This window comes from Phodopus roborovskii, unplaced genomic scaffold, assembly GCF_943737965.1.
Source record: "Phodopus roborovskii unplaced genomic scaffold, PHOROB, whole genome shotgun sequence".
Lineage (NCBI taxonomy): Eukaryota > Metazoa > Chordata > Mammalia > Rodentia > Cricetidae > Phodopus > Phodopus roborovskii.
Genome location: NW_026126588.1, coordinates 2060502 through 2203863, shown reverse-complemented (window position 1 = coordinate 2203863; position 143362 = coordinate 2060502). Strand labels below are relative to the sequence as shown.

Here is a 143362-nt window from a genome sequence, read left to right as displayed (position 1 = left end):
GTAGTGCCAGCACCTGGAAGGTGGCCTCATTGTCAAGGGCCCCTTGAGGCCTCCGTCCCTACTCCACAGAGAACAAGCTTTTCGAGTCATTTGCATTGTTTACTGGTATACTGGGGCCAACGTGGAGGAGTCTAGCCTGTTGGGACTGCTAGAGGCAGGGCGTTTGCCCTAAGAGCTTAGGTAACAGGGCTGCTGAGATGGCAGCTGAGGGAAAAGGTGATCTGCGGCCAAGCCCTAATGACCTGAGTTCAATCCTCAATCCTCTGACCTCCACACCTGCACTGCATTTACATGATCCCTCACACACAAAATAAGTTTATGGGAAAAATAGCATTGCCGTGAGAAGTAACCCAAACTAAAATAACATGCCGCCCCCCCCCCCCCGCAGTATTAGAGGATGTTCCCAAATCTGCACTGCACTAGGCCCTCCGGAAGGCTCTGGAAGAATGGACTCTTATACAGACTCATCTCTGATGAGTTGGCCAGAATTTCAGTTCTGGAGGCGGTAGCATCACAAACTCAAGTTGCCTACACAATATTGAAGGACACAGCTAGTCTTGGCAAACAATGTTGATAACTCTAAATTTAAAACATCTCCCAGTTAATTGTGATGCTCAGATTCAGAAATCATAGGTTTGAAGCTTTTGGGGAGAAGGCAAACTTTGCTGCTTAACATGGCACGACCTGAACAATAGATTAGATTAATAATAAACAGTACGTAGGGATGAAAGAACAAACAGGAAGTATTTAATATTCAGACACACAAAGAAAACCAGTGCCACTATGTTGCCTTTGCTCACTAGAAAATTAACTACTTCCATCTCTGGATACCTCCTGACCTTTCCAGACTGTTCCCCTGTAACAATTTAAGAATTCGACACTCCTCCCTGGTGTTTACCTATATAAGGAAGCATCCCCGTTTTTTTAGAAAGCGAAGTGCATTTGAAGCTTGTATGAATTTCTTCCCATCAGAGTTTTAAGGAACGCTCATCGTTTTTGAAGTACTATGAAGACCCAAACCAGAAACCACTTGCAAGTGTCACGTTCCCACAATCTGGTGACTAGACCCGGGTATTTTCTGGACCGTTTTACAATACAACCAACTCACCATAAACGGACAAAATAAAATGAGTATCGGAGGAGCATTCTACGGAGGGAGCCCTATCCCTGGCTCTGTAAGCCGGGCCCCTAACCCCAATAATCAAGAGGACGAAGTAAGGGGTCTCAAAGCCCTGCCGTCGGCCGGGGCGCCGGGGAGACCCCACCATCTTCGGCCTGGGGCAGTGATGGAAGGCAAGCGGCCGCCGCGGCCTCGGCTCCCCGCCCGGCCCGGCCCGGCTCCCTCCACACCGGGCGCCGCCCGCCGCGCGGGAAGATGGCGGCCGCCGAGCAACTGCGCCACCAGCCCTGGCCACGGGCCAGGCCCAGCGCCATCTTAGCGTCCTGCGGCCCGCCGCCCCCACCCCGAGGAGCCGCTGTCGGGGCGACTCGGCACGGGCCCGCAGAGCCCAGCCGGTCAAAACGTGGAAAGAACAAGATCCAGACAAAAAAGAAAAAAAAAAAAAAACCAAAAAGCAAAGCCGCCCTCGCCCGGCCCTTCGTCTCCCGGCCGCCGCCTGACGCCGGCCGGGCCCACGGCGCGGCGGGGAGGCTCGGCCCGGCCCGGCCCGGCCCGGGGCCGCGGGTCCTCGGCAGCGGCGGAGGCTGAGTGCGGGCTTGCGCCGCGGCCCAGGCCGGGGATGAGGCCCAGGAGGCCGGCCCGCCCGCCCGCCCGCACCGCCCGCCCGCGGCCCCGAGCCGGCTCCCTCCCTCCCTCTCCTCGGCCGACGCGGGCTCACACCCCAGGGCTTCCGAGGGGCAGAAGGGGCCGGAGGGCTGCGCCAAGCGGCGAGGGGGAGGCTGGGGAAGCCGGCTGCCCGCGCTCGGCCGCCTCGGCCCCTGCTCGCGGCCCGGCCCGGCCCGGCCCCGCCGCGCCGCCCTCCCCTCGCCGAGCCCCGCTCCCTCCTCCGCGGCTCCCGGGCGGCTCCGGGGGGCGGAATCCGCTCGCCCGCCCGCCCGCTCGCACACACTCGGCGCACACAACTAATTTGAAAGCGGCTCAATCAATGAGTCATTAAAAGGCTTCCCTCCCCTCCCCCCCCACCGCCAACCGCCACGCCGCCGCCTCCCCTCCGTCCTCATCCCACACCCCCCTTCCCGAGCTCTCCCACTCCCCGCTCCAGAAATTTGCATCCGCGGATGGGGGCGAAAAAAAAAAAAAAAAGGAAGAGAAAGGGAGAGGGGAAAAAAAAAAGGGCAGGCGCCAGGCCCCCCACGCGGCCGCGGCGCCCCCGGCCCGGCCCGGCCCGGCGCCCCCGCTGCACCCGCGCCCCCGCCCGAGACACTGAACTTGGTCTTCCCGGGGCCCCGGCGGCGCCGGGAGAGGCATCCACACTCGATTCCCCTGGTCTCCGTGTCCATTAAACATCCACCCACCACCACCATCACCCACCCACAAACCCACCCCCCCCCAAAAAAAAAAAACACAGCCTTAGCCAATAGCTCTCTGGGCTGAAACCTAATATCCTGGTTTTGGCAACTGGGTGTTTAATTTGCTCCTCTTTCTTTTCTGTCTGGCTGGAGATCTATCTCCGGCTCCCCCCCCCCCTTCTCCTTCTTCCCTCGCTTCTCCCCTCCCCGAAGGAAAAAAGAGGCAGAGGAAGGAGGTTGTGTTTTTTTTTTTTTCTCCTTGAAATTTTTATCACAAAATTATAATACACTCAAAGGGAAACTCACCGTCATGAAAAAGCAGTGCCTTGTCAACGGGGTTTCTGCGCCATCGCACCAGGGGCGGCGGCGGCGGCGGCGGCGGGCGCGGGGCGCGGGGCGCGGGCGCGGGAGCTCCAGGCCGAGCGGCGCCGGCCACACGCGCTCCGCTCTCTCTCTCGCTCACCCCCGCGCCGGGCGGCGGGCGCCCGCTCCCCGCGCCCGCCCGGCCTTCATGCTCTGCGCCCGGGCAAACGGCTCGTCTGCTCGTCTGCCTCAAACTTCGGTTCTTGCCTAGTGCAAAGAAAAAAGGAAAAGAAGCAAAGATTAGGATTTCTTTAATTAAAATTTTTAAATGTTTTTTTTTTTTTCTTCTTCCCGAAAGCAAAACAAAAACCCAGAAATACACAAGCTCCCAGCCTGGCGATTTCTGTTTCTTTTGGATTTTTTTGTTTTTGTTTTTGTTTTTTTGCGGGGGGGGGAGACGTTGAATGAATGTATTGGGGTCTATTCAAGAAACAGGTTTATCTGTGTACCCTCCCTCCTCCCCCATCTACAAGCTGTGAGCTGATTCCCCTCAGGGGCTCTGAACACACAGCACACCAGTTTTAGCTTAACTTGGAGGGGAGGGTAAGGAAAAATAAAGATTGGTTTAAAACTCCAGTTAAAGCCAGCCACGGGGGGGGGGGGTTGGGGAAAGAGCATATTTTTAAAATATAAAGCATCCCTTTTAATTATTTGGTAGATAACTGGATTAATCTTAAGTTTCCAATGCAGTACTAAACTTTACAGTATCCCTTTCCACACTGAAATGCTGTGAAATCTTATCTGTGAAACTTGTACCCTAAGATTAAAAAGAAAAACAAAACCAGTAACTAAGGAGAGGAGCTGAGCATTCCCTAGCCTTCATTTTATTGCTCTTTTACCTTCATGTTAGTGAAGTTTGCTTAAATAACTCCCATTCTTAAACAGGAAGCTCCAAAACCCTTTAGCTACCCTTGGCCCAACCATAATTACCACCTGTTTTAAATTTCAAATTGTTGAGATTTCTTAAACCACCTAGTAGTGTGAAAAGCATTTAAATAAGTGTTCATTGTAAGAGTCCTTTGTAGCCTCATTACCAATAAGATGGGGAGGGGGGCAGAGGGTTGTCATTTGTTTTAAATAAATACCAAAAGTAGGTGAGATATGAATTGTACATGAATGTAATTCAGGCTTAAAGAGACAGAGTTAAGCTTAACAAGTCTTCTAAGGGTATTTGAAGTTAGTTGGTGTGATCTTGTTGATAAGTTCCAAATAAAATTGTCCCCAGATTTAAATTCTTTAAAATATTGTCTGGTTTCTATATCCTTGAGTAGGAAACAAAACCAAACCTTAAAGGCTCTATGGCACTTCCCTGTGAGTGGTGAGGTAAGATCATGTTCTAGGAATGTGTGACCCTGGGTTCAAACACACACACACACACACACACACACACACACACACACTTCATGCACCTTGCTTACTTATATAACCATGTAATTAAATTACACTTCACAAAATAAATGTGTCAAAGCTGCCATACTATGTTGCTGTATTTAAAATCCTTTTTCAAAAGCAAGCCACTCTACCATTTTATATAATGTAGGTTTTGTATTTAGACCCAACTAAAAAAATACCTTCAGTGGCTTAGTGCCACATAGTATCTATCATTGAGGTGTGTTTTTTTCTAGAAGACTTTTATTTATTTATTTGCTTTAGATTCAGCCAAGGCCCTCCTGCACCAGCAGTTCTAGCATAAATTAGCATATTTCTCTACACTTGATGGTTGGACCAAGCATTTTTAATTGGCTTGGGAAATTTTTACACACATTTTAAAGTGCCTTTGGATTGGTGGGAATTTAATTAGAATACCCATTTGGAAGACCATGGACACAGCAAGCCTTATGCAGCTGGTGCTCACGGGGCCAATGAATCATTAATGGATTTCAGAAAGATAGCTTCGTCATTGGCCAAAATCCCAAGGAAACCAGAAATCTCACTTTAAATCTGATCTACCATTGCCCTGATTTGATCATTACGCAATGTGTGTATAATACATACATACATACATACATACATATAAACATATTGCACCTCATAAATATGCATTGATTATGTAGCTTTCGAGAACAAAATTAATTTTTAAAAAGATGACCTAGGGCATTGCAGTGGCCTATGCTGCGTGGCTAACAGAGCTCAAGGCCCTATGCCATTTAATCACATTGTCTATCCCAAGAACTTGCCCTGGAACCTCTGGAACAGTGAACCCAAGGTTTAATGACCCTGATTTTGCAGACAAGCTCTCAAAGCTTTCAAAGAGTTGTCTGAAGTCACTAGCCTAATAAGGACTGACAGGAGAAGCCCTGGCTGATGGTTTCCAGAACTTACCCTCTCTCGGGCCTCACAAGTATCCTGGGAACCTGTGTTCTTGCTGTGTTAATGTCATGTCACAGTCCAGTGGAGAGGCACAGGCCGAGGGGGCAACCCTTTAATTAGTCAAGACCTACCCAGAGACTGTCAGTTGTCAAATTGAATTTTAAATCTAGGGGAGGGGTTTGCAAAATACAGGGACAGTAATGGGGTGAATCTCAGTCTCCAGACACACTTATACTTGTAAGAATGCACTAATAAACGAAGGCAACTTCTTAAACTTTCCCCATAGGACTATGGAAACAGCTTAGACAAGGGAGGTGCTTTTGCATGTAACATTTAAGACTCTGTTGTGGGGTCTGGAATCTAAATTAAAATTAGAAATCTTTTAAGAGAACTTTATTATTTCAAAAAGGACCATTCAATTTTTTTTTTCCCCAGACAGGGTTTTTCTGTGTGTAGCTTTGGCTGTCCCGGAATTTACATTATTAAATTGATTTACTATATGTAAATGGCCTTGATTGTACTATCAACAACTTAGTCATCGACACTGATTCCCTTCTGTGTAAGTGACCTAAAAACAAGGGAAATTGAACACCTTTTTTAAATGTTGCAGGATATACTTGGAATTTCTAATAAATAGGCCTAAGGTTCACTTAACAGTTAAGAATGAAAGGTTGGGGATATAGCTCAGCCCAATATAATCCCTATCACTAGAAGAAAAAAGAAAGTGACCCCTTGCCTGGTTGGTTTTTCTCAGAAGAGACCATCCGCCATCCGCCAAGCCCTAGGACCCAAGTTAGATTTCTGGGGCCCACACAGCATAAGGAAAAAACTAGAAATGCCTCTAACCTACACACATTTACTATGGCACGTTCACACACACACACACACACACACACACACACACACACACACACGCTGCAACGCGGCACTAAGTAGCTCTGTGCATGTGGGTCCCAGCCAGATGTGCCCACTGCAGAGGTACCAAATGAGACAGTGAGTGTGCAGGAAACACTCTACATTCTCAGGCTGGCAGATGGCTCAGGGGCAAAGGCATTCGCCAGCAGGCCTGATGACCTGAGTTCCCACAGTGGAAGGAGAGACCTGACTCCACAAGTTGTCCTCCGACCTTCACACATATATGTGCCCAATATGTATACGTGCACATGCACAAAAATAAATGAATGTAAGTAAAAATAAAATTTTAGCAGGTCTGTGGTGGCGCACGCCTTTAATCCCAGCTCTCTGGAGGCAAAGGTGGGCAGATCTCTGAGTTCCAGGCCAGCCTGATCTACAAATTGAGTTCCAGGATAGCCAGAGCTGTTACATAGAGAAACCCTGTCTTGAAAAACCATAATAATAATACTTTAATTTAAATTCTCAACATGTATCAATAAAGATCATATCCTTATTCATAGCTCTGCTTCTATATGTTGGAGCCCTGTAATCACTCTAAGTGAGCTCAGATTCCACCTACATCACTTACAAGGTGGAGGCATTGGGCGAGTCATCTCTCCCTTCAGAGCCTCATCTACAAAATCAGGCTAATTATAGTCCTCACCTGTGAGGGTTATTTTAAGGTATGAGGAACTAGTGCATGGAGGATGTTTTAACAGGGCACTAGGAGCCGGGTGAGCCTGTGGACTCTTCCTGTCTGAGCAGACAATGGCAGTCTTCTATTGCCAGACCTATGTTGTGACTTGAATCTACTTTATTTGTTTGAGACAGATCTCGATATGTATCCCTGGCTGGCCTGGAACTCTCCATGTAGACTACGCTGGCCTCACAAGACCTGCCTGTGTCTGCCTCCTGAGTGTTGGGATTAAATATTTGGGCCACTATGCAGGCCATTGTTACTTTTCATACATGTGACTTTTGAGGGTGGTGTTGAAAGAAGATCGATCTCTCCATGTAACCCTGATTAGCATGGAACTCACTCTGTAGACCAGGCTAACCTGGAACTCACAAAGACCCACCCGTCTCTGTCTCTAGAGTGCTGGGATTAAAGGCGTGCCCCATTTCATCCTCCCCCCATTTCTACATCTTGGTGAGTGAGTGAGTGTGTGTGTGTGTGAGTGTGTGTGTGAGTGTGTGTGAGTGTGTGTGAGAGTGTGTGTGAGTGTGTGTGTGAGTGTGAGTGTGTGTGAGTGTGTGAGAGTGTGTATGTGTGTGAGTGTGTGTGTGTGAGTGTGTGAGTGTGTGTGTGTGTGTGTGAGTGTGTGCGCGCATAGGCTCCTGCCACTCCGCCACTTGAGTCATCAGGCTTGTGGTGTGCTGTGACATGCCAGTGGCTCTCATCTGCCCCCAGGACAGCATCGAGCAGCAGCAGATGTCTAGGTGGGGATTGGCCCTGGCCCCAAGGACCTCCTTCCTGTGTAAACTTCTGTTTGGTGTGTTTGTTTCTGGTTTTTTGTTTTGTTTTTTAATAAAATTGCCCACTTGAGCAAAAAAAAATTTTTTTAATAAATAAAATAGAGAGGTGACTGAATAATCAAATGAATGAAAAAATATAGAGACTTGTGGTGTGGCAAAGTGACAGGGCACTACTCAGCAAGCTGGAGGTCCTAGGTCCGATTCCCAGCATCCCCTTCCCCCAAAAAAAGACTGTGAAATTGCTTTCAAAGTAATACATAAGCAACTTCCTGGACACTGGCAGCGAGTTCACTATCTTGCCCATCTTATTCCTACGTTCAGTGAATGGCTAGGAAGACTTTAAACCATCTTCTAGGTGCTGAGGCTATTTACGTCATGACAGAGTTTTCAAGCTGGGCATTTTCCTTGACAGACTTTTCAAAAAACTCAAAACTCCTACAAGCTGCTAGTCCAGGGACCAGGAATAACAGAGCGCAGCAGCGCTGTTCGCTTTTAAGGCCGCCACACTCCCACCGGTCTTCAGTCCCACACACCCAGCCTGTTTCCCCACAGAGAACATGAGGGGGAGGACAGCACTGAGACACTGGCTATCACATCCTACTGGGAGGCAGCTAGGGGGCGAGACGGAGGCCCCTCCCAGGGCTCAGGCCGAGGGCCCTGGACTCTGGACAGTGCCTTCCCCTCCAGGCATCCAAGAGGATGCGGATGGCAGAAAGAGGATAAGGTGTCAGTCTCATGATCACTCAGGCAGAGGCATCAGCAGTCAGCATCTGCCAGGCTTGGTGGCACGTGACCCCTGCACTTGGGGGATTAGGAGCTAGAGGCAGAATGCCAGAGCTTGAGGCTAGCCTAGCTACATAGTGAGTTTGAGGACAGCCTGGTCTACACAGGACTTTGTTGTGAAACTAGTAAGAGCTGCCAAAGCTGAGTGTGGTAGAGTCAGGAAGGCTGCTGCATGTTCGAGACAAGCCAGGGCCCCTTCTCAAGACCTTAATCTCAAAAACTGTAACTAGGGACTGAAGAGGTGACTCAGGTAGTGGTGGCGCACGCCTTTAATCCCAGCACTCTGGAGACAGAGGCAGGAGGATCTCTGTGAGTTCAAGGCCAGCCTGGTCTACAAAGCAAGTTCCAGGACAGCCAGAGCTGTTATACAGAAAAACCGTGTCTCAACAAAACAAAACAAACAAACCAAAGCCAGGTGTTGGTGGCATGAGCTTATAACCCCAGCACTGGGTCTAAGGCAGAAACCGGGGACCAGTCAGGCTGGCCTATTTGATAAGCTCCAGGCCAGTAAGAAAGACCCTGTCTCCAAAACCAAGGTTGAATGACAAACTAGGTCGTCTTCTGGCCTCCAAAGGTATGTGACACATCTGTGCACACACATGTACACATGCACGTCAACTAAAAAAGAGAGAAACCAAGGAGAAAGGACACTGTATGACTAATATCCATGACCATTGTGTCATTAAAAAGCTACATGGTAAAAAGTCACATCCTTACTGGAACAGGATAGTTAACAGGCATCGTTGGATGGCGTTGGGAGCAAAGGAACAAATACCCTCATACCTCGTGATACTTGCACGTTGCTCATTATGAATCATACTAATCAAATACCAGTTGAATATATGTGTCAGCTCCTTGTGAGTTAATTTAATGTGAGTCATATCTAACACAATCAGGAGGTTGTTCAGAAATCAACAGAGCAAAGGGCATGATGTTCTGGAGGAAAAGCTCACATGGACCTGGAATAAAAGCCTCATGAGATAATTCTACCCACCACCACCAAGATGCACTGAGTCAAGGAGCCTTCTCTGTTCTTCGCATTTGTAGTTCAAACCTTTCACCTTGACCCTCATTCTTTCCTGCAAAGCACAGAACCTGCCCCCAGGCCTCCCTCAAAACCAGCTCCTCTTCTCCACATTCAGACCTCCATCAGTCTCCTATCTAAACGTGGGGGGGGTCTCTCCTCCAAATCTCAAAGTGACTGTGTCCCCACTCCACCAACACCTCACCAAACGAGCATCTGCTAGAAACACAAGCTCCCTCGCTGGGGTGGAGCTCAGTACAGGCTCATGTTGGGCCTGGCTTCAGCCCCTAGCAGGCTGTAGTGAAGATACAGATCCCTACACCCGAGGCCAGGAGTTTAGGTTCCTGCCTGAGACCTCATCTTCAACCATACAGAAAGTCTTAGGTCAGCCTGGCTACATGTCTCAGAACAAACACTGGAGGAGGCGGCGAGCAATCAGACCTTCAAAGTCATCCACAGCTATAGTGAGTTTCAGAAGAAACTGGAGCTGTCTTGTTCTTACACAGCCTGTCAGATGTTTGTGAAAGGGTTTCACGTGCCACCGGTGGAGGTGACGCTCACTGGAATAACCCTGCTTAAAATCTGTAACTGAGGGAGCTGGAGAGATGGCTCAGGAGTTAAGAACACTGACTGCTCTTCCCGAGGACCTGGATTCAATTCCCAGCACCTAGCTCTTAACTGTCTGTAACACCAGGATACTAGGATCCAACACCCTCACACAGACATACATACAGGCAAAACACCAATAAAATAAAAATAAGTAAATTAAAAACAAATAAACGTGGTGGTACACACCTTTAATCCCACCGCTTGGGAGGCAGAGGCAGAGGCAGGTGAATTCGAGCCAGGAGGCCAGCCTGGTCTACAGAGTGAGTGCCAGGACAGGCTCTAAAACTACACTGGGTCTGTCTCAAAACAAAAACAAACAAAAAATAGTTACACTTGACTAAGCAGTTCCTGCAAACCTGCCCCATAACCCCGTCTGAGCAGCATCTGGTCCTTAACACAGCTGTTGACAATTGCAGAAGTTAGACTACTGGAGAAGGGATACTTTGTTTCTGCTTGTATAAAGTGTGTGTGTGTGTGTGTGTGTGTGTGTGTGTGTATGCTTCTGTGAATATTTTTTACTGGTTTCAGTTCACAGCATATTGACAACTACAGTTGTCTGGGAGTTATATTAGTTTTAACCCTGAAGTTAATAGCATGTTTTAAACTATGTATTTATTATTATTGAAATATTATTTACTATGTGTGTAGGTATTTCCCTGCAGGTTCCTAAGTCAGCCAGGAAAGAAAATTAGAGATGCTAAGCCTGGAGCTGCAGATGGTTGTGAGCTGCCATGTAGGTGCTGGGAACTGAACCTGAGTCCTCTGGAAGAGCAGCCAATACTTTTCACCACGGAGTCATCCCTCCCTTCCTCCCTCCCTTTTAAAAGCAGTCTCTCTCAGCAGTTTCGCCAAGGTGTAAATTCTTTTCCCCCTGAAAGGAAAAACCACACACAAAACCAACCAGCAAGTATCTTCTAGATTGCTAGCTTGCCAAGATAGCACAAACGTGGGCAAACAATCTTTCGCTCGGATACTTAGAAGCAATATTCAAAAACCTCAAAACCTCCTTCCTGCCACTTCAGAAAGGAAACCCCCCGCTGGGTGGGCGCAGCCAAGGCCTCTCTACTGTGATGATTGCTGCCTCCATCACCACAGACAAACACATAAGAAAAATAGGGGGTAAAAAGGAAGAGAGTAGAGTAGTCTAAACGAACAGCAGCAGTGGATTCTGGGTACTGGTGGATGGATGGGGATGGATGGATGGGGATGGATGGATGGGGATGGATGGATGGGGATGGATGGATGGATGGGGATGGATGGGGATGGATGGATGGATGGGGATGGATGGATGGGGATGGATGGATGGATGGGGATGGATGGATGGGGATGGATGGATGGGGATGGATGGGGATGGATGGGGATGGATGGATGGGGATGGATGGATGGATGGGGATGGATGGATGGGGATGGATGGATGGGGATGGATGGGGATGGATGGGGATGGATGGGGATGGATGGATGGGGATGGATGGATGCATGGATGGAGCCTCAGAGGGAGGGAGGAGGGAGGAGGAGGCAGGAGGGAGGGAGGCTGTTTCTTTGGCAGGCAGCTTCACAGACAGGAAGCATGACTGTTAACACCCCAGCTCTACACACCACTCATCTTCAGCATCATCATTTGTGTCACCTGATCTGCTCAATGACCTCTGTCCTCATAAACGTTCTGACATCAAAACACGACAGAAAACCAATATATGGGGCTTGAAGAGGCACCCAGTGTGATGCTCTGGGCATCAGGGCAGAGGGAAGGCACCCTATGCAGACAGACAGGTGGAGAGTCAGGTAAAGCTGGGTTTTCCTCCTTTTTTATTTTTTTGAGACAGGATTTCTCTGCATAGCTCTGGCTGTCCTGGAACTCGCTTTGCAGACCAGGCTGGCTGAAAATGTTGTTTTATGTGTATGACTATTTTGCATGTATGTCTGAGCACCACATTCATGCCTGGTCCCTCTGAGGTCAGAAGAGGGAGTTAGATCCCTTGGAACTGGAGTTATCGATAGTCCTGGGCCACCAAGTGGGTGCTAAGAACCAAACTCAGGCCTTCTATAAAAGTAACAAATGCTCTTAAGTACTGAGCCATCCCTCCAGCCAGCTTTCAAAGCCGAGTAATGATAATCAGGACGAGATGGAGAGCTTCAGCTAGAGGTTCCTGTGAGGGGAGACAGGCCCTAACAAGGGAGGGACTGTGCCAAGTCCTGGGTGGTGAGAGGGTTAGAGGTGCTGGCGGGCAGTTTGGGGGATCCCTGAGCTACAAAAGCCAAACTACACTCCTTGCCACTCAGTGACAATATGAAACCTTGTGGAGATCAAGAGACTGTGACAGATGTTTATTAAAAACAGAGGCGGGAGAAATGTAAAGGAGAGCTTGCTTGGCAAGCATAGGGACCTGGGTTCAGATTACAGGATACATGTAACAAGCATGGGGGACATGGGTTCAGATTACAGGATACATGTAACAAGCATGGGGGACATGGGTTCAGATTACAGGATACATGTAACAAACATGGGGACCTGGATTCAGATTACAGGATACATGTAACAAGCATGAGGACCTGGGTTCAGATTACAGGATACATGTAACAAGCATGAGGACCTGGGTTCAGATTACAGTACACATGTAAAAATAATCAGGCCTTGGCATGTGCCTGCAAACCCAGTTCTGGGAGGTAGGGACAGAAAGATACCTAGCCATCTAGGCTAACCAAATCAACGAGCTCCAGATTCAGTGAGAGATCTTGTCTCAAAAATCAAGTGGACCCTAGAGAGATGGCTCAGCACTGTTGGTCTTGGCTCTTAGGACGAAGAGGTAGGTGGATTTTTAAGAGTTCAAGTTCAGCCTGATTTACACAGTGAGTTCCAGGGCTAGCCAGAGCACCATAGTCAGACAGACAGACAGACAGATAGAAAGAATATTGTAATACTCTTGCAGAAGACCTGGCTGAATTCTGTTCCCATCAAGCACACTGAGTAGCTCATAAACATCTGCAACAACAGCTTTAAAACATCCAATGCCTCCAGTCTTCCTGAGCACCTGTCCATACCTGCACACACATGCCCCATCCCACCAACACATAACACATACTTAAAAATGAAATACATATTTTAAAATAAAAAATAAAATGAAGGACGCCAGCAAGTAGGTAAAGAGACCCGCTATACACACCTGCCAACCTGAGTCTGGGCCCCTGGAACCCAAGAAAAGGTGGCAGGAGAGAATCTATTCACACAGTGACTCTCCGACCTCCTCATGCCCTTCTCCCAAACATAAAGTAAGAATCAAATAAATGGGGTCGGGAGAGATAACTCATCCAGTCAAGATGCTTGTCCCAAGCCTGATGACCTGAGTTCAATCCCCAGAACCCACATCCGAGAAAACTGATCCTGTAAGTTATTCCAAGTTCCCTCCACATATGTGCCATTGAGCATGTATGTACACAAATAAGCAAATGTCTGTCTGTAAAATTTGTCCTTCAGAAAGGTCAGGAGCAATTGTGGAAGACGCCAAATGCTGACCTCTGGTCACAACATGCACACAAGAGCTCACAAAGGCTAGGGGACAGCATTTTAGAGCTGAGAAAAGGTGGCTGAGTATGGAAGGGGCTGGGGGGGGGATGAGAAGAGACTGTGCTCAGTGACACTCTAGGCTCCCTGAGGCCTGCCTTTCTAGCTTCAGGGTTTGAAAAAGTACCTTCTATCCACTCCTCTTACCTGCTAAGTTCCTTTTCTTTTTTAAGATTTATTTTCATTTTACAAGCATTTGCCCTGCTGTATTGTGTATGCCCCGTGTGTATGTTTGGTACCAGAGGAGGCCAGAAGAGGGTGTCAGGTCCTCTGGAACTGGAGTTCCACAGTTGTGAGCCACCATGTGGGTGCAGGGAATTGAACCTGGGTCCTCTCTAAGAGCAGCCAGTGCTCTTAATAGATGAGCCGTCCCTCATCTTCTCCCTTTCTTTTTAAAATTACTTCTTTTTAGATGAATATATAGATCAATATATAGCCCAGGCTGCCTCCCCCTCCCAGATGCTGCGATCACAAGCTTGCATTATCACAGACAACATATTGCATTTTTTATCACTCAGGCATGCCAGTCTCTCTCCAATGCAGGTCAAAGCAGCAGGTGCTCCTGCTGTGGTAAGCCAAGTGTCTCTGCAGGGGAGTAACAGCTTTATTTGTAGGGCTGTGAAGAAACGCCCGCCCGCCTGTGGACTGAGTAAGGGACCCTTTGAACCATGTCATTCCTTTTGCCTTCCTTCTTTGCCCACTGAACCATCCTTCCGTTATGCAGTTCAGTTTTAAAAGTTGTGTTTGAGCCAGCAGACACAGAGGTTGGGGAAGTTTGTGCCTATTATAAATTCACAGATTGGTCTTGGAGCACAAATCATTCTTCAGTGACCTCCATTTCATTTCCATTGCCCTCTTCAGCCAGGCCATTTATCCAGGGATCCATGGCAACAGCCTTTCCCGGGCGCTGCCCTGCTCCAACCCCTTCCCCTACCCCTTCCCATCCCGAACAACCCGGATGCCAGGAGCTCACAGCTTAAAACCCTGCCGGCTCTCCCGAGCCCTTAGGATGCCTGCAGGCTTGCTGGCGACACCTCTGTCCCCGTCCTTCCTCTTCGGTGACGCTCATTTCCTCTGGCACCTCCCCTGGCTAACCTTCCCTCACCTCTTTCCTTTGTGCTTCCAAACAACTTCCTTTTCCTTGATAACACAAACTGCCTCGCGCACGCGTGCGTGACTCATAATCAGTCATGTCTATCCCTGGACTGAGAGCCTCTGGGAGACCAGGCTTTGTCTATTTTTATACCTCCCCATCTCCCCAGGGCCAGCTATGGCATCTTGCATCAGTACACTAAGCGACCATTTATTGAGTCTATGTTGTGTCAAGCACCTGGCTGCTGCTGGAGGCGGCAGATGCTCAACAGAAGCTACTGACTTGTCCCTGACGAAAAGGGCAGCATCAAAGATGTTCTCTAGACTTGGATGCTTAGGCGAGATGCCTTCTTCAGTCTGTGTGTGGGACTCAATGGGCTCGGGGCAGCAGCCTACAAGAAACATTGCAGGGATCTCTCAGTATTACTGTTTTTACCCCTCCCAAAAAACTGATGCACAAGGGTCGACGAGATGGCTCAGAGGTAGAGGTGCTATCGACCTGACTTGATCCCTGGTACCCACAAGGTAAAAGAAAATGATGTACTCCCACATAATTGCTGCGACACGTTTACCCACACACATATATACATAAATAAATGTTTTTAACTGAGGCATGTCTTATATCCCAATTAACATGGTTCTCCACCTTCCCTCCTCATAATTGCTTTTTCTCCTTCCTTGTATAATTGCCTTAAAAACAAACAAACAAACAAACGGCGACAACAAAACCTTACAGGGTTTCACTCTGTAGCTCAGCCTGGTCTCAAACTCTCAATCCTCCTGCTTCAGCCTGCAAAATGCTGGAGTTATACAAGTGTGGACCACAGGGGCTGGAGAGATGGCTCAGAAGTTAAGAGCACTGCCTGTTCTTCCAGAGGACCTGAGTTCAAATCCCAGCACCCACATGGTGGCTCACAAACACCTATAATGAGATCTGGTACCCTCTTCTGATGTGCAAGCAAAAAATGCAGATAACTGTATACATAATAAATAAAATCTTAAAAAAAAAAAAAGTGTGGACCACAACACCAGGCTAAATAGTGGGGTGGGGAGGAAAAATTTCAAATGTCTTCCTCCTCAGGTACCACCCAGCTTGGGTGGTTTTCCTTTTGTAATTGCAGAGGTGTGTGTTTGTGTGTGCATACACTTGAGTGTCCATGTGTGTATATGCACATGTTCAGATTGTATGTATTCAAACATGTGAGTAGAGACCAGAGGATAACCTCAAGTGTTGTTTCCCAGGGACCCCGTCCTCTGTCATTTGAGATGGGATTCCCCACAGGCCTGGACTAACCAGGTGAGTTAGCAAGGTCTAAGCATCCACTACCCCTGAATTCCCAGTGCTGGGATTATAAACTTGGACTACCATGGCAAGCCCCACCCCTTTTAAGGTGTATCTGTTCATTATGTATAGTGTTTTGCCTGCACGTGTCCCTGCAGGCCAGAAGAGGGCACCAGATCTCATTGCAGAGAGCCTCCCCCACTTCACCCTAGGTTTCACAAGTACTGTTCACACACAAGTGAAATCTGTGTCACTGAGGGAACCGAGTAGAAAACCAGCACGCCATGTTCAGACACAGAGACCAGTGTAATGCTCACACCTGTGATCCCAGCACCAGGGGATGCTGCCAGGAGGGTGAGGAGTTCAAGACTATCCTCAGCTCCATAGTGAGTCTGGACTAAGCTGGGCCACACGGGATCCTGTACAAACACGTGCACACATGTATGAAAGACCTCAGTCACGAAATGCTGCTCCTCCCCACCGGCCACCATGGAGATACCTGCACTTGTGCCTTGACAAGCCACAGGTTACTAGGCATCAGAGACACTGGGGGGGGGCATGCAGCACCCTATTCCTGTACCCCATGTGCCACTCACTGTTCCCTGAACGCCAGCAAGCTTTTTTTGTTTGTATTTACTTATTGATTTAACAAGGTTTCTCTGTGTAGCTTCCGAGCCTGTCCTGGCTCTGTAGACCAGACTGGCCGCGAACTCAGAGATCCGCCTGCCTCTGCCTCCCAAGTGCTGGGATTAAAGGCGTGCGCCACCACCACCCGGCATGTATCAGCAGACTTTGGTTACTCTTCAAACCAAAGGAGGGGAAAGTCTCTCCGCATGAGTGGGTCACCCTCAACAGGCACTCTAAAGCGCTGCCTCAGCATATCACTTACTGACACACAGAGAGCTTTCTCATCCATTACAGAACTTCAGACTTTAGCACGGAGGGACAACTCAGAGAACTGCTTTTCAAGCCCCTCCTCCCCTTCTTTCTTTTGGTACCGGGGGCTTGAACTAAGTGCAAAAAAGATCTGGTCTACTATTAAGCCTGAGACACAAACCTTTTTTCATATGATAACCTATAAAAAGAAACACAGCTGGGTGGTGGTGACACACACCTATAAGCCCAGCACTCAGGAGGCAGAGACAGCTGGATGTCTGCGAGTTCAACTCAGAATGAGTTCCAGGACAGCTAGGGCTACACAGAGAAACCTTGTCTTGAAACAAACAAACAAACACAATGATTTATTTTCTTTTATGTGCATGTATGTTTACTGTATGTTTTTGTGTCATGTTTGCCTTGTGTCTTTGGATGCCAAAGGGTATTAGAGCCCCTGGGATTGGAGTTACAGCTACGGACCACCATGTGGGTACTGGAAACTGAACCCAGGCCTGCTGAGTGGGCACATCAGCCGGCCTGCAATTCCAGATCTCAAAATTTGTGCCGGGAATCCCCAGGGCAAGCAGGCTAACCAGGCCAGCCCTTTCTGCAAGCTCGGGTTCAACTGAGAGACCCTGCCTCAAAGAATAAGGTGGAGATCTATCCAGGGAGATCCCTGATGGCAACTTCCAAAGGCAGATGTGCACAAACACACGCAACCACACCAATACACACATGCATACACGCGAGCATGCATAACATATACATATATACACGGGGGGGGGGGGGAGGGGGAAGATACCGATAAGCAGACAACGGCTTTACTACTGACACACCTGTGACAAAGAAGACAGAGCACACAGCCTCCCCAGAGAGGAGGTGCATGACCGGCTGTGTAGGAAGCAAGTGCCAAGTCCAACACAGACCTGCTGGCTCTCTCCTGTGCCTCCTGATTCACAGCTTCAAGGACCACGGTCCTCACAGATTCAGCTCCCAACTGGAAGCTTCCCGTTATCACCAAGTCCTGTCTAGCCCCCTCTAGCTCTCTGACACTTCCTGTCCCTTAGCTCTCTTGTTCCCACCTCAGTCTGTCGCTCACTCCCACCGTCCCCTCGGCTCCGGAAGACAACTGTTTGGCTCAGCCCTGAATCATGCTGCCCGGGTCTCCCAGGCAGACCCTGTGTTGGGGTGGCAGAGGGGAGATGATAGGGGCTGTTATTATCCCACTGAAGTCTCCAGGGGTTCCAGCACCTTCAAGATGAAGTACTGTCTCTCTGCGATTTGTAAGAGCCATGGTGGCGGAACTCTGCCCCCTCCAAACCTTGCTTCCCATCCACTTTGGGGCAGGGGACTTAGAACCCTGAGGAGCGTTGGCAACTCTGCGGGGTGTGATGGTACACACTTGTAACCCTGGAATGAAGAATTTACAGACAGCCTGGGCTGTACCGCAAGTTTGAAGCCTGTCTGGCCTACATGATCTTGTCTCAAAAGACCACTGATGGATGGGGAATGTAGTGCCGTAGCAGAACATTTGTCTGCCATGTACAAGATCCCGGCTTTAGTCCCTAGCAACACTTATATGCCCAGGCCTCACTCTGAAAGATTCAGGTTTAATTTAGCCAGGGAAAGATCTGGCATCGTGATGTCATTAAGTCACCATGTGATATATCAGGGCTCAGAATACTGCTCTGGTCAGGCTCCTTCCCTCAGACTGGGGCTCCCCGCACTTGTCATGTCTAGGAATACTAGTGCTCCTCACTTCTGGCCATGAAGCCAGACCTCATTGCCTCTCTCGTCCACTGCTATATTCCCAGCACCCAGCACTGGAATGAAATATTTGCCAATAGAAAAGAAGCAGAGGAGTAAATGACCCTGTGTCTCCTTTCACTTACTTAGCCCACCTCACACCATACTGGTCACATTTCTCTCTTAGCCCGTATGTTCTGCAAGAGCCCTGGCTATGTGTGCCCCCTACGCCTGCATGTCTAGCATACAGGTAGCGGTGATTTAAAGAGGGCAGCTGGATACTTGGAAGTACATGATGAGGAGTGCTGGGCAAAGGAGGAATACAGTGTGGCTAAAGCGGCGATGGTGGCAGGTGAGCTTGGTGAGGCTCACTGACAGCTTACGAAAGGCCCTGTGGCCACACAAGGGGGCTGAACACTATGGAACAATAAGCCAGCAGAGGCTTTAAGTCCAGTGACTCTGTCTGCTTGCATTAGCATAGTGGGTCGCAGGTGTTCTAGGCAGCACAGGGAAGACCAATGAAAGGGAGCCACGGCATAGGATGGGAGGGAGAGCCAGAACAGAGAGGGAGAGACACAGACTCACAGGGGTCAGAGATAAAACGGGTAGGATTTGCAGCCCGAGGGGAGCTGTGAGAGAGGGAGGACCTGATGTCCTGGTTGTGGTAATAGCACAATCAGAGGTGGCGTTGACAGCTTAGGAACCAGACTGCCTTGATTCAAATCTTGTTACTAGAATAGGGCTTAGGTCCCTGGAAAAAGTAAGCTTGCCAAATGGAAAGTAAGAGACAGGAAAGGGGTACAGGATATGGAGTGGAATTCTGCCTAAAAGACATCTAAGGGAAGGGGAGAGGAAGTCTGTGAAGAAGACAAGAGGTAGATGAGGCACAGGCAAAGAACCAACTAGAAGATGCAACAGTAGCAGAATAAATACTTCATGTTACAAAGAGCGTTGGGGTCTAACAAGGAGGCTCAGTGGGTAAAGGCACTCGCCATATGCACCTGAGTTCAAACCCTGGGGCCCACAAAAAGTTGGCTATGGTGGTTTGCATCTGGGATCTTGGCATTTACAAGGCTAGATAGAAGATGGAGACAGGCAAACTGCCCTGGAAGCTCATGGGCTCATCAGCAAGTCTGAAACAATGTCCCCAAAACAAGGTGGAGCGGGGAGAAATGGCCGTGTGTAAAGGCATTTGCCATAAAGTCTGCCACCTGAGTTCATGCCTGCAACCCGTATGGTAGAAATAAAGAACTGATTCCCACAAGCTGTCCTCTGACCTGCACATGCGCGCGTATACACACACACACACACACACACACACACACACACACACACACACCACAATGTAAAACCAAAGTTTAAAAAAACTGACAAATACTGGGTGGTGGTGGCGCACGCCTTTGATCCCAGCACAGAGGCAGAGGCAGGTGGATCTCTGTGAGTTTGAGACCAGCCTGGTCTACAAGAGCTAGTCCCAGGACAGCCTCCAAAGGCACAGAGAACCCTGTCTCAAGAAACCAAAAAACAAAACAAAACAAAACAAAAAAACTGACATATGAAAATCGGAGCTAAAGAGATGGCTCAGCAGTTAAGAGCATTTGCTCTTCTTCCAGAGGACCTGAGTTCAATTCCCAGCACCCACAATGGGAACTGACACCCTCTGGTCTTTGAGGATCCCACAGACACTCATCACACACCCACACACACACAATGTACACACATACACACACAGGTACACACACACACGCGCGCGCACACACACAAAGTACACACATACACACACAGGCACGCGCACACACACACACGCGTGCGCGCGCGTGCACACACACACACGCACACACACACAAAGTACAGTCCGGAAGAGGGCATCAATCCCCTGGAACTAGAGACACAGGTGGTTGTGAGGCGCCTGCCATGAGTGCTGGGAGCTGCCTGACCCTCAGGAGCAGCAGCCAGCACTCCTAAGCGCTGGGCCCTCTCTGCAGTCCCATAGAGTACTGCATCTTTATAACCGTGGCAGCCTTGGGGATCTCCCTGCTCAGTGCTTGGCACAGTTCTTTTTTCTTTTCCTTCCTTCCCTTCCCTTCTTCTTCTTTTTTTTTTTTTTCTGTATTGTATGTATGTATTTCTGTATGTATGAAGTGTGTAACGGTCAGAGGACTACTCTATGGAGTGTGTCTCCTTCCACGGCCACACGGCTGAGACACAGCTCCGGCTGTCATCAGGGTTGCTTGGCAAACACCCCCTTCACACACTGAGCCATCTCACCACCCTAGCACAGTCCGTTCTGATAAGCAGGGACTAGATAAGTGTTCTGAGCGGTGTCTGCCTCAGACACAATAGGAGAGGCAGAAGCTGAAGGAAACAGCTGTCATGGCTGTCCTGTCCCTGATGATAAGCACTGAGCCTTTTTAGAACAGGCCATACCCTCACAGCCGTCTTTCATTGTTTCTGTGCCAGAAAAGCCAGCATCAGAGGTGGGAAAATTGGCCTCTCCTCTGATAAGAGAGGAACAGATCTCTGTCGGTGAACACTTCACAACCCATACGTGCTCACAGCTTGCCTGCTGAGAGATGAAAAGGTGAACGGCCTCTCCAGCAATAGAAAGCCGGGTTCTGCTCTGTCTTGATGCATCTGGCCTCTGCCCTCTACCCAGCACCCCTGATAAATCTCACGGAGCAGCAAGAGGCTGCATTCCTGCGCTGTTCGGGCACACACCAAGGATCCTTCCAATTAAGGGTTTCACCATTTGCTTATTATTTTCCAAAGCATATAACTACACACATGCCATGTGTTTCTTCTTTTAAAAAGATAGAATCTTGCTATATAGCCCAGGCTAGCCTAGCTTTCTTTCTTTCTTCTTTCAAGACAAGGAGTCTCCATAGCTTTGGAGGCTGTCCTTGAACTAGCTCTGTCGACCAGCCAGGCTGGCCTCGAACTCACGGAGATCCGCCTGCCTCTGCCTCCCGAGTGCTGGGATTAAAGGCATGCGCCACCACTGCCTGGCAAGCCTGGAATTCTTGATCCTACCTGTTTCTGCTTCCTGAGTGCTGGGATTACAAGCTGGGATACCAAGCCTGGCATATGATTCATTCTTAAGGCATTAAAAGCTAAGTAGGAACTAGAGATATTGCTCAGTGGTTAGAGTACATGCTGCCCTTACAGAGGACCTGGAATCAATTCCAAGCGCCCACACAGTGGCTTGCAACCACAAGTAACTCCGGTTCTAGGGGACCCAACATACTCCTTTGTTGGGTATTGCACTCACATGGTGCACATACACTCAGGGCAAACACTCTTACACATAAAAAGGAAAGAAAGATCTAAAATCAAAAACTAACCCAACACAGAGAACCATAAAATATCCAAACCATTGTTACATATAAGCTAAGGTTGGACAGAGACTGTTGAGCAGGTCAAGTGTTTGCCTAGAGCTTGGGCCTACACAAAGGATGAAAGAGAGGACCAGTTCCTGAAAGCTGTCCTCTGACTTCCACACGCACGGTGTGGCATGAATATGTGGGTGCCCCATTCATTTTTTAAAAAAGTTGAAGTCCGGTACATGCCTTTAGTTCCAGCACTAGGGAGGCAGAAGCAGACAAATCTAAGTTAAGGCCAGACTATCTGCAGAGTGAGTACTAGGGCAGCCAGGGCTGCGCAGAGAAACTCTGTCTAAAAAAAACAAAAAACAACCCAAAAGTTAAAGGTCCTATCTCTTTACATCCTCCTTCCACTTTGCAAGATGTCCACAAGATTCACCAGCCTGTCCCTGAGAGGCGCACAGAGTTAACACTATGATTTCTGCTACTGTTTTCTCCCTCTCCCTTCTGTACACCTCCCCTTCCTTCCAATAGGGCAGGCACTTACCTCTGATGAGCCAGGATTCTGTCAGGGACACATCCTCAATCCACTGCCCTCAAATGTTAGAACGAGGATGCAACATGGTCTGGCAATGCCAGCATTTAACAGCCTTCCTATGGTGTTTAACTCAGAAACGAGACACCTGCCTTGGCTACTTACTCCAGCCAGAGGATAGAAAAGCTCACAGCAGGAGCTGGAGAGATGGCTCAGGGGTTAAGAGCACCGGCTGCTCTTCTAGAGGCCCTGAGTTCAATTCTCAGCAACCACATGGTGGCTCACAACCATCTATGGTGGGACCTGCTGCCCTCTTCTGGTGTTCTAGAGAACACTAAATACATAATAAAGAGAGAGAGAGAGAAAAAAAAAAAAGTTCCCGTCCACCCCAGTGCTCCAGGACAACTTCAAGACATCCCTCTCAGACCTCACACCAGTTTTTAAAAACTGTCCCCAACACACCGAGTCAATTGCACAACCCTCCATCTTTGTTCTCTCCCGCTTAAACGTTAAGCTAAACAACAGCCAGCTTTCAGCACCTTCCTGTCAAGTAACTCTGCAAAAACATAGGCAGAAACACAATCCTGAAAGGGCTGATGACACCGACTTCTACTCTGCACAGAGTCCTCACTTGGAACCACTGACAGACTCACCATTTCAGAGAGCCCAAACTCCAAGCTCAAGAAACCTTCCGCCACCAACTTTCTTAATTAGAATGGGAAGCAAAAGCAAAGTAAGTCACGGTTGTTGTTGTTTCCTGTAGCAAAATCAGTCTTCTTTCAGTCTTGTTACATCTATCTGTCTCTCATCTGGGGCTGGAGAGACGGCTCGGGTTAGGTGCAGTAGCTGTTCTTTCCTAGGACCTGAATTCCTTTCCCAGCACCCACATAGCAGCCCATTAACTGCCTGTAACTCCAGTTCCAGGGATCTGACGCCCTCCACAGACACTGCACACTCGTGGTGCACATACGTATATCCACACACAATATTCATACATATAAAATGCAAATAAATAAATCTAAAACACAATCTATCATGAGAGGAAGAAGCTAGTGCATTCCCTAGGATCCCTAAACAAAGTCATCAGCTATATTTCAGTAGCCTCAAATTGTGAAATAAAATTGCTTTTAAAAAGTAGAAAACAAAAGCCTCTCCTATCTTGCCCAGGAAACAAAACTAACAAAAATTAGGCGCCTGCACGGCTAGCCTGAGTGACCATCTTTTCCATCCATGTGTGGTCAAGTATACAGACATGAAAACACCAACAAGTGAGTCCCCTCCTGCCCTTCACCTCGCAGGGAATTTGCCACCCAGTGACGCCTGTCTTGAATCAGTAGAGGAATGCTCTCTCCAATCAAGAATTTGTGCTTCAGGTTTGGTTTTTTGTTTGTTTTTTGTTAGAAAAGGAAACGAGTGGGATGTGAGGCTTGGAACTCAAGTCTTAATTCCAACTTAATTGAATGGCTCTCATTTCCTTGCATCTTTCTATGCAGAAAGCGCAGGTATATGGGTTAAATTTCAAGTGAGGTTTTTTTTTTTTTTTGCGATTAAAAAAAATCCCAATTAAAAGAACAAAAATGGAGGTTGGCAACCAGGGTGGAGACGGGGCTGAAACCGAGGGCTGTATGTGCTGCCCGGGTCCAGGAGGCCCGGTGGCTGAAGGCAGCATGCGAAGATGCCCCCGGGTCCTTGGCAGCCGCCGCCTTGGGCTCCTGCTAGGGACTGCGCGGTCTTGGCTGCCCACTCGCACCTCGGGTTGGTCCGGACTTTAGGCTAGGCTCGTTCACTTCCGGTGACAAATCCCTCCCACCACCTCTAGAAATAATGTACCGTTTCCCCATCGCCCTCCTAAAGACTGTCGACCCTGTGACGAGAGTAGAGGCGCCCGGCCGGGGGTCTTAGCCCCGCGCGGCCAGCGACCGCCAGCTGCGCAGGGAGTGGCCGCCGCCACCGCACTAGGGAGAAAGAGGGTGGGGGTGGCATGTCATTTCCCCCGCTCCCCCCTCCGACTGCAGCAATTGGCCAGTAATAATAATAGTAATAATACTAATAATATTAATCTGTTTTCAGACTCCCCCAGGAACCCCGGAACCCGCTCCAGTGAGGAACCCAGTCTCTCATCGCGGGGCTTCGCGCCTTCTTCCCGCCCCAATAACTGCCCGCGGGGACCCAGGCGCCCCCAGGCCGCGCGGAGCTGCAGTGGATGGGGGAGGGCAGGAAGGATGAGGGTTATCAGGGTGGCAGGGACCGGCTGAGCGAAGAGGTGATGGAAGGGAAACGGGAAAGAAAAAAAAAAGAAGAAACCAGAGGCATGCAAGCGGCTCCCTGGCCAGCTGTTCCAGCTGCAGCTTCCTCCGGCGCGGCCCGGGAGGTGCAATAACCCCCCCTCCATCTTTCTCGCACTACCTATCCCCACCACCACCACAAGCACACATTCCTCCCCACCACCCTGTAGCAGATCTCCGGCCTGTTAGGGGGTAGTAGGGAGGAGCTGGGGGGAGGGGGAGGCCTGCGAGTTTCTAACCTTGTTCTTATAAACAAACCCACATGTGCAGCTGCCGCTGCTGCAACTCACCCCACAATCCCGGATATAAGTCCTGCCCCTTTAAGAGGAAAAAAAAAGCTTCACCCGCCTGCCTCCCACCCCACCCATCCACCAGGACCTTTGTCTCCCCACCCCCTCCTGTCAGCCGGCCCCGCCCTCCCCCCGCCCCTCCAACGCGGAGAAACCAATAGGCGAGGAGGATATGGCGGGATCTGACGTCACCGCCGCCGACCAATCACAGGGCGCGTTGGTGGGCGGCCTTGCGGAGGGCGCCGGGAGGAGAGGCGGCGGGTGAGGGAGTCAACATGGAGGGTGTGGAGTGCTCGGCGGCGCTGGGCGAGGCGGCCCCTGGGTCCCCGCGGGACCTGAGCCTGGTGCCCGAGCGCATTCAGAGGCGCGAGCAGGAGCGCCAGGTGGAGGTGGAGAGGCGCAAGCAGAAGCGGCAGGGCCAGGAGGTGGAGGAGGAGAAGAGCGGCTTCTTCGCCGCCGCCTTCGCCCGGGAGCGCGCGGCGGCCGAGGAGCTGCTGCGGGGCGCGGCGTCGGCCGAGCGGCTGGAAGAGGCGGCCGAGCGGCTGCAGGGGCTGCGGAAACTCCTGAACGACTCGGTTCTGTTCCTCGCCGCCTACGACCTGCGGCAGGGCCAGGCGGCGCTGGCGCAGCTGCAGGCGGAACTGAGCGAGCGGCGCCAGGAGCTGCAGCCCAAGAAGCGCTTCGCCTTCAAGGCGCGGAAGAAGGATGCTGCCGGGGCCGCCCAGGTAGACGCCGCACCGCTCGCCGCGGCGAACCCTTCGCCGCCCTTGACCCAGGAGGAGGGAGCTCCCGAGCTCAGCTGGGCCTGTGGCTTCTCCAACCTGGAGTCCCAAGATTTGGAGAAGAGAGCCGACGAGCTGCGCCAGCGCGACATCCTTTTGAGCGACCTGACCGACTGCACCGTCAGACTGCTTGGCAATCCCAACACCTTGCGGCTGGCAAAGGCCCGCGGCTGCAAGGTCCTCTGCGGCCCGGTGTCTACCTCTGTGTTCCTGGAGGACTGTCGCGATTGCATACTGGCAGTGGCTTGCCAACAGCTCCGTGTCCACACTACCAAAGACACCCTCATCTTCTTGCAGGTGACCAGCAGGGCCATCGTGGAGGACTGCAGCGGCATCCAGTTCGCCCCTTACACCTGGAACTACCTGGGGATCGACAAGGACTTCCAGGACTCCGGGTTAGATAGGAGCAGAAATAACTGGAACCACGTTGACGATTTCAACTGGCTGGCCCGAGATGTGGCCTCCCCAAACTGGAGTATTCTCCCTGAAGAGGAACGGGACATCCAGTGGGACTGAGCATTAGCCACACTCAGTGACATCCCATTCAGTTTCCTTCATGTTGTCACATTGTTTGTGTTTCCCATACTAGGGGCCTGAAATTGTTGAAACTTTCCTACTTGTGAGTTCCATTAAATTCATGACAGCTAACGGGGGCTTTTGCTACTTCGATGACATTTGCTTGCCTTCCTTTGAGTATGACAGTCTGAAGAACGTTTGGACTCTGAGGGATTTGCTGTTCTTATAGTTGACCACAGAGCGTAATAAAGTAGGTCTTCAATAAATAATAAGGGATGTCAGAACTCCATTAGTGGGCGGTTAAATGGAGTGGCAAGCCTGTACAAGCTCCATTAACAGGCCTGCGCTTCCCCCACTAAAGGTTTGCCCCTCCATTTCTCTGCAGGGCTATAAAGGCTTCTTCCCCGGCTTTGGAATGCAGTGTTGTGTTAGGTCCGAAGTTTTGAGTGGATGAGGTTGAGCCTTCAGCTCTAAGGCTGAAATGGCCACTGCCCCTCCTCCCTCCATCTTTTTCTTTCTTTCTTTTGGTTGAGACAGGGTTTCAGTGTGCAGCCCTAGTGTGCACAGCTCACAGAGATGCCCAGTGTTGCTGCCTGACACCACACCCAGCTCACACACCCTTTGTACACTTGCATTAGTACTAAACCCTCAAAACCTATGAAGCACTTCCTGTTGGCGCCAAAACCTATGAAGCAGTTCCTGTTGGCGCCATGTTTCACTTGAGAAAGCGTGTAATTGGCATAAAGTCACAGCTTACATGATGTGCTTTGGAATCTGAGACTAGTGTGGACTTTTTAGGTTAATTCATGTATGTTATGTATATGAGTTCGTTTGCATGAATGCCTGCTAGAAGAGGCCATCGGATCCCATTATAGATGGTTGAGGGCCACCATTGGTTGCTGGGAATTGAACTCAGAACCTCTGGAAGAACAGTCAATACTCTTAACCTCTGAGCCATCTCTCCAGACCCGACCCATCATTTTTTTAAAGGTCAGCTTCCATGCTAGCCCAGGTCTGGAACTTTCTCTGTAGGCTGGTCTCAGAACACTGACCCTTCCACTTGAGTCTCTTATGTGCTGGGATTTGGAGCTTGAGGCTGCACTCCCAGTGAGACTCCATGTTAACAGCAGACTGAGTACTGAGCTTGGAGTAGGAAGGAAGGCTCTGGACACAGGCCAGATTGAGTCCTTGGTCATTATTACGCTGCTAGCTGAGTTAGAATTTTCCCACTACTCCACTTGCTCTGATACCCTCAGTTACAACCCTGTTCTGCTCTGGAAACCACTGTCCAGCATTTTTAAGTGTAAAACTTAACTTTTGTTGTGTTTTTGAGACAGGTCTCATTGCAACCCTGGCCCTAGAACCCTTGCTGTCCTCAGATCACCTGGCTGTCTCCCTGTGCTGAGATTAAAGGTGTGCACCATCATACCTGGCCTGGAAGTTAGTTTTAGGACATGTTTTTTAGATTTTAACAAGCATTAAAAAAAAAAAAAATTATTCTTCAAGGATTAAGATACTGAAATGCCTCACACACTTATGTTTAAAATATATATAATGTTCTGTCTCTCTATAGAGAGGATTTAAAGTAGCTTCTTGGGTAAGTGAAATCCTGACCCATGGTAAGAATTGAGCCAGATTTTCAATCTCTCCCACTAGCCTTGGGGTGGAACACCAATAGTGTCAGTCACTCAGAAGCAATGCCTCTGATAGACAGCAGACACACAGGTGTCATAAATCTCTCAGTCATGTGCATTCAGTTACAAACTGATAGCCTGCAGGAGACAAAACTCCAGTAGCATACGCTAATGGTCTTGGCAATTCTTTGAGGACAGATTTTACAGGAAGACTCACTACACTTAGTACAGTTCTGGCATTGGGTAAGTCCTTGGGTAGGCAGGATTTGATCTTCATTACTGCTAGGAAAAGAAAAACAGCAACAAAAATAAAATATTGGGTCTGGGGAGATGGCTCGGTGGGGAGAGTCCTTGCTTTGCAAGCTTGAGTACCCAAGTTCAGAACCCTAACCCATGTAAAAGTTAAGTCCTTTGCCTTTAACCCTAGTGCTAGGGGAGGTGGAGACAGGGATCAAAGGCTCATGGCCAACTAATGTAGCAAAAAAGACTCTAGGTTCTGTGAGAGACCACCATCTCAAAAACTGGTAGAAAGATGGGAAGATGCTTCTGGCCTTAACAGGCAGGCAGAGAACTCACACCAAACATGCTAAATAATGCCTTGAAAAATCCCTTAGACCTTAGAAGTCTGTCAGTTAGTTTTTTAGCTTATTTTTCCTTCAGACAGGGTTCCGTGTAGCCCAGTCTATCCTGAAACTCCTGGTCTCCCTGCCTCAACCTCCCCAGTGCTAATAATACAAGCATCTGCCAACACACCTACCACAAACCAGCAAGTTGTAATAGGCCACAGAATGACAGTTTGAGCTCTTAGTCCCAGCTATATTGGCTGAGCTCTCCCTGCTGTTGAGCAAGCCCTCTATGCCTCTGAGTGACCTCCACCAATTTCAGATCTTATGGCTGTGCTTTAAACATCACCAGATGAGCATTGAGCATCTAGCTAGCACCCCATTAACATACTTAATATTTTTAAAACATTGCCAGTCTTCCTTTCTAGAGACTTCAGATCCTCAGCACCCACACAACCATCTGTAACTCCAATGCTGGGAAGGGGGTACTTGATACTCTCTTCTGGCCTGTGGGCATTGCCTGCAAGTGTGTGCAGGCTTACATGCAGGCAAAACACTCATATGCATACAATAAAAGGGGGAATTAGTATAAAACTAATCTCCCTGTGGGTCTTTGTTTGTATTTTGTCTATACATTTGTAAACATGCTATACTGAATAGCCTTTTCTTCCTGAGTCCCAGTGGATGCACGCCCCTTGCCTTGTTACGGTTTATACATGGAGGTCTTTCATATGACTGTATATATCAAGTGGGTTTGTTTACACGGAACCTATGACTCATTTCATCAGTGTCTAATAAACATTAGTCTTGTCAATAAGCTGAGCTTGGCTTGCCAGCAGCTCCCGAGTACACTACCACATCTTGCAGGTGACCAGCAGGTCCATGGTGGTGCATGCCTTTAATCTCTGCCCTTGGAGGCAGAGGCAGGTAGGTCTCATGAGTTCAAGGCCAGCCTGGTCTACAGAGTGAGTTGCAGGACAGCCATGGCTACACAGAGAAATCCTGTCTGAAAACAAAAGTTGTCAATGAACATCCTTGTGTAGAAATGACTCAGCAATGCCCTTCTGTAGGCTACATATGGATGGAAGTTGCTGCGTCAACAAGCTGTGAGCGTCTATAGACTATGATATCAGTAGTGTTCCTAAGAGGTGTGTTAATTTACCCGTGCTGCAAGAGCACTGTACCCTCCCGTCTTTATCAGCACAACCTGCTATCGGAATTCCGGATCTTTGCCAATCTGATAATGTTATCTCCTTGTAATCTAACTATAATCTTTCCACCTCCATTGTTTAAATCCTTTTGTATGCAGCCGCTACCAAATTGGTCTTCTTAAAGTATGCCACTCTTGGTCTAAAGCTTTTCTAGGCTCCTGTTGTCTTGAGACTCACTCCTGGCCAGTGAAGACAAGCCCTCCACCACGTGTTGGTCCCCTGCTGTTGTTACTGTGTGTGCCATTTCCTTTTACTCAACAAGCCCAGAACACCCATTAATCACACAATCAGGGCCTGTGAAGAGCTTAACCCGGGGAGCTATTTACAAAGAGTAGGTAGAGTTCGGGAAACAAATGAGGTGGTGTGAGACCTCCGTCTTCCCCAGGGCTGAAGCTGTTACCTGAATGAGAGAGATAGGAGTGAGAGAGAACACCAACACTTGGAGGCTTCAGAGGAAGAATGCAGCCAGCCAGAGTGGAGGTACCTGGGGGCCACACGGGAACGGGATCTGACTGCCTGCCACTGGCCGGACCTAATTGGAAATGTCAGAGCATGTGTACAGCCCATAGTAATCAATTTCTAGGACACATGGCAAGTGGGAGAAACGAAGACAGCATCCAGACAAGCAAATGGAAGATAATTTGGCTACATTTTCTTCCAAACTTCTTGGGCTCTGTTCCATCAAATTCCACACACTTTGGGGCCGTGTGCACTGGCCAGTTTTGTGTAACTCAAATGTCACTTCTCTGGGTTTTCTCCAGTCTCTGAAAATGAAGCAGTGTGTACACACACACACACATAGACTTTCCGTCTCTTACACACACACACACTGCAGTACTGGGGGGGGGGGGGATGGAGTCCAGGGTCTTGGCACACACTAGGCAAATGCTCTACCACTGAGCTGCTTTGCTGATCAGATGTTTATTTGTTTTTAAGACAGGGTCTGTCTGTGTAGCTCTGGCTGAACTCATAGAGATCTGCCTGCCTCTGTCTCAAGAGTGCTGAGATTAAAGGTGTGTTCAGCCATGCCCAGCCCAGAATCACATTCTGAGGCAATATGAGCAAGAAAGGAAAGTGAATGAGCCGGTCTCTGGGGTCAAGTTGTATTCTCCAGTAGCTACATTTAAAAACAAACAAAACTCTTGGAGACGGGATCTCAAGTAGCCCAGGCTGGTCTCGAACTTGCAGTTCGAGTAGTAAAGGATAATGTTGAACTTTTGATCCCCCTGCCTTTATCTTTCTTAGTGCTGACATTACAGTCACGTGCCACTATGCCAGGTTGATGCAATCCTGGGAATCAAGCCAGGTTTTTCTGCATGCTGGGTAAGCCTTCTATCCACTGAGCCGCATCTCTAGCCCATTTATTTGATTTTTATTTTCCTAGAGATAAGTCTCACTGGCATCAGTCAAACTCATGAACCCTCTGTCTGACCCCCAGAGGAGTAGAAGTATAGGCAAGTATACTCAACCCACTCAGTTTGGCAGGCTTGATTTTGGAGGGGAAAGAAAACAACATGGATATTGCAAGCCAACTCAGTCAACATTTCCTGGACTGCCAGGGGCCTCTGAGTCAGGCGGACTTGCACATGACTTCAGCAAAATCTCTATTTCTTTGGAATTTAAGAAAAGAAGAGACATCACGGCAGCTCCAGGGCATGGACAGAAGAGACGGTTCTTGTCTCCAAGGGTCACAAGGTTAGGTGTCCTCACATACCATGTTCCTATGAGGGAGCAATTTTGTGAGCTTTTACAGTAACAGAAGAAAGAAAGTCAAATGCCAGTTACAGCCGGCATGACTCTGCTGTGGCCCAAGTTGCTGACTGTCACAGTACAGCATGACCCTTGACTGGTGGAACCAGGGGTCTGTTTGTACATTCCAAAGGATTTACCTAATGGTCCCAAAAGATCAGGAACAGAGGAGGGTTATTAAGGGGACTAATGATGTCCTAAGAGAATGTGGCTCAGGGCCTGCAGTGTCCTAACCTCTGCACGTCAGTGACGTGCGATTCAATCAATCACCTTTGCAGACACAGCGCCTTTCCAGGGACTCTAGTTCACAGTGAAAAGCAGAGGAAGCCCCCAGTGTTCGCTCTGACGGAGAGATGAAGGCAGGAGAAACTGCCTCTTCCTAACCTGGGTTACTGAAATCGTTCGGGGAAGGGGGGCATTCGTTCATGTCCTACCATAATGAAAAACTCTAAAAGAGGACACAAGACTGTTAACTGATTGGAATGACAAGATTATTGACTGACTCGGCTTCCAAAGAACTGGCAGACAGGTAAGGGGGCCATAGGTAGATAATGGAGATGGCAAACTTCCATTTTCTTCCTCACTGTCCTGATGAGGCAAATGCCTGGAAGGGTTCCTGCCAACAGGGGTCCCCTTCCAACTAACTGGTCTAGGCTGGCCAGATATGTTCAAGGTTGGTCTTGAACATGTCTACCTGAAGCTATGGGCCTGTCAGATCCTGTTCCTTCTCTCTCTCTCTCTCTCTCTCTCTCTCTCTCTCTCTCTCTCTCTCTCTTCCTTCCTTCCTTCCTTCCTTCATTTATTTATTTTGTTTTCTGAGACAGGGTTTCTCTGTGTAACAATACTGGCTGTCCTGGAAGTTGCTTTATGTAGATCAGGCTGGCCTCGAACTCACAGAGATCCACTTTTCTCTGCCTCCCAAGTGCTGGAGATTAAAGGCATGCACCACCACTGCCTGGCTTCTTATTTCTTTGTTTAAGCTGATCAACCCAAAATGAGGGGAAGGGGACCCATCCCAGGCCACCAAAAACACTTGAATCCCTAGCCCTCCAGGGGAAAGTGAATTTCAGTCCTCCTGGCCCCCCATGCTCTGTGGAGGGTCTTCTGTGAGCATTGCTGTGTGTGCATGTGTGTGAGTGTGCATGTGAGTTTGTGAGTGTGCATGTATGCATATGTGTGTGCTAGTGCTTGTTAAATGTGTATGAGTATGCATGTATGCATGTTTGTGCTCGTGTGTGTGTACATGTATGTGCTCATACTTGTGTGGATGTGTATATGAGTGTAAGTGTGCACACATATGTGCATGGGTGTGCATGTGTGTGTGCTTTCATCTCTTGTAAAGCTGCCTACTATGTGAGAGATTTTTCCAGCCTTTTAACTCTGTTTTCGGTTTTCTGAGACAGGGTTTCTGTGTGTAACCCTGGCTGTCATGGAACTCTGTAGACCAGGCTGGCCTCCAACTCAGAGATCCGCCTGCCTCTGCCTCCCGAGTGCTGGGATCAAAGATGCACACCACTATACCTGGCTTTGGCCTTTACATTTTTAAATTGGTAGAGAAAATGAACCCAATCGGTACCCATAGATGGTAACCCTGCCTCACTGCTTGAGAGACTGAGCTGTGTCTCCTATAGGTGGCTTCAGAATATGCCTTTGCTGGAGTCCAGCTGACGTGGTACTCACCATGTAGACAGGCCTGACCTCGAGCTCATGTCTATCCCTCTGCCTCTGCCTCTGCCTCTGCCTGACAACACAGGCATGGGAAATCCCCACCCAGAGCAAGATCTACTCTTTACTGGCTCCTTCCTGAGGGATCCATCCACTCCCTTTGTTCTTCCTCCTCTCCCTCCTCCCCCTCCTTCCCCTCCTCCTCCTGGCTCTCTTTGCCCAACCCCCACTTCCCACATTAGTTAACGTCTACTCAAATCTTTATCTTAGAGCAGAGTTTCTTGACTTTTTTCCACTATCACATCCTTAGGGAGCCTTTAACGTCTATTCATTTTGAGTCAGGATCTCATGTGGCTCAAGCTGTCTTTGACTCCCCCATGTCACCTTTCACTGAGAAAGTGTGCCACAGAGTGGAGTGATTAATCACCTTTTGCCTTTCTGGGGATATTGGCAATGGTGCATTTCCTTGTTGCAGCTGAGAGACATTGAGAAGCAGCCAGGGATTCCATACACAACCTGCAATGCATCAAGCAGCTCTCATAACAGAAAGCCCAAGTGAAAAGTCAGTTCATGCACAAGGAAATGTGCAATTAGGCTCACAGCCATCTCTTCTCTTTACTAATGCCACAGACTAGAACCCCCTAGGACGGAAAGGGTAGGGCCTTCCATGGGGAGTCAACAAACCCTGGCACTTTCAGGGGAGGTGGGAGGGAGGGGAAGGAGGGGAGGAGTAGGGGGACTGTGGTCAGTATGTAAAATGAATACAAATAAAAGAAAAAAGAAAGCCCTAGAACAGCTATCTCAAAATGCTGAGACACAAACCCCGCCAAACAAACTATATACTGAGTGAAAACAAGATGTAAAGTCAGGCATGGTGGCACAGCCATTAATCCCAGCACTCAGGGGCAGGCAGATCTCTGTGAGTTTGAGGCCAGCCTGGTCCACATAGTGAGTTCCGGATCAGACAGAGCTACACAGTGAGTTTCGGTCTCAAAGACAAAACTGAACTAAATCTCAAGCTAAAGGATGACGTACAGGTATGTTCGTAAGGGTATGTTCAGAAACAAATGTAACCATACCAGCTGCCTGGTGTGGCCACACATGCCGCAGAGACAGGCAGATCTCAGTGAGTCGGAGGTCAGCCCAATCTACAGTGAGTTCAAGGCCAGCCAGGGCTGAGCCGTTTGCTCAGCTTCATTTGCTTATGTTTTAAATGTAACATAAGTAACATTTACCAAGATTTAATCATCGCTTGATATTCTGATTGAAAGTGAAATGTTTTCCTCTCGTGGGCCCATTTCTAGTTTCCTTTTGCCTTTGGTAATTTGACCTTGGTAAGTGATCTCTGCGCCACTTTCCATGCATTGAAGCCATTCTTTTTATGGCCACGAGGGGGCGCGCATAAACGCGACATCGGCTCCACGCTGTGCGGTTTGGGGCTCCCGGCTAATCCCCTGTCCTTGCAGGGCTATTTTTACAGTCTACTTCTGACTTCTACTCAGTGCTTCCCTCCTATTCTCTCTCATCCACACGCTTGCCCTAGGGGCCTCCCACAACCATCTAAATCCTGTTCCCGGACAGCTTCCAGGTGCTTGCGCGAGGGAGGCAGAGTCTCGCCTGGGGAAAAGTCTGCACTAAAGCATAACAACTCCAGCAAGCCAAGTTCTTTCTTTGCAACATCTTTGGTGATGAAACCTTGAAATGTTTTCAGGTTCCGTCAGGAAAAAAAAAAAAAAAAAAAAAAATCAGAGACCCATGGTATGGTAAAAAACAAGTTTTGCCCAAACTGTGTGATAACAGCAACACAAGAGGTTCCTGTATACCACACTCCACAGCCACTAGTTGACCTCCGGAGATGCCTCCGGAGTGGCGCCCAAGCTTCGTTTTCCAAGGTGACTTTGTTGGAGGAAAAATAGTCTTTGTTTCGTGGCTTCATTCTTAGACCTCCTTTGTGGGTTTTGGTTTGATTTTACTTAGTGATCTGGAAACAAAGATATTGGAGACAGTGTCTGGCTGCTGGCTACGTCTGGTCTCAAACTCACAATCCTCTGTAGTACTGTAATTACAGACATGCATCGCAGCACTGGGGTTACCTGGAAATTAAAACACAAACAAAACACTGGTGTGTGTGTGTGTGTGTGTGTGTGTGTGTGTGTGTTCATCTATCCTGCCATAGTGTAAGACCCTCAGAATGAGGAGTCTCCCAGTTCCGGTTGGTATCTCCAAGAACTCAATGTCCAGTCTAGTTACTGCAACACGCAAGAGGTTTTAATAAACAGGAAACGTTTGCGCAAATGAGCTCCTCCAGCACACAGGCTAGAGAGAAGCGTCCCCCCCCCCACAGGTGTTTTTAAAGGCAAACCCACAAGCTTAGGGAGGGGGTGGGACCCTCTGTCCATTGAGTACGTGACCCTTTGAGGCTGGATGGTCTCTCTATTAGGGTCAACAGACCTTAGGGCCTCAGGGTGTGCTAATTAATCTTGTCTGGGCAAACCAGAGTTGTAGCTATCTCTTTGTTTCCTAAGGACCCTATTCACCACCTGCTGACTCACAGGAAAGGAGGGGCAGTGTGAATTCTTGTCATCTCAGGGCCTTGTGAGAGGAAGCTAGCAAATTCCAAAGAACAGATATTGGTTTCCAGGTTAGCCCTTCATTTCAAGTGAGGGGTTTCTTTAACTTTACTTTTTTGTCTTTCAGTAGAAGTCAGAGGACATCTTGTAGCATCTCTCCTTCTACCATGAGACTCTTGGGTTGTCAGGAATGGCCGCAATCACCTTTATCTCATGGACATCCCATTGATGTCCATGGCGGTTCCACACAGGGTCTCTCCGTGTAGCCCTGGCTGTCCTGGAACTGGCTCTGTAGACCAGGCTGGCCACAACCTCAGAGATCAGCCTGTCTCTGCCTCCCAAGTGCTGGGGTTAAAGGCGTGCGCCACCAGTGCAGTAGAAATGACTTTTCTAAGTGACCCATAAATAGAAGATGATGTTGACTAGCTGAAGGTGACAGAGTGTAGAAAACCCTGGACAAGTCACTGGGTGTCAATTGGCTTAACACTGATGGCAAAACACAACTTTGAATGGCAGGGTGAATTGTAGTAGTATACTATTTTACCTGTGTGTTTTGTCTACATGTGCACCGTGTGCATGCCTGGTGCCCAAGGAGACCAGAAGAAGGCATGCACCAAATGCCCAGCTACCATGTGGGTGCTGGGAATCAAACCTGGGTCCTCTGGAAGAACAGCCAGTTCTCTTAACCACTGAGCCATCTCTCCAGCCCCATAACTCTTTTAAATTAAAAGTAAAATAGCATAAAACAGGATCTGGAGAATGTTACTTTTGTGAATATGGGTATGTTAATAAAAATCAGTGAATTAAAAAATAATTCCAGGGCTGGAGACATGGCTCAGTGGTTAAGAACATTGACTGTTCTTCCACAGGACCCAGGTTCAATTCCCAGCACCCACAGTTCCTGGGGAGCCAACACTTTCACACAAAGTATATATAGGCAAAACACATTAAATAAATAGACAAATCTTTAAAAAACAATTGCAAACAGAGGCTTCAGCAGAGAAGGCACACAGGTGGGGACTAAGCATGGAGAAGACGCTCAGGGCTGGGCAGGTGACCAGCGGGTAAAATGCTTGTGTCCTCAGCACGCATATAAAAGCTGGCATGGTGACTCACTCCTGTACCCCTGCTCCAAGATGGTGTATGGTGTGGGTTCCCAGACAGCCCAGTTGAGCCAACTGGAGAGCTCTAGGTTCCGTGAGAGACCCTGTCTCAAAAAAATAAGTTGGGGATGACGGAGGAAGAGACCAACACCTCCTCACACATAAGTACTGGCACTGTAACTGAACACACATCCACGCATGCGCACATTTGAGCCTCAGTATAAATATATAAATATGAGGCACTGCAAATTAAAACTTAAAATAGCAAATTAAAATAACAGTGTGCTAGCATTGTACACTTTTTTCTTTTCTTCCTCTTTTTTGGGGGGCATTTCGAGACTGGAGGGTTTCCTCTATGTAACAGTCCTGGCTGTCCTGGAACTCAGTCTGTAGACCAGGCTGGCCTCGAACTCACAGAAATCCACCTGCCTCTGCCTCCCGAGTGCTGGGATTAAAGGCGTGCGCCACCGTTGCCCGGCTGCATTGTATACTCTTAAGACGGATGAAAATTGCTGGGCATGGTGACACCCAACTTTAATTCCAGAACGTGGGAGGCAGTAAATTTCAGGACAGCCAGGACTACCTAGAGAGACCCTGTCATAAAAGAGAGAAAAAAGGGGGTGGTGGTGAAATTAGGAGTGGGAGAGAACCCCTGTCTAAAATAAGAACAAACAAACAAAAAACCCAAAACACCCAACCATCAAGCTAAGGACGGCATCTGGAATTACTTCTTTGTGATCTCAACACATATGAATGGATGTTTTTGCCGTGTGTGTGTGTGTGTGTGTGTGTGTGTGTGTGTGTGTGTGTGTGTGTGTGTGTGTACCGCTCATGTTTCTGGCCCACGGAAGTCAGAAGTGGGTGTCAGATCCCTTGGAACTAGAATCACAGATGGTTACGAGCCACTATGTGGGTGCTGGAAATCAAACCCAAGTTCTCTGTAAGAGCAGTGTTCTTAACCACAGCCACTACAGCCCCACTCTCTTGGCGCAGATGCATAGACCCGACAACCTCCCCGTGGCTTGCAGGAGCTGCCCAGCCTATTCTAGCCAGCTCAGTCCTTGGGGTTCTGGACTTAAGAGATGAGCAAGTACGCTCCTGGAGGCTCCTCCCAGCCATGTTTTAAATTAGCATAGCTTTCTCTAATGGGATGACCCTGGCTAAAGAGATTAACAACTGCATTGTGGATCCCATTTTTAATCTGCAGTGTTCGGGCTGTCCCTCCTTGGCTGGGAAGGTCGCTGCGGGAAGGACGGCCTAGCCTGGCTCCTGCTACCATTCCGGAGTTAACGGGGATCCTAGGCTAGGGAGGCCCCAAGATGGGCAACTCCCTGCAGCGTGGGCCGGTGGCACGCTTCCTAAAGCCCTGAGTGGTCTAGCCCCTGACCTCATTCGGGTTAGGCGGGGAAGCTGAACTGTGGGAGGCTTCCTGGACCCCAGTCGGCCAGCATGGCGCTACTCAAAGTCAAGTTTGATCAGAAGAAGCGTGTCAAGTTGGCCCAGGGGCTCTGGCTTATGAATTGGCTGTCTGTGTTGGCTGGCATCATCCTCTTCAGTCTGGGGCTATTCCTTAAGATTGAACTCCGCAAGAGGAGCGAAGTGATGAATAATTCCGAGAGCCACTTTGTACCCAACTCCCTGATAGGAGTGGGGGTGCTGTCCTGTGTCTTCAACTCTCTGGCTGGCAAGATCTGCTACGACGCCCTGGACCCTGCCAAGTATGCCAAGTGGAGGCCCTGGCTGAAGCCGTACCTGGCTGTGTGTGTCGTCTTCAATGCCATCCTCTTCCTCGTGGCCCTCTGTTGCTTCCTGCTGCGGGGCTCCCTGGAGAGCACCCTGGCTTATGGGCTCAAGAACGGAATGAAGTACTATCGGGACACGGACACTCCGGGCCGATGCTTCATGAAAAAGACCATTGACATGCTTCAGATTGAGTTCAAGTGCTGTGGCAACAACGGCTTCCGGGACTGGTTCGAGATTCAGTGGATCAGCAATCGCTACCTGGACTTTTCCTCCAAGGAGGTCAAAGAGTGAGTAGCTGCCGGTCCAGGGTGGGGATCGCAGGGGTTTGATGTCCCCAGCCTGCCCAGTGCTTCCCTCCCCCCCCCCCCTTTATGTCTGTGTGAGGGCCGTTATGCTGGACCTTGTGAAATTGCCAGCAGTCTGAGCCCTCTGGCCCTCAACAATGGCAACTTCGTCTGGTTCAACCTCACATCTGGCCGAGGCAGGGAAAGGTATGGCATGTAATAAAGATGCTTACGTGGATCAGAGTTACTAGGAGAGCCATGACGTGGGCGCTTCATACACTAAGAACGGGGTCTTCAGAGCTCCCTTAGACTCAGATAGTTCTGTCAAAAGAGGCGGAGTCTGTCATAGAACTTAAATTTCCTGGTTTGCACCTTGGTTTTCCAAGCTTTCAACACTTGAAAAGGCCAAAGGTGTCAGCAAAGAGTCGGTCCTTGGATAAGGCAGAATTCAAGGTTTATCTTCCCGGGATTCAGGGAGGGGAGTGCAGTCAGCTTTAGACTCAACTTTGTTCTCATCTGGCATGTGACCTCAAGCAGGTTGCTGACCCCTGTGGGTCTCTCCCTGCCATTCAAGGGAAGATGTATGGTTTGCCTCTATCTGGTATATGAGAAGTGCTAACTAAATGCTTGCTCGTTTCCTCTCTCTCTCTCTCTCTCTCTCTCTCTCTCTCATCAGCGTCTTGCTATGTATTTTGGCTGTTTGGAACTCCTTATGTTGACTAGGCTGGCCTTGAACTAGGAGAGATCCTTCTGTTTCTGCCTTTCAAGTGTGATTAAAGGCATGTGCCACCATGCCCAGCCCAGTGCGTTTTTATCTGTGTGCGTGTATACAGTGTGGCACAGTGTGTGAGCAGAGGGCAACAGGGTCTTTCTTTCCACTGTGGACCTGGCATTCACACTCGGGTCTTCGGGCACAGCAAGCGTGTCAAGCACTTTTACCCACAGAGCTGTTTTGCTGTATTCTTGGCGTGTGTGAAGATGAACTCCTGTGATGGTGGTGGTGGGTGCTGGTGAGAACAAGCCTTGGCGTCAGCTCTGGCTGCTCTCCCCACGGATGCTCTCTAGGGAGGGGACATGCTCTGCAACCCCCTGGCTGACCTTCAGGGCTGCTTTTTCCTCTGAGTAACTCTGACAAATCTCCAGGGGTGTTGAACTAACCGGCGGGCACCCAGGAGCAGGATGCGCTTGAAGCCCAGGTTCCTGGACCATTGTCAGCTCAGGGGAGGTTTCGCTTCTCGGGTGGAAGGAAGACCCCAGTGAAGGTCACTGGGACCTCATTTTCTCTGTGGAAGGAGATTACAGACACAAATCCCCAGCCAAGGAGGGGATTGTGACTAGCTCTGCCCTTCCTAGATGACAGGTCTGTGGGGGCGGCAGAGGAGGCCATGATTTGCATAAGCCTCCTCGGGAGGACGGACAGCCAGGGGACAAGCAGAGGCCAATGGGAAAACCAGACGACAAAGGGTTTCTGTTTTACACCTTTGTTTCACACTTTTCTTTTACTAATGTGGATTCGGCACGGAAAGCTTTTCTTTTTTCTCCTTTTCAGATTAACTGAATGTTTCACAAGTGTATAACATGTTTTGAGCAGGTCTACCCCTCTCCTTCTAACACCAATCCCCACCATTATTTCCTCCCAACTTCATGTGCTCGCTCTCTCTCTCTAGTAAATGGAGTTCAGTTAGTGCTATCACTATGTTCTTGGGTGTCTGGACATCTACTGGAGCATGGAGAGTCTCTCAGGGGCCCCCATCCCTGAAGAAAACTCTCCTGCAGCAGCCATCAATCGCCGGTAGCTCCTCAGTGAGAGGTGGGGATTCCTGACCACTTCCCATCCGTGCCGGGACTTTTTCTGGTTGATTTTGACCAGGTCTAACTCACGTGCTCAACAGCTGCTATTATTCAGTACATGCACGGCCCTGTTGTGCCTGGAAAGCACTGGTTGTCTGTAACAGGGCATTGGCCCGGGCACTCTCTGCCCACCTCTCCCGAGATGACACCCACCTGAGCACTGGGAGGAGGGCTGGGACACAGAGGACCTGGTTGGCGTAGAGCAGTCTACAGGCTGGTATTCTCTGCACATTGACCAGTTGTGAGCCTCTGTGTTGATCTCCAAGTACGGTGAAAAGAAGCGTCTCTCTCTGATGGGTGTAATAGGCCATTAGGACTTGCTTTAATACTACGGCCATTTGCAAGAATAGCAGTAAGCTTTCCCCTAGGGACCCTTTCCTTTTCCCACTCAGTACTGGGGATAATGCAGGGTGTTGGGCATGCTAAGTAAGTGCCTCACCAAATCCACCTTCTCCTGCCCATCTGCCTTTTTCCCTCCCTTCCTCCTTCCCTCTCTCCCTTCTCCCCTCCCCTTCCTTCCCCAGTCTCTCCCTCCATTCTTCCCTCCCTCCCTCCTCTCCTCCTTCCCCCTTTCAGCTACCACCCCAGTCCTCTTTGTCAGACTCCCGGTCTCCCCACAGTCAAATATTTGAAGAGTAATAGAAGAATTCCTTTATAATTCCAAATTCCTTTCGCTCTGAGAATGGAGAAATGACCCAGTCACTCTACTCCTAATGACCAGGGGACCCAGATTTCCAAGTGGACATTTAACTCGATCACAACTACTTCAGTGGGGCTGGCAAGGTAGCTCAGTGGGTGATGGCACTTGATGCCAAGCCTGGCGACTTGACTTTGATGCCACGCGGCGAGAGAACCCATGCCAGCAAGTGTCCCTGTCACACAAGTGCATGGCACGCTTGTGCCCCACTACAGTAAACAACATGTTCTAAAAATATTTTTAAAATTTTATCTCTATGTACCACACCAACTTGCTGGGTTGCAAATGCAATTATCCTTGTTGGTTTGTTTTTGTTTTTGTTTTTCAAGGGTTTCTCTGTCTTAGCTATCTTGGAACTCACTATGTAGACCAGGCTAGCCTCAAACACAGAGATCTTCCCAAGTGCTGGGATTAAGGTCATGAGCCGCCACCACTGCCTAGTGGGATGCAATTATCTTAATTCCATTGTCCTGGAGAAAACTTTCACTATTGTACACACACAAAATATGATTGGCACTGGTAAGAGGCATGCAAATAGAAAAAGAGCAAGACATGGTAGTATACGATTTTAATTCAGTACTCGGGAGACAGAGGCAAGCAGATCTCTGTGAGTTCAAGGCCAGCCTGGTCAAGGATGGCCAGGACAGTTACACAGGGAAGCCCTGTCTCAAAAAGAAAAGAAAAAGGAGTCAATAGAAAAGAAAATGTGAACAATCCTAGACTAAAATGTAGGCAATGTCAATTATGGATGAGAAACTGTCTTGAGTTCCTTTTTCTATTTTCTATGGTTTTTGAAGTTATTGTTTTGTTTTGTTTTTTTTGAGATGGGGCGGGGCACATGACTGTCCACAAAAAGCTTTAAAAAGAAATTAAGGATAACATGAACTGATTCCTTTTGTTGGTGGGGTTGGAGGGGTGCATGTGCCACACTGTGTAGAAGTCAGAGGACAACTTGCATCTTAGCGCTTTTATGTCAGCACCCCGGAGAGTAAGGGTACCCCTCAACCTAGAACTACCCCTGTCCGTCCTGACCTCCCCACCATGCTTCTGCAGGCTGTCCTGAAGGTCATGGGTGTGCCTTAGCATCCCCTCTCCTCTGGGGTCTGGGAAGAGGGCACATGATCTGCTGATCTGAGGTCTGCACAGGGAGGAGCCAAGCCCATGAAGGACCTCAGACCCCAGGAACACAGATCCGTCCCCAGCCAGTCTTCCCTTCATCTCATTGTAGGGCCATGCCCCTGTCATCAGACTGGGGTGTTGGTTCCCGAAGGAGGAACCTAGTTTAGCACAGGGGAGGAAGGGCCAAGCTCAAGGTGGGACTCCCTGGGCACCCTTGGCCCATCATCCGGGATATTGCCTTGTTTCCCTAGAGCCTGCCCCCCTTTCAACTACAGATTAGGGCCCCCCTTGCCTCCTAAGACATAGCCAGGTGGCACAGAGCTCCTTAGGTGGTGACTTGGCTATTTATAGCGAAGTATTTCCCAGGCTATAAAGGCACTCTGCTCCGGGGACACTGGGCCTGGTAGAGTCTTAAGAAAAGCTTGTATTCTAGGCGACCCCTCCCCCCCAGCCAAGGCAAATCCAGCCTGCAGGGAGAGACAGGTTACAGGTTGAGGTACCTGGTGCAGCGTGATGTGACTTTACCCTACTCAGGGCACAGAGGGACACTCAGGGAGTGGGGGCTTTGGCAACCCACCTGAAAGAGTGAGAATCTTAGGAGCGAAGGTGGACAGTTGATCCAGGGGCGTTTAGGGCACGGGGTCCTCAGCATGCTCTCCTTCCTCCCATCCCTCTTCCTCCCTCCTCTCTGCTGAGCTCAGTCTCTCCATTTCTTCCCTGACTGGCAGGCAGAGCTCCCTTCGGGTGGTGAGGAAGTCAGTCCTCTGTTGTCAAGGAGCCCCAGTGGGAGGGAGGGAGCGCTGGGGGGAGGCTGTGGGGACCAGCAGGGTGACTCAGGAGTGGGGCCCTGGGGACAGTCTCTGCTGGCCCTGGCCCCATGGCTGCTGACCTGAGCCTCGCTTCACGTGTGCAGAATTTGCTTCAGCTTGGGGACATCTGGGGGCGGTGTGGGGTTGACTGATGGTGCTAGGCAGTGGCTCCTGAGACACAGGAAGGTGAAGGCAGTAGAATCAGAAGTTCAAGGTCATCCCCAGCTGCAAAGGGAGTTATAGAGGCCTAGCCTAGGACAGAGGCCTCCGCTCCCTGAGAAGCGGGTAGATTCCGGGCAACAGGGGAGTCGGTGTAACTGCTGTGGGGTGTCTTCTGTTACCCGTGTGGTTTTAGGTGAGACACTGCCCTGCCCAGAGTCCCACTTCCTCCTCTCCAGAACAATCTGGTGGTTTTCAAGTCCTCTTCAAGGGCCTTGGTAGAGAGAAGCCTGCATTTTCTGAAGGCTGAGGGAACAATGTGTTGTTACCTGAGAGGCGATGAGCTCCAGTCACCACACACAGGCCCGGAGAGGCCCAGCCACACAGATAATGTGGCACTGAGATCTGTTCTCTGTCCCTGGTGACACTAGAAACGGCTGCACAGAATACATGTGCTGGGAGAGAGGGCGCAAGAGACCACAGCCTACAGGTCAGAAGCAGGACACACACCTGAGAGTGGACGCCCACAGCTTTGGGTAAAGCCCACGGAGGCTCTCGGTGCTTGGAGGGAGAAATCGTCTCAGAGACTACATTCTGCTCAGTGTTCCCATGGCCACCGGCCTGCAGGAGGGAAGGGATGGAGAGACAGGGCCTCTACCAGCCTCAACCTCCGGACTACCGGTTTGAGCCTCATTTCAGATACCTTTGTGCTGGACCTGAGCAGGGTGTGCAGGCTTCACCGTAGCTCGCGGACATCTGAAGGCCCTGCCAACACCCTGCAGCCTGCCTTCCTGCCCTCTGAGGGCACCTCACCTCACTCATGGGCAGGCACTGAGCTCAAGCCCAGCAAGGTCTGGTTCATGCTGTCCTGTGCACAATGGTGCCATCAGGGAGATGGTTCTAGCGGCATCCCAAAGCTATGCAGTCCTTGCCTCCTCCAGGGCAGCGAGCCGGCACATGCCTGCCTTGGAGAAGGCCTTGCCTGCAGCTACCCTCAAAGGCCAAGGGCTACAGCCCCTAACTCACAAGTGAGCGGCCCCTGTAATGTCCTCTGTCTGTTCCTTTCATAGCCTGATGTAGGCTCCCCAGGGACTGAGGATGGCTCTTGCTTGGCCTCTTGCTTTGTAGTCTCTGTGTGCCATGCCCTCTTTGAGCTGAGGAAGCTGAGGTGGACCAGGACGCAGGGACTTGTCTGAAGAGATGAAGCTGGTCTCTGCAGGGTCCCCCTCCCCACTGCCGCAAACCCTGACTCCTAGTGCCACCTACCCTTTAGGCAGTGCGCCCTGCCCACCGATGGGTGTCAGGACTGAAGGACATGTGGCTCTATGTCATGACCCAGGCCACCATGTGCGGCCTTCCCCAAACCCTCATCCCGGTGTGTGGAAAGCAGTTTCCAGAAAAGGACCCACAGTTGGATCTACAGCAAGAGGTGCTCGGCTTCTCTTGGAGAGAGAAAAAAATGTAAATTCAGATAAGTAGGGCGGCTTAGTGGTGGGGTGGGGTACCAGCTCCCCCAAGTTGTCCTCTGGCCTCCGTATGATACCATGATACACGTGTGTGCACACAACAGTAAATAAGAGAACCGCATTCTCTCAAGTAAGACACTGATGAATTCCCTTAAAACAAAGCAAAACTCAAAACTCCAAGGTTCTACTTTTCATCTACTAGGTCTGTAGAGATCAGAGCTTGGCCTGTGTGGATGTGGGCGTGGGCCTGAGTGTGGGCATGGGTGTATGTGGATGGGAGGTGTAGTTGTCTCCCATGCACATGTGATATGGCCTCTCAAGGGGGAAGGGGGAGGGGGTGGGGCACCCGCAGACACAGGTTCGCCATCTGCGGTCCACCCACCGCCACATCAGATGTGGCTCACTGAACCAAGAAAAACAAAAATCCAGGACACTCTCCATTGGCGGGTGTGGAAAGGCCTCTAAGGCTTAAGGCTACCACGTGGGTTTTTCAGTTTTTTAAAGCAATTATTATTATTGTTGTTGTTGTTGTGTGTGTGTGTGTGTGTTGTATATATACAGGTGTGAATATTCGGCACTGTGTCTGTGGAGGTCAGAAGACAGCCTGTGGAAGTGGGTTCTCTTCTCCAATGGTGTGGGCCCCCTTCCTTACCCACTGAGCCACCCTGCCAGCCCCCACGTGGGCTTTTACAGACAACAGTGCTAAGGCAGCCTTGATTGAGGGAACATGAGCATGTATGAGCATGTGTGTGCTCATGCATACTGTACATGAAGATGCATGGGTGTGTGGAGGGTCCTTGGGTGCTGGCCAAGCAGGCTACACTGGCTAGCCAGTGACTTTCAGAATCCATCTGCCTGGTTCCTTCCACCTCCATGGTCAAGCTCTTCACCAAGTGAGCGGTCTCTTTAGCCTTTATTACGATTTATCTTTGGAGACAGAGTCTTAGGTAATCTGAACTGGCCCTGAATGCACTGTGTAGCTGGGGATAATCAGGGTGATCCTCCTGCCTCTGCCTCCCAAGGGCTGGTGCTCCACCAGCCTGGCCAAGTACATACATACATTTTGTTTTTGTTTTTTTTTTTTCCTTCGAGACAAGGTTTCTCTGTGTAGCTTTGTAGACCAGGCTGGCCTCAAACTCACAGAGATCCGCCTGCCTCTGCCTCCCAAGTGCTGGGATTAAAGGCGTGCGCCACTACTGCCCAGCCATAAGTACACTCATCCTAAGTGCTGGGAGAATTTTGTCACCCCTGCCAGGTAACACATACAGTCTTTGGGGATGGGAAGATCCCTCTTGGATTTTGGGCTGCTGTGGAGGCACAGTGTTCCCTAAAGAAACAAACTAATACAGAGGCTGCGTCTGGCAGCTTAGGAAGCCAGCCATGAACAGTCTTGTCTTTCCAAGGGAGTAGGGATAGTCCACTGCTGTGAGTTTATAGGGATGAGGCCTATGCCTGTCCCCGGTCTCCAGGGGGCCCTGGGCCAGAGCAGGCTTTCCAGAAATACCTTTCTAGAAATGGCCTTGGTGATGAGTGGCCTGTGACAGGGAGAGATGGTTGGTGAAGAGGTGAGGAGTTAAATTCTATCAAAAGCAGCAGTCACCTCAATCCCAGGTCCTTGATTCCTACTGGGCTGGCGTAGATCCAAGAAGTCCCTGCAAGCTGGTAGGGGGCTGTGTACTGAGTGAGGTATCCACCCGGCCTGCACCTGATACTCTGACCACACCCATTGGGGGGATGAGGACAGGTGCGGACCGGACCTGGGGGCCTAGGTCTGGGGTCCCGGAGACAGAGAGCATCTGGGTTCCCTTGGGTCGGGAACCCGCAGTGGTGTTTCTGGTGTAAGTGATTTCTCCCGAAATAAACATCAACCAGCCTATATTGTGTCCCAGAATCTTATTTTCAGCTTGAGTCTTATTTCCCACGCAATATTCTGGTGCCAGGAATGGGGTAGAAGATTTTCACGGGACCTGGAGTTTCACCCAGGCAGCGTGGCATCTGCACCGCCCCGTTCCCCACTCCCCAGTTATCCCTCCCCAGTTATTTGGTAATAGCTTGCAATTTCCCTGCTCCCCGCCCCGCGGTCTGCTCGCATTGCGCATGCGCTGTGCTTGCTCCAGCAGCAGCAGGCACCCGGTGAGCTTGGCCACATCATAGAGTTGGGTAAATCACTGTGATCTCTGTTTACTTTGTCCTCTGCCTCTATCTTTTAGAATATTCACGGCACGTGGTGGGGTGTTTGTCTGTGGGCAGTACATGACCGAAAATGCAGGTTCCCAGTGGGTAGGAAGACCAGCTGCCTGGAAACCTGAACCAAGCTATTTCTCTTCCAGTCGAATCAAGAGCAACGTGGACGGGCGGTACCTAGTGGACGGCGTCCCTTTCAGCTGCTGCAACCCCAGCTCACCACGGCCCTGCATCCAGTACCAGCTCACCAACAACTCGGCACACTACAGCTATGACCACCAGACTGAAGAGCTCAACCTCTGGCTGCACGGCTGCAGGGCCGCCCTGCTGAGTTACTACAGCACCCTCATGAACTCCATGGGTGTGGCCACCCTCCTGGTCTGGCTCTTTGAGGTAGGCCCACAGAGGACACTGGGAGGGAGCCTGCCCGACTTGGGTTTAACACGGTGAAGCCAGACCTAGGGAACAAACCTCGTGTAATTTAGGCTGGCCTTGAACTTGACACATACCCAAGGCTAGCCCTGAGTTCCTTATCCTCTTGGCACTGACTGCCTCCCACGAGCCAGGAAACAGGTGCCCATCACCACGCCTGACTTCTTCTTATTGTTGGGACAGAGCCTCACGTTATTGCCCGTGCTGGCCTTGAATTTACTATCTCTGGCCTCAGCCTCCCCTTAAAAGCTGGGACCACAGTGCCCACCACCCTGCTTGGCGTCATTGCTTTCAAAACACATTTAGCAAAAATCAACATAAAATGAACTTTTCTTCCTTCCTTCCTTTCCTTTTTTTTTTTTTCTTTTTGAGACAAGGTCTTTCTATACGTAGCCCTGATTGTCCTGGAACTCCCCATGTAGACCAGGCTAGCCTCAACTCAGAGATCTGCCTACCCCTGCCTTCTAAGTGCTGGGATTTAAAACAACAACAAGCCGTTTAGTGTATTCACAGTAGCACCTATTTGCTGGTCCAAGCAGCTATCCATCTGTAATCTGCGTCTGGATTTACCCATCTGGACACTCAGTATCCATGGACCCTTGCGCTATGTTTGGGTTTTCACTGAGCCCGACTTAGGATTCCTCTTGAGTGTCCACATTTTGTTAAGGCCTTGGATGGCTATAGTAATGTTACATGGGGACAGCAGCTTCACCTCTGGGGACCTTCAGTCAGTAGGGTCTGTGTGGGCTTGTGCTTTGTGTCTAGTCACTGTATAGTTTAGTTTCCTCTTTCTGAAGCTCTGGAGCTGGAGACTCAGCATCCCCCCATTCATCCTCGGAAGGGAATTCCAACACGCAGAGCTGGGAGCTGTTCTAGGTGCTGAACCGGCCAAGAGCTCCTCAGGGGTGACTAGGGAGCCTGCACAGTACAATTCTTGCTTGCAGAAAACCCAGGCTCCAAAATCAAAATGTATAAAGACAGAAACATTAGCTGAGACAGTTTCTTTCTATCAGGGAAAGTGCCTTGAGTTTCTCGTGTATTCCATGGACGTGGATGGGGGGGGTATCTACACAGGTTTTCTAAGCCATCATGTGAACGGACCTCGTGCCTGGACTGCGTGGCTTGAGGTGGTCTTGGAAATGAGTGGCATGATGGGAGCAATTTACCACCAGGTTACAGTCATTGCCGCCTAAAACGCACGACAAAACACCGTCCTTGAAGACTGCAGTGTAGCACTGGGCCTCCTCCCAGATCACGGTTGATGTACCCCAGCTCATAGGGACCAGTTCCTGGGGGACAGGGAGTCCAGACACCCCAACTTCTAGTGAGCAGGGCTGCTACAGGCATTGGGCTGCTGGACCTGCTAGCAGTGTTGTAACTAAACATATGAACAAGAGGGTAGATGCAGAGTCCACGGGTAGCGGGCAAATACATTAGTAAGCTTTCAACAGACAATAACGGCTAAAACTGTCCAGTCACTATCATTAGATACTCCTACAATTAAATTCTCCACAGTGCACCCTTTGGCAGAAGTTTGGTGAGGTGCAGCCAATGCCCGCTGTGCTCTGGGGCTGAGGTGCTGGATAAGCAATGTATGGGGGCTAGGGGGACAGGGCTACTCCTTGGGAGCAGCCTGCAGCAGCACAGGGAACTTGAACTTGCACAGAGGTAAGTAGTGAATGGAATACAAAAGGAAAGAAAAAAGATTATCTTCCAAGCCAGTTACCACCAGCTGGCTGCTCTCTACCTGTCAGGTGACACATAAGGTGCTCTCCACAAACACAGGGTAGCAGTTGCCATCTCCTCTGAAAACCCATAAGCCAGAAGATGCATCCACTGTCTACTAGTCTCACACCATGTAAATACAGGCTGGGATGCCGACTCAGGCAACTTTGGCACCAGAGTCTGCTACAGCGGATGCCAGTAAAGAAATGCAAGCAGCTGGTGACAAACATCCGTCACCACACAGCTGGTGACAAACATCCATCCATCACCACACAAATGAGAGTAAGAGATGACCCCTCACACTGAAGGGTTTGTACACAAGATGACTTTTCCTTTTTTCAGATTTATTTTACATGTGTGTTTTGTTTGCATGCATGTATGGTGCCAGTGGAGGCCAGGAGAGGGCGCTGGATGCGCCCAGGAGGGAACTGGAGTTACAGATGGTTGTGAGCTGCCCTGTGGGTGCTGGGAACCAAACCTGGGTCCTCTACAAGAGCAAGTGCTCTTGACTGCTGATTGACTGCTGATCATCTTCCAGTGTCAGAAATTACTTTTTTTTTTTTATTTTTTGAGACAGGATCTCTCTACACAGACCTGGCTGTTCTGGAGCTCTCTGGTAGTCCAGGCTGGCCTTGAACTCACAGAGATCTATCTGCATCTGCCTCCTGGGTGCTGGGACTAAAGACTTGAGCCACTGAGATTGACTTGGGAGCAACTTTTTAAAGATTATATTTGCTTGTGTGTGTGTGTGTGTGTGTGTGTGTACATGTTTGGGCATATGTGTGCCATGTACACCTGTGGAAGTTGGAGGAAAACCTGTGGGGGTCAGTTGTCAGTTGTGATTTGCTGGGCAGCAAATCTCTACCCCTCAAGCCATCTTGCCTATCTGGGGATACTGCTGACATTCTTACGGGTCAAGAAACACACCGGGAAAGAAGGGAGGACATGGAGTGAAAGACCTCCAGAGCGTGGCCCTTCACGCTCCCACTCAGGAAAGGAGACCCCAAATCACTCACGAGAAGAGGTCTTGATGCAACAGCATGAGGACTTTTTATTCCAAGTGCACTGGCGTCCACAGTCATGCGCCACACAGGGGTAGAGGACTGAGGACCCCGAGGGCAGAATTGAGATAGCTTTTATAGGGTTACAGCAAAGCCCGCACATCGTAAACCAATCATCTCATAGCATCAAGAGCCGGGCGGTGTTAGGCTGTATTTTTCCATCCTTACAGGAGCTGGTGTGTGTGCAGCAAGGTAGGAGGCAGGACAGAGGGGGAGGGTGGGGGGAGGGAGGGGGAGGCAGGACCTTCACTCAGGATTGGCTCTAGATGAACAGGAGACTGTGGAGAGCCACAGTGATCTAGGCAAAGAATCTTACATATTCTAAACAGCTGTAGGTGCGTCTGGAGAGGGAGGCTTGGGGCTCACAACAGGGGACCAGGGCAGGATGGGTCAGACCTTTACCAATCCAGGCTTGGTGCTGCCATCAGCTTTAGGCCTGCACCTAGGGAGATCAGGGAGATGTGTATTGCTGGCACTCACATTTTCCCAACAGCCCAGCTCCTAGCGATGCTCCTCCCCTGCTCTAAGTCTCAGCTCTCCCCATCAGGTGAGCATCACTGCTGGACTCCGATACCTGTACACGGCGCTGGAAAGTGTGTCCAATCCCGAGGACCCCACCGAGTGTGAGAGTGAGGGCTGGCTGCTGGAGAAAAGTGTGTCGGAGACCTGGAAGGCCTTTCTGGAAAGCTTCAAGAAGCTGGGCAAGAGCAATCAGGTGGAGGCCGAAGGTGCAGATGCAGGCCAGGCCCCCGAGGCTGGTTGACAGCCTGTCGGAGCTTCTCCCCTCCTCAACACTTAGTGGACTCCAAGAAATGTGCATACCCCCTTGTCCAGCTGAAAGTCCAAATTTCCCAAGAAAGCTGGGCACCTTCTGACTCTCCTTGGCGTGGGCCTTGAGTTCAGGGTTCTTAGGGCATGCGACAGACATTTGTGAAATGGCTGCCTCCAAACGTGAGGGAATGAGCCCTCCCTCCCACCCAGTGGATGTCCAGTCTCACAGGGGCCAGCCAGTCCAGGGTTCATCCCTGTCCAAGCATGGGTCCAGCTCTCCCACAGGTGACTGGCTGTACCAAGCCCCTCCCCCTCCAGTAGTGTCTGTCTCTTTTATCTGCATGCAAATCGTCACTTGATACATAAACGCAGGGTGAAAAAGACCTAAGGGACATGTTGTCTTTTCTTTAATGACAGGTTAGCAGGCCAATCATCGCTTCTTACGTTAGAGTATGGGGGAGGGGCAATTCTATTTCTGCAAGAGCAATGGACTCCCCAGAGGGTCACCTCCACAAAGGCATTCACAAATGGTGAAGAGGAGAGGGCTTCGCTTTAGCCTACCCCTTCCCCTTCCCCATCCCCTCAGTAGTCCCTAACTCCAGCTTCAACCACGGGCGGCTGGCAGGCCACAGCATCTCTTCCACTCACAAAGTGTTGGGTGAGCCACTGCCCGCGGCTCATCTGAGAGAGAACAGGGTGAGCTTGCTCTCCTTCTGTGGAAGAGTCTACCACTTGGGGCCCAGGCCCTCCCTCCTGGTGGGCTCAGGTGGCCACGACAGTCCTTGTGAACTGCACCGTCAAGAGGAAGGCAAGGGCCTCTGGGAACTTGTTTTCCCTCCCACAAAGCACTGTGGGAATGCTTCTGTATTGAGGAAGATTCTTGGAGACAGGCTTTCTTTCCAAACAGGCATGTGTATGGAGTTGCCATTCCTCTAGGAAAGGCAGGCTTACTAGGAAAGACAGTGCTTACTCAGGGAAAGAGAGGCATGACTTTGCTGGCATCCAGGCTGGGGGTGTCCACATCAGCACAGGGCCCAGCTGCTGCTGGAGTGCACTGTGCAGCTCTAAGTCCTCTCAGGGGCAAGACCAATCAGAGACGCTCATACACCCATCAAGACCCAGGGCTGCCCTGGGTCTCTCAGAGCAAAGGATGGCCCAGAGGCTGAGGCCCAGAGGACAGGCGCCTGTGGTGATGACCCTGAGTTTCCCACTGTCCCTCAGGAGGGCTGGGAACCAATGTGAAAGCTACTTTAGGACCCATCTGTAAACAGTCGTACTAAGAGATATTAAAAGCTAAACTGTGAAAATCTCTTTTGTTAAGTCACTGTCAGTTCAATTCCAGCCAGTTTAAAAAGGCGGAGGCCAGGCCTGGCAGTGCATGCCTATGGCCCTAGCATTTGGGAGGCAGAGGCCAGAGGATCAGGAGTTCTGCTACAAAGTAAGTTCCAAGGCTAGCCTGGGCTACACGAGACTGTGTCTTATGCACAGGGGAGCGGGTGGGGGCTGGAGAGACTGACTCAGTGATTGACAGTGCTGGCTGTTCTTGCAGAGAACACAGGTTCAGTTCCCAGTACCCATAGGTATTCACAATACTTTTAACTCCAGCTCCAGGGGATCGGATGCCTTTTTCTAGCCTCTGTGAACACCCACACATGGCACCCTCCCACAGTTACATAAATAGTAACTTTAAAAAAAGCAAGCTTTTAGCTGGGCGGCCGCACACGCCTTTAATCCCAGCACCCAGAAGGCAGAGGCAGGCGGATCTCTTGAGTTAGAGGCCAGCCTGGTCTAAAACAGCGAGTTTCGGGACAGCCAGGGCTACACAGAGAAACCCTGTCTTAGCCCCCCTCTCCCCTCCCAGTCTTTTTTTTTTTTTTTTTTACATGAGGGATTTCCAAAAATAAAAATGTTTCCTTAAATAGGTGAATATAAGCCTCCCTGGGACCAGGTTATGGGCAGGTATGGTTAGGAGAGAATAGGAGTAATTGCACTGGAAACAGTCATAGGTGGTCAGATAGTTGTTAGAAAACCTAGCCCATTCCTTTTGGTGACCACCAGTGCCCAGTAACACTCTGGTTCCAGGCTCCTCAAGCTGTAACCTCACTGACAGTGTGTCAGCCCAGCCCCAGGCACTGGAAAAGATTAAAACAGGGACTTTCTTCTTCAGTGGTGTGATGGGTTAGAGCTGGCCTGTGTGCCTGGCTGAGGGCTTCACCGCTGAGTCCCATTCCAACCTGTTCTGTTTGAGACTGGGTCCCTGTAGCCAAAGTTGGTCTGGAACATGCTATGTATGTAGAGCAGGTTGTCTCGAATCCAGTCTCTTTTCACTTTAGTTTTAGGGACTGCGTAACTCCGACTGGCCTGGAACTTGTTATGTAGACCAGACTGGCCTTGAATTCGGAGATCTGCCAGCCTCTGCCTCCCAAGTGTTGCCATTGAAGGCCTGCATCCCTATCTTGACCTAGCCTTCTACTTTCAAAACATTCTCTAGTGAAATACCACTTGGTGGCTTCTTGTGCTGAATACCTAGCACTCCTGGGAGTTTGTAGTCTCAGCTCACGTAAGAACCTATAACTCCCTTTGGCATGCTTCAAGCTCACGGCTAAGCCATCAACAAATAAACCCCAAGTAACCTCAATATGGGCTAATAAGATTAGCGAGCTCCTGCTCGGCAGGCGCCCCACCCTTCTCCCCTGGGCACCTGGCATGCTAGGCCAGCAGGTTTACAGCTTAGCGGGAACAATTATGGCCTCTCACCCTCAGTGTGGAGTTTCCGGGTGTGTCAGCGGCAGAGCTGAATCTGTGGAAGGCACGAAGCCCAGGAGGGGGTGGGATGGACGCCTGTCCACTCCTCAGTGGACATGGATTGGCTGCAGAGGGGACAGCATGATGGAAGGAATGACTCAGTCATTCACTCAAGCAAATTAGAACCCAGGTCCATACAAAACTCTCTATAGCAGCATCTGTAAGCACAGGAGGACACCAACAGTCTTTCAGTCGGTGACTGCATTAACATCTGCAGCGTCGAGTACTACTAGCAACCACAGGCGTGTGTGACTCAAATGCGCTCTTCCTTAGAACACGCTTATTTAATATCTTCCAGGCCTCAGTCACTGTGTACCTGAGATGACCTTGAACTGGTGCTGTAGGAGTTACACATCACAGCAGTTTCTGTGGTTCTGGGATGAAGCCCAGTGCTTCATGCATGCTAGGTAACTGAGCTATGCTCTCCAGCTTTAAAATGGATCGATAGGCACAGCAGCAGGCTGGGAGGCAATGATGTGACTCCACTCACCTATCACTCTGGAAGGGGTGCAGGACAGGAGTGAGCCAGCATTCAGGACAGGGAGATGAGGGGCATGAAGGGATGTTTTCCGGGAGACAAGGCTGTTCGAATTCTCAGTTGTGGTGGTTGTTAAACAGCTGTGTGCAGTTGTCAAAATGTAAAGAAACCACCCCGTATTGTAGAAAGGGTTGTTCTTACTGTTTGTAAACTAGGCCACAATAAATACCACTCGATAGGGGTGGCGGCCCACACCACGTGGTAAGTGGGATAGAGGCTGGGCGGTGGTGGTGCACACCTTTAGTCCCAGCATTCTGGAGGTAGAGGCAGGAGAAACCCAGTAGCCAGTGAGAGACAGCTGGCCTGGGGCAGGGTCAGCCACAGGCAGCATTGATGACCAGGTAGGAGCCTGATGTCTGTGTGTCCCCATGAAGAGCCTGATGTTTGAGTGTCCCCATGGAGAGCCTGATGTTAGGAAGTGTCCTGGTTAGAGGATTCTGAGAACACGGACTGATTAAGTCTCCTTCTTGTAAAGTGTCTACTAAGTATAAGAATACAGACAAAAAAAAAAAAAAAAAAAAAAAAAAAAAAAGAGGCAGGCCAGGCGGTGGTGGTACACGCCTTTTGGTCCCAGCACTCAGAAGGCAGAAACAGGTAGATCTCTGTGAGTTCGAGGCCAGCCTGGTCTACAGAGCTAGTTCCAAGACAGGTTTCAAAGCCACAGAGGAAACCCTGCCTCGAAAAATACCAATAATTAAATAAATAGAATATGGACCCACACATAAGCAAGCAGGCACGCCAAGCAAGCGCTTACACATGGCAAGAGTCCCTGAACACAGACCTGCTTCCTACTGAGCTGAGGTCAGAAACGGCGCTATAGTGTTCTAGCTCTCATAGACAACGAGCAGGAAACCTAATCACCTGAGACGAGGTCCATGCTTCCCAGGAAGGTCAGTGTGGCTTGGCTAGTGGCCATAACTTACACTAATAGTTTAAGCCTCTTAAATTTTAGGCTAATATCAATGTCCCACTTATGTAGCAAGGTGACATGGGGAGCTTTGCTGGAGTGCTGTGTGTATGAAACAAAACAGATGGCAGCAGCTGAAATAATGGAACACCTAAAGCCTTTATTTGAATATCTTTAAACTTTTTACATATGATACATTCCAAATTTTACAAGTTGTCCACGGATATTAAAATTATAGCCAATTTATTAAACATATGATTTTCCCTGATATGGAAAGCGTGTTATATAAACATTTCTACAACAAAAAAACATGCAAAACAAATACAAGTCAGATGTGTTGATCAGGATGAGAAGCCATCTTAACACTGTCACACAGTGGAGGCTGCAGATCTGTGCGAATTCACTGCAGACTGACATTCTCCAAAGGGAGTCAATCGCAAGGCTGCTGCCCTCAGGCTCCCGGAGTCAGGCCTGACCCAGGAGTGATGGGATGCTTGCAGATGTCTACAGCCCACTTAGACGAAACAAGCTGTGCTCATGATTGCTTTTCCCGTCTTCTGGCCGGTGCCAGGACTGAACTCGGAACTTTATGGGAGGCACGTGCTCTTGCACTAGGCTCATGCCCAGAGAGGTCTCATAATTTTAAATTTAAGAATGGTGAATGGAGGGTGAAGAGCCAAGAGAAGCCAAACTTAAAATCTGAAGACACTGCTCGTGTCAAAGGTCAGCATAAACAGGCTGTATCACCCACAGCCCATTTCGACCGTGTCAAGGAGGCTAGGGAAAGGGAGAGCATGAAAAATTTTACCTTGGGTTCCTGTTGCACAACCTTAGCTCTCGAGCCTGTGCCAAGTAGAAGAGCTAAGTGAAGTCCATCCTCTGAGGGGAGGCGGCTCCTCACATGATCCTGGAGACTGCTAGCTGCATCTTTCTTTTAGCCTCTGCTCTAGATTTCTGACCCTCCAGGGATACTGTGACAGGGTTGCAGCTGAGTGGAAAGTTGTTAGATGGGTTAGAAAAGCAGACTGCCTCTTTCTGTTCATGTGGCCACATGGAGACCGGAGTTCATCCCTTTGCTGAGTCTGCCATCACCGAGTACATGTGAGCTCTCTGCACGGCTGTTGAATGAGAGAGTAGGTGTGCAGTGTGCCAGAGTTGTAACTGCGGCACCAAGTGGCTATGGTTCTAGAAAGGCACCTCTTAGAATAAAACCTAAAAAGGATAGAAGCTTGTGTGCACTGTCTGAGGAATGTCCTAAGCCCGCTGGCAGACAAGCAGCAACACCACATCTAATCCAGGAGATGTGGGGTGGGGCAAGGAGCCAGTGCTCCTCAGTTTTGTTTGGTTCAAGACAAGGTATCAAGTCATCCAGGCTAACCTCAAGCTCCTCACATGGTTGAAGCTAGCCTTGAACTCCTGGTCCTCCTGCCTCAGCCTCCCAGGTGCTGGGATTAGACTTGTAGTCTTACACTGAGCTGACCTCTCACTTGTCTGCTGCTGTCTGGTTGAGGCTGCACACTCTGGCTCTGTTGACCTCAGAGCAGGAGGTCTGCAAAGCTAGGAGGTCCTTTCCATTTCAAAAGCCCTTTATTTGAGTAAGCCAAAAGTCTTGATAAAAATAGAGAAAAACCAACCATCTATGGCCATGAAAAGCCAGCAGCTCTGCCCCTAGCTTTTCCTGTTAGTATCCCCAGCCTTCTAGGCCATGCAGAGAAGGGAATCCCAGCTTCAAATTCAACTGCTTTGCTTTTGGAGGTGAGGTTCAGTCCCAGAGGTGAACCACATCTCAGGTGGAAGTGTCATCCTGATGGACCCCAGAGCTCCTTTAGGCCTCTGCCATACAGCCAACAAGTTCAACACAATCAGCGATGTGGAATGGCTCAGGCTCCTGGCAACCGAAGCAGGTAGCTTCCAAAGGAGCGAGGCTCCGGTCTCAAAAGGGATCTCAGCCCAGGAACATCTGAGGGACACAGCAATAAAATCTGGCGGAAAATGATGTTCATCAGTCCCTGGAGCCAGAAACTAGAAAAATAAAACTGGGAAGAAAAGCTTAAATAAAGAATTTATTTCAAAATAGATTCAGCCGCACTTATTTTCTGTTGTCTTTCTGGAAAAGCCAGCTGGGTTACAAAACTCCAAGTTCAAGTTTTTGGTAGAGGAGTGATTATAAATGCTGCCAGTCGATGCCAACCAGGGTCTGGTTGGCCTCCTGCGCATGTCCAATTTCCTCCGTGATACTGTGCTGCTGCCATAGCTTCTGGATCTTTCGAAACCGCTCTTGGCATAAATGTAAAGGGTTTCCTCGTCTACAAAGAGACACATGTCACCCACATGCACTGTTTGCCCATCCCTCCATCCCAACCCTCCTGCCCTAGGAAAGGTGCTCAGAACAAGTTTCAGAGTCTGCCCTTTCTGTCCAGTCTATGCCCGCGCACGCACATATACACGCCACACTTTCTCTCGCTGCAGGGTTGCTGAGAACTTGTGCTCAACAGAGACGGCACCTCAGTGCCACACAGCCACACTGAGGTCAGAGAATAGGGCTGGGGGCCCAGGAGGTCCGGGTTAAGAGGCTAAAAGTCTTTCTTCTGTGGGTGATGGGTAGAAAGGGTAAGTGAGGCAGAGGACGGAGTGGGAGAGTGACAGGGTAAGGGTGGCAGCCATCACCTAGGAGCCTCAGGAAAGCAACCAAATGTGTGTGACTGCTGTTGACAGCACAGGCTTCACTGAGCTCCCAGTCCTGAGCTGGCTGCCTCTGGGGAATTGGGCCCTTCTTTTACGGCTCTCATCTTCAGGGCTATGGGATTAACTGTCACCAGGTGGCATATGGCACAACCTGGAAGTACAGATACATTAGCGCTTTCATCCTCTCTGGGCCAAAGGAAAGGCTGGCAAGGCTTGCAGGGGCTTTGTGAGCGGGGCTCATAGCACAAGCCACTGCCTCGAGGGCAGCTATGTCTGCTCCAGTCTGTTCTTACACCATCAGGAGGTAAGCGGTCTCTCCTGGAGAGAGCCACAAAGTCACAGGGCTGGGCCTCAGGTGCTGATGCTGGGGATGCTACGCGGCGATCAGTGGACCGAGGTGCAGGCTCTTCTTCCCTCACACTTATCCTATACTCCTCATGGCAATTTTAAAGTTTTAATTTATTATCTACTTTTTTTTTGTTTTTTTCAAGACAGTATTTCTCTGGGTAGCTCTGGCTGTCCTGGAACTCTCTCAGACCAGGCTGGACTCAAACTTAAGATTCGGCCTGCCTCTGCCTCCTGAGTGTTGACATTAAAGGCGTGCGCCACCACTGCCTTAGACAAGGTCTTCTCACTGAACACAGAACTCGCCATTTCAGCTGTCTGCCTGTCCTCTGCACTGGGGTCACTGAGTGCTGGGGAATCTGAACACAAGTACTAGGCTTTTGAGGTAAGCATTTACCCTCTGAGCCATCTCCTCAGGCATTTTAAAAAGAATTACATTTTTGTTAACACGTGAGTGGACAATCACATGTGTGGTTGTGCTTACACTGTCTGCACATTCTCGAAGAGGCCAGAGGCCACCCTCAGGTGTCTTCCTCCTCAGGCACTTTTTCTCTGGCACTTAACAACTGGGTGACGCCAGCTGGCCAATAAGCCCCAGGAACCCTCCCGACTCCACCTCCTCAGCACCGGGACCACGAGTGTGCAGCTCCACACCTGGCTTTTACATGGGCTCTGGAGAGCAAACCCAGCCCTCAGGCTGCATGGCAAGCACTTTAGCAATGGAGCCCTCTCCTGGCATTCTCCAGTGCCCTCCTTGGAAACGAGCCCACAGGTAACAAAGTCACCTCTAGCGGAACCGGTGCCTGACTGTCAGCATGGCTGACTGCACAGCCTCCTGGCTCATCATGCTCATCATGAAGGGAAGGGCTTCAGGGCTCAGGGTCAGCCTCCCTAACCCCCAGGCTGGGGCCTTACCTGAGTCCCTGGTCCGTCTCCCCGTAGTCATCAAGGTAGGGAGGAGAATAAAAGCATCCTTTGGTTTTGCCAGCTAAAAATAGCACCTGACATTCCCGTACTCTGTGGAGAAAGCATTCATCATTGTGTATTTATACAGATAATGGAGGTGGTGATTCAATTTCAAGCAGAACAAGGGTTTAATGTAAGAAAATAAAGAAATAAATGAAAGCCCAGGGTTGGAAGGGAAGAGCAACTACAGCAGAAAGACACCTGACATTGACAAGCCGTCTGCCCAAGTCTTCAGTGGAACTAAGATGGCTGTAATGTACACGGTAGCGACATACTGCAAATGCGTACAGTGACTGTTGGAGTGAGAATCCAGGATTTCAATAGAATTTAAAACTGCAAAGCGTGAGAAAGACATCTAACGTCTAAACATAAAATCCTAGTGATCTTTTCACTACAATCAGGAGAAAGATACTCGTTTGGAAAATCATGCACAACAGTTACTAAGTGTTTCTTGTTTGAGCAGGACACCTGTCAGTAGCCCGTGACTGTGTCCAGAAAATCTAACAGTACAACAGAAGGAAAAGTTGATGCTGTCTCTGTCTCTCTCTTGATTTTTTGAGGAGGGTTTCTTTGTATCTCTGGCTGTCCTGGAACTCCCTGTGTGTCTCAAACACAGAGATCCGCCTGCCTCTGCCTCCTGAGTGCTGGGATTAAATAAAGGCGTAAGAAGAGAGTGCAAGCAACGGTGTTTCTTAAAGACTTACTAATTTGTGTTTTACCTCTAAGTGTGTGAGCCCACCCAGGCCAGAAGAAGGCGTCAGATCCCTGGCACTGGAGTTACAGGCAGTAGTTAGTGACCACACGGATGCTAAGAATGGACCCGGGTCTTCTGCAAGAGCAGCCGGCACTCTTGTATCTCCCCAGCCCCTGGGGGTTCCTAACTGGGTTTGGGGAGGACAAGGGACAGGGCACTTTCACACTTATGGGGGCCAAGGAGGAGCAGAGCCGTCAGCTGGGAGCTGGGCTGTCCACCGGGAGCTGGCACTTGTGGAAGAACCAAGAGTTGGCAGGGGCCTCACAGGAAATGTGAGAGCGCCGGGCCTTTACAGTCTCCAGGGAACACAGTGGCTTCAAAGGTCCCCGCAGTGCTACTTTCTTGTGTCTGCCCCAGGAGCGCAGTGCTCAGGGGACAAGCCCCTCAGGGCCTTACCTCAGGAAGATGCCAGCCCCGGAGCCGCAGGAGTAGGTGTGTGCTGTGCAGGCTCCGACATCCTCCCCCTCCAGCTCGGCTTGGCAGCAGTAGCTCTGGGAGCAGAGGAGACTTCCACACACCAGGCACAGAGTTGGGGCTCTGCTTTTGTCACCACCTGACTTGGGACACCTCCAAGACAAAGGCACAATAACACGTCACTGCTATGAAGGGGCGTGGCTACAGCGCCCTGGGAGATAGGTTTTCAGTGTTAGCACAAAAGCACGTGCCAGAGATGCCCAGAGATGCAGAAAAAGCCATGTGCCAGAGATGCCCAGCGGAGCAGCAGCTGAGGACAGTCAATGAGAGCCCTGTGTGAAAAGTGAGAATGTGCTACTGCACGGCAGTGAAAAGGATGTGTGTACACTCAGACACATCTCAGTGTAAAACCTGCAGACAGCAGCTACTGACGTGCAAATGTGAGCAGGAACAACGGTTGCTGCTGAGAAACAGAAGCCCACGTAGTTAGCATCCCAGACACACAGGGAAGGCGAGAGAAGACTCTCAGCTGAGACTCTGCCTCCATCAGAGCGGCCTGTGAGACTCTGCCTCCATCAGAGCGGCCTGTGAGACTCTGCCTCCATCAGAGCGGCCTGTGAGACTCTGCCTCCATCAGAGCGGCCTGTGAGACTCTCTGCCTCCATCAGAGCGGCCTGTGAGCAAGCCTGTGGGGCATTTTCTTGCTTGCTAACGGATGTGGGCTTGGGCTGTATAAGAATCAGGCCAAGCAAGCCAGTAACCAGCTTTCTTCCGTGGTCTCTGATTCAGCTCCTGCCCACTTCCCTCAATGACGGAGCCAGATAAATCCTTTCTACTCTCCACTTGCTTTGGTCAGTCCTGTATCAACAGAGTAAACTAGGCAGAGGCTCGGCATGGCGCTCAGAACGATACAGTCTACAGGGCAAGAAGAGGAGGCACAGAGGGGCAACACCGAGGACTTCAATCGTCCTGGCCAGTGCTCTACTTCTTATGGAAGTATATTCTTTAAAAAAATTAGTTCATGTAGGAGTGCTCTATCTGCATGTTCTAACACTGCATGTTCACAAACATGCCAGATGTTTGTGAATCACCATGAGGGTGCTGGGAATTGAACTCAGGAGCTCTGGAAGAGAAGCCAGGGCTCTTAACTGCCGAGCCATCTCCCCAGCCTGCAAGTGTACCCTTTATGCTGCCTGTGTACCAAGTGTTTAAAAATCCATTCAGTACCCCAAAGGCTCCTACTAAAGTGCACTTATCATTCAGAGACCCTCTGTCCTTGCCACTTCCCACGTCTCATCCCATGCCGACCCTGAAACACGGCAAGGGACACTAATCATGTTATGGAAAGGTCTGCTGGTTTCTCTTTCCCAAGCAAAACAAAAAGCCGCCACCAAACCCCCCCCATTGTCTGCAGAAGGTGAGGGCAGGGCATCAAGAGAGGAACTTACGAGAAATTGGATGCTTGGTTAATGAGGCTGCTGTAATCCTCTGGAAGGTCAATCAGCTTGTTAGAGCCTCTTGGGTAGCTAAGAAATTAGAAATGTGAAGATCTCAGTGAATTCACAGCCACGTTAGAAAGATGTCAGGTTAATTCTGGGCTTAGCCAAAGAAAACCAAAGGAGGCGGAACTGAGCAACTGATGTCCTGCCACGGTGCAAGCCCAAGATGGCAACTAAGATGTTCTTGCTGACTATCCAGCTGCTAGGAAGCCATTCTCCACCAGCAGGCCTGGACACAAATCCCTCCCTGTAAGCAGGGCTTGGAGGACTAGGGATCTAAACTCAGGACCCGCACTCTACAGAAGTAGACCTGAGTGAAACTCTGGCTGTGGTAGGACAGGATGTTCTGAACCTGAACCATTAGCAGAGAACCATGTAACCAGCCTAAGACTGTGTTCCATCTGGAGACTTCCTGGCAAAGGGCACACCACTCTGCCTCCTCTTAACGTTCACTCAAATGGGTCTGCCAATCTTCTGGGCAGGAAAGCCCGCCCAGGGGAAGCTGTCTGCAGTGCAGACATTAGAAAGTATCAAGCCTGCCCTAAACCGACTCTCGCCCTTGAGAGTGTTCCAGTAACTCTACCCAACACCAGTAAGATAGCTCACAGGATGCTCATGCCAAGCCTGTCCCACCCCTGGAGCCCCCATGGTGGGAGGGGAGTACCAATGCCTGCAAGTTGTCCTCTGACTGCCACACGAGGGTGTGGCACACGTGCGCTCACACCCATAAATAAAAATGTAAACAGACCACCCTGCCTTCTACAACGTGCCTTGTGTGGTTTGTGCAGGGACTGGGGCTGACTGAGGGAGCTGGTGGCACCTCCCTGATGCACACAGCACCTTGTCTGCCCCCTTTAAGCAGACATTTGGTGTTCAGGAAGGGAGGAGGTGAGGGCACTCACTCTTGGCTTTTTACTGGGTGGCACGGTATGAGAGCCGGTCCACGCAATTCGGGACTGGTGTAGGAGGGCGCCTTTACTAGGGTGACCTGAAGAGCACATCCCTCTCCTTCCTATCAGCTACACTGTCTGCCACTCAAAGAAACTCGGGAAAAGTTGGGACTCAAACCCAGCCGTACTTGAGGGCCTCTTTCTCAGGTGGGGCTCCTGTCTGGTGTCTGCTCAGCACAGGAATGCGGTATGCCGCCTGTCTAGCCCCTGCAAACAGTGTGGACTCCCCAAGGGTGCTCCGGGCAGCGCCTGCTCCTCACACCATCACCAACTGCAGTTTTAAAGGAGCATGCCCACACCACAACTCCCACTTCAGGAAACCACACCTGCCAGGAGCGGCTTCTGTATCTTCAGGGTTTGCCAATTACTCAAGTTAAGCACCGCGGCAGCCGGTGGTGGCCCTGGCACACTCCTTCAATCCCAGGACTCGGGAGGCAGAGGCGGGTGGACCTCTGTGAGTTTGAGGTCGCCTGGTCTACAAATCAAGTTCCAGGACAGCCCGAGTTGTTACACAAAGAAACCTTGTCTTGGAAAAAGGAAGAAGAAACCGCAGCAGTGCCTCTGTGCCCCATAGGAACGATGCTGGCTAAGGGTGCAGGTGGTGTCAGGCAACCATTTACAAATGTGAAAACTTGAAACACACAGGTTCAGACTCATCAGACCAGGCCTTCTCACTTCCCATGTGCATGCGCAAATAGGCAATCTCATCCAGTCTTCTGATTACCATGGTTGTGTGGACTCAAGAAGCAGCAGGCTCGAGCATTGAGACACTTGTGTGATCCATAGGGATGTTTTACACAGGTGGAGTTCAACTAATGCACAGACGCAGATGTGACAATGGAAAAGAAGGGTGCTGTGGTAGTGGGGTGACTTCCTCCCGGCTGACACGGGAGCAGGGAGAGTCAGGTGACCCAGCACACAGTGTAAGAAACCCAGCTGGTGCGGGCCGTGAGCATTATGCCTTCAGGGAGGAGAGGTGAGGGCCCCACCTGAGACCCAGCCACCACTGCCCTGGTCCTAAGCAGCCTTTGGTCTTGGGTACCGGGAGCCAGAGTCTAGAGGGTACAGTGACCCAGCTCTCCGGAGCAGCTGCCTACGGTAGGGTGGAGCTTTTAAGTCACCCCCCTCTTCCAGTGAGTAACTCCTTACCCATAGTCCTAGTGACAAGGAACTCCTAACTTATAGACTACAACTGTCACTTTGGTCTGTTGATGGCTCAGGAGACACACCCAGCTCACATAACCTCATCAGACCCTTCCTGTTATCTGGGTAATTTGAAATTCTCCATAATGAAAGACAGGACTAAAAAAAAAGAAAAGAAAAGAAAGAAAGAAAGATAGCTAACAAGATGCAGGATGAAGAGCTCCATTTCTAAAAGCAGTTCCCCCAAAACCTAATTTCCCCCAAACACAGCTAGCTTGGGTTCTTTCCCTACCCAGTACACAGTGTATTTATGGTCTTGTCTACCTCCAGCAGAAGACCCGGATGCCAAGGGCCAAGGCACTGAAGCATTAGTACTCACACCTCTGTGGCTTCTTGCCGCCCACCCCCACCAAACACCCGAGCCCCTGTAGCTCACCTTATTGCGCCTCGTTCACCTTTCAGGTAGCTTTTAACTTCACTGTTCTGGCACCAACTTTAAGGCAAACACAGGAGGGGAAATTACTTTATTTTCTGAGACAGGGTCTCGCTATGTGGCCTAGCTGGCCTCTGACTGGTTTGTTATGGGTTCTGTTCCCACAGTTGTCTGTTTTGCTATGTTGTTTTGTTTGCTGATATGGGGTCTCCCTATCAAGTCCAGGCTGGCCTAGAACTTTAGATCCTTCTGCCTTGGCCTCCTGAATGCTAGGATTACTGGCAAATGCCATCATACCTGGCTTTACAGACATTAAAAACAAACAAACAAAAACCATGTGATAAAACACAGGTAAGACTGACCATTTTAACCATTATCAATTTGATAGTTCTCTGGCATTAAGCAAGCTCAACTTGTCCACACACCCATTTCCAGAGCTGTCTCATCTGCCTTAACTGAAATCTAGCTGCATTAAACACTGCCCCGCAACGCCCCCCAACCTCTACTCTACCTCCTGAATAGGGCCACTCAGATTCCTGTGGTCACATGCCATTGTCTTGTCTTTACTGCTGCAGACAGGGTCTTAGGATGTGGCCTGTGGCTGACTGAACTCATTACATAAACAGATTGGCCTTGAATTTATAGCAAGCCCTCGCCTCTGCCTCCTATTCGGTAGGGCTGGTGTGGTGGTGTGCACCTGCGATCCTGGTCCTCAGGAGGCAAGGCAGGGGGTCTGAAATTTGAGGACAGCCTGGACTTCCTGAGGGCCTCCCATATCAGCAAACAAAACAACAGCTAGCCGTGGAAACAGCCCCTAACAAACACTTCCATTAAGGAAATGAACATTTCTTCACAGTCCTTTCCCTTCCTCTCCATGCAAACTTACGTACTAGGCTGGCAGTAATCTACCCTGAAGCCAAAATCCTTAGATGAACTCTTCATTCTTTCTCTTAAACATGGATTTATTTGTTTTTGAGGCAGGGTCTCACTGTGTAGCCATGGCTAGTCTGGAACTCGCTATGTAGCCCAGGCCTCTGCCTCCTGAGCACTGGGGTTAAAGTATGCACCCCCCCACGTGGCCAAACACCCTAATACTGACAGCTTGAATCAAGTGCTGAATTCTACCAGGTTCAGTAGTTTTCTACCGAAGAACTGAAATGTGAAAGTGAAGGCTCATTTCAGAAACCATTCCAGATAGTGCAGAAATGTCCAAGCATTACCTTTCAATCAGAGAGTTCATGATCTCACTGTTCTCTTGAAAAAGGCGAATGAGGTTGGTTGGTAGGGAAAGGTAGTTACATAAATGTTCAAAATGGCTTGTCCCGGAAACTGCAAGGGGACAGAAAAGAGGTACAAATGTCACAGTTATGTCCTGGGCAGAGTGAAAGAGAGCTTTCTTTTCTTTTCCTTCCTTCTTTCTGTATTTGAGACAGGGTTTCTTTGTGCAGCTCTGGCTGTCCAGGAACTGATAATATAGACCAGGCTGGCCTCTGCTTCTTGTACTTAGCTTGTGAGTAATAGATAAATTGAATGCCGTGAGTAACATATAAACCGACAGAAAACAGGTATTTCTGACCTATCGTGCTATGTAAATGCTCATTTAACAGAGGTTCTCATAGTCAGCACCTTTCTGGGATTCAGAGGCACAGCATGTATGCAAAGACGCACACCAGCATTCTACAGGCTTGTGTTGTCACAGATCAATGCCCTATGCTCATTAACCAGATGTACAGGCAAGCATCACATTGAGCTCTGTCCCAAGCCATTTTACATTTTCTTTTCTTAGAGTTTTTTTTAGATTTTTCAAGATTTATTTATATTATGTGTGAGTGCTCTATCTCCATGCATGCCTGCAGGCCAGAGGGAGGCATCAGATCCCATTATAGATGATGTGAGTCACTGCTAGGAATTGAACTCAGGACCTCTGGAAGCGCTGCCAATGCTCTTAACCTCTGAGGCGTCTCTCCAGCCCCAGCCCCATTTTACATTTTCTTTAATGTTTTTTGGTTTGTTTTGAGACAGGTTTTCTCTGTGTAACAGCCCTAGCTGCCCTGGAACTAGTTCTGTAGACCTGGCTGGCCTGGAACTCACAGAGATCCGCCTGCCTCTGCCTCCCGAGTGCTGGGATAAAAGGCGTGCGCCACCAAGGCCCGGCCCGTTTTACATTTTCTAACTCATCCTTATTCTACTTATTTTATTTTTATTATCATTAATTGGTAATTCTTAGTTTTGAGGCAGGGTCTCTCTATGTAGACTATGCTGGTCTTGAACTCACACAGCCACCTGCCTCTGCCTCTTGGTGCTGAGATCAGAGTGCGCCAGCCTCACCTTTCACCTTTTTCCTGTGAACATTTCCTACATTTGAAAGAAACAAGCAGGAAGTTACCCTGAAGGTCTGGTGGGGCCGGAACTCCATTTAAGTAATGAAAAAACAAAGCTGAGCACTTGAGGAAAGGCGTGATGCCAGCCCGGATGCTTCTCCACAGGTGCCAGCCGGAGGGTGCTTCTTCCAAGGCACTGAGGGAGGGAACGGAGAGACAGAAAAGCCGCTGCAGTAAGGCGGGTATGAAAACAAGACCAACATTTGGAACTGACGATGTTACGCCTAGGAGGGGTGGGTCAACGCCGGTTAACTATTATGGGATGTCAAGCAGGAATAGTGACAGGGCCTCTAAGAATGTTATTAATATTTACAAAATACAGCCACCTATGCAGAGAAATTATAAAATGAAAACCCAAACCACGTGTGGTGGCGCACGCCTTTAATCCCAGCACCCGGGAGGCAGAGGCGGCAGGGTCTCTGTGAGTTTGAGGCCAGCCTGGTCTACAGAGCAGATGCCAGGACTCTTACACAGAGAATCCACACACCCACACAAAACAAAAACTCAAAACAAACAAACAAACAAAAACCAAACAGCAAACAAACCCCAGCAGTTATTACAGAGTCTTACACCACCAAGTATTACTCTGGTATGTTGGTTGCTTCCACACTAATCTTACACAGCTACAATTATATGAAGCATAACTATCATGGTTTCTATAAATATAAATGTATGTAAAACACCAGCGCGTATCTGTAAATCTCTGTAAGTTCTGTATGTTACATTACTTCATGAGAGTGGGCTCTCAGATGGGATAACTCAAAGATTTTTTTTTTTTATAATGTGTGTATCCAAATGTGTGTGTGCACTCAGAGGCCAGAAGTGGACGTTGGGGGCCTGCTCTCCATCACTCTCCACGTACTCCTTCAAGGCAGGATCTTTTCCTGATGGCCAGGAAGCCCCAGTGACCCTTCTGCCTCCATCACCCACAGGGCATTTTATGATTGCTTGGGTTCAAATCCAGCCCATGGAGTTCATGCAGCGAGCGCTTTCCTGCTGGCACCATCTCTGCAGCCCAGAACAAACGTTCCCGCAGGCCCAACACGCAATATTAGGATCTAAGTGCGACTGCTATTCCAAGGCACACAGTATGTGTCCTAGTAATCTCACTGTGCTAATCCAATTTGCATTTTAATTTTTTTTTTTTTTAATATTTTGAAACAGGGTTTCCTCTGTGTAGCTTTGTAGACCAGGCTGGCCTCGAACACACAGAGATCCACCTGCCTCTGTTTGCACCACCACCGCCCAGCTTCTGATTTGCATTTTGAAACTGCTTATGATAGCTTATGTTTTAGGAAAGCATCTTCAGAGTGTATCGCCCACTAGTTGGCATCTGATTGAGCAACTATAGTGCTCACCACCAAGGAAGCGCGAGGCTCCAGACATCACTATCCGTCTCTCAGAGACTCAGTTGTGTCAGGGATATGAGCAGTCACTCCTAGATCTTTTTAACACAGCAATTTCCCCCACTGGCAATGGGCGGCACCTCCCATGGAAGACTGGGGTCTCACCTTCCAGTACACCGGTGAAGTGTTTTGTGCAAAGAGAGAACAGCTAATTCTTCTTCCCCAGTGGGATTTTCTTGATCCATGCCATCCTCTTCTGAAAGACAAAGACATACTAATGGTCTCCATTCCTTTGTGTGGCTCAAGGGTTATAAGTACCTGGGCCAAGCAGCCAAATACACCCACACACTCACATACAACTGGAAATGCTCTTATAAATACACAGGGCTGCTCTCCATCTGACCACTCAGCCAGCTATCACACTGTGGACAGTATTAACCAATATACTGTCTTGCAGCCACCATGCAGGGGGACTCTAGTAACAGCTGTCCTGCAGTGTTCGGATAACAGGATGCTTGAATGGCATCACAGCTTAAGAATGAGCTTGCTGGGATAGTAACGAAACGTGTGCGTTAAAACAAAACTGGCACTCTGAAACAACATTCAGTGGGTTTAATTCATGCCGTTCACAGACTAATGACTAACTCAAAAGAGCAAAGCATTCATGCTACAGGGGATTTTCACAAGAGAAAGAAACATGATTTAAAACTTTTTACAGGACGACAGACAGACAGAAAAGGCAAGTAACCGGACTGTGATTTGTATACCGCTCTCTCCCAAACATGTCTGTTTTAAACTGAGAAAACTCAAGGTCAAGAAGCTGACAAACCTGTACATGAGGTAAGTAAGATCTGTACGATGTGTGCCATGGTAACCAGGTGAAAAATGTGCAGGTCTCCGGTGCCGAGGCTGCTTCCTGAAAAATCCTGACACTGCAGAGTTGGGAACGCAAGCACCAGGCCCACCTAGACACCAAGCAGATCATCAGCACAGGCCTCTCCTCATGGCCACACCCTCCTGAGCTCTTCTGGGATCCCTTCCCAGCTACCCTCCCCTTAAACTTAAAAGGGAGGAAGGGAAATGTCTGAAAGCCAACTAGAACCGGCTCAATGAACTGGAGCTGAAGGGGCCTGGCGGGTTAGTCACGATCATTTCATTTATCCAGTGGACTCTCCAAGGAACAGATTACTACTGGTAACGATTGATGCATCTGAAATCCCTCCATTTTCTTAACATTTATTTTTTGTGTATGCATCCAAGAGCGTGGACATCAGAGAACATGACCTCCACGTCTGAGCTATAGTGTACACATGCCCCCCCCCAAAAAAAAAGCAAAAGAGAAAACACACAAGATAGTATTATTCAGCCATTAAGCATGAAGTGATGTTATGAACAAGGAAAGGGATGGAACCAGGGATCATACTAAATGAAACATGTCCGACCAGAAAGACAAATATAGCATGCTTTCTCTCATCTGTAGTGTCTAGATTAAAAAAAGAAGAAGAGTAGGAGGGGCCCAGAAAGTGTTAGGAAAGGGTACGGTGAATATGATCAAAGTATGTGATAAAAATATACGTGTGTGTGTGTGTATACACATACATATATATGTATGTAAATTTTGTAAGGAAAGCTACTATATCCTTGTTTAAAAAATACAGAAAAAGGAGAGAGGCAGGTCTGCCATTATGCATTGTTACTGCAGGCTAGATCTGTTGATTTCCTAAGATGCACAAAACAAGCAAACATACTGTGCATAAATGTCAGCATCACTTATGCAGCCATCACTATCTGACCTCTCAGTAGGTTAAAAGCAGACAGTTCTATTACAGATCTCAGCCACAAAGCCAAACAAGAGAGGAAGGACACCCAGATAGCCACAGAACCTAACTAGATATGGACGTGCAGAAATCCACGGTGACAGCGCCTCCTGTTGGCCTCCCTGGCTACTGACTCATCAAGTCCAGGCAGTGCTGTGGAGTGCGGTGAGGAGGCTGCAAAGCTAACTGTAAACACTCACCAGCAGATGAAACATGTCGATGTCTAATATGCACGGGAGGTCTTCATAGCTGTCATTAGGCACCAAGGCTAGAGATGGAAGAAGACACATTAGTACACGTCAGGTGCCAGCATCAGCACAGGCGCACCACAGAGCAGTTGCCAGAACAGAGATGTCACAGACACCGCACACTCACATGCGAAGAGTTTACAGAAGTGTCCTTGCACCACAGAAAGTGACGCCACTGTCCAATGTGCTGCTGCAAACCGCGTCAAAGACCTGAGACAGTCATCCTGAAACAAAGCAGTCCTTAGTTACTGGGGAAAAGAGAACCTCCTATAAATTAACCGTCAAGCACACAAAGAGCAAGTATGGCTGGCCCACAAGTACAGGCTCTCGAGCACTGTTACAGAAAATGGGTCTTACTGAGAAGAGTGAGCGTTCTTACCAGTCTACAAGGCAGGGGCCCAAACAGGGGCTTCTCTTCATCACTCAAAATCCTTTCTAAAGGTGAAAGATGGTAAAGAAGGTAAACTGAATGCCATGTATATACATTTTATTCTTTTCTTCAAAGTTACTTTCTTTGTACATTTTAAAATAAGGTCTATTATTTCTGAAGAGAATGCAATTTTGTCAGGTTGTAGCACTGTTTTTTGTTTACAGTGTTTCTCTGTCCTCAAACTCACAGATCAGCCTGTCTCTGAGAGTTGGGATTAAAGGTGCCACTATGCCCAGCTTGGTATTATCATCTTTAAGGCATTTTTACAAGAATTCACTTTGGATAAAAGGAAAAAAGAATGCACTCTGTAGACCAGACTGGCCTTGAACTCAGAGATCTGCCTGCCCCTGTCACCCAAGTGTTGGATTAAAGGTGTGTGCCACCACTGCCCAGTGTACTTGCTGTTCTTGCAGAGGACTTGGGTTTGGTTCCCAGTACCCGCTTGGTAGCTCACAACTATCTGCAACTCTAGTTCTAGGGGATCTGGTGCCAAATTCTGGCCTCTGCAGTCACTGGGGTCACACACAGTACAGACATGCATGCAGGCAAACAATCATACACATAAAATTAAGAAAAAACCCTCAACTAGAAGATCCCAGAACTATCACCTAATTTCTTTTCTGTTGCTGTGTTTACCTACAAATTGTGAAACAAACCAGCATTTCCCTGGTATACAATTCTTTCCTGTTTTCTTTTATTACTCCTCTATACATCCTTACACTAAACATCATTAAAAAATGACTGTGTATGAGCGTTTACTGTATGTCTGTCTGTATACCACATCAGTGCCTGCTCTCAAGGAAGCTGTGTCTCCTAAGAATCACTCTTCTCTCCTTTATTCCTTTCTTCTTTGCTCTTCTTCAAGACAGGGTCTCTCTGTGCAGCCCTGGCTGTCCTGGAACTCACCTTGTAGACCAGGCTGGCCTTGAACTCACAGAGATCTACCTGGCCCTGTCTCTCGAGTGGTAGGATTAATGGCACGCACCACCACTGCCCAGCTGTGTTTGTTTTTTCATAGCAGGGGTTTCAGTTTGAAGTCCTAGCTGGACTGGAACTCAGATCTGCCTGCCTCTGCCTTGGGATCAAGGTGTGTGCCATCACACCCAGCTTCTAATCACACTTCTAATCAACACCCCTATGACCTGAGGAAGCACGATGCTGAGGTCTTACCTATGCTCTGGATGGTGTATGCGCAGCTCCCCCAGCACATGATGGGTACACGGGGGTCCCCCTCATTGGGATGAACCTTCAGGCCCACCTTGTAAGTAGCTGTTCCAAATGTTGTCAGCATTTCTTTTATGCTATCAGAGTATGGGTTCCTGTGTAAACACGCACAGGTTTAGTTCAAAAGTTGCACAAATGGATAAAATGGCTCCATCTCTCATTTGCTCTGTCCTGTGCTGCAATCAAACCATTGAACATCTCCAGACATGGCTGTGTGTCACTGCCTGACTGAGGGGAGTTATGTTCTGTGCATGAGCAGAGGGAAGGCTCAGGGCCTGAGGCAGGGCAGCCAGGTCCATTACTGTTGGAACCACGAAACTTCTGGTTGATCCTCAGGATGTTTCCCCCCATAGCCAGATGCTGGTGTTTCTTTAACAGGACCTTGGAGGAAAGCTTGTTCTACAGCTGACACCTGGGGTCCCTGGGTCAAAAGCTGGTGGCAGTTACTGACCTCGCTCTGAGACTCAGAAAGCCCTGGCCTGCCCAGCTGTAGGCACTGAGTGTCTACAGCTTACTGTTAAGTGACTACCCACAAACCAGACAGAAGAGTGTCATCAACATTCACTTAAGTTAGTGAACGGAGACGAACCGTGGACTTGGAGATAGCTTAGTGAGAGTATGGGAGCAACAGTTTGGGTTCCATTCCTAGCAGGGACGGGCGGGTGGGCAGGGGAGCCAGGCCAGAACAGCTGTTGAGACTAAGAGACCAGTCCAAGAAGGCCAATATATGCAAACAGAGGACCCCATCAAAGACCAGAAGTCCCCAAGGAACAAACTCAAGAGCCACACAGAACTCAGCAGCGAAAGGCACTGCCCAATGACTAAGAAGCCACATAAAAGGAAGGGACAGCAGAAGGACATTTCAAACATTCCAGACAAGGGAAGATGCCAAGAGTTCAGACTAGTTATGTGGCAAAGAATGGCATTTTCCCTATAGACATACACGGCCACTCCCAAAGGAGAGATGCCACCATGAGGATGGAGCCAGCCAGGGCTACGCTGCCAGAGCCTGTCTCAAAAACCAACAAACAAACAAAGGAACACAGCCAAGGACAATCACAAGGACAGCTGTGCCCTGTCCTGACTGGTGCAGAAGACAGAGGCTGGAGCAAGGCCTCGGGGACAGAAGATGTCTGACAGGTCCGAGAGCGTGGAAAAGCAAGCTCCAGACGTGGGTCAGAACCACCACACCGCCAAGGAGCAACCACAACAGACAGAGAAGCAAGCTCAGGAAGACAAGGAGCTGTGGACCAACTACAGGAGACCGACTGATACAGGATGAAAGTCCTTACAGTATAGAGTATTATTTGGAAGAGGCACACAAAGCAAAAGCTGACCATTGATTGAGTCCATCCCCCAGAGTGATCTTATCTGACAATAAGGTATTACTGAATTCAAAATGTGAAAACAGGGCTGGAGATACATAGCTCGGTGGTAGGCCCCGAGTTCAATACCCAGCCCAGGGCCACAGAAAAGGCACGAGGAAGGTTATGGAGGTTATGGGCACCTGGCGACAGGATTGCTGGGGGCACAGGAAGCAGCGGCCTGAGGCCTTCTCCACATTAGGTCTTCCAGGCCCGTTCACTCGGTCACTCAGGACACACAGGCAGATCCTACAGGCACTACATCCTTATATCCCCTGCCCTTACAGAGAAGGGAACGAGGCAGAGACAGGTCAAGGAATCTGCTCAGTCTCAGAGAGCGAGCATAGTGGCCAGTAGCCTGGTTCTGAACCCCGCGCTGGACTTTGTGACTGGCTCCTGGGCACAAGGTGGGGAAATCTGGTTGGGAATCTGGTGACTAAAGTTTGGTGGGTCCACGGGAAAGGTGGAAGTCAGAAAGACGCCCGAGACCCGGTGGGCAAGCTAAGTAGTCTGGATCTAGGTGTTGTGATAATGCGTTAGAGGGACAGGGACACAGCGGCTGTTTACACTGTGGAGCAGCGGGTGCTGACCAGAGTAAACATCAGTGCTTCTCGTCCTTTCTAATGCTGCAACCCTTTAATACAGTCCCTCATGTTGTGGGGACCCCAGTCAGAATATTATTTTGTCACTACTTCATAACTGCAATTTTGCTACTGTTATGTAATGTAAATATTTGATATCAGGATATCTGATATTTCTCTCCTGTGGAAGTCATTTGATACCCCAAGGGGTGCAGACCCATAGGTTGAGAAGCGCTCATCTACACGCTCTTACGTAGATGCTAGTCTACTATAATTAACTTCATGCAGTATGGATGTGCACTGGTAACATTCCACCCTCAGTCCCGAGGGCCACACCCCACCAGCATCGCTTAACTTTTCAAACGAGCTGGAGAGCATCTTGTACTCACTTAGGATGAAAGTCAGGTCTGAAGCCTTCTGGGACCTGTATTTCACTCATGTCTTCTATGTTCTCTGAAGAGGGAGTATCTGCAGGAATAGGCATTTTATATAGTTATTCAGCAGAACACAATCTCTGTATTTCAGCCATGTAGGCAAATAAACTAACAAACAAATAAAACCTGAAAAAAAAATCCAATTCCTACAAACTGCCAAAATGTCCACGCAAAGAATAACGAGTATTTCTGTGGCTGACCAGTGCACTATCTATAGTTGCTCAAGTTGACCTCCTAGTTCAGCCACTATTTAGAATAAAGCCAAGAGGATGGCATTCTGCGTGTTGAAAACTAATGATAGACTCCTGCCCACAACACTCTCCCACAGGCCCTGAGTGCAGAGCAGGGTCTAGGAAATGCTGGTCCTGCCATGGAAATCTCCTCAACACTGAGTCTCCCATGCAGGGAAACCATCAGCGGCGGGGAGAGATGTCGTGCTACTGTAAACATGAGCTTGTGTGCTCTCACAAATGAGGGGTCAAGTGTACTTTACTGCAACACAGACAAGTGGAATGAATCTTATTGTTTTCTTGAGCCTGGGTCTAGCCCAGGATGGCGTTTTAGGATCCTTCCACTTAGTGTCCCCAGTGCTGAGACCCTGTGATGTGTGTCACCTTGACTAGCTTATATCACATTCTAAAATGAGAGGTTTCATTTCTAAATATATAGAAAGATTTTATTGTTTATTTATAAACTCGACCTTAAACACAGAGATCCGTCTGCCTCTGCCTCTGCGGGGCTAGGATTGAAGGCACGTGCCACTCTGCCTGTTCTATCTATATTTTTTAAAGATTTATTTTTATTTTGTATGCATGAGTGCTTTGCCTAGTTGGTGCACCATGTGTTTCTGGTGCCCACCAAGGTCAGAACACTGAGTTAGAATCTCTGGAATGGGAATCACAAATAGCCACCACACAGGTGCTGGTAACTGAACATAGATATTTGAAAGGAGCAACCAGTGCTCTTAAGCACTGAGGCATCTTTCCAGCCCCTATGACATATATCGTTTAAAAATTTCTTTTTATTTCTCCGTGTGTGTGCAGATGTGTATGAAGGTGCCAGAGGCTAGAAGAGAGTCTTGGATGCCTGGAGTCCCAGGCAGTTGTGAAATTGTGGGTGCTGGGAACCGAACTCAGGTCCTTTGCCAAAGCAGCAAGTGCTCTAAATCACTGAGCCATTTCTCTAGACTCTTGTTTTAAAATCATTATGTAATTTTGTTTGGAGACACATAGAGGAAAAAGGAAACAGGTTAGCAGGGCTGATGAGATGGCTCAGTGGGTACAGGTACTGGCTGCCACGGCTGAAGGCTTGAGCTGGATCCCTCTAACTCACATAGTGCGAGAACCAACTTCTCAAAGCTTCTTTTAACCTCTGCATGCGTACCATAGTTCATTCATGGGCATGCACCGACAGGCACGCACGCACGCACGCGCACACACACACACAGTTTCCAGCACTTACCAGGGGCATTTTCCTCTTTCCTGAGCACCTGCAATGCTTTTATCTGCTGAGATATTGTTCTAATCCACTGTGTCAGATCTGGTTGGTCTGAAAAATTCAACCTCCTAGAAGAGATCACAGAAAATACTTAATACTTTATTCTTAATTAAGATACAAAAAAGCTGTCCGGTGGGGGTAGCAGGGGAAAAGCCCCCCCCCCAAGAAAAGAAGAAAGAAAAAAGTTGCAAAAGCTTTCTTAAATAACATGCATTTTAGACACATTTCAAATAACTGAGAACCAAGGGTATGGGGTTGGGAGATGGCTCAGAGGACCCAGGTTTGATTCCCAGCACCCTTGTGGTGGCTCACAACCACTGTCATTCCAGAGGACCACACCCTCTCTCCTGGCAGCTGTGCCCACCAAGCACAGCTGTGGGAGGGTCACAGACACACATGCAGGCAAGACACTATACATACAAAATGAAAACCGCAAGTCAGGACAGGAAAAATTTGTTGCATTAAAAACAAAACAATCTGGACCTTGTGAGATGGCTGAGCTAGGAAGGGGCTTGCTGCTAAGCCTGGCAGGGCCCATATGGTGTCAGGGAAGTCCTCTGACTTACACAGAATGTACTGGGGATGCCTACACATGTGAGACTATGGGTTAAATGCCAGCAACTAAAGCAAAAACTCAGACACTGGCCAAAGGAAACGGAGTTATTTTCTGAGCAATGAAAGTGTCACTTATTTTTAGTACTGGAATATGGCAGAATTTCTTACACCCCACAATCACCACCACCACAAGCATTGCCCACATGCTTAGTGACAAGCTAATCAAAGCCCATCAGACTCTCCAAACCCTCCCACGTTTGACTGTGCCCATGTGATGAACAGAGAAACTGAGCTATGCAGCCTGACCTGGGCCCTGAGGGACAGAGCTGCCACTTGACTCAGTTACGTCACAACAGTCCAAACAATGTCCTATAACGTCTTCCGTTACAGTTACGTCATCCAAACAATGTCCTATAACGTCTTCCGTTACAGTTACGTCATCCAAACAATGTCCTATAACGTCTTCCGTTACAGTTACAAAAAGAAACCCAAAACCTAGCCAAAGTCACAGGTAAAATCAACCAATGTAATTTCCCTTACAGGTAGTGGATACTTCCTAGTTCAAATACAGGGTAAGTTAGCACCATGATGCGCCTTTGTAATTCAAAAGTACAGATTAAATGGGAACCTGACAACAATAATAACTTTTTTACTTTTATTTTTAAAACAATCTTATTTCATATACCAATCCCGGTTCCCACTCTCCTGTCCTCCCATCCCCACACCATCTCCCCATGTCATCTCCTACCCACTCCTCAGAGAGGGCGAGGCCTCCCATGAGGGATCATCAAAGTCTGTGCCATCATTTGGGGCAGGACCTAGACCCGACCCCCCCCCCCGTATCTAGGCTGAGAGAGTAACCCTCCATACGGAATGGGCTCCAAAAATCCCGTTCATGTGATAGGGATAAATGCTGGTTCCACTGCCCCATAGACTGTCTAGGTCCCCCAACTGACACCCACATTCACATTCAGGAGGCCTGGTGTGGTCCTGTGCCGTTTCCCCAGCTATCAGACTGGAGCCAGTGGGCTCCCACTTGCTCAGGGCATGGATCAAAGACAAAGACAAACTCTGAGTCCCTAAACTGAATAGAAAAACCAGCCTCTGCTCTGAACTGAATCCAAAGAATTGCACAGAAACAGGTAATTTATATTCATAAAACCGACATTAAAAACCTACACAGTTATGTTTTAAACATTTACTTGAATAGATTCTCTGGAAGAGCAACAGTGTCTTAATGGCTAGGCCATCTCTCCAGCACTTACTCACTTTTAATTTATTTACTGTGTATGTGTGTGGTGTGCGTGTGCCCATGTATGCCATAGAAACAGATCCACTTGATTCTGCCTCTCAAATGCTGGGACTAAAGGTGTGCGCTACTACACCCAACAACAGACTGTGTCTTTGGGAAGGAAGTATGAGCGAATATCTTAAAACAGGCTTTCTAGAAATAAGGAAGATATAACTTTTTCATGAATAAACACAAAGTGTAAATCTTCTGTGTAGTGAGATAGTCCTTCTCTGGCACTGACCACGCCTATTTGTTTATCCTGATCCTTATTTACCGAGATACTTCTGTAGCTCTTAGGGTGAATAAAGTTATAGTTCAGCTTGTTCCCTTTTACACAATCAAACCCCACAGATCTGCTAGAAGAAACGACGGGGTAACACACTGAGGTTATCTGGGTCTCCTACCGTCCTCATCTACAAAGCAAATCTGTGGTGTATGCACAGTGCTGGGAAGATGGGACGAGCTTACCCGCTGAAAGCAGTCCTTGGCGGAAGCAGCAGGGGAATCACAGTGTTGCTCAGGCACTCACAGAGCGGGCACAGGAACTCGCCATTCTCTACATCATAGCTAGTGTGCAAGCGCAGTCGCTGCTGCCTTCGCTGTTCTTTAGCTTGAACGGAATCAAAATACCTTCACAATTAGAGAACAGACGTTTATGTCAGCAGGAGGCGTGAGCATCAACATTCTAAGTCACTTTTCTCAAAACAAAACCCTGAACTGAACACAGGCAATATTACTGCAGTGGAGCTGGGATCCTAACACAGGAACGTTATAAACAACAACAAAACCTAACTGATCGAACAAGAGTCTCAAGAGCGGAAGACACACTTCTCGGTGCTGTCTGTTTGGGCACTTTCTCAGGGCTGGTGGACACTTGTCTGGGGCGGCCACACTAACAGAAAGCACAGTGCTGAGGAGCACACAGAGCACCAGGGCAGAGCACGGGGAGGCGTCCCTCTTGGCAGACACTACACCCTCAGGAACCTCAAAGCATGCACTAACACCTTTGGCATCCAGAGCTGCTCACCTTGGACCTGAACAAAGAATACATTGCTCATATAGCCTAGATGAGACAGAGTTTACCCTACTGTGCCAAATCCTTCTGCCCTTCCATTCTCTGCTCTGGAGGGATGAAGGAGACTCTGATACAAAGCTACATTAAAATGTACCCGACACTCTCAAGTTTCTTACTGTTCATTTACAATCATTACAAAGCAAGTAGTTAGTAGGCAAATGTATAGGAAGTTTGCTAGCGTCTTTAGTTCTTTTTATCCCCATTCCAAGAATGAATTTTCCTTTGCTTTAAAAGACAATTCTGAGCCTTCATATGGCTTCTCTTGAGTAATGTAAGAATATAAATTACCTTTGCCAACAATGGGCATGCATAACGTGCCCACAGCTGCCAGTGTGTGTTCCGCAAGACAGGTCAGGGTGCATGAATAACGGATCATATTTTTCTGCATTACAAAACAAACATTAAAAAAAAAAAAAAAAAAACCTAAGCATTTAATTTTCCTATGATCAACAGGTATCCTTAGATTTGTGAAGACCTGGTCCAGGAAATGCTAATTTACTCTGACTTTAGATATCACCAATTTATGCAAGACTGGTAACTTAAAATTGGAGGCTCTTAAGCCGGGCAGTGGTGGCGCATGTCTTTGATCACATAACTTGGGAGGTAGAGGCGGGCAGATCTCTGTGAGTTCAAGGCCAGCATGGTCTACAGAGGGAGTTCTAAGACAGCCAAGGCTACACTGAGAAACCCTGTCTGGAAAAACAAACAAACATGGAGACTCTTGTAATTCTCATAACCTATGCAAGTCAGACAGTCCTGTAAAGTGAGGGTGAACATGCATTAGATAACTGGCTCTCCATCATGGTGTCCACAGAAGGCAGGCCAAACTGTCCAGGGGAAGCCCTCCATAGGTGCGGACACACCTGCCTTCAGTCCCTGTCATTCTGTCTTTACACAGCATGGAAACTGTAGCTAGAGATTAAGTATCCAGGAAGATTCACCAACGTCACATGCAAAGCCTTTGCATTTGAGCACGGTTTCCCTCCTCAGCGTACATGAAAGCTAAATCCCCACTTCCAGCTAGCAAGTATTCAGCCCGAGCGCCTTCCACAACACTGTACCATCTCACACAGGGACCTGAGCCTTCATGAGGTTTGATATACATTCTGGACAATAAAGGATCATGATCTATAGGTTGCTGAGAGACTCCAATTCCCCATCAGGTCCCATGCCCTGAGCTCAGAGAAGAAATGCTAAGGAATGTGTTAAGATACAGTCTCTTGGGGGCTGCAGAGATGGCTAAGAGCCGTGGCTATTCTTCCAGAGGTCCTGAGTTCAATTCCCAGCAACCACATGGCGGCTCACAACCATCTGTAATGAGGTCTGGTGCCCTCTTCTGGCATGCAGGTGCATGCACAGGCAGAAGACTTTTGTTTAAAGTCTTTTTCTATAGCCCTGTCTAGTCTTGAACTCAGAGCAAACGCTCAGGTCTCACTCAGCCCCCGGATCCAGGGTTTAGAGATGTGAACGAATCCCGATGCCAGGCATGGAGACTGCTCGTATGTTGTCAGGGAAGCTGGTTACAACCTAACAGAAAAGCTAGAGCTTACCTGGATCCTGAATGAATTTGGTTCTGTCTTTCGACAGTACAGTTGATCTCTGAACAAATGCTGCCAAGACCATTGCCCTGCTTTCCACAGTAACTTCTTGCTCCTCTTGACACAATATACAGGTGACAAACTGCCTCTGTTCAGGGACCTGTGTCTGTGCTGGGCCCAATGCTGTAAGTGCTGTATCTGAAACCAGAGGGCTGCAATAAAAAGGGTATTACTAAACTGAGCGAGACTGAAGTTTCTCTATAACCGTTAAATGGTAGACTCCAGATAGGTACACGCTGAACCCTGGTTTTCACGACACGAAGTGGTAGGAGCCGTTCATGTGCTTTTAAAACCATCTCTAATCCTCAAAGCATCTGCCTGCAACACATACCAGCCCACAGTGTTCCTTCTTTCCTGAACATCAAAGGTTCTCTGTAGAAAACACCGTAGGCAGATACACCACTTAACCACGGCTAAGGATTTCCTTTAGTGTGTGTTAGGGCCAGAGGTCAACCCTGGGTGGCAGGACCTCTCACTGGGTTGGGGCTTGCTGATTAGGTTAGGCTGTCTGGCCACTGCCCCTGGGATCTTCCCCTTTCTACCTCCCCGCTCCGGGATTATAAGTGTGTTTCAGTGCCCGGCTTTTTCCCGTGAGTTCTGGGAGCAAACTCAGATCCCTGTTTGTTCAGAATACAGTTTACTGGCTGACTTTAAACTATTTCCCTGGCCTAGAAGTGAGCACCATTTAATGGAGGCCACATTCCTATCCAGTAACCTACCACTTCTATCCAGTAACCTTAGGATTAAAAGCAAACGGAAGGACCGATGGTCAAGAGTCTTAAAAGCCATTGTTTTATTTACCTGTCGTCAAGAGTGGCAGAGGCAGAAGCATCCAACTCCACAGTCTGCTGGAACAGCTCCTTGTTCTCATCAATGAAGTGCCGCTGCATTTCAGACATCTGGGCCATGATCTTCTCCCGGCGCAGTCTCGCGATCTCTGCTTTCCTTTTCCTCTCTGCTTTGTCTTTGTCTCTTGAGCTCTGAAATGATGCTCCATTCGGTTAGATTCTTAGGGACTATGGACAGTCTTTTCCCCTAAGCAAAGCATCTGTATTGTGGGCATTAACTAACACCCACTCCAATCTCTTCTTATTTAAATGCAACAGTCAATATAAGACTAAGAGAAGAGACAAACTAGAAAACTGCCACAAGTTAATATATGCATCTTTTGGAATCTAACCTTTGTGAATAATGCCAACTGACTTACTGCAGAGAAACTTATTTGTTCATATTAACCTGCTAAAGTTGTTTTGTACTATTAGTTACCCATTTTTTTTTTCCTCCCGTTGAGACATGGTTTCAATATGTTACAGCCCTAGAGCTAATGATGGAATATGCTGGCATGCCTGGCTATAGATTGCGGTTTTCTTTTCTTTTCTTTTTTTTTCAAGACAGGGTTTCTCTGCATATCCTTTGCTGTCCTGGAACTCGTAGAGCAGGCTGGCCTAGACCTCAGAAGTTGACCTGCCTCTGCCTCCCAAGTGCTGGGATTAAAGGCTTGCACCACCACCGCTTGGCTTAGCTTGCTTTTTATTACCTCTTCCATTATGGTTCCTTCCGTCTCCGCCACAGGACTGGTGGATGAACTCTCCCTTATCTTCTTAATTGCATTAAACATCTAGAAAAAACAAATCTGTTATCCTGAAGTTAAGAAATGTTATTACAAATAACAAGTGTTTAACGTTTCTCACAAGCTGCACAGCAGTGTGGGAATTTTACCTTTAACAGCCACCTAATCATGTCTTTGTGGGCTTCAAGGGAGGGAGCGCTCTGCAAGGTCTCCAGCATAGCTAGGATGCTTGGGGAGTTATTTGGTGCATCACCAGGTTCTAAGAAAGAGAAACAGATGGCACTATAGCAGCTGCCCCATGGAGCACTTATTCCTACAGAAGAGAAATGTAACTGCTTACAACACCTGCTGCCTATCACCTGACTACACTTGACTGCCTTGTGTCTGTGTGTGCATGTGGAGAGCAGGCCAGCTGCCTTCCTCTGTAGCTCTCCACCTTATTTTTTGGGACAGGAGCTCTTACTGGGCCTGGAGTTCAGTGATTGGCTAGACTAGCTAACTACCTAGCTCTTGGGATCTGCTCCCTGGAAACTGACACCTTATAGTGAGGACTCAGAGAGGATTTTTGTGTGGTTATTGGAAAAAAGCACCATAGCCAAAGAAGGGAGAAGGCAGGGTGTGAACGCATGAAAAATGCCTGTAGGGAGAGAATGTAGAAAGGCTGGTGCCTGTGAAGAGCAAAGCACACAGGCAGAGGCGGCTTCTCCCTCTGCTCTTATTTACATGGACAGGAGCAAAGAAGGACACCAGAGATGTCTCGACAAACACGACTGCTGCTTATCTTTGGTGCAGTGGCTGCACCTTAATCTACTGCTACTACAGCCGGCAACTGGGACTCTGCAGTCACAGGCCTGCTGCTTCTCTGTCAGCGGCCCGGCCAACTCAGGAGCAATCTGCTGGGAATTCTGTTCCCGCAGGCATGGGCTCTGATGCTGTCATTAAAGGTGGCTTTAATTAAACACTGTTCTATTTTAACTAAGACTCGAGATTCAGGGCTGGGGTGGAAACCTGCTAGCTCAGAGAGGTTGAGTAGCACCTAGCTGACCTTCTCTCCTTGCTGGACTCTCCCAAAATGCACATCCTTTGGTTCCACCAAAAAAAAAAAAAAAAAAAAAAAAAAAAAAGGCTGTGCCACTCACAGTCGTCCCTCCCCATCTCTATCTTGCCCAGATAGATGCCCTCTGATGCTCTCTAGTTACTTTCTGTTGTTGCTAACTCAACCTCCTGCTACAAAGTTAATTTAATTAATGTAAATGCTAACTTGGGGTTCACAGTGTGCTCGGATATTCCCTGGGGTTCACAGTGTGCTCGGATATTCCCCACATAGGACCCCTTCTCAGGTCTACCCTTCATCATCACTTCAAAGAAATGGAACCCCACATTCCCACCACAGCTCGCCTAGTTCACCCATGAGCAGCAAAGCCAATGGCTGACAATGAGCTGGCTGGCAGGAGAGGCGCACATTAACCCTGATTATCTTTGGAACAGAAAGACATAGAAACTCAATGTGTGGGCTGACATGGGCACAAATCTGATCCAAAAATATAAATGACTAAACAAAATGCATAAACCCCTAAACGATAGAGTCACAGTCGCAACATTCAGGAGTAACAGAACGAGTGCTGATTCTAAAGATGAAACAAAAATTTTCCTTTAAGAGGAAGAGATAGCTGGGCAGTGGTGGCACAAACCTTTTATCCCAGCATTTGGGAGGCAGAGGCAGGCGGATATGTGTGAGTTCGAGGCCAGCCTGGTCTACACAGCAAGCTCCAGGACAGCTAGTACAAACTACATAGCCTATCTGAAAACAAAAGACAAAAACCAACAAAACAAGTGAAATATTAAACCAGGGATGGTGGTATACACCAGCACTCAGATGCCAAAGCAGGCAGGTCTCTGTGAGTCTGAGGTCAGCCTGGTCTACACAAAGCCTGCCAGGCTTACTTATACAGTGAGCCTCTGCCTCCATAAATAGACGGAAATATTAAAAACAAGTATACCAAGTATTAACTGGTGAGCTCTGGGGGTATGTATAGGGTATTCTTACCTAAGTCTTTCAGCTTCTATTATACACACACACACACACACATATATAATATGCAAGTTATATTATGTGTGTATGTATATCACACAACAGCTGATACGTAAATGTATATACAACTTGAAATGTATATACATCTTGAAAAAATTGTTATTGTATGTATGTGTTACTGAGGACTGAACTCAGGATTGCTGAAAAAAAATTTTACAATGAAGTTATAAAACAACATCCCCCTGGCCTTTTTAAAAGCCTCATTACTCAAAAATGAACCACAACAAAGAAAGACAAATTATTTCATATAAAGCCAGGATCCCATGCCATCTGGCTAATTTTCTGATTGTTAGCATGGCAGACACACCCACCATGTTTTTGTAGCTGAGAGCAATATTAATAGCATAAAGTGAAATGCTGACTCCCTCCACGTTTATCCAAGTGCAAGCATATCCTAGAGGTAAACATGCATGTGACACCAACTTCATACACGCACCACCCAGGAAGCGGTTCTTTCGGGAGAAGCCAAGTTCACGTGAATCTCAAAGCCAATCTTATGTGATCTGTCACACAGGTTTCAAGCTAACAGCTCCACATTATTTTCTGCTGTTTGTGAATTAACATTTGTGTGCTCAAGCATCACAGACCCTAAATACTTTTGTTAGGACCTAAATATACCTCCAGATGTTCAGTATCTCCAATACACAGTTCCATAGTGATATACCTCCAGATGTGCAGTATCTCTGGCACACAGTCCCATAGTGATATACCATCCAGATGTGCAGTATCTCTAGTACACAGTCCCATAGTGATATACCATCCAGATGTGCAGTATCTCTAGTACACAGTCCCATAGTGATATACCATCCAGATGTGCAGTATCTCTAGTACACAGTCCCAAGGAGGTTTGTTTTTTTTTGTTTTTTTTTTTAAACTGGGATCTAACACAGTATATTTCACAGATGGACAGGAGCCTTCAACACCTGACCTCAGCACAAACCATTTAGGATGTGTCAAGTAATAGCAGTTATGAGCCATTCTTTAAAATCACTCAGTGAGAGCAGGGCAAATGGAAAGACTACACATACTTGAAATCTTCTGAGTGAAGGTGAATGTCTCCACATGCCCTTCCACAGCATTTTCCAGATGGTGTTTTTCTTCTTGGAGAGCCATCCCAATCAAATGCAGCACCTTAAGCAAACAGTCTCACGTTTAGATGATAAAAAGTAGAAAACCCACAACACAAGTATTTAGAAAAGAATAAAAACACTTACTATTAAAAAATGACAAACCAGAGTCTGAACATGATTAAAACAAATCTCAACTGTTTATTCAGTCAAAGGGGCCAAGCTCATATCCTAACAGAGAACTTCCGGCAAGGAAAAATAAATTTTGCATTTCAGCTGGAAAGCGATCTCAAGCATGAATTCTCAGGGTTCTCTCCACCTACTGCAGTGACAAGCAATAGATGCATAGACGTAATTCCCAGCTTTGTCTCCTACCTACACTGCAACCTTAAAAAATCTAACCAGGTGGCCAAATTTAAGACTTGAGGCATCTAATATGCACTTACTCATCCTGATAATACCAAGTTTTCATCTTCAAGGACTAAATTTTCTTTTCTTGGTTTTTCGAGACAGGGTTTCTCTGTGAAATAGTGCAGCTGTCCTGGAACTCACTCTGTAGGTCACGCTGGCCTCAAACTCACAGAGATTCGCTTGCCTCTGCCTCCTGGGTGCTGGGATTAAAGGTTAGCATTCACCACCGCCTGGCTAAATTTTTTTCTCAAAATATTTTAGTGTAATTTAATTACATGTGTCTGAATGTTTGACTTCATGTATGTCTGTGCACCACGTGCCTGGTGCTCAAGGAGCCTAGAAGAGCATGTCAGATCCCTTGGAACTGGAGTTCCAGGTGGTTGTGAGCCACCATGTGGGTGTTGGGAACCGAACCCTAGACTTCCAAGACCAGACAGGGCTCTTAACCTTTTTAGCCATCTCTCCAGCTCCCTAAGCACTAAATCTTATCCATCTGAAATAGAGATGCTTTTGTCTTGAATGCCACAGTTTATTAAGTGTTTATAGTTGTTCCCACTCTTACAAATATTCCAACTATGCGTCTTAGTGCACTGAGCCTACTGCCCTATACCTCACTAGGCTCATCTTGCTTCCAAAGTTTGAAGGGGATGATGTGAGGTACTCTAGCTTTCCCTCCACGTATGCCAACTGGCCGCCTTGATGGGCGGAGTGACAGATCTGTACATAGGATGAGTGCTGTTCATTCTTGCCTCATCAGCCCCCATGGATATTTTTCTCACCTAACAGCAGCAGTCTCCAGGATACCACAGCTGCCTGTGTTTACATGTTAAATACACGCTTATAAAGGGCAGGGGTGAAGTTTACACACATCTTAATCGATGGCATACTTAGGCCTGCTGAGACAGTCAAGGATGGCAGGTGCCGAGGAAGGCTTGCTTTCACCTCAATTCTTGGCTTTCCTGCTTTCACATGACACTCTAGCAGGGAAGCCCTCAGAGACAACGGCATCACCTTTTTAGCCTAGAGACAGACGGTGTCTGTCCCTCTAGAGTTCTGAGGTTATACATACTGGATGTACAGAGCCTGCTATAAGGCATGGCATAGAGTAGGCAATCTACTGACGGAATGATGATGTCACCAAATGATGATGGAACAGGAAGTGATGTCACCAGTAGAGGAAAAGGAAGCTGGAAGACCCTTGTTGAGGCTCAGCTTCCCCGCTGGTACAATGGATAAAGCAGTAGCTGCTCATCAAGCCTGTGTGGATCTGGTAACTGAAGACTGACATTAAAGCTATAAAGCAAAAGTGGCCCTGCACTGGCCACCTTTAGTTACAGGAACCTAGGTATCCACGCCCCAGTGTCTTTAACTGTGAGATACGGACACTGAGGAGCTAAAGGTTCTTTAAAGAGGAACACCTGTGAAAGTATCTATATTCTGTTAGCATCACAGACTGTGCAAAGGCTGGGATCAAGGGACAGAGACAGGCTGGCTAAGGGGACCCAGTTAACCCTCATCACCTGGTGTAAAAGTATCAGGAGACACGTGGTTCACCAGAGATAAAGGAGAAAATACTAAAATATCATGTGGGCCTCATTTTTCCATTTATTGAGACAGACTTTCTTCAGCCACAGAAAACTGAAATACATATAAACCTACCCTTTGTAGCATAGCCTCTGACCAGGCCGATCCATGATGCTCTACAGCCCACTGCAGGATTGTTCCCATGATGTATAACATGACGTCACATTGCAGAAGGTTAACCAGACTTGCAAATAAGGGGCAGAACGGAGGCAAAGCCGGAGGAGGAAGTGCTAGAAATAAAGTAGAACACGTATGTTTAAGGAGTCATTCCTCTCTGTAGCCCTGGCTGTTCTGGAACTTGCTCTAAGTCCAGGCTGGCCTCAAACTCAGAGATTCTCCTGCCTCTGCCTCCTCTGTGTGGCATAAGGGTGTGAACCACCACGCCTGGCTTGTTAGGGACTTTTGATGTCTTCATTAAAGGATGTTTATTAGCACATATCTTTTAGCTGTATTTTACATTCTCAATGCCAACCAAACGCACAAGGGCAGCTGTATATTAAAAAAGAAAGAAAAACACAATCTGAGCTATACATCAAAAACACTCTCATGTCCTGCAATGTCTCATGATCTCCATCAAATTGTCGACCACACGATGACCTGGCACAGGCCTATGTCTCTCCTGTTGTGTGTATATATATGTTCGTGTGCTGTGTGTGTGTGGTACATGTGTAAGCAGGGGTGCACAGGTTAATGTTGGGTGTCTTCCTTGATTAGTTTCTGGAAATATATACCAGGCAGATCTACTGATGTCTGCCTACTCTAGCTAGCCTCCTGCTTGTTGAGATGTAAGGAGGGTCACCAAAACATGCCCGTATTTATTTACTTTTTATGTGTTTTGTCTGCATGTGTGCCTGTGTGAGGGTGTTAGGTTCTCTGGAACTGGAGTTATAGACAGTTGTTAACTGCCATGTGGTTCTTCTGAAGAGCAGCAATGCTCTTAACTGCTGAGCCATCTATCCAGCGCCACCCACCCATTTACACAGGACTTCTGGAGCTCTGAACTCTGGCCTCCTGTGCTAGGCTTTTATGGGTCATCTTTCATCCCTGTCTTGGCAGGCAGACAGGGCTGAAATCTGTTGTTAGGTCCAACTTCCCTACCCTGAAACCCTTCTCAAGCACAAGCAGCATCGCTTGGAAGAAAGCTGCGGAGGGCAAGCACTGAGACATCAGCAGGAACAGATGGGCACACTAGGCCAATTCAGGGCCATTTCCAGATGTCAGGGGAGGGAGTAACATCTTCCAGTGGGCGAACGTCGTACTAACACTGTATTTGTTCTTCCTCAGAACAGGAGAAACTTCACATGAAAAGCTATTTGAACTCTCCCACACTACCAAGACTGATCATTGTGGCCAACAGAACACTGTTTTGTCAGTAAGAGACTGATGCTGACTTCTGGAAAGAAGATTAAATACCTGTATCTTCCCTGTTTTGTCTTTTCAATTTCCGTTGGGCTTCTTCTGCCTAATGGAAGACAATGTAACAGGAACAAGAATTACAATACATAACATTAGCATCTGTTTTTAACCCGCCCCACCTTTAAGAATAGGTACCCACTGCCCAGGCTGGCCTTGAACTGATCCTTCTGCCTGGATTCCAGGCAGGAGTTAATATGTGTGAATTGGGCAGGTGGTTTCTACCTCATTAATGTTTAATCCTCCCTCCACTACTCATATATCAAGGTTAATTCTTTTTTTGTCAGTTAAAAGAATCCTCAAATGTGTACTTTAAGATTCAGGGAAAACAGATACAAACTGGAAACTTAACTTAGGTTTGAATGCTATGAAATATATATTAAGAAAATGAGAACTTCACAATCATTTTTATTTTTTAACACCATTCATGGAAAAAGTACATCAAATGAAGACTGCAAACATGCAAGTCTTTGAAATGACTAGGAAAACTTCATAAAAGCCAAAACCCGTATCAAGCTATCCCGAGTGTGAATGTGTATCAAGTTGGCTAGTCGAACCTGACACAAGCTGAAAATCTGTTTTCAGAAGTCAAGAAAAATGAACTGGGGATGTATCGCTGTGGCAGAGTGCTTGCTAGCACATGCAAAGTCCTGGCTTTGACCCCAGCACAGGTAAATAAAGAAACAGATAAAGTCAGGTGTGCATATGTGCATTCGATCTTATTCCCCTATGCACAGACAATGCGGTGAAGGCCTTACCATGTCAGACCTGTGGCGATGCTATTTGTCCTCTGGGGTCCCTTTTCAGTGTGTCAGGCATAAGCTTGACCTCCACAGGAAAAACATACATAGCACTTCCTTTTGCACTGACCTCCCCCTTACCTTGGACTGCTCTGCCCTGGAGAAGTGGTAGAAATACAGGTTGAACTCCTGGGCACACTCTGGCTTCAGCTCATACATGCCTCGTCCTGTCAGCCCAGGTTTCCTATGAGGGAAGAGTAGAATTAGAAAAGCCACACTTACCAAGAGCCTTAGACGTTCCAGTAAGACTGGGGCTCTCACCCCTACTGCTCTGTGGGTAGACGTGACACTACACCCCCAAAGCCCTAGCTGGAGCCATCGTGTCCAGCGTCTCCACTTTGAATTGGTCCTAACTGCAAAAGTGAATTCGATGGAGATGTAGCTCAAAAGCCCAACAGAACAGGTTTCAAAACTGATACATTTCTAAGCCTCTGAACACCACATGCACGCTGTTAACTTTCCTGTTTCGTATGTAATATACTCTAAAAAAAAAACTTTTATAGGACAAATTCCATTAAAACACCTGAATAAAATAACACTCCACAGTTAAAAACCAAGCAGGAGGGAGAAAGCATTTAATACAGTGAGGACCAATGTATCTAATATATAAAAAAATAGGCTATAAAAGTACGATGGGGATGAATGGCTAGGGAGAAAATGACAAAAAGGTGCCGCAGTCTACAGGTGGTCAATAAACACCACACTGCATGATGAAATGGCAGTAAGGGAACAAGCGCACCCATTTACTATACAGAGCATAAAGTGTACCAGGCTGGAGAGGAGCAGTGAAGTGGCCCCTGGTCCTCAGTTCAGTCCATAGCAACAACATCCCCTCCCAAGTGAGCAAGTGCATACACATTCGAGTGTTGACAAGAGCAGGGACTAGCAGAGAGTAAACTGATGTACTGCGGGGAGGCAAGCTGCAGTACTGTCAGGACATGGGCCTTGCTTTCCTCTGACCTAGCAGTTCCTCAAAGCAAGCCTGATGGCCTGTGTTCAATCCCCGGAACCCTATCGTAGAAGAGAACCGATTTTCTCAAGTTGCCCTTCGACTTCTGTTGTGTGTGTTTGAGCGCAGGTGCACACAAAACAAATAAATGTTTAAAAAAAAAAAAATCAAACACAAAATATGACAAACTCACTTGAAATGGGCAACGGTTTCGATGACGCTTTCCATGCCAGTCTCCTTGTTCTCCTAAAGTAGCAAGAGACAAGTGTGCTCAGTGGCGTGGACAGAGCTGCAGCACTCTGAGCAGTGTGCTAGCCAGCCTGGTCCAGGAGCATCCCTCTCGCCACATCAGAAAGCAGAGGCTCTTCCCCGCTGAACCTCTAGCGTCAGGATGGTGTGACTGAGCACAGCCAACCAATTAATCCACACCTGGAACAGCAGAGCCCTGGGATGTGTGGATGTGTGAAAAGGTCAAAGGTCTCATCTATTGTAGAGGGGGCTAAAGAGACAGTTCAGCAGTTAAAAGCTTTTGTTGCTCTTCCAAAGGACCCACGTTCAAGTTCCAGAACCCACATTAGGTGGTTCACAAGCATCTGTAACTCCAGCTCCAGGGGATCCAGTATCTTCTTCTGTGCTCTTTGGGCATCTACACTCACAGGTGGACGCACCCCACATAGATACATAATTTAAAACACACACACACACACACACACACACACACAGAACTGCCTTAATGAAAAAAAAAAAAAAAAAAAAAAAAAAAAAAAGGCCTTTCTCAGCTATAGGAGCTGAACTTCTGAAAAGCTCCATGGCTGAAAATGGCCCTTGGAGGAAAGACAGTTACAATTCAACCCATGAATATCCTTGTACAGGTGACTTCAGTCACCTCAATAAGATAATGGCTTATTGTAACAAAGACTTTAATCCAGCACTGGGGAGGCAGAGGCAAGGGAATTTGAGGCCAGCCTGGGCCACACACAGAAACTGTCTTGAAAAACCAAAATCAAGGGGGAAAAAAAAGGACTCTTCTAGTGCTTTCGAAGGAAAAAGCTCTGACAATGCGGGTCCTCAATTGGGTTGAGTGTTCTGTGCAGCCATGGCAAGCTCAGAAAGACCTCAAGATGCCGCCCTCTAGCGGGACAAAAACTTAGCACTAAGACCTTTGCTTGCTAGTCAAAGTTCCCAATGTTTTCTTCTCCAAATTACTCATAGTAACTCCACTAACTGGAGTTACTCACATCTTAGAACTGTAACTTGTACGAAGTACACAGAGATTAACCTGCCCACACTGATGGGTGGGGATGCTCTAGGCACTTACATCTTCAGGTAGAGACTTCACCAGCTCGCTGTGTGCCATGGGTTTGATGCTCAGCTGATGGATAATCTCCCGCTTAATTTCATCTGTAGCGCTCACCTGTCCAACCCCAGGACTGAATCTTTCTCCTGTCCAAAATGAAAAGGTAGATGCACACATTTTACAGACCCATGATACTTACGTGATACATACTTCTAGTTCCTGCAACAGAGTGCACTCCTCTGTCTGAGTCACTTTGCTGTGGGAAGGCAAAGATTGTTGGGAGCAGTTCTCAGCACACTTGAGTGTGAGGCTGCCTTGAGGGCGGCTGGCTGCTCTGGGGTAGGATGAGAAGGGAGAGGGCCTTAGCTTGCTCTGGTGGAGGAGGGGCTTCCTCTCCGCTTCTGTCTAGGGGCAGGCAGGATCTCACCTTATGCCTCTTCATTAGCATCACCTCTGCCTGGTGGAGCTGCTACCCAAGGCCCCAGAAGGTCTGAAGCAGCAGAGTGAATGACAGAGCGGAGGAGAAAGAACTGGGAAAGAGGGGTAGGCCCTGGAGACACAGTAATAACGAACAGACATCTGTGAGCCAAGGGTTTCGTGCTGCAGTTAACACTTTTGGGGTCCGGAAGCCATTCATAGCAAGAGCCACAGGGAGATGAGAGAGTGAGGGTTTAAGTACCAGCGGCTCTGCTCACCACACTTACTAGACAGTGCAAGCCCGTCCCCCAAATAGTCTTTCAGCTCCTTCTGCTTCAGCCATTGCATCCTTTCCGGTCCCTCTCCTAAACCCAGGGACCCTGCATGACTAACGGAGCACTGCTCAGGAGCTCTCCCCACCCACCATCTGCAGACATGTGAGCCAGTCTGGACTCACCGACAAGCATGATGATGAGGTACAGCATCTCTTCTATTAGAGTGTTGTTCTGCTGAACAACATCCTGCAGGAAGGGCAAGTCCAGAGGTAAGAACACGAGCACACCGTCTCTTACAGCAGAGGCTTCCTCAGCACTTGGGGGGGGGGGGAGTGACACGGGGGCTTACCTTATGAGTAACCTCGGAACTGAATCTTTTCCCATAGTCAGGCGTGCTGAAGATCTGATAGAGTTCAAACCGGCTGAGCATGATCATCAGGAAGTGATTTGGATCCATCATAGAGACACCTGTCTTTTTTTGTTTGTTTGAGAGAAAGGAGAAGAGGAAGGTCAGAGGGACATTCATTGTTAGTGAGTTGTTTTAGTTCACACAAGAAAACACAGTTATCTGACCACCAATTCTGAGAAAAGATGGACACCTGCTTAGCCATAGACCCTGTATGGTGTGGCGGACAAGGGGGGACAGGACTCTTAAGTTAGTCAAACAATCTACACAAACAATACTCCCTAAAACCTAAACCCCCATGAGAACTGCATGGTCTACCCCAGCCTCCATTTCTGTCGGTTCTTAGGAGACTGCTATGGGTTTAGTTGTATCTTCCTAGCAGTGCTCACTGCCTACCAGGAACCGAGAGAAATATCAACGAACCTCCTAGTTTGTAAATACGTATAGCGTTCCTGAGGTCTCCTGTTGTGAAATATTCCTTTACACTGTCTGAAGGTAAAGGACCAATAGATGACAAGGAGATATAGCAGGGACATCTAGACAGAGAGAGAGCCCTGGGAAGAGGAAGGCGGGGCCAGCAGCTGGACACAGAGAGAAGGCAAGACAAAGAGGAGGAGAGGAAGAAGTCACCAGTCACGAGGCAACACACAGATCAGTAGAAACGGACTAATTCAAGTTATAAGACCTCGGTTGTTTTTTTGTGAGCTGGTGATCCAAAGAAAAATCTGTCTACAATCCCTCACCTTCTCCTTTTGTGATAAGCTTTTATTTTGTTTTAATTTTCTCTTAATGCCATTTAAAAACTGGATCTCAATAGCTGGGAACTGAACTAGAGTCCAGTGCTGGACCGTCTCCACAGCCCTCTCATATTCCTGTTGTTGCTGTTATTATTATTAGTCTTTTTGAGACAGAGTCTCACCATGTAACCCGGCTGGCCTTGAACTCACAAGGATTTGCCTGTCTCTGCTTCCCAAGTGTTGGGATTAAAGGGCTGTGCCACCAAGCCAGTTTATCTTAAGAAATTTTGTGTTTATATGTGTGTGTATGACATGTGAGTGTTGTGTCTACAGAGACCAGAAAGGCATCAGATCCCGTGGTTGTGGGTGTCTGATGTAGATGCTGGGAACAGAACGTGGCTTCTTTGAAAGAGCAGCAAGAGCTCTTAAGAACTGGGCTATCTTCCGCGTCACAGGTTCTGATTAGCACCTGGGTGGATTTGAGAGGCAGGAGGCTATGGGACAAACAAAGCCGTGTGTGGCATGCTGAACCTGACGGCTCTGGAAACGAGGTGGGAGCAGTGTGCAGGCTGCTGGCCTCGAATGGGCAGTTAGCAGGGGGCAGAAATCTGGGGTGAGGGCTAAGTGACTGGCAGTGGGAGCAAGGCCAAGCCTCCCCATTACCCTGAGGTCGGGGCTTTTAACTCATTACCTGAAGCATCACTATGTCCTTGTCGAACATCTCTCGTCTGCACTTCACATTATGGTAGTAATAGATCTACAAACAGGAATTCATAACATCAGGTAAACAAACATTGACGGGTATGAATTCCTCGTCGTTCCCCCACTCCAAGAAAAAGCCTATGTTTGTGTGCGAGCACAAGTGTGTGCCTGCCTCTGTCCATATGGGTCTGGCGTGGGTCTTTAGTCAACACCATCTTAGCACAAAGAAACCAGCAAGAGATGCATTAATGGTCGTTACAGTTTGCTGAAATTGGGGATGAGGGGAGCAGGGGTGGTTGAGATGGTGACATATGATGACCTGGGTTTGATCCCAGAATTCACACGTATGCAGGTTAGTTTTGTTGCCAACTTGACAAAAGCTGAGGTCAAATGGGAAGAGGGAACCTAAGCTGAGAAAATGCCTCTGTAATTGCAGACTGGCTGGTAGGCAAGTCTGCACAGCATTCTCTCTGTCTATGACTGATGTGGGGAGGCCCAGCCACTGTGAGCAGTTGCCCTGGTTGGCAAGTGGCCTTGGGCTGTACAAAAAGAAGCTAAGCAGTGTTCCTGCCCCGACTTACTTCTACAATGGCTGTAAGATGAAATAACACCCATCCCACAGCTACTTCCGGCCATGGTATCTATCAAGGCAGCAAAAAGCAAACTAGGCCAACGTGAATGTCAGGGACATAACTCAAGCCATCATGTTTTCCTTCAAGTGCCCTTAACTACTGAGCCATCTCAATGCCCACACACCTGGTATTTAACCTAATTTAAGTAAGTGAAACAAATTTTAGTTTTTTTCTATCCAACTTTGTCCTAAAAATTGTTCAAATAAATGTTAAGACCACTGCTACCCATTTCCACTTTCCCTGATAAAATATAAAAAATATAAGAAACCTTAGCTCACCTTGTATTTAATTTTTCTAACAACTTAATACTGACATTAAACCCTTTAAAAAATATTCGTGTGCGCGCATGCGCTCGTGCGTGTGCGTATGAATACCCTCATAGTCAAAAGAGGGTGTCAGATCCCCTGGAGTTAGAGTTATAGAGGTGGTGAACAACCTGACATGGATGGGAATTGAACCAGGGTCCTCTGCAAGAGCAGCAAGCACTCTTAATGCTGAACCATTTCTCTAGACCCCAGATTCCAAACCTTCAATGACTAAGTCCATTTAAAACTGTAAAAGGTTTCTCATAAGAACCAATGAATGGAATCAAAACATCACAGAATTAAAAAACAAACAAAACCCACTTACCTGGTTTACTAACGAGAAGCCATTTCTTCTCCACATCCCAGCATGCACTTGGGCACATAAGACAAGACATCTAAGAGGATGCTCTATCAACATGGGTGGGCTCAGTTCACTCTGTGTGTTTAAAAAAAATTGTTCAAATTTGCAAAAGGAAAGCTGGTTGATTGACAGGAAAGCTTACAAGATAATATGTCTTTGTGTCAATTTAGCTAGGTTATTTATGGTCATCCCAATCTAGCTGTGGCTGAGAGGCATTCTTTATGAGTAATATTTTAGTCAAGTTTGAAAATTACGGTAAATTATCCTCTATAAAGTGGGTGGGCCTCATCAATCCAGACGGAGGCTGTAAAAAAGTAAGGCTTCTCTGTGTTGGGGTACACACATGTCATGGCACAAGACAGGCTCTCACAGCTGCTGTGACCTGTGAGCTTCCCTGAATTCTCTTGTCTTTGGTAGGGTTATAGAAGCGTGGCTGCTGCAAATAGCTCCTCCTGGTTCTGCTGATACAAACCATCTTACCCACTGAGCCACCCACCCCTTGGCCCGTCACCCCCTGCTGCAAAATTGTGGTCTTTGAAGGAGTTCTACCTCCATGCGGAACTCTGTACTTGTGACTAGAATGCCAACTGTCCTCTGGGCTCGCCAGTGTGCCAGGATGCTCTGCGGACTCATTTCCAACCCCATAAACGCATGAGGCAAGATCTTGAAACAGCTCCTTAACCCTGCTCCTACCATGTGCACACACAAACTTGACACATCCTTGCTGGTTCTGTTTCTCTGGAGAACGCGAACTTGGTTTCAAACACAACAAACATAATGACTAGATATTCTTTTTAATGTCAAAGCCACTTACTAGAGGTAGGAGCTCAGGAAATTTATATGCCACTTCACTTTTGCTTAATAATACATGCAAACCTGCACGGGAGAAAAAACAAACAAAAACAAATTTCTATAGGTAAAACTGTGTTTACTTGACTCAATGAGCACCCAACTTTACTGCTTAACTTTTAAAACAGTCTTTGGGAATGTACTGGATTACAAACTAAGTTATAAAATGGAATGCATTTAAATAAAGCTTTTCAACAAATCTACAACAGAGGCAGCTAGAACTCATCTTCATTAATACTGTTGACATTTTTTGAAATAATGCTAAATGTACAGATACAGCCAGAACAGCTCGATAGCAACCAAACCAATTTATACACATTATGCCAGTGTGGAGGTATCTCCTGGGCCATGGGTTTCATTCTTGCTAGAAGTTGAGATCCTTCTGGTAAATGAACAGAGAAACTGGACCTGGACTTGTTGGTCTATGCTGACCCTGACTTCAGAATTAAGTTCCTAGAATTTATGTCCTAGAATTTAGAGTCAAAACCAATTTACCTCCTACCCACAGGAGGAACATTCTAGCTCAACCATCGGCCATTCCAAGGCTACCATTTAGGTCATTCCCTTGACAGACTGCTCATCAGTATGGAGTCTTCAAGAGGCTTCCCTCACTGGGTGAGCCAGCTATATGGACTGTTTATTTTGCTCTCTGTTCTGACCACAAACATCCAAGGCAGGGCTCATCTAATACTGGGAGATGAATACTTCCAGATATTCATAGCACGGACCAGAAATTAGTATATTTCTGGAGTATTAGCTTTTCATTGTGGATGACTATTAGCATCAGCTTCTAACCAGATGATCAGGTTTTGGAAGGATAAAGTGGTAAGTCACTGAGATGAAGAAATTCTTTCTGCCTCTAGTCTAACACTTGACTAGAGGGCTGTTACAGGAAAGAGTATTTCTCCTATAATCAGAACTTTATTATCTCCTCTGTCCTGCCCTTCTTTATTCGGCCTTTCCCTGCCTCCTTTCCTTCCTCTTGTTACTTAGGGACAGGGTCTCACTCTGTAGTGCAGGTTGGCTTTGAACTCATGGCAACTCTTTTCCTGAGTCTTGGGATCACAGGCATTAGCAAGTGTCCACAAATAAAAGTGTTTACAAATAAAAGCCTCAGGAGTCTCAGTGTAAGTGATCTCTGCCTATAACCTGATGGCCAGGCCCTAGAGATGCAGGATATAGAGGGCGGGCTGTCAGCCAGAGAATGTGATGATGTTCACAATGCACCCTTTCAGAAGGAAAGGAGTCATCACTACTTGTCCCCATGACATGAAAGTGATAACAACTTGATTCATAGTTTAGTAATTTAGATGAAATGAACCAATTCCTTGGAAGACACAAACTGTTAATACTCCGATGAGGAATGGATAACCTAACAAGGCCCTGATCTCTCAAAGGAGTTGAATCAGTAATAAAGAACCTTTTCAATATATATATACATTTAAGGAAGCCATGGTATGGATTCTCCATCATCTCTCACGGACGCATACAAAAATAAAACAAAAGCATACCTTCGTAGCACATTTAAAAAGTTACCGAGCCACAATCATTAATTACAGGCTCTGTGATGGCTAACAGGAAGTCACTATTTTCTGAATTAAGAATGAACTAAAGGAGGGGCTGGAGAGATGGCTCAGTGGTAAGGAGCATCGGCTGCTCTTCCAGAAGACCTGGGTTCAATTCCCAGCACCCATATGGTGATCTCACACAGACACACATGCAGGCAAAATACCAATGCACATAAAATAAGAAAAATAAACTAAAAAGGTTGCTAAAAGTGAACTAAAGGGAACACAGTTGAGTAGGATAAGACATCTAGAGTCAAGAGGTCTCTAAGCAACGCTTCGAGGGACCCACCAAGAGAATTAGGTAAGTCACCAGGATTGTAAGTGACTTACAAAACAGCCTGAGATCAATACAGCATTCACTTGCAACCTGTTTAAAAGGTTACTGATCAAAGCAAGAAAGAGCTGAGAGAGCTCAGGTGGCTTCAATTTATTAGTAGTGGCTTAAAAGTGAGTGATCGGTGTGACCTGTCACAAGACTGTGTATGTGCAGTGGTGTTGGAATACGGCCCGCAGTACACTATATGAGACGCGATGCCCAAACACCTCCATGCCAGCTTGGCTTCTTGTTGTGACACTAAGGGCTCTCTATGCCTCAGTCCTCCCGTCTGTGGACCAAGCATAGTGACTTCTACTTCACAACAGAATGCCCAGATCGGTGAACAATGTAAAACCCTCAGGGTGATGCCCAGCACACAGGAGGTATTTATAAACACTACAAGCATCACTACAGACAACTTTAGGGTTCTTTTTTTAGGGGCGATGCTTTACCTGCAAGCAAGCGTGAAATTGGGAGGTGAATGCTAACTTTTTCTTGGGAAACACAGTATCTGATAGTTTCCACTGAGTGTCCACAAATACTGAGTGTGATTGGCTGTTCACCATCAGTAAAACCACCATGACACTGCATCAACACAGCGAGGCATTTCTTGTAAGCTTCAATTAACACTTTTTCCTAAAAAAGAGGGTTTATAATGTAAGTTACTCAAAAGACGGACTTAGCACCTCAAATTTCACAAGTAAGAACCTCAAGAAATAATAAGAACCAATCAAACTCAGTCCTCCCTCCCAGCATGGGTCCCTTTGTGCCACTGTCCTCTGTTCAGTGGATGACATCACTTAAAAATAAAGCTGTGGAAATCTAGACGTTACCAGTAATGTCCCTGCTGTCTAGTCTATTATCAAAGTGACAGCTTTTCTTTTCTTTTTCCCTCAAAGCTAGCTGTTTTCCCATTCTCCATAACTCAACAGTGTTGGCAAGCATCTCTCTATTAACCTTCCGGCTTCAACTCTTGTACCATCCATCCATTCTCCACAAAGAGTAATTTTACAAACACAAACTGAACCATGTCACTGTTAGGTAGACCCTAACATCAGCCTCTCACTGCAACTAGACTATGCCTGAGATGCCCCCAAGGTCCCGACATCAGGCAGTCCTGCCCATCCTTAGACGACCACAGGCCTGTCATCACACAGAACGATGCAGTCGGTCTCTGACTCAGAAACCCTCTTTCTCTGTCCCACAGGTTTTCATACACTGTTCAAGTCTCACGGACACGTCTCTGATGCCGACTTACACGGGTTCTTATTGGTGAAGGAGGATTATGGGAAATGAACACAGCACATGAGTCCCTCCCTGATTATTTCAGAAGGGGAGCTTGTGAATCTGTACTGGACACACAGGCAGAAGGAAGCGTGCTGCTTCTGAGCTAAGACGTAGAAATATTTCCTCAAACCTCTTGTTTTCACTTAGGCTTCTGTCTGCCCTACTCTTTCTCACAACTCCCATCACCACAGAAAGGAACTCACATCCAAAGCGCACCAATCCTGCACCATTGAAATCACGTGTGTTAGTTTCATTTGCAGTGTGAAGGCTGCTTCCCACTCCGGCTCCATTTCAATGTGCTGGCCAACTTGGCGTGTGATCGGGTCCATTCCCTTGGAAAGCAGAAAGGTTTGTTAGAATAAAAACTAGTCTTTTCCTCACACAGAAACCCGAGGAGCGATGCATGAAAAAACAAAAATTGATTACAGGGACTATTCAGATAATGTAGAATGAAACAGGAAGTGTCAGGGAAAAGCTAAGAAATCCAATAAATCTCCTTAAAATCCATTTTGTATGTATGTATGTATGTATGTATGTATGTATGTATGTATGTATGTATGTTTGAGACAGGGTCTCCTTAAGCAGACTGGCTGGCCCAAAGCACATGATCTCTCTGCCTCAGTTTCCCGAATGTTGGGATTATAGGTATGTGCCAGCACATTTTTGCCAGGGTTTGTGTGCCAGTGGTGGCTGAACCCACATACACTAAGCAATTGCTTCAGCAGAGTTCCATCCTCAGCCCCCTGACAGGCTTGTAACATGTTACTCAACTCAGAAATATACTAGACAGTTATATTAGAAGACAAGTGTTATACTTATCCACTAACACATAGCTCACAGTGTTCAGAGGGCCAGAATGAAAACAGACAAACACCTTTTGATACAAAAGAGTATAATTTTTTTAGAAACCAGTTAAGCTACCCTGGTGTATAAGAACCATTTACTAACAGAGAATATAGAACACCTCCAACATTTCCCAAAGGGAATGACCTTTTTAAAACAGCTCTTGCCTAAGTGTTTTAGAGAAGTCTCCTGTCTTCTGTGTTCGAACTGCATACATGTTGATTTCTTTCTACTTCTAGATTCTGATTTGCATGTAGGTATGCTTCACAAATAGACTGATCAGGAAAACAGTCTAGACTCTACTATGTGTTGATTTGACTAAGAGGAGAAGGAATTGTGGAACACCAAAAATAAAACAGGGGCCATGGAGATGGCTCAGTGGGCAGCAGAGCCTGATGTTAGCTGAGGACTAGAGTCACCCTGAGACCCACACTGTGGAGGGAGATTTGACTGCCATGAGCTGTCCGCTGACTGCCTCAAATGTGCTACAGCATCCATTCACCAGCAAGTACACACACACACACACACACACACACACACACACACACACACACACACACACATCCAGAGGCTGGGAGTTTTTTGGAGCTAGGCCTAGTGGTAGAATGCCTGCCTACCGTTTGGGTACAGGATGCTGAGTTTGTCATCCAGCACCTGAGAACAACTTAAGTGTATTTCCAAATAAGTACATTAAGAGAACAACCACAGAAAAGGACTTTCAAACTCTAAAAATGCACATATTAATGTACTCTGTACATTCATGGTGACCAGAAGAGGGCACTTGATCCCCTTGAACCTGAGCTTAGGTTAGAGCTATCAAGTGGATGGATGGTAGGAACTGAACCTGGGTCCTCTGGAAGAACAGTCAGTTCTTCTATCTGCTGAGCCGTCTCTCCCGTTCCAAACAAAACATCTTAAAAAAAAAATCTTATATTTGCTGTGTATGCTGGGGCCAGAACTCATGCCTCTGGCCACTGCAATAAGAGCTTTTCTTTCTTTCTTTTATAAGCACTTTTCTGTACTGAGCCACCTCACTGGTCCACTGAAACATCTTTTGCTAGGATCTCACTTAATCTATTCAAGGAGTCTCAATTATAGAAGAATTTCTTGATCTTTTGGAAATGCACCCAAAATGGGGGGTAGGGAAGCGTACAGAAATGTGTTCACACAGAAGTATGTTCAGTTCATACATACCTGCATGCACTTCAGTAATTCCAAAAAGGCATCAAAACCTTCTAAGAACTTGTGCCTCAGCTCATCTGACCACTCTGTCGGTTTGCTAATCAGCACATACCTACACAGACAGACAACAGTGGCAGTGAGCACACGAAACCTGGCATTTTCCAGGCTGTGACTCGTTTGGAAATGAAGGAAGCACTCACTTGAGATCTAAGATGAGGCTCTGAACTCTCCTGAACTTGAAGGCTTGGAGGGCAGTGTAGCGTTCAAACTGGAATCTGCCCTGGGCATCCCGTTGTTTCAAATGGTCCATGAAGGCCTTAATGATAACAGTCATCAGGTTCTCTTCCGTGATGAGCATTCGAGCCTAAAACAGAGTTTATCACAAAGTCTGGTCATCAAGTCCTGTGCCCCAGGGAACCAAGAGCCATTATCACAACTTCGGCACCCACACTTTAACTTTCTCAGCACAGGTATCTGTCCCAAGTGCACTACCAGATCCTTCCAAAGACTGAACTGTATTTTATGTGTATGAGCGTTTGTCCACACACACACACACACACACACACACACACACACACACACACACACACACATATGTGCAGCATGGGTGTGCAGTGTCCACCAAGGCCAAAAGATGGCGCAATGACATAACTTCTCCTTAACTGGGTCACGCGTGCACACACTCTACAGTAGGTATGGGTATTCATTGCAGAGTCCAGACGTTTATATCACTGCTTTTCTAAAGTTCAGTACGAAACTGTTCCTCCTCTTTGTTGTACCGGGTGACATTTATTTTTGCTTCACTGTCTCTGGGAAGTGGAAGGCCTCATAGCTCCTGAGGTCTGCCATCCAAACAAACAGTTAGACTTGTGCATTCTTCCAGAGCTGGTGCTTATACCTACCTACCTTCAAGTGTGTGTGCAATAGAAGACCCAGTATGCATTAAATATAAGTACGGCTATAAGAGAGCTTACTGCCAACTATCCTTCTGTTTTTAGTTTTTACTTGATATACAAATTTTTACATAGAGAGTATCTCGTAGCACTTCATACAATTTCTCTCATTCGTTCTAACCACCATCAGGCATACGTTCCTATGATATTTAGCCAGGTCTGGACTGCTGTCATCTGCATTGTTTTTAGGTCTGTGCTATTACAAAAGATGTCACAAATATGCACTATGGAAAATGGCAGAAATAACTTCCTGCAAGTAGAATCACCGAGAGGGAGTGCAGTCTAAGTTTTGACACTATCACCAACCTCCTGCCATAAAATAGCTCAGTCATCCCAATGCCCAGCCAGTATGTGAGCCTCCTCATAACTCTCTATTTCATTTCCATCTTCTGTAGTAAAGTGAGAGCGCAGGCGTCAAAGTAGATTTACTTTCCGGTGAGGGGAATGGAAGGTGTGAGAATGACCAAGAACTCCCCAGGGACGGTGACAAGTGCAGGCGGGTGACAGGAAGGGACTCTGTCCTGTTTGCTGTACTGATTGGGAGGGTAAGGAAAGCTCAGGCACCCCACTGGGCTAGGAACAGCCATGCAGCCCCAGCTTGGGACAGGGGAGGAAGGGCTGGAAACTTAGCGGGCACAACACTGGGAGTAGGCAATTTCACAGCCAAGGCACAGGCAGTTGAGGTTAACGTCAGAGATGGTTGGGCCTAAAAAACCGTAGGAGGTACATTGTCCAAGGTTACCCAGAAAGCTTTCAGTCCTTGCACTGGAACTTGTTGCTAGCCTTTCAAGACAACTGTCATCATTAAACAATGATTACACATCCATAGCAACTGTTACCACAGACCCCACCACTTGATGCATTGGCCTACGATCCGACTTGCTTTATAAAATAGTATCATTTTCTAACTCAGTTATTTTTTAAAATTCATATGAAAATTTGCACTGCCAGACCCAGTACATATTTTACAACATATTCACACTAGGCTAAAGACTCCTGTAAGACTGACCAAAAGAAATGTTTCAGGGACATGTTCTGGTCAAACTCAACACTACAGGATCTGATCAGGAGGATGCTGACTGGGGCAGTTAAGAAAATAGACTGGGGGGGCTGGAGAGATGGCTCAGAGGTTAAGAGCACCGGCTGTTCTTCCAGAGGACCCAGGCTCAGTTCCCAGTACCCACACGGCAGCTCCCAACTGTGTGACTCCAGTTCCGGTGGATCCAGCACCCTCTTACAGAAGGCAAAACACCAGTTCATACAAAATAAAAACAAATTATAAAAAAAAAAAAAATAAGCTAAGCTGGGCACTGGTGGCACACGCCTTTAATCCCAGAACTCAGGAGGCAGAGGCAGGCAGATCTGTGAGTTTGAGGTCAGCCTGGGCTACATGGTGAGTCCTGGGACAGTCAGGGTTACACAGTGAAACCAGACTCAAAAAAGACCATGACTCTGGTGCTCTTGAATGCCACCACTCTACCTGCTAGTTTCTGTGCATGTGCGTGTATACAGGAGGTCGAGGGAACCTCCCGTACCATTTCTCAAGCACCATCTACTTTATGAGTCAACTTCTCCCACTGGCCTGCAACCTCCTAAGCAGGCGAGGCTTGCAGGCCACTGAGCCCCAGGACCCTCCTGTCCCTACCTGCCCAGCTCGCTCCTGGCTTTTTTATGTGGGTTCTGGGAATCAAACTCAGGGCCTCGTGCTTACAAATCAAACACTTTACCAACTGAGCCATGTCCTCAGTGCTCTAATTACTGGCCCCTGATTTAAACCACTCTGACATGAAGGCTGAGTTAACGGGAAGGTAATTCTGGTGACAAAGGTCGCATCGCTATAGAACATGTTTATTCTTGCTAGTATCTAGCACATATTATTTTGAGCTAGGAATGTGTTAAAGAGTTACTAATGAAGCTTCTCAAAGAAACTTTCCCAGTAGGGTTAGCTTGGGCTACACAAGACTGTTTAAAAAAAAAAAGAGAGAGAGAGAGACTAAGAAAACTACAGATGTGAAAAGTATCAAATAGAAAATGCTAGACCATGCAAGTCAATGTAATTGGAAATGTGAATAATTAGCAAATTCTCAGTAGTCATGAAAGCCCCTCAGCCAGGTCTGTAGATGTGACTAACGCAGCCCTCCAAATCCCTACATCTCCTGGGACACCTCAGCTCAGCACAGTCTTCTCTAGCTTGCTGCTTCAACTTCTACTGTAAATTTTAATTCACCGATTAGTGTATGTGTATGTGCCTGTGCTCCACAATGCGCACAGGGAGGTTAGAGGACAATCTGCAGGGTCCATTCTCTTCTCCTTCTACCCTGTAAGCCTCAGGATCATACTCAGGTATAATAAGGCTTAGCAGCAAGTGGTTTTGCCAGCTGAGCATCTCATCTCACCCTCCCTCGCTGCACTGAGTTCTAGTTAAGTTCATGAGATTTATTTTACCGCCTTCCTTCAATTTCTTCCCCATCTAATAGACAGCGCGGTCTTTTAAAACCACAAATGTAGGGCTGGAGCTATAGCTCAATGGTAGAGTGAACTTACCTAGCTTGTGTGAGGCCCTGAGTTCCGCACAACATAGACATACCCACACATACTAACATACACACACTCATACACATATACTCACATACAGACATGCACACACATAAGTCAAAATACATCGGTGGAGGTGTCTCTCGTGCCATTAAGATGAACACACAGTGCTTTGATCTGGCCTATAGCAGTAGCATTCGTTAATGGCAGATTGCTAAAGGGGTTCTCTACTAGAGTACATTTTATTTTTTCTTTTTTTTGTGACAGGGTTTCTCTGTGTAAGAGTCCTAGCAGTCCTGGAACTCGCTTTGTAGACCAGAATGGCATTGAACTCACAGAGATCCTCCTGCCTCTGCCTCCCGGGTGCTGGAATTAAAGGCTTGCATTAGAACACATTACTTAACAAAAAGCAATGAACTCCCCTGTCCCCTAGAAAATGCAGTTGTTAGGAAAGTGAGTAAAAACTGTTCTTAAAGCTCCACAGCCTTGTTCCAAGCTCAGGGTCTCCAGGAACACTGAGCTCCTGTTCCCACTTGCGAAGCCCCTCCCATGCACAGTGCACACATCCCCTCTTCCAGTGTCCACATAAAGTACCTTCCCGAGCAAAGCCTCTGGACTCAGGCAAAGGCCTATGTCCTTATTCTCGCTCAGAAAGCAAATTTAATGCGTACGGCTGCTTATCTCCACATCTCTATGCACTGTGTTCCAGCCTGGTGCCTGAGGAGGCCAGAAGGCACCATCAGCCTGGAGTCAAAGGCAGTTTCCGGCCACCTTGTGGCTGCTGGGAACCGAACCCAGGCCTCTGGCAGAGCACTTCATTTATTCAAGCCCCATCTGTTTTGTTCACTATTTCACTTTAAAAAGCCTTGTCTAATAAATGCTAGTAAATTTGTTCAACCAAGTATGACCTTTACCCTACATCATAAAACATAATCAACGGAGGCTTCAGGGCTGTCCTGGCTGGTTTCATGTCAACTTGACACAAGCTGGAGTCATCTGAGAGGAGGGAGCCTCAATTAAGAAAATGCCTCTGTAAGACTGAGTTGTAGGTAAGCCAAGCCTGTGGGACATTTTCTTAATCAGTGGATGATGTGTGAGGGCCAGTCCATGGTGGGGGGTGCGATCCCTGGGCAGGTGGTCCAGGGTCCTATAAGAAAGTGAGCTGAGCAAGGCGGTAAGCAGCATCCCTGCATCAGCCCCTGCCTCCTGTCCTGACTTCCTCCACTGCTGGACTGCAATGCGGAAGTGTAAGCCAAATAAGCCCTTTCCTCCCTGGGTTGCTTTTAGTCAAGGTGCTCATCACAGCAGTAGGTCTTTCCCTAGGTCAGAGAGCACCTGGAGAACACTAATAAAAGACAAGAAGCAGTGTGACTCAGTTGCCTTAGCTACTCTTCCTTAAGTTGGGGAAGGTTGAGGAAGAAGATGCTTCAAGACCAAAGATGGTATATGGCATGTTACCTGATTCGAATGTCAGGAATATATTTGACAAACCAACCTGCTAAGTGTTACCTTATCAGTGTAAAACCACTAGGAAATCTAACTGTCCCTCATCATGACTTTGACATTCAAAGGTACGCTGTGTGTGCTTGGTGACATCTGAAAGCCAACTGCCTCCTGCACGAAGAGTCAGCCTATCCAGGAGCACACAGGTCTTACCTCTATGATTTTGAGGCTTTACTTCTGTTAATGGGAAGCAAGAGCGTTCTCTAGTCTTTCAGTACTTACAAGTGAAGGAACTGTGAATATCTGAACCGAGAGGTCTGCGACTGAAAACTCTCTGTCGTGGTCATCTGTCACATAATCACTCTGCAAACGCTCATAGTTCTATTAAGAAGGCAAAAAAAGGCAAGGAGTGCCAGCTATGAGTTACAAGGGAGAGGCAGACACTACTCACCAGAGTAGGTGCAGTGAAGAACTGGACAGACAGAGCAGTCACCGACACTGCTCGCTCGTGATCATCCTCCATAAAATCTCTCTGCAACTGCTGGTAATTCTAAACAACAAGGGGGAAGAGTCCTCTAATCCAGTGAGCAAACGGTTAAGGGTTATACTCAACAGTCACTGCTGGAGACGCAACAGGAAACTCTGCTAGGACAACGGAAACTCAATGATCACTACCAATCAGATGCTGTGTCAATACTGATTCGCTTCGGAAAGCTGTGCCAATCGCTTCTTCTGGAGCACAGAGGCAGTCCAGCAGCCCAATCAGAGTCTGTGTGTGTGTGTGTGTGTGTATGTGTGTGTGTCACAGCAACATCGTGCTGTCTGTGTGTGTGTGTGTGTGTGTGTGTGTGTGTGTCACAGCAACATCGTGCTGTCTGTCTCCAAACTAGCCCTTCCCTTTTCAGGACACACATCAGACTCACGTGACTCCTGCAAGGTTACCATCAATAGATTTGGGAATAGGACGCAAACATGGATGTTCTCTTTTGTGCTTCCCTGGTTAAGAGCTCCTACTTGGGAGCATACGGAAATTAAGTACTTAGTGCCATCATGTGCTTCTGAAAGCAAAACTTAAGCCACCTCTTGTTGGCCAACTGGAATTCATCATTCACTCCTTCCTCCCTCCCTCCCTCCCTCCCTCCGTCCTTCCTTTCTTCTGCTGCTTTTCAAGACAGAGTTTCTCTGTGTAGCCTCAGCTGTCCTAGAACTTGCTCTGTAGACCAGGCTGGGCTCATACTCACAGGGATCCTCCTACCTCTGCCTCCTGAGTGCTGGGATTAGAGGCCTGCGCCACCATGGCTGAGCAATCACTGCATATTCATGCATTATGGGGGTGGGGGTAGGGAGTCTAGTTTCTATGCCTTTATCGGCAAAAGGTAAAAATATTCTGAAGTTTCTTAGAATTCAAACGGGTGAGCTCACATCTGTCTCACTGTTACATACTAACATTTTTGGAGCCCACAATACGACAGCTGTTTCCTATATAACCTATTGGTTTATCATCAAAACTAAAGGAAATGAAACCTACTTACTTTTGCAAATCGAACAGCAAACAGCTTCTTATACTTCAGGTCCATGAGCAGGCTGCTCATAAACAACTGGTGATACACACTCCTCGCACCTACGGAAGGAGCAGAGTGTGAAGAAGCCAGGGTTCCATTCCACAGCCACAAGAACAAAACTCCATGCTTCCTTCAAACAAAACCTTTGTAACTGGTCCTTTTATTTATTATTATTATTTGTTTTGAGACAGGGGTTCTCTGTAGCTTTGGAGACTGTCCTGGAACTTGCTCTGTAGACCAGGCTGGCCTCAAACTGCCTGCTTCTGCCTCACAAGTGCTGGGATTAAAGGTGTGTGCCACCATTTTTAAAGGCTTTTATGTCTTTAATTATCCACATGTGTGTCTCTGTGTGTGCGTGTGTCCCGTGCCAGGAGTTAAGGGGAACATTTGCCACCTGATGTGTATGTTGGGAGCAGAACTTGGGTCCTCTGCTACAGTGTGTGCCCTCATAACTGCTGAGCCTTCTCTCCCATCCTGCAATGCTTTTAAAAATAAAATGTGTGCAAGATTAATCCCCCCTTTGCTATTTTGAAACAGGGCCTTGTTACACAGTGCAGGCCAGCCTGTAGCCTAGGTTGGTGTTGAACTCTCAACCCTCCTGTCTTAGTCTCCTGAGTGCTGGGAATACAGGCATGTGGTACCTTGTCTAATTCTAAATGTAATACTGTAATGAAATACAAGTTGTTTAATCTAGGTCATAGGACTCCCCTACAATTTTTTTTTCTTTCAAAAAGTAAAGTTACAGTGCTAAAATTTGTGTATATTTGCTAGGGATACTTTTTAAAAGCATGAATATTCAAAACAAAAACAACAAAACCACCCAACTTTGAAACCCCAACCCTTACAAGCAATAAGCAAGTCACCTTTCCATAATTTGGAATCATTAAGCATCAGTCTGTCTACCAGAGAGGAGTTTTCACCATCTGGTCCTTCTTGTAATCCAACCTGACACAAAATCCGACGGAGGCCATCTTTAAACAGAAGGAAGAGTGGTCATGAGACGGAAACCGCAAGCTTCAAAGATTCATGGGAGGTTAACGCTTCAGTATGGGCTCCAACAGAGTGCCCCACATCTGAGGACATTAACTATTTTATTTTTACAAAGAGGAGAAAAAATTAGAAATCATAAATCACAAGCAACTCTAATTGCAGGATATTGAAGCTAATGTGTGTCAGGAAGGCAATAGTTTTCTCTGCTCTAATGAATTTAAGCAGAGACAAAGAAACCCCAACTGGCTGATGAGATGTTGTTCTCTAGGCATTCACGCAGGTGTGATAAAGTTAGTCATAAACACTAGCAGAACAATTTGTGACCCTTACACTATCATATGTATCTATATGGGTTATTATTGCTATCTAATATATTTTCCATCAAACTAAAATCCACTACAGCTCTGCATGAGAGGCCTGGAACGCAGACTCCAGCTTCTTCTAAATGTCACACTTAAGACAGCTCTCCAAGCATACACACATATGGTGTATCTCGTCCATATTTTTTTTCCCCCTGAGACAGAGTTTCTCTGTGTAACAACCTGGTTGTCCTGAAACTTGCTTTGCAGACTAGGCTGGCCTCGAGCTCAGAGATCCTCCTGCCTTTACCTCCTGAGTGCTTGAGTAAAGGCATGGGCCACTACTACCTGGCCTTGTCTGTATATTAATCATCAATTCACAGTGTGTTCTTTCTAACAGCCTTTAATACAAATGTTAAGGGACCTTCCTTACAGTAACATTATAATGTCTTGCCTATATGACAGGTAGCATAAATCTATCCCTAATTTACCCTTTACTGCTGCAACCCAACTTGCATTTTGGCTTTGGACATGAGGTTCATAATTATGATACATTACAAATTGCCTTCTTTGTAAGCCAAGAAAAGGAAAACCAAAAACTAGCAAGCATGTCCCAATGCTTTTCAGATATGCTGGCAGCATTTTGCAGCTTTCTTTGTGAAGGGCTCCACAGGATCTATCATTGAAAACAGTTGCTTTTGTCACATCACCGAGACATAGCCTTGACATTGTAAACCTACCTGAATACCCAATAACACTTCCCAGCCAAGACAGGGCTTTCAAACCAAAATTCTGATGCGCAGCGACTGAAGAGTGCATTACTTGAACTTTGAGCGGCTTGGTTTGCCTGCTGGTGTTCCTCTTAAAGAAAACAGGGAGGAGAGAAGACTAACTTAAAACAGCTGTGTAAGAGGCCGAAGATGCTAGCAATCTTAATGTAATTACACTGTGCACACGACTTTCATGGGTCTATAATAAAGCACTATTTTTTTTTAAATGTACTGACTCAGGTTACTTTTGAGACAGAACCTAATGATTCAGTGATAACAGCAAGAGGTCCTATTTTGTGGGTCACCAGTGCCTTTGGTTATGTATTCGAAAACCCATAGTGCCTATTACAAATACCTTAAATTCTCGAATAAGCTTGCTCTCTGCCTTCAGTTTCTTCAAACAGTTCACTGAACAGATATGCATTATCAACTTAAAACCATGCTAAAATACACACCTGTAACACTCATGAGCTTAACTGGTTCTAAGAACACAGTTCAGTACTACTGTTCAGTGTTCGCACTATTGTAAAACCAATATTCAGAACACTTTTTTGTTTGTTTGTTTATTTCAGACATGTTGTTTCTGTATAGCCCTGGTTGTCCTGACACTCACTATGTGGACCAGGTTGATCTTGAACTCACAGAGATCCTCTTGCCTATGCCTCTTGTTGGTATTAAAGGAGGTACCATCAATCCCAGCTAGAGGATGCATTCTTTTACTTACTTTCAAGGTTTTACTTTAAAATTTCATGTGTATGGGTGTTCTGTCCACATGTATGTCTACACACCACATGTGCACAGTGCCTGTGGAGGACATAAGGGAGCATCAGATCCCCTGGGCTGGCATAATAGACGGTTGTGAGCTGCCATGTAGGTGCTGGGATCCTCTACAAGAGCAGCCACTGCTCTTAAGCCCTGAGCCACCTGTCTCTCCAGCCCCAAGAACTCTTCATTTTAAGCTGAAACCTTATACCTACTGAACATGTGCTTGTCCCTCCCGTAGCCATCACTCTACTCTTCCATCCCGCATACAAGTAGAATCACACAAATATTCATCCATTACTTGCTTATTTCACTTAACGTCAGTCAAGAGTTATACACAGTGTAGCATCTGCAAAATGGCCTCCATTTTTAAATGTGGAGTAACATTCTACTGTACATGTCAACAGGCACTGAGTTCTAGAAATTTCTATTTCATGTGCATACCCAGAAGCAAAACTCCTGGCTCACATGGTATTCTAATTTTAATTTCTAGGGGAACTGCCATGCATCTTCCCATAGTGGTTCCTGTTCTTTACATTCCCATCAGCATCCCACAAGGGTTTCAATTACTCTATGGCTCTGATAACTCTATTTTTCTGGATAGAAGTCATCCTGCAGGAGTGAGATACCTTAATTTCCCCAGGTAGGGTGTATTCCATGTCTCCATGTTCTTACTGGCTGCTTCTCTTTGCTAGAGAAATGTCTACTGGAGTCTAGCAACACTTCCTAAACATATAACTTTACTTCCTTTAATTTCTTGTTTGAGTCCTCTCTAGACCCTACATCCATAGCCTACTTTTGACATGTATAGATTTGCATATTTTCTCTGTACAAACACGTCATTATTCATCTGTGTCAGAGAAGGTTTTTCTAAATCTGCCTCTTGTCTTTTGACTTTAGGTATGGAATATTTTGTTAGGTAAAAATTTGATGTGGCCAAAAATGTGTATAATTCTTTTCCCATCAGCAATCTTACATAGCTTTGAGAGACCTAGAATAATCCAACGTCAAGAATCACAATCTTTGAACACACTTAGGTGACTTTAGGTTTAGAAGCTACAAATGTCTTAATAAATAGTGATACAGAGTTAGTCTTAAGCTGATAAAAAAAAATAATAGACATGTTTTTAAATCACTTACCACAATGACTGATTTCGCTTGATCACAGTACTGGAAATCTCCATATCGAACAGACCTACGCCCCTGAAAAGACATTTAAAACTAACTATAAAAGCATTGTATTCAGCATGAGTAGTCTGTAAACAAGTAACTATGCTTGAACATACAATCTGAGTTAGTCTTTAATATTTATAACATCTGAACTAGTCACCAGTGAAAAACTAAAATTTTGCCAGGCAGTAGTAATGCACACCATTAATCCCAGCACTTGGGAGGCAGAGGCAGGAGTTCAAGGCCAGCCTGGTCTACAGAGTTCCAGGAAAGTCAGACCTGCTATACAAAAACACCCTGTTTCAAAAAATAAAAAATAAAAATAAAAACAAAGAATAAAAAAAACCTAAAATGTCTCTTTAATGCTACCCTGACTATTCTAGTACACTTCTATGCTTTCCACTCTCTAGTATTTTTAATGAGTAGGCAGAATTAGGACAACTGTACATTTCCTTTTAATGTTTTACCTGGTAATAGCTTAGTTTTAAATATATTTGGAGCAATATTCAAATGAAATTAAAAAAATAGCCTAGACACATACACTCTTAACTACTTTTTCTATGCTAGCTTCTCTGTAATAAAAGCCCAATTTCTTTAACCGCAGATCTTAGGAAATACAGATTCCTATAAGTCTGAGGTCAGTCTGGTCAACACAGCAAGTTCCAGCCAGCCGGAACTATGAAGTGAGACCGCATCTCAAAAAGAGTCAAATTTCTCATGATGAATTACTTACATCTCGATCAACTGTAGTTGCAAAGCCAATGGCTTCCTTCTGCGTACAGTTAACAGCTTTTTGGAGAGTGTAAATGACTTGCTCATAGGTGTGAACCTCATCATTAAACAGCATGCAGTAGTAGGTGTCACTCTTCTCTCTGGGGAGAAGACATGGACATTAATTAATGCAGTGTGAAGAGTGGGCGTGGCCATCAAGGCAGGCTTGCGTGGGCAAGAGCAGCAGCAGAGGAACTAAGGCAAACAAGCTCACGTGCTGGCCATAGGGCTCTGGGTGGTGCAGGTTTGTAGCCAGATGGTAACCGAAATGGCAAATTTTACCAGAGAAGCCCATCAGATTCCCTGTGCTGGTGGCCCTGGCCAGTTAAATGAAAATAAAGTAAAACCAAAAACCAACCAAACAAAAAAACACAAGACAAAACAAAAACCGGGCTATGGTGGCACATGCCTTTAAGTCCAGCAATCAGGAGGCAGAGGCAGGCAGATCTCTTTGAGTTGAAGCCTAGCCTGGTCTACAGAGAAAGTTCCAGGACAGCCAGAACTACACAGAGAAACCCTGTCTCAAAAAATCCCAAAACAAACAAACAAACAGAAAAGAAGGAAAAGAAAGAAAGAATGGAGGGAGGGAGGGCGGGAGGTAAGGTACAACCCCAATTATCTGGAACACACTGAAAAAGCAAAGAAGTCACCTTTGGTGACTGATTAGGAGTCTGGTGACCTAATCTCCAATCTCCAGCCCACAGTCACCTTCAGGGGAACAAAGGTCCAACAAGCAGGGAGTGATTTTTCAGAAAAGGGGAGGCTGTGTGAAATGAGCGTGTAAGCAGGGACTAGCAGCCAGTCCCTTTAACACAGCTGTGGCTGACTCCAGCTGTCTGCTCACCAGTCTGTGACCTCAATAGTCTAAATAAAAAGGGCAGCTGGACAGTAAAATGCACACTGTTGAATACATTTTTTTTAAAGTTCACATTTTTCTTTTCTTTTTTTTAAGATTTATTTACCTATGTATACATTGTTCTGTCTGCAGGTACCCCAAATGCCAGAAGAGGGCACCAGGTCTCATTATGGATGGTTATAAGCCACCATGTGGTTGCTGGAAATTGAACTCAGCACCTCTGGAAGACCAGCCAGTGCTCTTAACCTCTGAGCCATCTCTCCAGCCCCATGTGTTGAATACATTTTATAATTAGAAACAAAATAGCTAAAATTGCATTTGAGCATTGTATAAAACCCCCAAATCTACTCATCCCCTAACATCTTTCCAGTTTTATTAGATCATCAAAAAGGAGAAAGTTGGCGGGCATGGTGGAGCACACCTTTAGCCCCAGCACTTAGGAGAAGAGGCAGGCAGATCTCTGTGAGTTTGAGGGTATTCTGGGTATACAGTGAGTTTCAGGTTAGTCAGAGAAAGAGAGCAAAGGACAGAGATGTCAGGGATCATGTGGGGTTTTTTAGTGATAGAACTCAAGTTGTCAGGCTTGCTGGCAAGGACCTCACTTGCTGAGCCATCTTGCTAAGCTTACATGATCTAACACTGCTACAAACCAATCATCCTAGGAAACTCTTTATACAAGCTGCAAGGCTATAATATCAAAGTCATGCTTATGCTAAAATCCAATCTTTTCATTTTAAAAACGGCTTGGACAGCACAGTCGCTAAGCAGGTAAGGGCACTTGCTGCTCTCTCTGACAGCTTGAGTTCAGTCTCCAGGGCCCGCTTGGTAGCTAGAACAACTCCTGTAGGTTCTCCTCTGACCTTCATGGTGTTCAGTCCCTCCTCCCCACACACAAGTAAATGGATGAATAGATGTAACAGTGATTTAAAAGACTATGTTCTCTCCTAGCTGTGTGAATGCTGTTAAAATTTAGCAGTTCCACACACACAAGGAATGGGCGATACTTACTCCATCTCTAAGTCTGCAGGCAACTCGCTTTCTTTTTCCCAGGTCAGTATATCTACTGCGTATCGAAACATAATAGCAAAAATGTTGTACGTTCTTGCTATCACATCTTCTGATAGGTGTACAAGCGGATCCTGAGGGAGAACAGAAAACACAACTCCCTCAGTACACACTAATTAGCTTCTTTTGCCTTCTAACTCTAATTCTCAAAACACAAGAAGGGTGACAGGTTTCGTTTCATAACGGATTTAAACTTGTATATGTTACAAAATACAAAATTAACTTCCTAAAATGTTTTCTTCCAATGATCTCAATTTTAAATTAGCTGAGTCAAAATATGCAGACACTCAAATGCCTAATGAATATAACTAAACATTTTGGAATGGCACACTGGAATCTATAACTTCTGACACCACACCATCTTCCCAGCCTTGCACGGGAGGCTCCAACTTGCAGAACTGAGTGAAGGTGTTGCTGTCAAGCTTAACCAGCTGAATCTGATCCCTGTGTCTACCCGGTGGATGGGGAGAACCAGCTCCTGCAAGGTGCTCTGACTGTTACATGAATTTTTGGTATGCATGTATGTACTTAATCTAAATAAATTCAAAAATCAGAAAACAAAGAAACACCCCACAAAACAAAACAAGGAAAGACAATCAGCCACCCACGTCCCATGGGAGAAAACATGCCATTGCCCATTTGGGACCTGAGAGAAGTCTCTTAAATTAACACAGGAGGTGTCGCACAGTGTGCCCTGTGTTTCTCAACTGAGAGAGGGACCTGGCACCCACTACCTCCCTGTTCACTCCTCCTGTCAAGGGGCCATGTGGCATTTTGATGGGGCTTTGCTTAATTGTCACAGTGATGGAAGGGGCTACTACTACTTAGTGAAGGGGAAGCAGGCGTAACATAACATAACCGAAGGTCTTTATGCCTGCTCAACAACTTTTTCCCATAATCAGACAGTACTTGCAATATTGTTTGTTTTTGCCTGCAAGTGTTTTTTGCCTACATGTAGCACATGCTTGCCCAGGCTCTCCAGGGGCCAGAAGAGGCTGTCAGATTCCCTGGAACAGGAGTTACAAATTGTTGTGAGGCATTATGTGAATCGAACCTGCATCCTCCAGAAGAGCAGCGAGTGCTTTTAACTGCTGAGCTATTTCTGTAACCCTGCACTGACTGGTAGTTGAGGGAGTCTGGCACTGTCTAGGAGACACAGGTCTGGGTCTGTCTATGTTATTACAGAGTGTTAACTGAGGAGGAGGACCCACCCTCCGTCAGCAGCACCTTCTGATGAGGAGCCAGCTGGAAAGAGGTCCAGGCCAATGCCCGTCTGCCTTCACTTTTGAGCCATTGCAGCTAAGGCTGCTGCCATCCAACTCCAGCCTCTGCAAAAATTGGCTTCCCAAAGTGACCTGGGCATTAGTGCCAACTAGGAATGCGGGGGCATCCAGCTCTGTGGACTGCTCTGTCTCTCCAGTATGCAGATGGCCACTGCTGCAAGAGCCAGCTCCTACTGTACATTCTAATAAATCCCCTTTGTAAAGTATCTGTGTTTGCTGATTCTGTTCAGTAGAGAACCCTGCCTAAGGCAGGCTGTGCTGTGGGGATCTGCTCTACAACTCTGCTGCTACAGTGGGGAAGAGATTACACACAGGGCATTAAAACCGAAGCCTGGTGGCCTGGAGAGATGGCTCAGCATTAGAGCATTGGCTGCTTTTCCAGAGGACTCAGGTTTGATTCCCAGCATCTGCATGGCAGCTCACAACTGTCTGTGACTTTAGTTCTGCAGGGAATGGATAATCTCTTCTGGCTTCTGTGGACACTGTACCCATATAGTACAAAGACATACAAGCAAGCAAACTTAAAAACATATATCTTTACACCAATGAGGTGACTATGTTTTAAGAAATATTTGTGGATAACAAAATTTAGATTTCACATCACTTTCACAGAGCAAAACACTATTCTATTGTTTTTATCCAAACTATTTTACTTTTTTCTTTGTGTGAATGTGTGTGTGGTATATTTATGTATGTGTATAGGTATGATTGTGTACATACGTACATGTGTATAGAGCCCAGAAAGTCTTTTTCTATCAATTTTTCCTTGGTATTGAGGCAGGGTCTCTTGCTGAAGCTGAAGCTAGACAATCCCTGCTCGTCTAGCTAGCCAGTTAGCCACAAACATGAGGGACTGAGTTGTCCTCAGTGTCCATATGAAGAGTTAGGCCTGGTACAGCACGCTTTAGGCAGGGTTCTCTTTGGGAACAGAATCCCTTACTGGAGAGGGAGGGGGAGACAGGAGGATTCCTTGGAGCTCACTGAGACCCTGTTTCGAAAAGTAAGGTGCAAACAACAGAGGAAGCCAGCCAACATTAATCCGTGGCGCATGCGTGCACACACGCATGCACGCACGCTCGCACGCACACGAGCACACAATATACACGTAAAGACAACTCTGGGTGTTTTTACCTCCTCTTCCACAACTTCCGAGCTGTTGAGTTCATGTCTCTGACAGTAAGGGCCCTCTTTCCATGCTTCGGTGTCACCACAGTCACAGAAGCCTCCACCTCCTGAAGTTGTCATCTTGAAAAAAGAAGACAGCACCTGGTAAATATTCACTGGGCTGTCAGAAAGTAAGGAAGAATGTCCAGTGCTGAGGACAGAAACTGCTTCAGTGTCCCGTGCTTTGAAGGGGAAAAAATATCAAACAAAGGGGCTGTCAATGTTTTCTAGCAGGCCAGCCTGTAAGCTCTTGGCTGATTTCTAAAGCAAATGAGCTATTCTGTTATAGGGGGAGTTCAGGTATTTCAGTGCTGTGTCTTCTGAATTAGGAAGACAGCGGACTGCAGGGCTCCATGGGGATTCGTCAGGAGCTCTGCCTCTATGCTAATGACGCTGTAACACAATGGGTTCAAGGAAACTGGTTCTTTAACAACTCCTAAAATTCTGTTCTTTTAAAGGGTTGGTAAAAAAGTGCTCACTGAAACTCTGTTATCACCTGGAGAATGAGGCACACTTCCTTAAGCTACAGCAACTAGTTATTAAGTCTGGCAAGGCAGAACCTACAGGCTAATAACTGGTACATCGGAATTCTTTTAAAAGAAGTGCCACAAAAAAGAGTCAGGAATGGGTTGATTCAGATGCACCATATTTTAGAAGAAATATGACTCTATTCTGCCCAAAGTAAGCATTTGTATGCCCTGTATCACAGCATAATTAATGTCACATTCCACATATTCCCGGGAGATGCACATGTAAGCCAACAAACATGGGTAAGTTGTCACTTGGGAAAGAACTTGGTGTACACATAACTCTTGTTACCAAACACCAGAGACACAGCAGCTGAAGAGTACCTGGGAGTCTCCAGCTGGTTTATAAAGACAAGTGCTATTCTATATGTCCTTTCTGTTCATTATTACCAAGACCTGGGCAGAGGGAAGAAAAACAAACCGTGGAAAAGCCTGATGCAGCTGTGTCCCAGAATGAAGAACAGTCTGCTCCAGTGACAGTACATGGTTCCTCTTTACAACTGTCCTTCACCTGTGACTCTTGCCACCTCCCATTCCCAGCAGAGAACAAGGGCAGGTTTGGGGACAGCCCCAAACAGAACTATCAAGAGCCTTAGGGGCTGGGGGTGGGCCCTGAATGACACAGTAGTATAGGCCCCTTTAATAAGCATTTAATACCAGACCAAACTAGTTGACAGCTATCACAGAAGACCTGATTTCCATGTTATCTTTCTTAGATCTGAGTTCCAAGAAGTCTAGGTTCTTAACTCCTTTCTACACTGAATACCTGCACATTTCCCCCTAGGATAAAACCCAGGGCTTTGCTTATGCTTGGAAACTGCTATACTAACAAGCCACATTTCCTAAAAACAAAAACAAAATCCCACAACTTGAAAACCATTCTCTACCCTTTACTGGTTTTTTTTTTTTTCTTTTTTTTAAATGTATTTTTTAGGTATGAGTGCTCTGTCTGCATGTATGCCTGCACGCTACAAGAGGGCATCACATCAGATCCACTATAGATGGTTGTGAGACACCACCATGTGGTTGCTGGGAATTGAACTCAGGACCTCTGAAAGAGCAGCCTGTGCTCTTAATCCTTGAGCCATCTCTCCAGCACTCCCGTTTAAATTTTTAATGAGACAATGAAATTCAATACTGTGTGTGGTTGCTATTTGGACATTACTGACCCTGTATCGATGGTCTCTGTGGATACTTCCCAAAAAGCACTCCATGCATAAAACGCAGGTGGGGTCAACTGCACAGTCTCTGTCAAGTTAAAGAAAAAGAGAATGAATGAGTATCAAAAATTAATACTTCCCCACAATATCAGAACCCTTCTATAAGTCTGCAGATCTTTGCTCAGTGAAGTCAGCTCAGGCCATGCTTGACCAGAATGGCCCCACAGGTTTGGGAAGATGCTAACAGTTGCAGCTTACAACCTTCTGCTGAAGCGGCATCGAAAATGAAGGTTGGGCTGGAGTGCTGAGCTCTTCCTTGTAAGATGGTACCACTTTTTTGTTTATTTTGAGGTAGGGTCTCACTATGTAGCTCAGGCTGTCCTGGAACTCACTCTGTAGACCAGGCTGTCCTTGAACTCACAGAGATCTGCCTGCCTCTGCCTCCTGAGTGCTGGGATTAAAGGTGAAGTTTTCTTTGACTCCTTGGAATTCTTAGGTTAACATCTATTTCCTCTGGATCTTCCTGCTCAGATGTATCTCTAAGTCTCATCTCTAGTGGGTAAAGGCCATTGTGTTTAGTGTCTATAACAAATTTAAGACAGTTCTGACAGTTTGCTGATTTGGTTATGTATAGTAAAATTTTAAAAAAATCCCAAAGAATGGAGTGACAAATGTTCCTAAGAGACATAGACATCTTGTTTATTTGAAGTTGCCTTTTTGTTGTTTTTTTCCAAGACAGGATTTCTGTGTAGACCTGACTGTCCTCAAACTCATAGAGATCTGCCTGCCTCTGCCTCCTGAGTGCTGGGATTAAGCACATGCATTGCCATGCCAGTGAGACTCTCTTGTATATTACAGCAAGAACTGCCCTATGACCAACTGGGTTCAAGAGTAAATGTCTGAAGCTGCAAAACCCAGAGTGGACGAATTTTCTATACTTAAATCTGAAGAACATTCTCAAAAGGTTGGCATATAAATATCACTGAACAAGAACTGGAAATATATAACTAGAAGCAATAGTAAAGGAACTTAGTAAGAGCAGTAAAATGTCACCTTTCAGCTGTCCTCTGTGTTTTGAACAGTAGCACAGGTAACTACTCATAGTAATTGTTGTTATGTTTAAGGCACTAGATAAATATTTCACATCTGCAACTGGTAAACAGCAGCTCACAGATCAGTCCACCTTAGTATAACAGAGATGTGGACTCAAGCCAAGCCCACAGTTCTGAGTTACCAACAGTTGCCTCTACAGCCAAATATGCTGTCTACATACTAAACTTTGTATACTTTGTGGTAACAGAGAGTAGTACCACAATACAACTTGATTTTCTACTAAGAGTCAAATTGCATGGAGGTTAGCTGCTGATGCAACTTCGGAGCTGTATTACAGCATGCCTCCCTGCAGGGACTGCTGCACCACCAAACCACTGCACCACCCCAAAGAGGCTGGGTCCAACTGAGATGACTACTATCCGCTTCATTATAATGACAGCTCCGTATCTTCAGCCTTGCAAAACTAGCTGTTCCCATCAAGGACCTGAAAACCCCATGTAAGGGCAGAAAGAGTGTGAGCCCTACGGGGAAAATCCTGACCCATTCTTAAAATAATTTGCCTGAACTTGTGAATAACCCTCTCTTTCATTTACTCTGCCCACAAGACAAGCTGCCACACAATTCTCTCTAGAAGGCTGCGTGCCCTACTTGTGCTCTCTAAGAAATGCATCAGAATTCCTTTGGCCTCGGATGTCTGCCTCTAGGAGGTGACAAAGAACCTAGGACACTGGACAGAGGTCTTGTTTTGCTCCTATCTCAGGAACTCCCCAGTCTTTACTAGGGACAACAGTTCCCAATAGCAGTTGTCAGACTTCTAAGTTTCAGTGCCCACAAGAAAAGGTCCAGCAAAAAAACAAAAACAACAACAACAAAAAAAAAAAAAAAAAAAAAAAAAATAAAACCAAGAATACTCAAAAACAAAACTTTTATTACCATCAACTCATGTAATATTGTGGATTCATGTTTGTGTGTGTGCATGTGCGTGTGCGCGTGTGTATCTACCACAATGCATATATGGGGGTCAGAGGCTTGCAGCTGTCAGCTCCCCCCCCCATGTGGAGTTTGGGATTTAACTCAGGGTATCGGGCTTGGTGACAAACACCCCCAACTGCTCAGCCATCTTGCCAGCAGATCATATGTTTTCAAATATTTTCAGCATTTAAAATGTTATGTATGTGTATCTGTACATAGGTATGTGCAGTGAGTTAGACCAGCTAGAACTGGGTTACCTGTAGCTTCAAGCTGACCAGTGTGGATGCTGGGTCCTCTGTAAGAACCGTATGTGTTCTTAACTGCAGAGCCAATCTCCAGCAACCATCATATATTAACAACAAAGTACATGTCTAAGCATTTAAATTTGGCCATATGAAAAAAAGCCAGCGCATTTTTCCCACATCTTATTATATGCGAGTGAAAAACTAGCATACTGGTATGTGAGAATAAAAGAAAGGGCCTGGTGTGACATGACACAGATCCTTTGGCTTTGTCCCTGTTCTGGCCCGTGCTTCCTAGTGGCTGGAGTAACCCTGAGGTGCTATAAGCCTCAAAGCAAGCTCCTTGTGACCCTCTCCTGCCTGCCTCTCACCTTCTCCCTCCTCTAAGCCAGATGCCCGGAACTGCAAACACACTCTAGTCACTGCAGGCTTTCCGCCCTGCAGAGAGTCATAAAGAAACTCAGAGAGCAGCGCCTAAGTGGATCCTAATGGAGACTCCGGAAGTAGTCCTGCCCCATATCACCTAAAGGAACACTCAAGGCCGAGGAATCCACGCAGACAAGCCTCAGGGATTTTCCCATTGAGTCTAGTATGAGCATTAGGTCTTATGCTTTTTGTCCAATCACATTTCCACATGACTGAGCTTCACCCATGCTCCATAAATACCAGAAAGGATACATCATGGAGAGCCTCCAGAATGTTGAACACCTTGGGGGAGGCACGCCCAGAGGGCACAGAAGGTTCTCTCCGATTTTGCCCTGCATATCCCTTCAACTGTATCCTTTGCTTTACAATAGCTCAAGAACTACAATTCCCTGTGGCACATTAATCAAACCCAAGGAGAGAGCCACAGGAATCCGAGTTACAAATAAACCCATCCTGAATATAGGTGCTTCAGGGCTGTGAGCCATCTAAAATAGGGTGGGAGGGGTCAGCCCTATAGGACTGAGACCTCAACCTGTGAGACCCACCACTATCTTCCTAACTGATTGCTTGCCTGCTAGAGTTCAGGGGCGTTGGAGCTCTGGTCAAGGCAGATGTCTTGGAGAGGCAAAAGGAAGGCTAGGTTGTGGCCTAAGTTCTACAAAGAGCAGTGTGAGAATCACTCTGCACACACCCCAACAAGAGAATAATGTCCCTAAACAGGGTAAGAAGAGTGGTCACACACAACTGGGCAAAAAGGCCATACAAAGCCAAGGAATGGCTGGCTGCACACAGAGACACGATGGGCCTCAAGTTCCTCCTGCTAGAGCACACAACCCCAGAAACAACGCTGAGGGGTTGGGCTAGGCCCGGGGAAATCACTGCAGACCCCAGATATTTCAGTGCTGGGGCAGGGATAGAATCAACAAGAGAGGGTCTAGAAGGACTGACCCCTCAAAGCAATGAGCACCCTTGTTCTCCAGCCACCATCCTATTGCTAAACACCATTCTCTACTGAGAAAACCGGTTTCGTGGGAAAATGGTTCATTTCAAGGCAGACTTGGAGACATTTAAGATGTCACTGTGTTATCTTTGCCCTCCCCCAGGCAGGGTTTCTTTGTGTAGCCTTAGTTGGCTTCGAATTCACAGAGATCCACTTGCCTCTGCCTCCTGAGTGCTGGGATTAAAGGCCTGTGCCACCAATGTCCAGAAACCGTGTACCAGAAAGTAAGTGCTGTGAGAATACCAGCAGCATAAAAAAGCAGGTGACATCAAAGCTCCTACGTACGAGGCTAGGACACAGTGTGCAAGTGACAGAAACGGTACCACATCGATGGGCATGGATCGATGCATCTCAAGTTCAAGTCCTAGCACTGCAAAATATTAAATAACAAAAGAACTCAAAGTTTGATAGAGAAAAGGATAGCTAATAGTGGCAAAGTGCCTTCACAAAACTCGTATTACATGGGGGATGGGACTCTATAGTGGGCACAGCTTGCAGACAGCACTGTAACCCTGTGATCACTGGACCACAGGCCACACAACAGGCTTGGGTCCTCATCTCTGTGCCACTCTGACCAAAGGTGCGAGATCCATTTGTCTGGTAAGACAAACGCAATTTGAAGGACATTTTCAAAAATAACTAGTTTATAATCTTCAAAAGGGTCAAGATCATGAAAAAAAAAAATCAAGTAAAGACTGAAGGTAACATTCAGACTGCAGACTGAAAGGCATACAAATGTGTGATTGGAATTGTATCTGTTGGGCACAAAGGACACTGCTGGAGCCATTGGAATGCAGCTTCCTTACTTGTAAATCACAAGGCTGAATCACATCCATTCTCCATGCATCAGCAGCACACCCAGAGACATCTTTATAATACCAAAGAACTAATCTAACAGTGCTTTGTGGGGATATTTTGTTTGTGCCCTAACAAATAAAGCTTGCTGGGATCAGAGTGCAGAGCTAGCCACACTAGTTAACCATAGAGGCCAGGCAGTGGTGGCATACACCTGTAATCCCAGCACTAGGGAGGAGGAAACAGGAAGTGATGTGGCTGGGTGGAGAGAGGGCTATGAGGTTGGTGCAGACAGGAGCTGGTCCCTTTCAGGTTGAGGGGTTGATAGGTAAGAAGTGGCTGTGGCTTGCTCCTTTGTCTCTGATCTTTCAGCATTTACCACTATGTCTGAGTTTTTATTATTAAGACCAGTTAAAACTCATGCTGCAGCTTGCTTCATTGTACAGTACAATTGATATTCTGGCCACGCTAATAAAGAAAAACTAACAATGGAAACCCAGACACCTTAATTAGCTTAATTTAAATTTCATAACAAAATGTTTTATAAAAAGCAGACATTTCTAAGAACAGTATGTTCCCCCAATGGAATAATCCCTAGCTGAATAAACTGAATGAAAAGACATTATGCTTTGTCAAACAGAAAACTGAATTCTGTGTACATATTTCTTTTGAGACAGGGTCTCTCTATGTCATCCTGGCTGTCCTCTGTAGACAGAACTCACTCTGTAGACCAGGCTGGCCTCGAATTCACAGAGATCTGCCTGGCTCTGCCTCCTGAGTGCTGAGATTAGAGGTGCGTGCCACCACACCTGACTTACATATTTCTTTTCATTACATTAATTTATTTTGTGTGTATGGGCTTCTAGGATCAAACTCTGGTCATGAGAGGCTTAGCAGCAGATGTCATTAACCACTAACCAGCCCATATGTGTGCATACTTAAGGTTAAGATAGTCTGTACATATATGTACATACATGCATGCATGATGCCTATTATGCAGAGAATTTCTGGAAGGACAGAAGTGTTAACCTGTGATAATGAGCATGGGAAGTCAGAAGGGATCAGGGCAGGTTCTTTCTTCTTTCACAGACTCAATTTCACCAATTCTTTAAGGTCATCTTGAATTAGTAAGCCCATATAGGCAAACATATCCTACTTTCTACCATTACCAATTAAAAAGAAACTCCTTGGAGAGATGACTGATTCTCCATATAGGTCACAGCAAATACAGAGAGCTGTGGGCATCTCATCATGCCAGAAAGGGAAGCAGCACCCAAAGCTAATGAAGGCAGAGAAGAGGAACAAAGGAGCCAGTGTGATGGGGTTCCTCAGCCAACTCCGCAACAATGCGCGCATCAAAAAGAATCATTGTAAGCAAGACACCATCAGGAAGGGTAAGGAAGCACTGTGGCCAGGATAGGGATGGAAGCCACTCAGGGGCTTTTCCTACGCTGGTGACAGGCTGCTTCTTGATCTGGAAAATCATTTCATGAATGATTATCTGCCCCCAAATCACTTTATTAAACTGTATATATTGGGGGTGTGGACTTTGAAATGTATAATCGCATAATTTGGAAATAAAAATCTGAAGGTTTCAGAAGAGCACTGTTGGATTTTTACCTGCAAGAATATGTGGGCTCCCCTACTTTAAACACTCGGCCACAGAGATGAGAAGGCTTGTTCGCCTGTTCGAGCTTCGGGAATCCCAGGGCAGGGTCTTCACCACAGATGTACCACTCCATGGGTCCCAACAGGATGTGTTGTGCGAGTGTGTCTTCCTTCTGTGGGAAAGGGTTGGGACCCCGGCAGTAGATTCTGGGTACACAGTGGGCTAAGTGCTGGTATACTTCTCTGGGGAGGTCAGTTGCTTGCAGCCATTTCTTTAGAAAAAGAGAACAACAACGTTTTAAATAAGGCCAACTGACTGCTAATTTGAGCAATTATACCCAACTTCCTTTTTGGTAAAACTATAATAACAATCATATTTTGTTTATACTGTTATACATTAACATTTTAATTTGGGCCAACAAGATGAGGAAAAGCACTTACCTGATGACTTGATTAGTAGGAGAAAACAGCCTCCACAGATTGTCACTTTAGCCTTGATGTGTGTGCCCCAGCCATCTCCCCCCCCCTTTCTCTCTGTCTCTCTCTCTTCTTACTCAGATCCCAGTTACTGGATTCATTTTGCTTCTAATGTTATTCCAATTTTGACAGAGATTTTCATGTCATGGATGAATGGATAGATGGTGTGTGTGTGTGTGTGTGTGTGTGTGTGTGTGTGTGTGTGTGTAGTCTCCCATGAATGTCATCCACAAGAGCCTGGCCTATTGACCTAGCTTCTTTCTCTGAACGCTTCCCTCTATAAATCCCCACTAAATCCCAAACCAAATCACCTTCCACTTCTGTGCCTCAACTTTTTTTCTTTTCTCTTTTTTGGTTTTTTGTGTAACATCCCTAACTGTAGACCAGGCTAGCCTCAAACTCAGAGATCCACCTGCTTCTACCTCCCAAGAGCTGGGATTAAAGATGTGTGCCACCACTGCTCAGCTCTTTTGCCCTCAACTTTTGCTCCCAACTACTTATACATCTGGGTATCTCACAAGTGCCAACCCAAAATGCCCAAAACGAACTCAATCCTCCCACTGCCATCAAAATCTGTTACTGTTTCTCTAGTTTAGCATTCACCTAAGCACACAAGCCTGAGAGTCCCCCTTCTGCTTCACTCAACACTGACACTTTGTCCTCACCATCAGGCAGGCTTTCATCCCCCCCCCCCCCAGAAGCCTTCACCCCTTCCCCAGGAACAGTGTGGCCATGACCTAGGGGCTCCACCAGCCTTGTCCCTCTGCAAACTTTTCCAGCCTCATGGCTGTGGTAATTTTCAACAAATACCAACTTGAGTATGTCATACAGCTTCTCATTATGTCTAAGGTCAAGCCCAGGAAATGGCTGCAAAGTCGTGGCTTACTTCCCCTGCCTTAAGGCTATTTCTAGCCACTCTCCTGAGCGTACTTGCTTTGCCTCAAGCAGTGAGCACCTGGGTGACTGCAGTAAGTTCTCACTCATACGGACATTCCAGAAAGATGACCCACATGGAAAGAGAGCAGAGGGGGATGTCCAAACCTGCAGCATGGGTCAGTTAAGTCTAACAACAAACCCACTGAGCCCTAGGTAAGCACTCTCCAGGCACTCTGTTGTCTTTCCTCTTTCCCGCTGTCCTTCCCTGGCCTTCTGCTGCACCCTGCCTCGGGAGGCAGAAGTGGGCGGATGTCCAAGTAGCCTGGTCTACAGAGCAAGTTCCAGAACGGCCCGGAACTCTTGGGTAGAAACAGGAAGATCATGAGTTCAAGGGACTGTGATCAAGCCTAGCACTGAAGGAGTCAATGTAAGGAGCTGGAGAGGTGACTCAGAGGCTAAAAGCATTTGTTGCTCTTGCAGAGGATCCAGGTTTAGTTCCCAGCACCATGTGATGGCTCACAACCATCCCTAACTCTAATTCCAAGGCATGTGATTTGGCATACACATGGTTACACATCCAGGAAAAATACTCATACACAGCAAACAAACAAAAAGTTAGGCCTTCATTTAGCTATTATCTACACGATCATCAGCCCACATATTTCCTTCTAAAAACAACATTTTAAATATTTGTAAGGTGGCACATGTTAACTTTTTAGTCAATCTCATGTTCCAGACAACTTTGCTAAAAATCTAAACACTTGGTTCACAAGGCTTGGTACCGAAAGAAAGGCTAAAAGTGAATTTCCAAACGTGACCTTCATGTTTGCTTTGTGTAAGCAGGAAGGGACTAAATTATCTTTAAATGACAATATTGCTTAGGAGACAATCCCGCATGTTAAGGATTCTCCCTGTAAAGAGGAGCTATAAATCAAATTGCATTCGTGTGGGAACACAGTATGTGAGTATGCATCCGTGCACACACAATTTAGGCTCCATAGTTACTAAAAGCGCAAGCAGTGGAGTCTTACTCATTAAGGGTTTTTTGATTTTGTTTGTTTTGAAACAGGGTCTCTCTATGTAGCCCTGAATATTCTGGAACTCTCTATGTACACTGGACTAGCCTTGAGCTCTGAGAGATCCTCTTGCTTCTGAGTGCTGGTATTAAAAGCATGCACCACCACATCTGACACAGTGAGTTTTTAAATGGCACCTTTATTGGTCACATCCAAGGGCAAAAAGTCCAATTGTTTACCCAGTGTCAGGTAAGCCAAGATAAGAACAAACATTATCAAACTAGCCTATGCATTTTTTATGAATGAAAAAGTAAGAAATCTGAATAAAATTTTACCTGACAACACTATGAAAGGTTTTACTTAAAAGCATTCCCCCCCCCAAGCTGGGCAGTAGTGGCACATGCCTTTAGTATCCCAGAGGCAGGTGGATCTCTGTGAATTCGAGGCCAGCATGGGCTCAAAAATCCTGTCTAAAAAAAAAAAAGAGAGAGAGAGAGAGAGAGAGAGAGAGAGAGAGAGAGAGAAGGCCTCCCTCCTCCCATGAATGAGGACTTGAATTAAAAAAAAAAAAAAGTGAGTTTAAAATGGTGAAAAAGGCAGGGAATGGGAGCACACCTGTGATCCCAGCACGTGGGATGTGGGGTACCAGATGTTCAAGGTCATCTTCCGCTACTTAAGGGGTAAAAGTCAATCTCATTATAAAAGAATGCGGGAAAAAATTAGTTTTATGCTCTCATCTCTGCTAAAGCCTCACTTTTGTAGAACTGTAATCAAGAAGCAGATGTTCTGAGATGCAATGATGTAGTATTGATTGTGGCTCCACTAGCGGATGTATCAAATCTGTTAACAAAGTTTCTGTGGTTAAAAAAAGAAGCTTGAGCTGGAGAAAGTAGAGCCAGCTCTCCCCACCTGTCAGTCTAGATCCAGGGGATCTGATGACTTCTTTTGGCCTCTGGAGGGCATCTGCACACATGTGCACAGACATAACTAAAAATCAAAATTAATCTTAAAGGAAAGAAAAATGTTAAGGCTATTATCCTTACATGAAGCATGTCATTAGTAAAACAAGTATCTAATTTTAAACATTGTTTTATTGCATGCTACTACTTCAAAACTTAGGTAAAAAAGGCTGCCATGTGATCCCCACTGCTTAGAAGTAGACCACAGGGGTTGGCGACATAGTTCAGAGGTGCAGAACTCATAAGGCCATGGGTACCCAAGACTGCCAAAATAAGTAAACAAATACTAAAGTGTATTACTGTTGTGTGAAAAAGTAAAGCCACCTAATATTTTTGGACTATTACAGGCACCTTAAACTGATTAACTTAATATGTATTGTTACAGCAAGAAAAACAGGATTGTCTCTCACAATGATTGCTCACATATTTCTCAAAATAATAAAATCAACAGCTTTTCATATCAGTTCTCACTTGCTAAATGCAGCTGGGGCTTCCTCACAAAACATTATTGGGATTTCCAATGTGGCTGTACTTTAATTCAGATACATGGACTGGAGCATTTATTACCTTGCAAGACCCCCATCAAGTAAGTAAAGAAACTGTCACCTCATTCCACTAAAGTAAACATGCTATCACAACATTTCCAGCTTTCTTTTGATTGACTGTTAAATTTAACCCTTGGGATTGAGAGCATATATAATATAGAAACAAAAAGACAAGAGAATCCCTAGAGGTTAGCTTTCTTAGCTATTGCACCTAAGTGTGCGATAGCCAGTTAAAATTGCATCCTTCAGGCACATCTGGTTTGCTTTCAAACAAGGCTATGCAATCTCTCCTAGTAAAATGGAGTATGGAATTAGAGGAAAACTACGTTAAGATAGAGGTAGGAAGATACAGAAAAGGGCAATAAGCTCATGACAAGTGTTCAGTACAATTCATGAGAAAGTACTTCATACCTAACGTAACGGCAATAATCAAAACCACAGACAAGTGCTGGCAAGAATGGGAACGAAGAGCCCTCCTGCACTGCTGATGGGTTATAAAATGCCGCAGCCTCTCTGGATACAGGCTGGCAGTTCCTCAAAAGACTTATTACCATATGACCCAGCAGCTCCACTCCTAGGGACACGGCCAGGAGAAATCAAAGTGTGCACACACAAAACCCTACACAAATATTCACAGTAGCTCATTCTGGATATCCAAAAAGCATGAAAGCTCAAATATCTATCCATCAGTGAATGGATAAAACTATATCTATTCATGTGCTATATCCATCTGTACAAGGAGCTATTGTTTGGTAATAAGAAGGAATAAAGTATCAATGCACTCTACAACACTGATAAACATCTGTGAAAAGAAAGAAGAAAAACCATAAAATACATTGTATGGTCCCATTTATATGATATATTCAGAATAAACGAATCTTTGGAGACAGAAAATAGATTAGCAATTGTTTACAGCTTGGAGAAGCAGAGGGACATGTTCCTTTGGAGGGGTGATGAAAATGCTGGAAAGGGAAGTCATGGTCATACAGTTCTAGAAACGCATCCAAACCCTGGAAACACACAGTGTGCGCTATCTGTCCCTAAGACTGTCCACAATGTCAAAGCTAGAAATAACCAACACACCCACAAAACTCCACACAAAATGTCTATAATGAGTGCTGGCAAGACAGCCTAGTGGTTAAAAGAGCTTGCCTGACAAGCTTGGTGACCTGTGTTTAATCCTCGGAGCCCACATAAAGAAGGAAGGGAAGAACAGACGCCACGTGATGCCCTATGACCTCCTCAAGAGTGCCTGACATGCATGTGGATTCACTCTCCACACACACACACACACACACACACAGACTTGACTGCTAGCGAGCTCCAGGGTCCTGCTGTCGCCTGCTCCCCAGCGCTGGGATCACAGCCACATATTGCTGTGCCTGGCCTTCTAAGTGGGTGCTGGGGAGAACAAGTCCTCCTGCCAGTATGAAGAAGCATTTGACTGAATGAGCCATCTCCCCAGCTCCAAATTTCTTTTCGGAGGCAAGGATCCCCTTCGTAGCACAGGCTGGACTGGTACCCAAGTGATCCTGCTGCCTCAGACATTGTGTCCATACTCATAGGCCAGGTGGCGTCACATGCCTGCAGGTCAAGCATGCAGGAGGCTAAGGCAGGGAGATTCTGGGTTCAAGACTAGCCTGGGACACACAGCAATCCCATTTCAAAATAATGACACAAAAGGCATCAGTACTTATTAAGATGGAATTGGTCTGAGCTGGGCATTGGTGGCACACACCTTTAATCTCAGCACTAGGTAGGCAGAGGCAGGTGGATCTCTGTGAGATCCAGACCAGCCTGGTCTACAGAGCTAGTTCCAGGACAGGCTCCAAAGCAATACAGAGAAACCCTGTCTCAAAAATAATAAATAAATACATATAAGTGGGATTGGTCCTAGAAAATTACCAATTATAGAGGTCTAAATTCTGCAATAACTACTTTTTCTGTTTACTCTTCTCTAAAATTTACTTAATAATTTTTTTTTTTTTTTTTGACATAGGTTCTTATTACATGGACCTGGCTGGCCTGGAACTCTATTCAGACCATGCTGGTCTCAAACTGATAATTACCTCCCTCTGCCTGCCTCTGCCTCAGAAGTGCTGGAATTAAAGGAATGTACCACTACACCTGGCTAAAATTTACTTTTAACCTAAGAAAAAATGTCATGTTAATTTTTAGTTGGAGCCTAAGGCTGGAAGATCAACAATGTTAAGTATTTGGCATCCTAATAAAATACATCCAGTAAACACCTCTAGATGCAACACTAGGTAAAATTATACAACTGGGGAGTATGACGGTTCTAGTGTGCATCTGCTCTACTTGAAGGACTTCTCTCGGCCTTCGGACTGCATTTCCTACGATTTAAAAGGGAACTGAGCAAAGAGTAGCAGGACTTAGGGAGATCTTACAAGGTAACAAGGGTCCGTTGGGGATGGAGATGGCTCAGCACCCACACAGGCACCTGTAACACTAGTTCTTGGGGATGTGATATGCGTGGCCAGGGTGCAGACATCTGCACTCACACACATACCCCGACACACAATTAGAAATAAATGAGTAAATAAACAAAAAGGTTTTGTTGCATTTCCTTATCCCCCCCACCCCCTCCTCCATCTGCTTGAAAATTTCATCACTTAAGAGCTGGAAGTGACAGCCTCTGGCACTAGTTTTACAAATGGCGCCTCAGGGACTTCAACAAACTGAGGGTACTCTAAACATTTCTAGAATGGAGTAGCACCGCTAATGTCACTAGACAGCAGATGCAAAAAAAAAAAAAAAAAAAAATCAGTGGGAGAGGAAAAAACCAAAAACCCATAAAACAAATCCCCACTACTTTGACATAAACATATTTGACAGCACTTAGAAAAGGGTACCAAGTCGCAGTTGTTATTTACTTCCTAATTTTCTTATAATAAGGCTTTCATTTCCTTTTCCAAATCTTGATAAATCAAAGGCAGATGAAGGCTGAAAATCCTTGGGTTGTGCAATTTCACACGGGAAGTACATGAAAACAGGCCGCACATCTTAATCTTACAAATATATAAAACTTAGAAAGACTCTTCAGGCAACAATGGATTTTTAAAAAATTTATCACCTTTATACCCTCTCACTGACTTCCAGCTGAACTCCCTTAGTCTCATCAATTCACTCCAAATACTCAACAGCCTCATATACCAAATATTGTCCCCAACATGCAGTGTGCTGACGTGTTGAAGAGTCACTCATTTCCTAAGAGCTTTTCCAGCTGCAGGGCCTTCAAGACTTCTCCAATTGTTTGAGCCATTCGGTCACTGTGGACATTCTGTTCTGATAGGTGTCCCCTGCCCTCACTGGCAAAAGACAACACTGAGTCTGCCGAAGTTAATGTTTTTATACTTTTGCTACTTATATTAGCCCTTACTGAGTTTGAATGGCTTAAGTTTAGGGCCTAAGGGCTGCTGACACACCGTGATCAACTCTACCATTAATGAGCTTGCATCTGTTAACCAGAACTGCTTTCTCCAAGTTATATAACGTCGTTCTCTTCCAACTTTTCCCAACTCCTAGAAAAATTATGTATTTTTAAAAATCTCCCAGTCGCCAGGCCCAGCAAACGTGTCAAGACACTGCATTGCACACAGGCACCAATCTTGCCATCTAACTACACAAACAAATGCAAAACAACTTTTTCAAAAGGCAGTGAGGGTGGATTGTGGGGATGTGCTGTTTGCAGTCTGGATGCCCCCCCACCTCCCCCCTCCCGGCAGTCCCAGCAACAAAGTTGGTGAGGACAACATGCTAAGCGCAGACACTGCTCGGCTTATCCCAAGGAAAGGAACCACAAGATAAAGTAGGGCGAGTACACGGCAAGGCTAGGAAGCCGCTCGCTCGCTCCCTCCCGTACGGCATAAAGGGCAGGCCCGAGTGGATGGAGGTAAAGAGGGATAACGAAGGCGCCGTGGTAGAGTCGCCAGGTATAAGGGGGCCTGGGGACCTCTGCGCACGGAAGGCTGGGAGCAGGCTCGATGGCCTCCTGGGTCCTTTCCCCCCCAGCAGGGCCAGCGCGGCTGTTACCCGAAGTCAGCGGCGCGCACCGGGATTTCCAGGACTCCGTTCCTCCCCCGGGGCGCGGCCTTCGAGGGCCGGACGTAGCCCTCCCGGGCTCCCGCACTCACCCCTGCGATCTCCTCGGCGGAACATTCCAGCAAACTGCGGTCGATGGCCTGCACCTCGGACTCCAGCTCCGACGCCATCTTCTCTCCTTCTCCCCTCCCCGGGCGTTCTCGCCGCTGTCGCCTCTGCCCGGGCCTCGGCTTCGCTTCTGCTCCCGCAGTTGCGACGGTCGCCCCTGTCCCGGGGCCGTCAGTCCCGGGCCGTCCCGGCGGCCGCGAGCCGAGCCGCGCAAGGAGCAAAGCGGGACGCGAACCTGCAGCGAGGACGGCGGCCGCTTGCGCGCGCGCCCGGGCTCAGCGCCCAGAAGTCAAGTCGCCGCCTCGCCCGTGACCCGGGGAAGGACACCGAGAACCCCAGGCCTGGCACTCCGGATGGCCACTACCGCGTTCAACGCCAAGAGAGGGGCAAAAACACCCAGGCGGGGGAGCACAGCATTCTGGGTACTGTAGTCGTTCCCAGAACGGCCAGGGAGCGAAGTGAAGCCTCTAAAAAGCCGCGGCGCGAGAGCATCATGGGAGTTGTAGTCCATCCCCTAGCGGAAGCCTGGAAAACGACACCTTAGAATCCGCGAGAGGAACTTCAACGCCACAAGAGCGAAAGAACGAGTGAACTGTCGTTTTGGTCTCTTAATCACAATTATTCTAGTCATATTTTGATCTCCCCAGCACCACTAACAGTTCCTGGCGCGATAGACACTCGGCTGTCTGTCAAAAGTCTGGTGTCTGACAAGCCCTCAATTGTCAAAAGAATGAATGAACCGCGCGTTCTATCCTGAGGTTCTACTGCCTTGTCATCCCGGCCCTAGTCATCGAGGTGTATTTAGTACCGAGGTTTCGAGAAGTTTTAAGACATATCCTTCCAAACTTCGAAAGTAATTTCGTTTATGACCACGGATTGAGTTTTTTGTTTTTGTTTTTTAAGCCTTGATGCAAAAGAAAAGTAGTCTAACGAGGCCACTTACAGACCCACTCTCGGGGATAAGGGAGTAGAACAGCCCTGGGAACGCGCCTACTTCCGCGTCCAGCCCGCCTGCGTCCTGCGGCTGCGCGGAGGGCAGCCAGGGAGACGAGCTGGCACTGCCATTGTTTTGTTTTGTTTTGTTTTTGTTTTTGTTTGGTTGGTTGGTTTGGTGTTTTGCAGGTTTTCAAAGGTTGAGAGGGGAAAAAAAAACAAAACAAAACAAAAAACTTTAGGATCCAATGGCAGTTCACAAGGCAGCAGAAAAGGTACTGGGTATTTTTCAGCTACGTTGCTGCAAGATTATACTGACCAAACTAGAGGATTTAGCCTTCAGAGCAGATTGGTCAGAGGCTAGTATGTACTGGCTGTAATTTGTGACGTGTATTTGAATACCTTTTAAATTATCTTCGTGGAGAAGTTTAGGCTCTCCCAGGTGACCAGACTCTAGTTGCCCTGTAGGAAGAGGCTGATGTTTTCGTCATTGGAGTTGTTAAGATTAGATCTTGCAGCCTGGCAGCCCTAATATGCGAGGCTTGGGCATTTGTCCTCAGTAGGACAATTAAAGAGATACGCGATAATGAAAAAGCAGAGAAGGGAGACTTCGATATAGCTACATTGGGAAGAGGGACAAAAAAGTCCAGGACCTATCCTCCTGGCCCACCGAAGCGCAGCACCGCAGCACCTTGTTCAGGTTTCGGCAGAAGGCAGTCCTGGTCAACGTGTGGTCCAATCCATCGCGTATCTATCATTGTCTTTATTCCAGTCTCCTGCAAGGAGCACTGACAAGCTGTAGAAACTGCAAGAAATCTCTTTCTGGCTCTGGTTGATACCAGGCACCCGACTCCTATCCCTTGGGGTCCATTTACTTATGCCTTTGATGCTAGGAAATGAAAGGCATTAACTGCCCTCAGGAGCTGGGCCCTGGAAGAGTACCCGAGGAGGGTTGAATGAGAGGGGCCTCTATAGGGGCTTACATATTTGAATGCCTGGGCCCCAGTTGGTGGAGCTGTTTGGAGGAAGTGTGTCCTTAGGGTAGGGCTTCCTGGTTTCAAAAGCCCTTGTCATTCCCAGTTAGTGCTTACTTCTGCCTGCTGCTTGTGGGTCAGATGTAAACTCTCTCTCAGCTCTGTCCAGTGCTGGGCCTCATTCCCCACCGTGATGTGGACTCACCCTCCGAAAATGTGAGCCGCAATGAGCACTTCCTTCTATACATTGCCTCGGCCATGGCATCTTATCACAGCAACAGAAAAGTATCAAACACAGCATTCACTCTTTGGAAGTCTGCCTTCAACTCATAACCCTCAATGAAGAGGAAGAAGGCTAGCCCCAAGTTACTCAGATTTTTAGGCCCTTCTGTTATGATAAAGCTTGTGGTGGACCAGGACAGATTCTATGGTAGGTGAGGGTGACCGAGGCAGAGGGACAAACATGCCAGGCAGACAGAGCTTAAGTGAGAAGTTTTATTAGAAAGGGACGTGGGGGCGGGGGAGGAGAGGTAAAGAGACACAGAGACAGAGAGAGGACAGAAGAGAAGAGGGAGACAGGGAAAGTCCTGTCTGCCCCAGGGGAACAGTAAGGAAGAGGGAGGGGAAGGGAGAGCATTATGGCTGGGCTCTTTCTTTTAAAGGAGTCCTTTACACCTGCCAGCATAATGCCTGAATCCTTACACCCTCCACAACCGTCCATGTCCACAGCCCCAAAATGTCACACAGAAAAATATCTTGTCTACCATGTACCTAGGATTGATTTCCTAGCTAAAGTAAAGCAAAAATATTACTACTGAGCTTATAAGATGTCTCAGTGGGTAAAGTTTGCCATACCAACTTGACGAGTGTCACCATCAGAGTCTGTAGTGAGAGGAGAGAAATAACTCAGTATCTGTCTTCTGACCTTCATACATGGCATGGCTTGAGCACACGTATCATGAAGTTACAAGTTTTTAATAAAAGAAACTATGAGGAACTGGAGAGAGTTCAGTGGTTAAGAGTGCTTGTTGCTCTTGCAGAAGACCCAGCACCAATATGGTGGTTCACAACTGTAGCTCCAGCCCCCAGGCATCTGATGCCTTTTTCTCGCCTCTTAAGGCACCAGGCACACACATGGTGCATGTACATGCTAAGCAGACGAAACAGTTGTACATGTAAAAATAAACAAATCTTGAGGAAAGAACGGAGCCAGGGCACCACACATGCTACACCTATCAGCCATGCTAATTTATCCCAGAGGAAGGCTTGATTTACATATGGAACAGTTCTGAGCCAGACCAAGGTTAGGGCATGACTATGGTTTTGCCAATATTGTGGTATTAGTCAAACTCTTAAAAGATTTTGCCAGGCTTGATGGCACAAACCTTTAATCCTAGGACTCTGTGGGCAGAGGCAGGGGGATTTCTGTGTGTTCAAGTACGGTCCATACAGTTCCAGGATTTCCAAGGTTATATAGTGAAACATGTGGTGGAATATTATTTTAAGATGCGTTACATCTGTTTATCTTGTGGAACATTTGTTTAATGATGCAAAGATGCATATATATTTTGGGGGGGGGCTTTTTGATACAGGGTTTCTCTATTAGTTTTGCAGCCTGTTCTGGAACTCACTCTGTACACCAAGCTGGCCTCAAACTCACAGAGATCCACCTGCCTCTGCCTTCAGATTGCTGGGATTAAAGGCGTGCGCCACCATTGCCCAACAATGTATTGCATTTTTTTTTTTATGTTGCATTTGTTTAAGTCTGTGAAGCTGAGTTAGTTTGCCTGTCTAAAACACCTTGGATGGTCTACTAAAGAGCTGAATGCTCAATAGCAAGGCAGGAGAAAGGGTAGGCGGGACTGTCCGGCAGAGAGAATAAGTAGAAGGAGCAAGAAAAGAAGAAGAGGAGGCCATCAGGGGCCAGCCACCCAGCTACACAGAAAAAAGTAAAGAAAGGCATACAGAAATGGAGGAAGGTAAAAACCCAGAGGCAAGAGAAAGATGGGATGATTAGTTAAGAAAATCTGGCTAGAAATAAGCCAGGCTAAGGCCAAGAATTCATAAGAATAAGCCTCCGTGTGATTTATTTGAGAGCTGGGTGGTAGGGCCCCCCAAAAAGCCAAAGAATAAAGAGTTAAAAAAAAAAAAAAAAGCAACAGACACCCTGTAAAAAATGTAAAAGGAAAGGTACACCCATACCCACACATGACCCACACATGCACACACATGACCAGGTGCACACAGGTGCCCTACATGAAAGCAGAAGGCGTAAGAGGAGAATGTCTGGGGAGAAGAAAGTAATGGGAGAGTGTGGTCTTGTCTTCTGCACAGTGACTGCGCCTTAATCTACTGCATTTTCGGTCAGCAAATGCGACTCTGCAGTTACAGTCCGGCTTCTCTGGCAGTGGCCCGGATGCTCAGGCGCTACCTCTGGCGCTGTTGTTAAAGGTAGCTTTAACTAAATCGCTATCATTCTGTCTATAAATAAAACTCGAGATTCAGGGGCTGGAGTGAAAACCCGCTAGCTCAGAGAGGTTGAGTAGCACCTAGCTGACCTCCTCTCCTTGCTGGCCTCTCCCAGACAGAGCATCCTTCTGCTCTGACAAAACAAAAAAAAGTCAAACCACTCCAGATCCCTCCCTACTACTTCCGGTGTATCCCTCCATCTCTTCCAGACGCGCTCTGAAGCTCTACGATTACTTTCCGTTTTCTAGCTGCTAACTCGGCTTTCTGACCCAAGGTTAATTTTATGCTAACTCGGGTTCACGGTGTGATCAACTATCCCCAAACAGGGGAGCAAAGGAGCAGAGTACAATGATTTATATGTCTGAAAATGTCATAATGAAGCTGTAGGGTCAATGAGAAACAAACACTTGCCACCAAGCCTGACGACCTAGGTTCAGTTCTCCAGTCTCACATGGAGGAAGGGGAACCAGCACCCACAAGTGTCCCTCTGATACTTACGTGTGCATTGTGGCACACATATTAAATAAATATAAATAAACAAATGTAAAACTGAAGATATACATGTATGTAATTCTAAAGCAATAAGAATACCTTTTAGAAGGAAGATTGAATATGCATCTTCCTTTCTTTTTTTTAAGATTCTTTTATTAATTGTGTACACAGTGTTTTACCTGCATGTCTGCCTGCACACCAGAAGAGGGCACCAGATTTCACCATAGATGGTTGTGAGCCACCATGTGGTTGCTGGGAATCGAATTCAGGACCTCTGGAAGAGCAGTCAGTTTTCTTAACCTCTGAGCCATCTCTCCAGCCCCTACTCTCGGTGTCTTTCAAAGACTCCTTTTTGCATTTTGCTGAGCTGTGGTATGGACTGTCCATAGTACTTCTTCATGTCCAATTAGACCTGATGGGAAGCCACAGCTGTGCAGTCTAGAAGCCAAGACAATGTCTCCTCTGGGCCTATATCAATCCCAGGCACTGAAATGGTTTCTGAAGGAATATTTTTGAGGTGTTCTTGTTTTTGAAAACTGTTTTTGTTAATTCTTTAATAATTTCATAGAATATATTTTGATAATATTCATCCTAACACCTCCAAGGTCCACCCCACCTTCCTACACCCCTAACTTTATGCCCCTTCTTTTCATACCCTATTGGCTCAAATTTTATTATCCACATACTCCCAGGCTGCTTGTTTTAAAACAGGACCTCCTTATTCAGTCCAGCCTGGTTGGAACATGGGCTCTTGTCTCAGCCTCCTGAATACTGGGACAACAGGCATACACCATTATGCTTGAAAAAATTTTTACTCTTTTTTTTTCCATTTAGTTTTTTTCCCTCCTTGAAATAGGGTCTCATTATGTCACCCTGGCTGTCTTGGAACTCACTATGTGGAACAGGCTGGCCTTGAACTCACAGAGATTTGCCTGCCTCTGCCTCCCTGAGTACTGGGATTAAAGGCATGTGCCACCATGTCCAGCATTTTCCCTCCATTTTTTTTGTATGTGTGTGTATGTATATTTGTATGTTTGCATGCATGTGTGCATGCACAGGGAAGCCTGAGGTTAATGTTGGGAATTGCCCTTATTCCATGAGGTAGATTGTGTCAGTCAAACCCATGGCTACAGATACGGCTAGTCTTACTACCTGGCTTGCTCTGGGGATCCCTTGTCTCCTTGTGTGGGTTATGGAGGTCTGAATTCTGGCTCCCGTGTTTTTGTGTTTTTGTGGCAAGTGCTTTAACCACTGGGCGCTCTTCCCAGCCCTCCAAAGTTTAGCCCTAGCACCATCATGTCATTCTTTCTAATTACTTTGAGATCTCTGACGTTCTTTTTAAAAATTCTTCAGCTGAATGGTTGCCAATTGTCTTAGGGTTTCTATTGCTGCATGTGTCACCAATGCCCAGCTTACTTTAATATTTTCCTAAGTTATTTCACTTATGTGCATGTGTGCAGGTTCTGCATATGTATGGAACCTGTGTGTGGGTGCCCTTGGAGGCCAAAAGAGGGTTCTGAACCCACTGGGTTATGAGCCTACTGATGTGGGTTCTTGGAAATGAACCTGGATCTTCTAGAAGGGCAGGGATTACTCTCAATCAAGGCAACTTCTCTGTAGATGGACTTTGTTTTCTGCCACCAGCCCCAAATAATGACACGGAGACTTCTTATTAATTATGAAGTCTCAGCTTATAGCTTAAGCCTGTTGCTAACTAGCTCTTTTATCTTAAATTAACTCATTTATATTGATCTACAGTCTGTCATGTGATGTTACCTCTCTTTCATCTTTCACTTCCTGTTTCCTCTCCATCTGGCTGGTGACTCTCCCCTTCCTCTTCCCAGAGTCCTCTCTGTCCCCAGAAGTCCCACCTAACCTCTTTCTAGCTATTGGCCATTCAGCTCTTTATTAAATCAATCACAGCAATGTATTTCACACCGTGTACAAATACCATGCAATGCATGGCTCCGGTCCCAGGAAGAAATTTATAAAGGAATCCTTAGTGTTCAGAGTCAAGGCAAAGCCTTTTCTGCTCTCAGTGAACACTTTTTCTCCAGTGTTGCGGTTTAAGGATGTTACATTCCTCTGCTACCTGAGGTTTGTGTGGGAGGTCAGCTTCAATCTCAGTCAAGACACAGTGTCTTGTCTTCAGTTTCCATATTAGCATCTAACCCTGAGCTTTAACTGTCAGTTAATGACTTGAATGTCTCATGACAGGGTGAGGGAGGGGCTAGAAGTCTACATCAAAATTTTGGGAGGTGGAAAGCAAACGGATGCCAACTTCGCAGTTAGAATCCAGAAATCATAGCCAGGAGTAGAAAAACTCAGCTCAGATGAGGAAAATGGCCCACTCAGCTGGAGAGCCCAGTGTCTCATTGGGCATGACGGTGCACTTGGACATGGAGACACGAAGATCAGAAGTTCAAGGCCATTCTTAGGTACATGATGAGTTTGAAGCCAGCCTGGGCTACATGAAACCCTGTCTCAAAATAAGTAAATAAAAATCAAACATAAGTCAATAAACCAGAACCCCATGTTGATTTTTTAAACAAACAGTGTGTCTTTATATTTGCGTAGTATTCTATGACAGACACACCATATGTAGTTGTCTTTTTTTTTCCCTCCAAGACAGGGTTTCTCTCTGTAGCTCTGGCTGTCCTGGAACTTGTTTTGTTGATCAGGAAGCCCTCAAATTCAGAGATCTGCCTGCCTCTGCCTCCCGAGTGCTGATATCAAAGGCATGGACCACTATACCTGGTTTTATGTATTTACCTTTATCGTGGAATTCATTGGTGTTTCATGTGATAAACATAATATTGAATACAATTCCTTTTTCAGATAATTACCAAATTCATTTTCAGTATAGCAAAGGATAAAAGCAAGTGGCTGCTCTGGAATGCTCTGCCTCCGTGCCCGTAACAGCACTGGCTGCTCTTCCTGAGGTCCTGGGTTCGATTCCCAGGACCCACATGGTGGCTCACAACCACCTGTAACTTCAGTCCCAGGGGATCAGCACCTCTTCTGGTCCGGAAGTACGGGCATACATGTATGCAAAACATTTCTAATTTTTAAAAAATTTACAATAAAATAAAAAGAAATGTCTTCTTGTGTTGGAACAATTTATCAGTTATTTATCTCTTACATTGTGCTCATTCTTGAATCCACCAAATTTTGTTCAAGCATGTATTGCAGTAGTTTCCGGAGAGTGACTGTGTCAAAAAGCACTCCAAGATTCTCGTAGCTTCTGGTACTACTATCAAGAAATCCACAGCTATTTTGATGTCTGATGTTTCCCTGCTGACCTGGTTTTCTATCTCAGGAAAACTACAGGTCCTTCTTTTCATCTTTACAATTCTGGGTTTTCACAATGACGTGATTTAGTAGGAGTTGATTTCCATACATTAGTGCTAGAACCAAGAAGAACCTTCTTCCCTCTGTGGTTCCATTTTCCTCCCTTTCCTCTCATTCTTTCTTAATGCATGTATGTGTATGTGGCCTACGTCCATGTGTGTATTGTGGAATGTGAGTGTGCATGGGTATATGTGTGGGGTGTGGGTGTGCATGGGTATATGTGTGGGGTGTGAGTGTGCATGGGTATATGTGTGGAATGTGAGTGTGCATGGGTATATTGTGGAATGTGAGTGTGCATGGGTATATGAGTGGGGTGTGGGTGTGCATGTGTATATGTGTGGGGTGTGAGTGTGCATGGGTATATGTGTGGGGTGTGGGTGTGCATGGGTATATGTGTGGGGTGTGGGTGTGCATGGGTATATGTGTGGGGTGTGGGTGTGCATGGGTATATGTGTGGGGTGTGGGTGTGCATGGGTATATGTGTGGAATGTGGGTGTGCATGGGTATATGTGTGGGGTGTGAGTGTGCGTGGGTATATGTGTGGGGTGTGGGTGTGCATGGGTATATGTGTGGAATGTGGGTGTGCATGGGTATATGTGTGGAATGTGGGTGTGCATGGGTATATGTGTGGAATGTGGGTGTGCATGGGTATATGTGTGGGGTGTGGGTGTGCATGGGTATATGTGTGGGGTGTGGGTGTGCATGGGTATATGTGTGGAATGTGGGTATGCATGGGTATATGTGTGGGGTGTGGGTGTGCATGGGTATATTTGTGGGGTGTGAGTGTGCATGGGTATATGTGTGGAAGGTGAGTGTGCATGGGTATATGTGTGGGGTGTGGGTGTGCATGGGTATATGTGTGGAATGTGAGTGTGCATGGGTATATGTGTGGAATGTGAGTGTGCATGGGTATATGTGTGGAAGGTGAGTGTGCATGGGTATATGTGTGGAATGTGAGTGTGCATGGGTATATGTGTGGAATGTGGGTGTGCATGGGTATATGTGTGGGGTGTGAGTGTGCATGGGTATATGTGTGGGGTGTGAGTGTGCATGGGTATATGTGTGGAATGTGAGTGTGCATGGGTATATGTGTGGGTGTGGGTGTGCATGTGTATATGTGTGGGGTGTGAGTGTGCATGGGTATATGTGTGGAATGTGAGTGTGCATGGGTATATGTGTGGGGTGTGGGTGTGCATGGGTATATTTGTGGGGTGTGAGTGTGCATGGGTATATGTGTGGAATGTGAGTGTGCATGGGTATATGTGTGGGGTGTGAGTGTGCATGGGTATATGTGTGGGGTGTGGGTGTGCATGGGTATATGTGTGGGGTGTGAGTGCGCATGGGTATATGTGTGGGGTGTGGGTGTGCATGGGTATATGTGTGGGGTGTGAGTGTGCATGGGTATATGTGTGGGGTGTGGGTGTGCATGTGTATATGTGTGGGGTGTGGGTGTGCATGGGTATATGTGTGGAATGTGGGTGTGCATGGGTATATGTGTGGGGTGTGAGTGTGCATGGGTATATGTGTGGAATGTGGGTGTGCATGGGTATATGTGTGGAATGTGGGTGTGCATGGGTATATGTGTGGAAGGTGAGTGTGCATGGGTATATGTGTGGGGTGTGGGTGTGCATGGGTATATGTGTGGAATGTGGGTGTGCATGGGTATATGTGTGGGGTGTGAGTGTGCATGGGTATATGTGTGGGGTGTGGGTGTGCATGGGTATATGTGTGGGGTGTGGGTGTGCATGGGTATATGTGTGGGGTGTGAGTGTGCATGGGTATATGTGTGGAATGTGAGTGTGCATGGGTATATGTGTGGAATGTGAGTGTGCATGGGTATATGTGTGGAATGTGAGTGTGCATGGGTATATGTGTGGAATGTGGGTGTGCATGGGTATATGTGTGGGGTGTGGGTGTGCATGGGTATATGTGTGGAGTGTGAGTGTGCATGGGTATATGTGTGGGGTGTGAGTGTGCATGGGTCTATGTGTGGGGTGTGGGTGTGCATGGGTCTATGTGTGGGGTGTGGGTGTGCATGGGTATATGTGTGGGGTGTGAGTGTGCATGGGTATATGTGTGGAATGTGAGTGTGCATGGGTATATGTGTGGGGTGTGAGTGTGCATGGGTATATGTGTGGAATGTGAGTGTGCATGGGTATATGTGTGGGGTGTGGGTGTGCATGGGTATATGTGTGGGGTGTGAGTGTGCATGGGTATATGTGTGGGGTGTGAGTGTGCATGGGTATATGTGTGGGGTGTGAGTGTGCATGGGTATATGTGTGGGGTGTGAGTGTGCATGGGTATATGTGTGGGGTGTGGGTGTGCATGGGTATATGTGTGGAAT

At 47.1% G+C, this 143362-nt stretch overlaps 4 protein-coding genes across 6 annotated transcripts in view; 2 read left to right on the top strand and 2 right to left on the bottom strand.

Annotated features, from left to right (window-relative positions):
* Nucleotides 1-24931, bottom strand: part of Bicral (BICRA like chromatin remodeling complex associated protein) — an 83226-nt gene extending 58295 nt beyond the window's left edge. For both annotated transcript variants that reach the window (XM_051204601.1, XM_051204603.1), the window contains exons 1-2: nucleotides 24914-24931; nucleotides 2776-3039 (exon numbers count right to left, since the gene is read on the bottom strand). The gene's annotated coding sequence lies outside the window, so the exon portion shown is untranslated. The remainder of the gene's footprint in view (nucleotides 1-2775; nucleotides 3040-24913) is intronic.
* A 242-nt stretch (nucleotides 24932-25173) lies between these two features.
* Nucleotides 25174-26483, top strand: Tbcc (tubulin folding cofactor C). Its single transcript, XM_051204434.1, has one exon. It carries the CDS (start codon nucleotides 25189-25191, stop codon nucleotides 26209-26211), a length of 1023 nt encoding a protein of 340 aa, XP_051060391.1. The 5' UTR covers nucleotides 25174-25188; the 3' UTR covers nucleotides 26212-26483.
* Nucleotides 26484-38155: 11672 nt separating this feature from the next.
* On the top strand, nucleotides 38156-51013 carry Prph2 (peripherin 2). Its single transcript, XM_051204435.1, has 3 exons — nucleotides 38156-38736; nucleotides 47165-47411; nucleotides 50784-51013. The coding sequence occupies exons 1-3, from the start codon at nucleotides 38156-38158 to the stop codon at nucleotides 50997-50999; spliced, it is 1044 nt and encodes a 347-aa protein (XP_051060392.1). The 3' UTR covers nucleotides 51000-51013.
* Nucleotides 51014-55397: 4384 nt separating this feature from the next.
* Ubr2 (ubiquitin protein ligase E3 component n-recognin 2) lies at nucleotides 55398-133258 on the bottom strand. Of its 2 annotated transcripts, none has more exons than XM_051204537.1 (47): nucleotides 132784-133258; nucleotides 124769-125028; nucleotides 118670-118748; nucleotides 116941-117054; nucleotides 114470-114600; nucleotides 112568-112706; nucleotides 111805-111867; nucleotides 109873-109993; nucleotides 108707-108814; nucleotides 107814-107902; nucleotides 106733-106831; nucleotides 101551-101714; nucleotides 101363-101462; nucleotides 99529-99657; nucleotides 98491-98674; nucleotides 96120-96181; nucleotides 95270-95380; nucleotides 93997-94062; nucleotides 92512-92634; nucleotides 92345-92408; nucleotides 91492-91616; nucleotides 90367-90419; nucleotides 89306-89408; nucleotides 88425-88473; nucleotides 87087-87241; nucleotides 84978-85080; nucleotides 82007-82116; nucleotides 81825-81905; nucleotides 81089-81267; nucleotides 80240-80439; nucleotides 78978-79071; nucleotides 78083-78244; nucleotides 75733-75836; nucleotides 74227-74305; nucleotides 71839-71987; nucleotides 70618-70673; nucleotides 70366-70462; nucleotides 70191-70258; nucleotides 69003-69138; nucleotides 68339-68429; nucleotides 66833-66963; nucleotides 65667-65775; nucleotides 64450-64506; nucleotides 61870-61947; nucleotides 60404-60574; nucleotides 59203-59304; nucleotides 55398-57563 (listed from the first exon to the last, which is right to left on the bottom strand). In XM_051204537.1, exons 1-47 carry the CDS (start codon nucleotides 132859-132861, stop codon nucleotides 57422-57424), a joined length of 5268 nt encoding a protein of 1755 aa, XP_051060494.1. In that variant the 5' UTR covers nucleotides 132862-133258; the 3' UTR covers nucleotides 55398-57421. The 2 variants fall into 2 exon arrangements, with proteins under 2 accessions (XP_051060494.1, XP_051060495.1); XM_051204538.1 differs by lacking the exon at nucleotides 106733-106831 and adding an exon at nucleotides 106564-106662.
* Nucleotides 133259-143362: the final 10104 nt, after the last annotated feature.

Excerpts from the sequence above, each read along its gene's own strand:
- Tbcc (XM_051204434.1), top strand. The coding sequence starts at position 25,189 with ATGGAGGGTGTGGAGTGCTCGGCGGCGCTGGGCGAGGCGGCCCCTGGG.
- Prph2 (XM_051204435.1), top strand. The coding sequence starts at position 38,156 with ATGGCGCTACTCAAAGTCAAGTTTGATCAGAAGAAGCGTGTCAAGTTG. Across the intron at positions 38,737-47,164 it reads TCCTCCAAGGAGGTCAAAGA|TCGAATCAAGAGCAACGTGG; the intron begins GTGAGTAGCTGC and ends TTTCTCTTCCAG. Across the intron at positions 47,412-50,783 it reads TCCTGGTCTGGCTCTTTGAG|GTGAGCATCACTGCTGGACT; the intron begins GTAGGCCCACAG and ends TCTCCCCATCAG.
- Ubr2 (XM_051204537.1), bottom strand. The coding sequence starts at position 132,861 with ATGGCGTCGGAGCTGGAGTCCGAGGTGCAGGCCATCGACCGCAGTTTG. Across the intron at positions 90,420-91,491 it reads TGAAGTCTCTACCTGAAGAT|GAGAACAAGGAGACTGGCAT; the intron begins GTAAGTGCCTAG and ends TTGCTACTTTAG. Across the intron at positions 59,305-60,403 it reads GGGGCTGGCATCTTCCTGAG|AGTACGGGAATGTCAGGTGC; the intron begins GTAAGGCCCTGA and ends CTTTCTCCACAG.